Raw genomic sequence first — 144,179 nt, forward strand, 5'->3', positions numbered from 1 at the left:
ACAAATAATGGCATATAATGACAAATAGGGGAAACAAATAATTTTGTACTCTTAGAACACTTTATTTGCTATAACTTTTAGCAATGAATAAAATAAAATAAATATAAAAAATAGCCCAATTCTTGGCAACCCCGCGTAGGATTATTACAAAAATAGCCTAAAAATGCTTTTATGGTATTTCACACCAAAAAGGTATTAGTATTTTTACTTTTTATAATATTTGCCACTATATGTCAATTTGTCACTAAAAATCATTATTTGCCATGTCACATTTTGCCACTACTTGCCACAATAAATGTCAGGTGGTATTTACCACCCGGGAACACTGAAAATAATGTGTTAAATATTGGTACAAAACGTTTTGGTATAAGGTGGTTTCTTTTCGCTTGTTCCGGGATTTCGGAGTAGGGTAAGAAGGGTAAGGCTATGACGTAATTTTACTCCGATTCTGTGGTGGCGAATAGTTTTGAGTCGGAGTAAAAATGTTTTTCCAAAATGGCTCTCTGTGGCCTTTTTAGCGGATAAATTCTGGCTAGCGGACGACAAAATCCTATTTACTCGTTTACACCTCCTTTTCAGAAGGAGTTAAAAGAGTAGCCCTAATACTCCGGAACAAGTGAATAGTTTTTGGGGCGGAGTAATTATCATCCCCGGAACAGGCGAATAAACGTTTTGAGGTAAAATGAGTACACTTGTAGTCCGAGAACAGGCGAAAAGAAACCACCTAGTAAGTGAGGAAAGTGGTAAATATGGTAGATAATGGTAAATAATATTTTTCCATGAATTATTTACAGCATTTAAAACTTAAACCTATATTTATGGAGATTAAACCTTTTAAGATTTAGAACAGCCTTAAAGTTTAAGATTTTTTGATATATTCCGTTTTTTGAAGAATTTTTTTGATTTCCAATATTATCATACAATAATATACCATTATTTACCAGTGATGTATGCACAATATTCGAAAAAAGTGGTATTTTTGGAACACTGCTTAATAAAGTTACTGGACAACGGTATAAATAAAACGTAAAAAAAATCTTTTACTACGAAAATGGTAAACACAGTACATCTATAATTGAATTCCAGACAATGGACTTTAGTATATGCACCCTTATCTAAAAGGGAAAATAAATAATTTTTAAATGCCCCGAGAATAGGCGAGGAATTATATTTAACCCAAACCTTAACTTTCTTATTTTTAATGCTTTTTCGGCATTAAGATCTTGAGAATACGTATAAAGAGCAGAATGGGCGAACTATTTGTGTTTCTAAGATAATGGAACTTTATTTGAGCTTTTCCGCAAAATAAAATATGGATTCAAACTCCCAGTTTAATACACGCAAAATTATATTCTACTAACGGAAATTAGGTATAATAAAGTTATCCTTTGAGGTATTTTGTGTAGTAAGTATAAAAATCTGAGAACATTTGATTGGTTGAGTACGGTTTCGTTGAACCGAATTAAGGCATTCGAGGTAATGGTGAGAGGGGAGCAGTTTGGCACCCAGAGGTCAAGCTTGAAACCTCATAATACTACCGGTTATTCAATATATGTTCTCATCACATCGATGGTTTCTCAGTTTTGTTAAAATCGTTGACTTCCTGAGGATGGCCCATTATGGATTTAACGAGGAACATGCTTTTGGAAAGAGTTTTGTAACCCTTCGATAAGTTGAAGAAGAACCGTTCTTTAGACTTCCGTGTTGTAGTTGCTTCTGTATCCCCCGGAGACAATAAGTACTTTCGGCCTTTTATCGGCGTGTCTGACCACGACAGTCGCGGATGGTGTCGAAGAGATGACCGACCGGCTGCGCGTTCTTCTGTGCCTGCGGACCACCGTGATGGCCACCAGCAAAATGACTAGGAGCGCTAGGGCCAACCCTACCAAAGTCGGTACTAAGGATTCGTCCGAATCGCTGAAGAAAGCACCACCGATTTCGTAGACACCGCCTTCGTTTAAACGCACCGAGTTTTTCGGTAATTCCTTGTAGTTAAGTCTTATTTGGTGCATGTTGGTTCCTTTACCAGCATCGCCGACTTTTTCCAAGTCTCCGCCTACTGTTTCGCGTCTAGACCTGAAAATGTAACGCGCTGACGTCACTTGATGACGTTCCACGCTCCGTTTTCCCATTCCTCTAGCCACATTATCTTTCGAACGGACAGTATAGATGCAGTGAATGAACCATTGTCTTCCATAAGATACCTGCAATTACTCAAAGAATATTTATGATTGTTACTTTGGATTAAAATTTAATTGAATACCATTTTGATTGAATATGATAGAAAAAGAATATAGCACCTGGAATAGTGGATCTGATTGAAACTTAAAACCATCAGATCCTGGTTGCTTCTTCAGATCTGTTACGTCTTCAGCCGCAATCTCCTCCACCAACGACGCGTTGAATGGTATGCTTTGAAATTCAAACCTCACTGTATGCGGCGCGCCTTTGTCCTATAAGTTATAGCATAAGTAAATAATACATAACTTATAAATATAAATATCCATCTGCTTAAACTGCTAAAATGCTTGTAACATGTGCTTTCGCCGGTTCTCGATTATTTTTGAATAGACGTTTTGGGAGAAAAATTGTACGGCGCGAAAAACCTCAAATATAACATTTCTAAAACTATTATCTCAAGAAAATATGGTACATATCAATCCGCAGTACAGTCGTTATGTTTTACAACATTAGTTGAAGTAAGAAATTAGTAAATAATGCAGTAATATTTGAGCCTCTATGTGGTATACTCATAGGTGGTTTGACAGGAAATTCGCAATAATACGAATTTTGGTTGGGTTTCGCGAAAGTACATGTTTTATTTTAATGACGTAGATACTACTTACGTCAGAGGTATACTATAAACTTATGGTTATGATATTTCAATTAATTGTTCATACTATTATCTTCATTGTGTACAGAAGCTGTCTCGATTCAGCCACGCAACCGTATTCCTTATTTTCAGGATCGTAATGCGGTATGTAACCATCTACTCCGGTGCAGATGAAACATTTCTCAACAGTCAAAAGGAAAGACTGTCCTAAATTTTGGACAGGGTTCACCATAATGCGGCCGTATATCGTGTCACCTGGAAAACGATGAAATTTGTTTAATATGTTTCAATTAAATACTGGCAATTTTCCCATCTGACCTGGTACGAACGAGGCATCTGATTCCTCTCCGAATCCAATGGTACCGTTAGACAACCAGAGTTTTCTTTGCCTCAGCAAATGGAATTGGGTGTCCAGACTGAATTCTGTAGGCACAGGATCGCTTACTTGCTGGAATCTGATTGGCAGGTCGAAGGTTACTGGTTCCCTGGGTGCGCATTGGTGGGGTACTTCGAAGGATAGACTATCCGATACCGTACACGGTATTAGTTTTATGTAATACAAACCCGTATAATCTCGAACCTATGAATTTGTACGGACTTAGTACTTGAAAGTGGTACATATCGGTTGAAGACTTACGGAAAAATCAGATTTGAATTGCCACGTTTGTTCCGGTTGGGCGTACGTCGGTTGCGTGTGCAGAAGTTTCAGATTAAACGTTAATCCAGGCTGCTCCGGTGACATTACCATAGAAGCTACTGCGATATCTGTAATTGCATAAATCTATAAGTTAAGTCCATTTTTAAGGCATGTTCATATATATTCAGTTGCAACCTTAGAAAGGGCAAAATGCTAATAGATAAATAATACGTCCAATTGGAAATGACAAAAATAAGTATTATACTAGAATGTTTCCCTTTCTAAGATAGCAACTGAGTATAAGTGAGTGGTGATATATTATTTTTAACACTCAGCTATACTCAGTTGCAGGTTAAGAAAGGCAAAATATCTAGTACATTTGGCGGAAAGATACTAGCACGAATTTCTGGTAAATCGGCGGCCTGACCTACGAATTTCACCTATTTTCTGTTGAATTCCTAAAGGTTAATACGCGTTTTATATTAATCCATTTTAGAAATGTCAATTGCCCTATTTTCTAAGTGATCAATAAATATTTAATGTAGATAATTTTTTAAGCTTAATTATAGTGTATTTTTAGCCACTAAACAATTATCAAATCGCACGTTCATGTACGGCAACATGGTAATCTCGGCATTAACTGTTCAATACTTACCTTCGACTCACCAAACTGATTTTTTTGGTACTAAAAATAAATTATTAAAACTGTTAAAAAATCTTATCTATGTTAAATAATTAATTATCACTGAAATATAACGCATTAGACTATATTTTCCAAAAATATATAACGCGCGCGTGGGTATACTTAGAAATTCAACCGAAAACAGGACAAATTTTAAATTCTCACCGCCTATTTACTGGAAATTCGTGCTAGTATCTTTCCACCAAATGTACTAGATATTGTACCTTTCTTAACTTGCAACTGAGTATAGGCATCACCTTAGGCCCAAGTCATCTAGCGCCTTCTAATGCCATTAACTCAGGTGACCGCGTTACTACTACTTTACCTTCGTGATCGGGCACAAAGAGTCCAGTGAATCTAGCTTTGGTTCTGAAATCTACCACCAGTCTTCCATCGTCACCAATATTCATGGCCGTTGGGTACAAGTTCCCTGTAAGACTTTGTTGTTAATTGGTTTCTTGAATGAATGCTCAATATGTTCATGTACCTTGAAGTTGCGATTCCTTCGTGGTTCCTATTCCTTGTTGCCACAAAATAGCGGTATTGTAAACGAAGGTCAATCTTAAATCGGAGTGCAAATCGCTGTGTTGCCAGCCACCGGTGGCCGCGGGAGAATGGAAAACGTACGATACGTAAAGGGGCACTTTCACCGATACGTAGCTTTGAACTAGATTCAGAACCTGCAATCGCCACCAAAAATTTCACATTTTCAATACTTTTAATGTCGAGTAAGATACCAGCTCACCTGTCCGTCTGTGCTGATGGAGCCTCCACATTCGTTAACCAACTCTGAGGTGTCGTAGTATGATGTGAACTCCCACATGCACGCCTCCAAATCCAAATTGCGATAAAACCTATTTTGGGAGATAATATTTAAACAATCTTTTCATTATAAACCTTTAATAATCCGATTCCTAGATGAAACCCTGTCGTGGGGACTACCGCGTGATAAAAATAAACATGGCGCTATCCCCAGATTCATTGGTTAACCATTAAAGGAAATATACCCTCTAGTATTTCTGTCACCCCCGAAAGAGTTCGAATATTGGGCTCTCGCTTTTATGGCTTTGGACATTGGAAGTGCTAGTAAGTGGTTTGGGGTCTTCTGTAACGATCGCTTTGCAAGTTATATTATCTCTATTAAGATCTTTGGATTGTAGAATCTGTCGTCGGCTAAAAGGAGGTTCAGTAATGAATCTAGAGATTGCGGTAGTATATAATACAAGATTTAGTCTGCTATGAATCTCTGGTATATATATTTTTTAAACCTAGGCAGTGGCATATGCTCATTTCTAGAGTGTTACCTCAAAGTCTGTTCGCCTCGTAGCTCTTCGTTGAACTGGTAAGGTTCCGCTTCGCCCACTATATTGGCATTTTTGGTTTCGTTGGTGAGAAAACCGTGTTTGGTGTGTATTTCGTCGTAGTCCAGTAAATTGGAACATTTATGATGACCGACTCTCAGGCCATCGGCGCTTAGAGCGAACTCGAAGTTGGACAGTAGTCTAGTTGATATCACTGGCAACATGCCATCTTGGTGTGGTATGATGACGATTAACTTAATGAGGTTAGGATGCTCTGGGTCGTCGGGTTCTGTTGGGTTTGAGGTAGAGAACGTTTCAATTTCCGAATAACATAATATCCGAGAGTCTGTACCTGTGTATCTCATTTTGGCCGTAAATGGTTCGGCCCCAAAAGCTCCTTCTATTCTGGGGAGACAAAGTCCTCCTGTGGTTGATATGGTGACCGGTTCACTTTCGCTTTCAAGGCCTGGATCTCCAACCAGATTGACTGCCCGCGTTATACATTGAATTCTGCTACCTGCGCATTGAATTATAAATTAGGTTTTAGAACAGTAAAAGCTGTGGCTTCAATGTTATAATAATAACGGCGAACTGTTCAAATTATTCAAGTCGTAATTTTCAGATATCTGAACTTCTGAAGAGAATTACGCCACGGTCACACTAGAGCTTAAAACCCAGTTTAGGTCGGTTTGAATGCCAGTTTCAAACGCCGACGATAAAGCCAGGTTCACACTTACCCCAAAATCACTTCGTTTTAAATAACTGGTTTTCAAAACTAGCGTGAGAAATCGCTTCGTGTTGGTTCGGGAAGCAACTCGTCCAAGTTGGTTCGCTTAGAATCGCTTTCAAAACGTCAAGGCGGGGAAGTAAATTTGCTTGTATTTTCAAAAATAATGGGAATAAAATTCTAAATAATGTCAAATAATATTACTGTATGTATAGTAAACATGATTAACTAATGGTTTTGGAATACATTTTACTATTTTCAAAATTCTGGTCATAATTTGAAATGACGTTAAGCCTTGGCTATAAGCGAACCGGGGTGAAGCTATCGTCGGCGGTCTAAACTGGCATTATTTAGAATTTTATTCCCATCATTTTTGAAAATACGAGCAATTTTACTTCCCCACCTGGTCGTTTTGAAAGCGATTCTAAGCGAACCGACTTGGACGTGTTGCTTCATATCTCACGCTGGTTTTGAAAACTAGTTATCTAAAACGAAGCGATTTTTATTTCCCCCCTCCCGGAAATATTATCAGAAATTCTATCTGATTCATTATAACTATGGGTACGTTCAGTAACAGTCAACGGAAAATAACCCGATGGATTTATATTTTGCACCGATGAGCTTTTTCGTCATAATGACGTTGTAAGCTGCTAAACGCTTTTATTCGGTCATCGGGGTTTTTTTTAAATGGCGTTGAATTTATAGTAGTTTTACGTCAGTAATGACATCAGTCATCGGAAAAACCGGCTCTTGAAGCCGAAGACTTCGTTGAGCAACCGATGACCATCGTGACATCAAAACCGGAAACGCTGAACGTACCCTAGGAAACCGATGTCAGCGATTACTAATCGGTGAGTCCGATGAGCGCTGCTGAACGTACCCTTTGTAAATGCGACGAACGGCGACCATAATTATGACGTATTTTAAAAGGACTTCAACCCCCGACAGCTCTCCATTGTAAGTCCCTTTAACTTGGGAGCAACAAACACAAAGAGAACGCAGCTAGCCTTTAAACACGCTAACGAAGGGTTGTGTACGAATTTCATTGGACGAGCGTCACGAGCCTTTATGCTGAACGTTTTACGGGCGGGGGGGGGGCGGAATTTCCGAATTTTCCCCTTCCGACGGCAGCAGGCGCTAAAGCGTCTAGCCAATGAAAAACGTACACAAGAAAATCCACGACTTTTGACGGGTTGCGTTCTCCTTGTGTGGGGTGTTGTGTTTGTTGCTCCTAGCTTTAACAATGAATTCAGCGTGCCTAAACTCTCTGGTTTGAATCTGATAATATCTGCACGCAAATTCAGCTAATCTGATATCTGATATATCGTAATTATTTCCCCGATTCAGATACCGCAACTGTTAACTGAGAATTGGTTAGAATCGCTTTAATAATATAAGTCTTTTATAAATGAAAACAAATTTAAAGAAAATTAATTTTCCTGAAATTTAGGATGCCAAATTAAAACTAATTTAATATTTAAAATCATTGTTCAAAATATACTCCTTCTTATTTAAATACATTTAGTCTGTGAAATTAAATACCACAGAGAAACGTGAAATCTCGAAAAACTAAACTAAGAAAACGTTTCTCGATATTATCCTGTACTAAAAATCAACCTAGTATAGTTTTAGCATAAGTTACATAATAACAATAAGTATGACACTTCCTATGTCTTTAATGCTAATTTTCTCTCTTCAAGCTGTGATTTGGACTCGCGACTTACCGTTTTGGATTTCTAAGTTTTGATAAAAATTTAAGCCTAATATCGGAGAGCACGTTCTGGAGTCGCGAGGGGCTTTGGCTTTGTTTTGAAGCCCGCGTGCGAATCATGCGTGTAAAAAAAACATGAGCTCGTGGCGCCGAGAAAAACTTTTTTAATTTTTATCATTTTAGCTTAGTATTCCCATGGAAGAAGTACTTCTTCCATGGTATTCCGCCTATCTATCGGAAACCAGATATTTCGGCTTAGCGGAAGTCTCGCATATTTTAGACGCTAGAGGGCTCTGTGCTGAGAAAACATCTTGATTACGCAATAACTATAAAAATCAGTTTGGTTGTAAATCTCGTTAATTGTCATACTTATTTGTATTGTTACTTATGGTTTTAGGTATAACCTACCAAATAAGGTCAACAGAAATGCCTTACATTTATTTTCAAATTTAATGTAATTTCTTTAAGCCGTGGGCAGGTTTAATCGATCAAGTTTAGCAGATTTCGTTGATAAAACAGGTAGGTTAGGCGCTCAGCGTTTCTTTCCGATCGTTAAATGCCGGTTTCCTTTGGGTTAAAACGCCGCGTATGTGGACAGACAAAAATGTTGTATAAAGCTTAGTTTCCACTAGCGCGCGAATTAATGAAATTTTCTTTACTCGTTTAAAAACGTGTGTACATCCCAAAAATCGTTTTAAAAATTCAGAACGAATTTTCGTCACGTGACTCTGGCATACCTTTCCACTTTCCAAAACACGTGATAATATAGCCTAAAAATTCAAACGATTTTGTGGCCCTTCAAGTTACGCGGCGTTACGCACGCTAGTGTAAACTAAGCGTTAAGCTTGTTTTCCACTAGCGCGCGTCATAATGTTATTTTCTTTACGCGCGTAAAAACGTTTGAATGTTTCAAAGCTGAGAAACGCGTCGTTGCGCGCACCAGTGGAAAACAAGCTTTAGGCCTAACGGATATTTTTTGCGTCGCGGAGTTTTTAGCCTTATTGAAAACCAGCCTTAAGCCTAGTTCCCACTTAGCGAAAAAAACAATTTTCACGCTGAAAATTGACGCTCGCAAATAAAATTTGCGATTTTTTTCAAATTCGCCGCTAAAGTCGCGTCTCCGCGGTATCTAGCGAATGTTCTATTTTTTGACGTCCACACCTTGGCGATAAAAAGCTTCAGCCAATCAGAAAACGCGTTCCCTCGACCTATTCCGCTCCCGTCCGTCACTTATTAAGCCTAGGTCTTTAGAAAAGCGGCTCAGCCAACTTGACCAAGATACTGAAGTAAAGGTAATTATCTCACGAATATAATCATTTATTTATTGAAATTATCAACAGGAACATCCATTTGGTTCATTTTGAATTGATGTTTTATGTTAGGCCTAAAACATTACTAAAAACCCGCACGAGTTGTTTTCAGCGTTTTTAAATTTTCGCGCTAAAGTGAGAACCGCTTCCCCAGCGACCGGAAAAAACGCGTCTTTTTTCATTGCGGAAAATTTTATTCGTCTCGAAAATTCGCCAAGTGGGAACTAGCCTTAAAAGGGTATTTAGATAACGAGGCATACCCGGAGAGTAATAAACGCTATCGAGAGAGATAGAATGCGTGTCTGCGAAGAAAGTCGCCGATTCCAAATCATAGAGGTCGCTAGTGACTCCGTCGGAACTGGTAGGAGCGGCCACCCTCCATCGGAACTCCGTCAGAGAGTCGTTAATACCTTCCTTGCTACAGATAGGTCCTGTTTTGGAATAGTCGGGGTGCTTCGGGTTGCAGGACTACCACGAACAGAGAAAGAGAGATTTAATTAAGCAATTTATTTCTTTGGCACGGTGCGCTTGGCAAAACGAATGCGCCCGCTAATTAATAGGAATTAGATAGGGTTAATTTATGTTTGCGCTTACTGTTACACAGATGAGTGGGTAACCCGGTACCGGTTCTTTCGTTTTCGCGGCCACATCGTCATAATCTCTCAAAGATAGCAGAACTGGTTTGGTGGGGAATGTCACGTCGGAGACGATATCGATATCCAGCACGTAAATTATGGCTTTGATATCCTGCTTAACGATATCGTGAGTTAGAAACCGATTTCTTTCATAGGGGATCGGTAAATTTCCCATTAGGTACCCCTATTCAATGGTGTCAAAATATTTCTTAGTAAGTAGGGATATAGAGATTACGTAGTTACGGAGTTAAAGTTCGTTCCACTCGCTAGGAAGCTAAAGCGCATGGATACACGTAGATAAAAGTAGTACTATCAGAAGGCTATAATATATCTGTTATCCGTAAAAACTTGTTGAGGTTAGCGGTAATAGTTAGTGTAGGGAACTATTGGCTCGCGTGGCATGATGGGCTTGCCACCACCCTCCTACGCATTGTAACCTGGCCACCTGAATTAATGGCTTTAAAAGTCGCTTGATGACTTAGGCCTAAGATGGTGCCTTGCGCATTATCCTAGCTGAGTATTATTAGCGAATTAAAATGAAACATGTACATTTGCAAGCTTAAGGCATTTTTCAGTGGGAGCTTACGTAGGTCAGCTAAGCAAATACCCAAGGACGCTAAAGGCCTAAGTCAACCAGTGACTTGTTAAGCTAATTATTAGTGGCCAGGTTAAATTGCATAGGAGGGTATAATATAAGCATTATCTCGTACTATGCATTACCTGAGTATCAGCGATCATGTTTCTGTCGGGCCGTAGTAGCACCGTAAACGATTCTCTGTGTTCTTTTTCCTTGTCCTTTAAAATTGATATTTGCACTACAAGACTACTCACGTTGGCTGCGAATTCCAATTCTATTATCAAGAACGTTACATCAACGTGTTAATGTGATATAATCGATCTCGTAAGCTACAAAAAACTTAGACCTTTGGATAATGGCGTGTAGTCCAAGCCGGACTTGGCGGAACCATCTTTGGTATGCACTCTGACGACGGACGTTTTAGTCAAGTCGCCGGTTCGAACGACACGAACGTCAAGTAAGGTGACATCCTCGTTGGATTGCGGTTCCTTAACGCTGAATTTGGTTCGTTCAAATCGAATAACCGGCTCTGATAACCGTTTCGAAATTTAAAGGGTTTTAAAACGGGGGCTTGTAATTTTCAAAAAGATAAATATATCTTACTGTCGCTTATGTCTATAATCACGATGCTGGTGTCGTTTTTCGGGCCTATCGCGGCTCTAATTACCCCTGAGCTTCTCGGGTTTCCCAGAACCAGTCGGAAGGCCTCATCCGGTTCGTAAAAGTCGTCGTCCACTAACGCCACCGAGCAACCCTTTTCAGATTCACCTTTCAGGAGAATCAGATAAAGTTTAATGTATAGTTTGACGCGCTTAGCTTCAGATTGTAGATTAAAAGACTAAGCTAGTTGGTTAACTACTGATACTTGGAACCGGTTGAATCGATGGGTGACTGTTGTATTTACCTGGTTGGAAGTTTATGATAGAGTCGTCACTGTCAGGCCTTTCTTCGTAATCTTCGTCCACCTTGGCTGTAAGTTGTCTCGTGTAGCAACGGACTGAAGCGTCATGTTTGACGTCACCGTGACGCGCGACGTAGGCTGTAACTAGTTTGTCATTTTCGTGAACCACCAGCTTTGAATCTTTGAATTGGAACGATGGAGCTGCGGAAATTAGTTAGCGGTATCAGTGAAGCTCGAACATTTTGATGTAACGTAATGTATACTTGCCATCACTGATGGTATCGTTAATAATTATAGTAGTTATATTCGGTTCTCCGAGTTCAGCGTTGATTGGTAGGTTCAGAACCAAATGAAACGATTCGGGTCCTTCCAAGATTGGATGACCAATGTCGTCCACTATTGTTACCTTAAATAGTTGCTTGGATACTCCTGGAGCAAACTCCAAAGTTCTTCCGATTCCCAAATAGTCTTGGTTGGCTAGAAAAAAAATTATTGAAAATAATTTGTGTTCTGATCCTCATTGAACATTTAGAACAGCTACCTTCGGCTGTTACCGGATCTGATGGCTTAGACCTAACCGTAACGCTTGACGATCTACTAAGATCAGTCCCCAATCTCCAAACTGTAACTTCCAAATATCCCGCGTTCTCTTCTATTTTGTATTCACTTTCTCCAAAGTATAACCTAGGCGCTATTAGTAAAACGCACCATGTTTAGTAGGAAATATCTAGAATTTTGTGTTTAGGTTAAATTACCATCTTTGGGATCTGATTCGATAACAATTTTGGTCAAATTTCTAGAAATTCTTCCACCCAGGGGTAATGTTAGTCTCATTTGGAAGGTCTCATCTGGTTCGTGCAAGGCGTCGTCTATGATAACAACTCTGCAGTAGCCAACATCCTGCTTTCTCTGGAAGCGAATCATACTGATGTAACTTTCTGGTCGACTGATATAATCCGAGTAGGATTGAACGGTACTTGGTATGGTACCACTGGCCGTTTCTACATAATAATATAATCAATTTCGCTGCAGATTTAAAATATTCCTTCGATATTGAAACTTACTAGATTCTGTGGAACACACCACGGCCATTTCTTGGTTGATGTCACCTTTTCGTCTGATTGCTATTAAAAGTTCGCCGACGCTTTCAGCTACCTTGTATTCCACCTTTTCGAAGAAGACGGTCGATTCTTTGGAAATTGTCAATAGACGTTTAAAGGACGTATCTTTGCTGCTTTCTCTTATGGACAGAAACTTATCTTACCATCTTCTTCGTCTTTGATCGTAACGTGAGCCGTTTTGGGCTCTTCAATGGCAGCCATTACGGGATCACTTAGATACACTTCAAACGTTTCGCCGTTTTCAAAAAAAGAATCGTCTTGAATTCTCATGGTCCATCTGGACTCTGTTTGTCCAGGACTAAATTGCACTTGCTTGGAGTGCGTATTTCCATAGTCGTATCCTTTCTTCGCTGTTAGGTCTTTAACCGATACACCTACGATAACCCTCAATTTAGGATTCTCAAAAATTATTCCAATAGACATTGCAATAAAAGACCCTCTCATTTTACTTGCTTTCCAACATGGCTAAAATGAGATTTTTGAATATAATATTTCTGGTTTGTCGGTTAACAGATTCGTCTGGCTAGCTAAAGACTATAATCCCTACTCAAGTCCAACCAAGTCAACTTAGTTCGCCATTCAGTTTATAAATGCAATTTTTTCCATAACTGCGTCGACGGAAAAAATCTTAGCTAGTATTAATTACCACCAGCGTCATAATGTTAATTATTTAACGCCCGTTAAAGCCTTTGTACGTCGCGTCATAATGTATTTTTCTTTACGCGCGTTCAAACGTTTTTGCTTTCCAAAGTTGGGTGACGCGCCCTTACGCGCGCTAATGGAAACCAAGGCTTAGGCTTAGAATATTTCTTTTTGCGTTGACGCGAAAAATCTCCGTATGGCCTAACTCGAGCCTTTGCTGTCGATGCTCGCCTATAGCGGCGTTTTGCCCTTTTACAAGGACCATATAAAGAGTAGCCTGCCCGTCCAGACTCTATGTATTAATACTTCCTAGTGAATCACTGAATGGATTTTTTGAAGCGCCTATTACAACGCATATGTCAAGGTAATGGGTAACTGACCTACGAATGCTGTCTCTCCCAAGTAGCCTCGTCTAGACAAAGTAATGATTAAGTATTTCTCCGTTTCATTGACGACGTAGGTGTCCTTTTCGAAGGATATCCAAGCCCAGTTGAATTGGAATCTTTGATCTGCCAGTTTATTCTTTCCTGTAATGTCGAATATTTCGAAAAATATGTATATATTGTCCGTTGCGTTTGAAGTTTATTTAACCCTTGAATCCTTAGTGAAGGGGTTAATGTCAAAATTACAACTTTTACTCTAACAGGAGTAAAGTTTTTACCACCAATTATTTAATTCTTCATATACGAATGAAGAAACTTGGAACTCTTTCTGAAAATCCTTATTTATGAAGGGTTGAGCTCTTAGAGCTGGATGTTTTCCAGCGAGATTTAAACACAATGCGAAACATTGTAATCCTTTATTTTGACTAGAAAATTACCCTCAAGTACTTAATTTGGAGCATTATAACTTCAAAATCACGGACGCCGTCGAGTGTATTTCCTCGAAATGGTCTTTCATTTAGTAAATACCCTTAAGTCCCACCTAGATAGAGGACCACCACCCAAGTCGCTTAAGACACGAAAGATTTGATAGATACAAATCGGTTTTTGATCCGCCTGTCACAATATAAATTGAAAAACCCCGCGAATTCATTAAATACACTAATACATCTTTTAAAAACGTCCAGCGTTCTTCGAACGATATCGCGAGTTTCGTTATTAGCGATACGTTTGTCCTTTGGACGCGGTTAGTACCCTTTAAGGCGTATCATCTAAAATCCACGAAGGTGGTTTGCTCATCGATCATACGGCTTGTTGGTCCTGGGATACGAGCGGCCCCTAAACCTCTTAACGCACAATACCATGAATGGAGTAAATTGACTTTGATAGTCGCTCTTTAGACGTTACAAACTCTCTCCGGAGGGTAGCTCTAAGACCCGTCAAAAATTCAATAAAAGACGCGAATGGTACAAAAGAAGGCCCTTTATCGTTTTCCCCGCTTTTTTCATCCCTCGACTTTCTTTTTCACCGTATCGAATTACGTAAGGCACTGCGAAGAGATCGAATGGCTTGTTATTCCCGTTTGCCCGTAAGGTTATAGTATTTTAGGATTAGGAGAGCTAACAATTTGCTGTACTTAATCAAGAATATATACATGTTAATGGAGAATGTGTGACTCCAACAATTTCATGATTCCCGGATGATATCCTTCGCCTTCAAACTCGGGGGTTGAGTAGACCTTCATGTATACCTTGAAAGCTCCTAAAGGGAAAAGTTTCAATGGCCATACATTTTGCTATGGCAACTAAGAATGTTTTTCACGACTCAGGTAAAATAGCATCAGAAAATCACGGATTGTATTTAATTGATTTTACCCAATTTTATCGATTTTATCCAATTTTATCGATTTTATCCAATTTTATCGATTTTATCCAATTTTATCGATTTTATCCAATTTTATCGATTTTATCCAATTTTATCGATTTTACCCAATTTTATCGATTTTACCCAATTTTATCGATTTTATCCAATTTTATCGATTTTACCCAATTTTATCGATTTTATCCAATTTTATCGATTTTATCCAATTTTATCGATTTTATCCAATTTTATCGATTTTATCCAATTTTATCGATTTTATCCAATTTTATCGATTTTATCCAATTTTATCGATTTTATCCAATTTTATCGATTTTACTCAATTTTATCGATTTTATCCAATTTTATCGATTTTATCCAATTTTATCGATTTTATCCAATTTTATCGATTTTACCCAATTTTATCGATTTTATCCAATTTTATCGATTTTACTCAATTTTATCGATTTTATCCAATTTTATCGATTTTATCCAATTTTATCGATTTTATCCAATTTTATCGATTTTATCCAATTTTATCGATTTTATCCAATTTTATCGATTTTACCCAATTTTATCGATTTTATCCAATTTTATCGATTTTATCCAATTTTATCGATTTTATCCAATTTTATCGATTTTACTCAATTTTATCGATTTTATCCAATTTTATCGATTTTATCCAATTTTATCGATTTTACCCAATTTTATCGATTTTTCCCAATTATTTTGCCAAAATTTTTTTTTTTTTTTAAATGTCAATCCGTGATTTTTCCTTACTATTTTACGTCTAGAGAAAATTTAAATTTGAGCCATCAAGGTACATGAAGGACTATATCACCTCCGAGTTAGAAAAAAATCTGAGAGAAACTCCGCCTTGTGAGAGAGATCCGGCGATCGTATCGGAGTGCCTTCCCCCTCTTACGGGGAAAAGTGGGAAATATTACGAGAGCAAAGGCTGAGGGGCGTGGTTTTTCATCGGGGAATAAGGAAGCGAACAGAGTACTACTTACATATTCTCCGTTAACCCGGATACATTCTTAACTCAATAAAGTAGTGAGATTGAAAATGACCTTATATTTCACCGAACCGCGAGTTGTCAAAGAGCAGGCTTTACCCCTTCTTTCCCTTTGGCGTATTTTTTTCCACGTCCCCCGTTTTATTCAACTTTTTGGCGCCCGATTGGATACGATTTATCCCCTATTCGTCTCCATTGCTTTTTCAAAGAGTGCTTCTGAAAGGAATTTACCTGGATCCAGTACCGTGAAATGGAAAAAATCTCTGGTAGCGTTTGTGTTCGGGTTTAAGATGTAATGAATGTGGAAGTTGTCCACGTCTCCTGCAAAAAAAAAGATATATATTAAAAGGTTAATAGGAGCCGATCGCTTTACGCTTCAATGGTTAAATTTCGGTTTTCATATTGCCTTGTATAGGGCAAAGCTAGCATAGGAGCGGTACTAATTTCCAATTGCCTATATTGGTTTTAAATCGATATAAACTAAATTTTTGAAAAATGCTTGGATTTAAGCTGTAATTTTACACTTTCTGTCTACCCCTCACAAACATTTTATAAATACTTCCTATCAAATCCGATAGAATAGGCGGCTAAATAAACTCCTCTCTGACTGTCTTGCCCCCCTGTTGAAAAATGCTGCCAGATCGATGCATAGAAAATTCTCAGTTTTGGCTGTATAAATATAAACCATAGACAAACTTGTTATATGTCCAGTCGCAGCAGCGCAAACTCTATAATCGGCTATGTATGATCTTTTATTTAAAGGACTATTTAAGTCTATAATTTTCTATTTTCTACAGAGGTAATGCTACATTTTTGGGTATTTTCAATGTGATAAAAAATTAATCAATATTTTTACAGACTCTAGAGAAATGTGTTTTTTCAATATTTATAGAAACATTACCAAAGTTTCTACAGATTCTATTGAGTGCTCTTTAAATATCTTTATAGAAAAAAATATAGAAAAATGACCAAACGTTCTATAGATCCTATAGAAATATGTAATTTTCCAAAGTAGTACAGTTCTATAGAATTTCTTTATGCAACGCTTAAATTATCTATTTTGACAAAGTTTTAAACGACATTGAAGCTGAACATTTTCACGTTCATTTTATCCTTTTACAACTATAATAATCTTATAGAAGTCTGTAGAAAGTCTAAGGTTCTCTATATCCTTCAGATTGTATAGAAATTTCTACAGTTTCATAGAATGTCTAGAAATTTGTGCATATTTCTACAGTTTCATAGAATGTCTAGAAATGTGTACATTTTTCTACAGTTTCATAGAATGTCTAGAAATTTGTGCATATTTCTACAGTTTCATAGAATGCCTAGAAATGTGTACATTTTTCTACAGTTTCATAGAATGTCTATAGAAAGTTTTACATTTTCTACAGTTTTTTTAATGTCTATAGAAATTGACACATATTTATACTGCTTATAGAATTTATATTGAAATTGATACATATTTATACTGCTTATAGAATATATATAGAAACTGATGCATATTTATACTGCTTATAGAATATATATAGAAATTGGTACATATTTCTACTGCTTATAGAATATTATATAGAAATTGATACATATTTCTACTGCTTATAGAATATTATATAGAAATTGGTACATATTTCTACTGCTTATAGAATATACATAGAAAATGATACATATTTCTACTGCTAATAGAATATATATAGAAATTGGTACATATTTCTACTGCTTATAGAATATATATAGAAATTGATACATATTTCTACTGATTATAGAATATATAAAGAAATTGATACATATTTCTACTGCTTATAGAATATATATAGAAATTGATACATATTTCTATTGCTTATAGAATATATATAGAAAAATAACATAAGAGACGTTTTGCAACGCTTAAATTCACAACTTTGACAAAGGTTTGAGCGGGAGTTATCTATAATTACAAACTGGAATTATTTTTTTGTCAATTTGAAATTTGCCGATATTTCGAAACCGAGATCGGAAAATTGAAAATGCGACGCGCCGCGGGAGTTTCGGCTTCTCTTTCAAGTGGAAATAACGTTTTCCTGATCGTCAATGATTTTCATTTTGCTTATTCGTGCGTGCAACTTCTCCAAGTTCACCCGCAAATCAGAAGCCTCAGAGAGCTTCGGCCATTGAGCGTGCCTAATTCCAGTAGTTCTCCTAACTTACAATCCATTGCTTTTTGGGTTTTTTGAATTTCAAACTTTTTTTTGCTATCGTATTGCGAGAGTGCCTCTAACCAATTTTGAATTTCCTTATCGTAAATATAGGCTTTTTAAGAACTTTTTTTCACTTCTGATACGGAGGGGGGTAATTTGGTTGACGATTACGGTCTTTTTATATATAAATATTGGTTTTTCGCTTGTCATGAAAAATTGATTTATTGATTCGCGACGTTTTGGAGGGTAATTGCCTTCATTTTTCGCACGTACGACTTTCATTATTTATATTTCGTATCTGTTATCTGTATTATTTCGCGTTATACCTGAGGTGTTTTTAGTTTAAACGTCTTAGAAATTTTGTTGTTGAAACATGGATCAAGATTCTAACGAGACTTACTGTTCCCAGTGCCGTATTTCCGCCTAGGCCAACCTAGGCCGTGGCCTAGGGGCCCATCCTTGGAAGGGGCCCTCCAGTAACCGTAATTACTGTATTCAAAGGCATAAATCTATAATATCAATCGTAATTTATGTTGGAGAAATTCCTAGGTAGAAGATTTTGTTTTAAAGTTACCAAAATTTCTGCCTGGCAGTTTACGGACGCAGCCTTTAATCGCAATGTTGCATAATTATCGCATATTTAGTCGACGATTGTTAAGAGCTTTTATTTAGTAATATAACCGTAGAGCTCAGACTTCTACGCTGAATCAGAGAAATTCAGGCACAGCCTAGTTCCAGGGATAATGGTAAATGCAGCGCGTGAAAAGGGGGCCCAGACTCTTTATCTGCCTATGGGCCCAGGATCTCTAAGTCCAGCCCTGACTGTTCATGATATTTTGACATGGTAGGCGTGGCCAAAAGCGGAAGGCTTACTGAGGTACGTCACTCACTTTGAGGCGCCTCAAGAATTCTGTTCAATTATAACTAGAGAGGCTTAATCGGGGCTTAGGCGACAGTATGGTGACAAAGTCAGGTTAGGCTTAGTTCAGAAAATGTTTTAAATTTAGAAATGAAATGGATTCCAATGAATATGATTAAAAAACCTCAGCCATGGGTGGCTTACTGGTTATTTTTACTTAACACAATGGTTAATAACCATTACTTAAACTTTTAAAGAACCAATATCAAAAGTAAAAGGTCTAAGACATAATAAGCCTCATCATTTAACCGACAACAACGGCGACATTTGGTCAAAATTGAACGTAAACGCTCCAGCTTATCTACGAAACTTCGTCGGAAATCGACTTCGAATGGTTTTTAACGCAATTAACGACAAATATCCGAGAGTTTGTTAACCCAACATTATTTTTATTGATACTAATGATAAGGACTATGTTGAAATCTTAAAAACACCCCTAAACTTTACGCTTAAAATCTCTAAATCAACATAAGAATCCCGAGATCAGCATGAAAATCCATCTTGAAAATCTCCAAATCCCATATTCGGCTTTAACGTTAATTTAAGATAAATTTGAAAAAAATTTGAAGTAAAATAGTTTGGATTTGTATAAGACAGAAAATTTTACGGTATTATTTTAAATGATAATATCATTATTTCATGTTTTTCTTAATATTTCGAGTAGGTTTTTATCCGATAATATCCAGTCGACCTTATTGTTTTTCGAGGCACAAGGGTGTGAACGAAACTTTTACTATTCTTACCTCTGTGTTTTGATTAATAGACGTTAATTCATATTTTTATCCCAAATTGGGCGGGAAGGATCGTTCATAACTGAGAAGAATTTATTTATGACTGCTTCTAAACAGTACATAACCGCCACGGCTGAAATCTATCATAAAAGAGCAACTTGAACCCAGCCCATCACGTTAGAGAAAGTCAGAGAGGAATCTAGGAAGGAAAAATATTTTTATTGATAGGTATAAAATTGGTGGCCACCATGGCCGAAAATTCGTGTTTTTCGGAGATCTTTGGCAGATAACTAAATAACGCGATTCGAGTGTCGAATTTGAAATGATGGTCGGCGCCACGCATTGACCCCGATAACGTTTTCACGCTCGTTTCGCATCTCAACTTTCTTTTAGTACCATCGCTTCCAGCGGATGATATAATGCCAGAAATGATCTCCTTTTTAAAGGATTGAATCACCGAAGATGAAAGAGGCCAAAATTTCCATGTCTCGGCCATTTCAAAGATTTATTTTTTCTTTTCCTCTGTGGGACTTGGAACGACAGAAACGCAGCCCGATAAATCACCGAACTATTTATGTAAAATTCCTCTTATACATAGAGTAATGATCCAGATCGTCACCCATTACTTTTTATAGTAGATAAAAAAATTGTTAAAAACAAATGGACGAAGTTACAGAGTACTACGATGCAGTTTATGATACTGCATTTTAGTTATGCGCGTATTTTTTGAAAATGGAAAATTGAAACCGAACTAAATTGAGAGAATTTTATGGTTTAGATAATGTTAGAAACTGTCATCAGCCACATTGTGTAACAACGAGTGAAGAGTTTGCGGTAGTGTAATAAAAATCATCTGCTATGATAGGCAATTTGATTAGGTTGAAACTATAGTTTATGTTTATCAAACTTAAGTTTGGGTAATAGCCTAGTTGAGTATTTATTAAGATCAGTGTATTGTGATTAATAAAATGTGTTAAAAAATGGTCAAAATTACAGAGAACTATGTTGCAATTTTTGATACTGCACTTTACGTATTCGCGTATTTTTTGGAAATGAAAAATTGTAACCGAACTAAATTGAGATAATTTTACGGTTTAGAGAATGTTAGAAACTGTTATCTGCTACATTGTGTAGCAACTAGTCAAGAGATGCCGGTAGTGCAGTGTAATAAAAATTATTTGCTATGATAGGCATTTTGATTAAGTTGAAACTATAGTTTATTTTAATAAAACTTAAGTAATAATAATAATAATAATAATCAGCTAGACTAATACCCATTGCTTCTAGTTAGCAAAAGAAAAGTATTTTCCAAATTGACAGCCAGAAGGTCGATTTGATAATAATAATAATCAGCTAGGCTAATACCCAAGGCACGACCTTAGGCTCAAGTCATCTAGCGACTTATAATGCCTTTAAAGAGGTGGCCGGGCTACAACGCGTAGGAGGGTGGTGGAAAGCCCTGCATGCCACGCGAGCCAACAGCTCTCTACACTTACTATTAGCCTAGTTGATTATTTATTAAGATCGGTGTATTGTGTTTAATAAACTTGGGATAAATAAGTAATGGGTATACATAACCTTTACGAGTGTTTACCATGTGGTATTTTTCACTCTACGTTTTATTATATGTGGAAGATATATATCTATCAAAAGTCGAATAAATAAATAATTAAATAAATAAATAAATAAATAAATAAATACGATAGTTCTATGAAGCCGACTTTTTTACCCTAATGTTATCGGGTCGATAGAAACACGGATTAGAAATCAATCCTATCAGTGGGAAAGACTTCTTCATACATCACCAGATTAAGGTATCAAAATAACGAAACAAAACATTTATTGTCGAGTAGACTGATGGTTGCTTCTTTGATTCGAAACCGAAATAAGGGTCGTTTGATGGCAACGAACATTCCGCCCATATTTGCTTTCGCGAGAGTGGTTTCGAAGATAAGAGAGCGACCGAGACAGTCTTGCCCGAATAACGTAGCTGCTGTCACTTCGCCGAAGATATCCGAGTTTAACTGGGTGCTTTACGACCTCTGCGCGACCTCTAAGGGACCCAAAAGGTCACCACGGGTAGTAGCCGCGCCATTCTTTATTCTATCACCGCCCATCGCCGCAGTCTGCCTCCTCTAAATTGCCCTTAAATCCATCGTCCGCTCCAGGATGTTGATTATATACGGGCTCTTGATAGTGTTATTTTAGTCATCATGACGGATATATCCAACGCCGAGGAAACCAAATATACACCAAAATTGTGTTGAGAAGTGAAATATTAAATCTCTTAATAGCTTAATTACTTGGATGAAAACGTACCGTCGGTGAGCGCTGAACTCAAGCCATTAATCTTCAACTAAAATAAATAGTGTTGTTAATTTTCCGGAAACAATTCCAGAAAATTTTCGGAAATCGGAAAAATTAAAAATTGAAACATAAATTACTTTTTAAGGGTTTTTAATGTTTTTAACTTTTTATCGATATAAAATGTATAATATCAGTAAACAATAAACATACTACAAAACAATAATAGTGTTACATTGTTAATCAGTTTAAACTAGTCTAGAGGTTTAGTTTTATTTTTAGATTTGAAAAAATGAAACGAAAATGCCTCTTTATTTAAATTTGCAATCAATATATTAGACTAATCATGGAATGAAACAATTTTCTATTTTTTTCAGAAAAATAAGGAAAATGTTTCGAGCGGAAAGTTTTCTGACTTACAACACTAAAAGTAAACTTTTACTAAAAGAAGTATGAAATTTTTGAAGTAAAGGCTTCTTGATTACTTAGCAAATCTGTAAACCAGGGCTGGCACTTTTTTGATTTATTTAATAAAATTCAAATCAATCGATTTTTTTATTTAAATCGGAATTTTCTGATTTTATTGAAATTTAATCAATTTATTGATTAATATATTATAATTAACGGATATTTTACTTTTTATCAGTTAGCTAATCTTGAATTAAATGAAATCTTAATTAAATTTAATTACTATTTAATATTATAGTTTGTTCAGATTTCTTTTAAGAACATATTTTTGGCCATTCATCTATTGAAAAACATTGTGTTATTTAAATTTTGATTTTAATCATGTTTTAAATCTTAAATCAGCCAACACGGCTGTAAAAGTTTTAAGTGTGTTTAAATCCTTGATCATAATCTACCTATTAATTACAAAGAAATTATGCATCATTAAATAACCAAATCTGGAGAAACTAAGTAGGCAATTGATTTAATACTTTTTGAGGATCTTTGACCTCGAATATCTTATATTCGGACACGGCGGACTAAGCTGAAGATGGCGCCACACATCACTAGGGGCCTTTTCCCCCCCACTTTTATTTAATAACGTATGCTCTATGGCACGTTCAAATTAACACTGGCCACCGAGCATATTATAATTTAGTTTCGTATAATCAAAAAGATAAGTGCAAAAATTATTAGATTTAAATATTTGAATCTAAGCCTTGGTCAAAAAAACCATCGTTTTTTAAAACTTGGTCAACAAAAGTGGTTGTGTGGCTCAACACGTTTGGAAAATATTTTCTCCATCACACGTTTTGACCAACAATGTTTTTCTTTCAAAAATGTGGGCTCGTGTGAATATAGGCCTGAAATCTTAGCATACCGGAAAGTTATTTTTAGTCATATATTTGAATAAACCTTCCCAATTACACGGCAGTTGGTAGCCACTTCATCAAGGTGTTGAAAATACCGTGGACAGAGAGATGAAGCAGACACTCTAGCGCACTAATTGCCGTCCATATTTTGTCAGCTCATAAATTAACGGCAGCGGGAGGAAGACCTCTGGGCGGGACCCTCTCGCTATCTCCACTAATAGTCGCCACAACTGGTCCCATACATCACCACGACCACAAACAGAAGTACCGCGAGACTGGCCCACGCTTCAATTACTTCCGTACACGAACGAGCAGTACAATCAGAAGTATATATCTCACGAAAGAAGTTTTCCTCTCCCTTTATACTGTTCAAAATTTATTGTTGGAAGAAAAAATAGTGTGGGATAATATACATCATAAAATGAATGTCTAATACTATTACATAGAGAAAATACGACTTAGAAATAAGTATGTATCCCTACGCAGTGTAATTTTTACCTTTTAATACAAACGATACATTTTTAACCGTGATCTGGCGAAAAATTCGAACGCCAAAAGATTCGGCGTCGAGGGAATATAACCACTAGTATTTCAGTAGCCCCCACCCAAAAATGTTTCCAATATTTGTTGTTTCTTCGTATGAGTTTTGAAAAATGCTTAGACGAATCAAAACGCCCCATCGCCGCTAAAAAAATAAAAGCTATTTAAATAAAAAAATTTAGAAAAATTCTATTTCCCATTTACCCTGCAAAATACATCTGATACACCCAAACTGGGGTTCATTGGATAGGCCGCAAACAGTGTTAGTCCAGGGCCCCCCAATTTAACGGCCCACCCTTGGTCGCTCCAAATGACCTTCATGATCGAAAATGTAAACTCCTTTTCCCTATAAAATATAATGATTGAAGGGTACACCGGTGACGTTCTTTCTTTCCCTCGCTTGTACCAGGCGATGACTATAGGAAATATAGCGCCATCTGCCTTAATATCCGTCAACTAAATATGTGAAGAAATAGCAGAAGACTTTTGAATTACTAAATTTTCAGTTGAGCTTTCAGCTTTCTTATATAATCAGCTAGGCTAAAACCCAAGGCACCACCTTAGGCATAAGTCATCAAGCAACTTTTAAAGCCATTAATTCAGGTGGCCGGGTTACAATGCGAAGGAGGGTGGTGGCAAGCCCTTCATGCCACGCGAACCAACAGCTCACTATACTTTAACTATTACCGTTAACCTCAAAAAAAATTTATGAAAGGGGAAACCGAAGAGCTCGGGGAAAAACTCCTTTAGCCAGTGGTGAGAGAACTTGCCAACTCAACGCAGAAGGAGATATTCAATTTAAAACTCAGTCGGTAGGTGGCGATACTTATGACCAAAATTTAAACTACGCACGAAGCCTATATCCGTCTCAACACAGTCATTCTGCCTAAGCACAAATAAGTATATCCTTGGTTCTTCCGTAAAGAACGCTTTGAATTCTATATTATCTTTAATGGTCTAGATGGAAACTTTTCTCGAAGGAAGATGTTATATACTTCTGGTAAGACTGAAATCTACGAGTCAAACAGCGCCATTAAAAAAAAGCACGGGCTGCGGCATTATACGGATAATTCATTGCAACGTGTATTTCCGCGTATACCGCACCCCCCTCGGTTGGGTTTAATCCTGGACGGCGGTATATTAAGGTTAAGTAGCCTTCACCAGGATGCGAGTTAGGGCCCTACCAGCGTAAGAGGCCGCCAAATATTTAAAGTTTCTTCAACGGGAATTATAACGAATTCGACACGGTCTAGTGCAGGAAGCGATGCGTTCGACTTCGTCACCTACAAGGGCGGTGCGCGCCAAGAGGGGTGCCGCCTCAAAGTGTCCTTATATAAATGTTAATAGCCGACCCTGAAGGTGAAATATAGACCTCCTTTTCCGCTTCTGTTACTCGCCACTAAAGTATCGAGGGAGGACGTAGAATTGAAAGTGATTTACATTCTGACCATTCGAGAGGCACTGTACTGTGTTCAAAATCTGTTTAGTTCTTGCTTCTGCTTTTTCCGCGACCCGCAGACATTGGTTATCATTTTCTGCTTATTTGTGAATTGGGAATATCGATTTAACAATTCGGCACGGAAGAATAGTATACGCGGACAAACAATCTATTATTTATATGGTATTTGCCATAAATAAGGGTAGGTTTTCACCATAGAGTAAACCACTCACATAAGCCACGTTCACACGTACCCTCGGAAACGTTTTGCCTCGTTTCGATCTCGCTGCGGTTTTTTTATTCAAAGATGGAAGAAAATAAGGGTTGATTGAGTCTGAGAAGACCGCGAGCCCGGCGAAGATACAATTTGTCTTGATCGGAACGTGTGGGACAAATTCAGTCCGCTCGTCCACCTGATTAATCAGGGCGAGATATGTGTAACGGCCACGCCAACGGGGGGAAACGTAGGGACAAGGGTGGGGACACACGTGGCGGAAGTATTCCGACCACCAGTTGGGGGATTGGTGGTCGTCCTCACACGGCCATCCACATACTCTACCTCCCAGACGCTTGGGATTACAGGAGTACGCCACTATATATACTCCCAGCAATCTCTCTGCGGTTCTTAGCGTTCACACGTTTGATTTTCAGTGAGTTTTGAAGAAAATTGGGTTAGAAGGATGATAAAATACGCGAAAAAGTAGAATAGTCCATAATTAAAAGGGATAATATAGCTAAAGCCTAAACAAATTTGAAGAAATTAAAAAACTTACTAATAACTTGTAGCAATAGGTCTTCGAGCAAACAAAAAGACGATAATCTTAGATTTCCCGCACGGTACTGATGAGTTCCAAATAGAACGAAACCGGTCCACCGTTGGAATTTCTGGCTATTTTATTTAGTTTTAATGTAGTTTATTACTCGAAGATCTATTTGTTCCGAGATTCACGTATTTTGTTTGCTCGAAGACCTATTGTTACGAGCTATTAGTATTTTTTTTAATTTCTTCAAATTTGTTTAGGCTTTAGCTATATTATCCCTTTTAATTATGTACTAATCTACATTTTCGCGTATTTTATCATCCTTTGAAGAAAATTGGGCATTCGTAGTATAGAAATATAATTAGAAGTTCGTCTGCTCACGCATTTCAGTGACGTTTCAAAACATTCTAATTAAAAATGAATGAACCCCGAAGAAATTTGTTGGATTTTTTAAACAAATACACAAACATTTTCAAGACATTTTCTTCTAAAAAAAGGCATAAATATTTTATTAGGCGCCAAAAAATTCACTATTGACGATTTTTGTAAAAAAAAAAGGCTCGATGACGTCACGAATCGCTGCCAAAATGGTTGACGAAGCGGTTCAGCCGAAGCGATCTGAAACGCTGGGACGCGCAACGGTCACTGTTCACACGACGGGATACAAACGTTGCGGGAACACTCGCAACGTTGCAGAGGGTATGTGTGAACGTGGCTATAGAGTGGAAGGCCCTATGGAAGCGCATGAAACATTAATCCTAACGGGGCAAATTGTATTCGAGGCGTGAATAAATATAGTCTGAAGAGCGAGGTGTTAATTTACATTTTTTAGAGTATAGTCTTAGTCGACAGCTACGCCGCAAAATGTTCGTTTTGAAAACGAGAGTTGGCCGTTTTCGGTCTATCGAAATCTAGCAGCCTTGCCTGCCTTCCGGCCTGTATCTCCATACCGAAAATGGCCGACGATTAAGCCGCCGAAAATATTTTACTAAAAAGATCGGCGGCGTTTTTGACCGTTATTTTGAACTATCGGCTAAGACTATAAACTTACTTTTTTATCCAGATATTGTACATTACCTTTAGGCCAACTTGTTTGTTTCATGCCTTGAAAACAAGACGTTGCGTACGAAAAGTGTTAACAAGTTTCGCTGATAGCCTACCAATCTATGTGAGTGGTTTACTCTATGGGACGGACATTCAGAAAAATCGCGTGTACTTGCCGTAAAATCCAAAATCCACGAAATAGTATCCCAAAGATACATGTAATGTATTTTTTTTAATGTTGTGGATTTTTAATAAAAACACAAAATGCAAATCCGTTGAATTTTTTTAAAAATACAAGTCGATTTTTGACAATCCACAAATCCACTGAAAAATAATAAATCCAGCGAAATATTCATAAATCCAGGCAAATGTGTATATTTACTTGGATTTAAAATACCAATTCGTGGAATTTTTAAAAAATCTCTGGATTTTTAAAAATCATGAAATACAAGATAAAAGTCCACAAATACAGAAAATGCAAGATAAAAGTCTACAAATACCCAAAATCCAAGAGAAAAATTACTAATTCAAAAAATTCTAGAGAAAAATCCACAAATACAGTAAAAAATTACAAATAAATGTTTTTTTTTTTAAATGTAGTTGGATCTTTTAAAAATGTAGTTGGATTTTCAAAAATGTAGTTGAATTTTTTAAAAATGTAGTTGGATTTTTTAAAAATGTAGTTGGATTTTTTAAAAATGTAGTTGGATTTTTTAAAAATTTAGTTGGAGTTTTTAAAAATGTAGTTGGATTTTTTAAAAATGTAGTTGGATTTTTTAAAAATGTAGTTGGATTTTTCAAAAATTTAGTTGGTTCTTTTAAAAATTTAGTTGGATTTTTCAAAAATTTATTTGCATCTTCTAAAAATGTAGTTGAATTTTTGAAAATCCACAAATCCAGGTAAAAATTCACTGAATGACCTTGGACTAGTTAATAAAGGGACGTTTCAACTTTCCTAAAACGCAAAATACACTTCTTCTGTCGACCAAACCAAGGCTTAAGAAATATTTTTGCGTCAACACTTGACACCGTGGTAGCGTTTGTAAAAAGTGAAAACCAGCGTTGATGAAAGAATTGCGTATATAAAGCCGAGTTCCCACTCAACGAATTTAATTTTCGTCGTAGCTTTTAGCTTCACTAAATTTCACTCGCATGCGTCAATTCGCTTCGCGAAAACTGCATTTTTCGCTAAGTGGGAACTAGCCTTAAAGTGAATCAATGTAGTTGTCTATAATAATAATAATCAGCTAGGCTTATACTCAATGGACCACTTTAGCCATCTAGCGACTTTTAATTTTGCTATCTAGTTTAATCCAGTCTAGCGGCTAACTTCGCTGCCGTATATTTATCCAGAAGCTAAAACTTAATTTAAAAGGCTAGATGGTAATTTAACTTTGCAATTGAAAACGTTTTTAAGCCTTAAGCCATCTAATACACGATATGGTCACGTTTACAAAAAACATCTCAATACCAAGTGACGGTTTTTATTATTTAAATCCTCTTAGCATTTTCAGATATACCATAGGCGTTTAAAAAGAAGGACTTAAGCCGAACGCAAAGCGTTTTATTACTTTTTATCTAGTTACGACTGAACGGTTTGAAAACGCTAACTTGGTAAAATATGTTCTGTGGCTTGTTTTGGTAATCGGTAGCTCCGGCTATTAGAAAATACAGTTGTCTGCTTTACCAGAACTGTTTGTTATCTTTGGTATCGTATGTAGTTCTTCGAATCTGACATTTTTTTTTATTCCGGCAGACGTAAAACTCCCAGACTTAAATCGATCAAAGGATTAAGTTGTCAGATTTCGGTAACAGTACCGCTCGAGGGATTAAAAAAAATGCAACTCTTTTTCATTTTACCGTTCGCAACTTATCGATTTTGTTCGTCTGAAATCTGCCGAGGCCAAGATTCAGGTGTATTTCTTTTGAAATTTATTTTACCTTTAAACTTAATCCTTTTTGACGATGACACGGTGTGACGAGTCTTTCCGAGTTGTTGTAATGGTCTCCCCGCTGCGTTCATATGGTTCAGACAACGTTTGAAAACAACACAGTTACCTCATTTATTTCTAAAGTTAGCTATGGTTTTATTACGCGTGTTCACTTAAATGCCAAGTTACTGTCTTTTGAGAAACTTTACGCGATAAAACATGATTGTGTATAGAGAAGTAGTCGTGTAATTGGAGAGGGTTTCAGATTCTCTTAGGTTAGCAATAAGTTGTCTTTGCAGAGGCCTATTTTGAGAAAACGATTATATTTGTACTTCAAAGACAATTTAAAAGCAAAAACGTTCGTGCAGTCCGACAATGTAAGTATTTTATTTTCTTATTAAATATCCATAATTTAACACGAAATATTTAAAAAATAAGGATTCTGTTTTTGATTTGAAGTGTTCTGAGTTTTTAAAGATTTTGATTTGCGCTAAAACGTGCAGCCATGGCCGCCATTTGTAGGTGGATATTTTGGAGCATTCCTATACCGTGTTCCTACAATCATTCTACACTCTAATAATTTGATAATTAAATATATTTTTCATTTATAAAATTGCTATATTTACCTTAGCTATAAACAAAAAATCGACCATTTACAAAATTCCGAATTAAATGATACCTTTCATATTGTAATTAGGTGCAAAGAAAATTTACCTCCTACTTATGAACAACCTTAATAGCCATGGTTTGTATAAAATGGCAGCTACGAGCAACAAACACAGCACCCCACACAAGGAGAACGCAACCCGTCAAGAGACGTGCATTTTCTTATGTACATTTTTCATTGGTTAGACGCTTTAGCCGTCGAAAGTGGAAAATTGTCTTCCCCCTTTCTGTAAAACGTGCAGCGTAAAGGGTCGTTCAATGAAATTTGTACACAACACTGCGTTACCGTGTTTAAAGGCTAGCTGGGCTCTCCTTGTGTGGGGTGCTGTGTTTGCTGCTCCTAGATGGCAGCACCCAGAAACCAAGTCTATACACCGCTTGTCAGTAAAAAAACCTTTGGTAGATTTTGAGATATCGTTATCAATTTGTGGCAAAAATCTCGAACACATTCCCTTAAAATACGTCCATTCGTCTCTAAAATTCAATTTATTTGACGGTGCCTAAACTAACAAAAAATCCTAAACTCCTACGAGTCTACCCTTGAAACATTCGCGAAACAAAGCTAGTTTAAGAATTGATGGCTGTAGAATGAATGAACAAAAAACGCTCTGGAGTTTGAGCGAGAGGGAGAAAAAACGGTGTCCCTCTCAAACGAGAAGAAAATTGATAGGCACGTTCTCAGTTTACGCCAAAAAATCTCCCTACAAAGTATTTCTTTATTCTTTCCCCCGTTGCAGCTTTTCTTACAGTTTTTTTCTCATTTTCAGTAAAATAAATAAAGATGGACTGCGTCTGTCGACCCGGAAAGAAAAGAAAACGTTCGCTTAATTCGGCTCTTCATCGAAGTGCCACGAGGGAATACACCGGTTTCGAAGACTGCGTTACGACACTTATTTGTTGATTCATTATTGGAAACATCGCGTGGATACGGTAGCGAGGTATTTGGTTGATAAATTGATTTCTTCCTTTTTTCCCTCGCGGGTCCCTGTCTTGTCCACCAAATTATACGAACAAGCGTACTACGTGTTCATTGATTGTGGTCTCCCTACTATCCGTACCACCGGTAAAGCGCCCAATCACGGTTTTGGTTCAATTAGATTTTCTTGTTGGAACATGGTTCCGACATGCTTACATAGTTATAACATAAAATATTTGCGGTAGGTTTAAAATTTGTTCTATATTTTTAACAAGAACCAATTTACACAAGGAAGAACTCGGAACTGGCACAGTTTTCTACCAATTATTTTATTTATTTTTGTAAGAGTCAGTTGCCGTCCTTTAGTGAGTGGAATCAAAAGTATTAATCATGGAAACTTTCAAAAATGCAAAATTTTCCAAATTTATAGGCACTTCTAAATATACTTCCGGAAAATGCTACAACAATATTTTTATAAACTGAGTTATTTTTTTAATATTAAATTACATAATAATTAAAAAATTACGAAATTATTCATAAATATATATTAATTTATTATATTAGAAATTTTATTTATACGCGATATGCAAATATTATAAAATATATCGTATTTATAAAAAATATATTATTATAATAATTAAAATTGTAATACGTATGAAAAATGTCCGGTGTTCCGTTTAAAAGATGGCGCTCTAGACCTAAAATCAAGATGGCCCTGATATAAGGCGGGGCGTCGGTATAACAAGATATAACCGAACCTTTACGCTACAGTCACAGGTTCTTCCTTACGTAAATTGGTTCTGGTTTCTAGTGTTAATTCTCAGGCTCTCATTGATTTTTCAAAATTTGTTTTTGAAAATAAAATAATAGGAGACTAAATTTTGCACAAGCAATTTACTAAATCAATTTCACACTAAAATATGACTTAAAAAGAAGTAAATATAATTAAGAAGTATAATATTTATACTTTACATAGTTAAGCTTAGTAAAGTGCCTGGTACGAGGTTATTTGTTTTTGTAGATACTCCTCTCGCAAGATATATATTATATACTTGTGGTTCTACTTAAAGTTATTGAATAAAATAGAATTTCAAATTCTAAATTGAAGATAAATAATGAGGGGTCCAACATTCTTACAAATCCCGTACACTCTACAGAAAAATTATTTTGGACATTTGGAAATCAACTTGAAAATCCCGAATTCTTGAAGAAAATCAGTTCCAAAATCTCAAAATCAACCCAAAAAAACTAGAAATAAACACGAAAATCGTTATAAATGTTAAAATTTCGATCCATGGTAAATTTAAACTTTAAAAATAAATAAATATCAAAGGAGCTGATACTTCATGGATATAAAATGTATTTATTAAATTTTTCGGGAGCTTTCAGACCGTGTCCTTCGTCAGCCGTTAAATCGTTAATACTGAACATTGATGCTCTGAAATCTCAAATACAGTCTCTGATTTCTGAAATTACTTTGAGAATCCAAATCCGTTACGCAAAATTGGAAAATGTTGGACCCCTCGCAAATTAATCGATAGGGGCTTGCATTCTACATAGAAATGCGGATACTTCGCTGTGTGTCGTACATTTCTAAAGTACACCCAGTATTCGTGTATCTCGTGGACCGCTTGTCTGTGGTTAAAATTCTTCCCAAATAAGAAACTGTCTACGGTACAAGAATGCCATTTATAACCATTTTCTTCAATTCGGTGTTTTTGGAAGGGCGATTGATTGGGAATCTGTTAGATGTCCCTGGCGACGAATCGACCCAGTGACCTCTGACTTTTTGAAGCTCGCCTCTTATCAATCTTTCAACGGTAACCTAAGATTCAATCTATGTAAGCTTGATTTGAGGGTTTTATTTTCCATTGAACACTGCGTACGTTCTTTGTTAGTTACGGGACTGAGGGGGATGTGCGCTTTTTTTAGTTCCTGCTCATTTGACCTCTCAACCTGTTCGTGAGTGCAGGCGCGTCAAAGGAATTAACAACTAGGAAGTGTTACGCTCCTTTTTACGGTTTCGCCCTTAAATTTCCTTGACGGCAACAACGTGTTAGGTATAATTGAATATCAAAGAGTGATAAAATACGCGAATAAGTAGAAAAGACCATAATGAAAAAGGATAAAAAAGCTAAACTCTAATTGAATTTAAAGACCTACGACAGTGTTACCTAAATGTGATAAAATACGCGAATATCCTCAAATTTGTTTACGGTTTAGATATATTATCCCTTTTAATTATGGACTAGCTATTCTACAACGCGTTTTGAAATTTTTAATGTTTAGGCTTAGTTTCTCTTTTCGATATAACAGTCGCCAGCCAGATTTCCCGCACGGTACTGATGAGTTCCAAATAGAACGAAACCGGTCTACCGCTGGAATTTCTGGCTATTTTATTTATTTTTTATGTAGTTTATTACTCGAAGATCCGAGATTCGCGTTTTTTGTTTGCTCGAAGACCTATCGGTACTAGTTATTAGTAAGGTTTTTTAATTTCTTCAAATTTGTTTAGGGTTTAGTTATATTATCCCTTTTAATTATGGACTATTCTACTTTTTAGCGTATTTTATCATGCTTCGCACAGTTCACAGGTGGTTTCTTCTAACTTAACTTAACTAAATGTGACTTTTTTAGAATAAAGTCCATGTCGGCGACAAAAAGTGGTAAATCTGACAAATAGTGACTAATAATAATGCAGTTAACTAATGTAAATAATATCTTTCAGATATGTAGCATCACTTACATGTGAGATAATGTTTCAGTTTTTCACAAAAGAACCAATAAAAACACCTAAAAGGTATATAGCAGACGAATTCAAACTCAGGAAAAATCGTTGAATAATAGCCAAAAGAAATAACTAGATTGGGCTATAATTGAGTTTCTAGCCCAAAACCTGGCAACTAATCCAGTATATTTGTTAAAAATAGCACAAATATATTTTTACTTTGGTATTTTTTATTTTTATTCAAATTGATTATTTGCCACTATTAGGCATATTAGCCAGTAAAAGTATTATTCGCCATGTCGGTATTTGCCACATTATTTGACACCCGACATTTGGAACACTGACCTACGAGTTTAGGGTTTAGCTTTTTTATCCTTTTCTACTTATTCGCCTATTTTATCATTCTTTGCAATGCAGTCCATAGACGTGATTCCTTTTAACTTATATATTGATATCAGCCGTTGCGAGATCACTTTCAAACTAAATCAAGACGTTAATGAACTTCTGGTTGTATTTCATCTTTCCGATTGCCTCGGCCATTCTCCCTCCATCATTAAAAGAGAGGATGAATAACCTGAACAAACATCTTTAAAAAACCCTTTTCGGGAGATATCAAAAGTAATCTCTTTTTTTATGACTTTGTTCTGGAACCGCATTCATTTCCACTTTTAATGCCAGAATCATGTTTATTTACCTCGAAGTACCCCCGACTTGCACGTGTTTTTCTTTACCTAATAAATGTCACATATTTTCTCGAAGAATGAACTCTCCCTCTGCCTTTTTATTCACTGTCGGGTAACGTCTCACTTTACTATCCTAGCGTGTATCCTTAGAATATGGCGGCCTATGATTTAGCCTGTCTATTTCTGTACGAATTCCCTCTGGAGTACGTAAATTCAAAGGTCTTTCTAGCTGTGGTCTTATCCACAAGGTACATCTTGTTCCAGATATAGGAACATATAAAAACACTGTAAAACTTTTATCTTTCGAGTCAGTCTTTAGACTTTTATAAATATGTCGCGAAACCAGGACGCGGAGTGAAGGGTAGACCTACTTTTATACGCTGGTCTTTCGACAATCCCTCGCTCGGTGTAAAGTATAAAGAAAATATCGCGTAGGTAAATAAGATTTTTTCGACAGGCAGAAACGATAATGTTGGTCGTTTCTTCTGTAGGGGGCTCGGGAGATGAACGGCGTAGAATAACATTTCATATTTTTCTGTAAAATGAATGATTGCAAACACGTGCTTTTGCGTGACTTCCATAACGGTGTCTTTGTAGCGACACCATTAGGACTGTATTCCTCCAAAAGAACCGAAATTCCGTACAAATATTTATCTTTGAATTGGAGGTCTATTTTAATTTAATATCAAGATTTAATTTCAAACACGAAATTGACATAAATATAACTATTTACCTGTGAAATTTAAACGTCAAATGGGGGAAGACTACAGTGGCCATTGTCTAATTTCGCGCTATTTCAAGCTGAACTCTTTTAATTTTGTATTTTAACTTATAAAATTAATAATTAAGTGTAGAACAGCCTCTTGTTTAGTGCTTAAAATAATTTTGACAATTTTAAATTTTAAAATAATTAAGTTATTACGTTTTAATTCGGACCCCCGGAGCTAAACAAGTTGGGCAAGTGCCCAAACTACCCTTGAGTTAGAACCTTATATCTCGTTAACTATTAATTTTAGAATTATGAAAGTTATTAGGTTCAGCTTGAACGAAAAAGAGGCTTTTACTATATTCTTCCCCCTTAATATAAAAAATCCAAGAAACTTTCGCGTGTCTTTTAGAACTTTTTTTTTATTGTTCTACAATCTCATAAACTTCAAATTGTTTTGAAAATTAGTCCCAAATATGTTTCTAATGAAAACTGGCTTAAATCATTTATTTCATTGGGATGTCGAATTATAATATTTTAATAGTTAAAAGAAAGATTCAAAAGTAATTGAAGCTTCTGCACGAAAATTAATTAACGTGCATCATTTTCTATTTAACATTTCCGGTGTGGTAACGCCGGGGATAGAATTTCATTTCAACTAGCTGTATTTTTTAACGCTTCAAAACGGTTAATACTCTATTTTTTCTAGCAATTAGCCGCCGCTTTGTCTGCAATTAAACACATTCTCGTATAAGAAGCAGAAAGAAATTAATATCTTTTAAATAGAAAGCTTTGACTCTCTAACACAAACGGTCATTGTGCGTCGTCTTGCCCGTTTCCCAGTGACTGCGCTGGTGAGGTCCCTCGTCTCTCGTAGTTGAAGCAACCCAGACAAATTATTCGTCGCCGCGCGATTAGATGAGACCTCGAGTCTCTCGTGGTAATGGTCCAGCGCGTATCGCTCTGGTATTTGACGACATTGCGCTGTTCGCGCGAAATGATAAAACCCAAAATGTGGCGCTGAAAACTATTCGATCTTTGAATGTCCGCTTGTCAACACCCCTCGCGCCTTCCCCTCGCCGATTTGAGACAAGAAAACCATTTCCACGGACTAAAATGTTTTGAATTTGTTATCTTATGGCCTATTCGCACGAGCGAACATTTCCCCGATTCATTCTTTGCCAACACGTGTGAATGGATAATATGTTTGGTTACACAAATGGTTTTTTTGGCCAAAATTCGGAGCTCACCCGTTTTTATGATCGAGGCTTAGTGCTAAATATTTAAATACACTTTTGATTGAGCAACACTAACTGATAATATTCGTTGCGCTCACATTTATTAAAGTAATTTAGCACATTTTTAATAGCCGTAAAGAAAATGATTTTATTTAACGTCCAAATTTGTTTGCACTGGAATGATATTTTGATCGAATTATTATAAAGTTGAATTTCATACATTGCAATTGGATCAATTGGATTGTAATTTTCAACAATGGTGTAAGCTAAGCTAGGAGCAACAAACACAGCACCCCACACCAGAAGAACGCAACCCGTCAAGAGTCGTGCATTTTCTTGTGTACATTTTTCATTGGTTAAACGCATTATCTCCTGTTGTCTTCAGAAGGGGAAAATTCGGAAATTATCTTCCTCCATTACGTAAAACGTTCAGCGAAAAGGCTCGTCTAATGAAATTTATACACAACACTGTGTTAGCATGTTTAAAGGTTAGCTGCGTTAACCTTGTGTTTGTTGCTCCTAGGTGTAAGGGAAAAAAAGGATTTATTTAAGAATGAAGTGTAATTTCCTTTGCGAAATCTCGACTACGTTTCGTGGAGCGTGTTAAAGAAAATGCTCATAATTTGCGAATTAGTGAAAATTCTAGTAGTTTCGATTATTTCAGATAATATTGAGATATTTATTTTCAGGCATAAGCGCACTGTTTCTTACATAATGCACATTGATATTAAATCCATTGCCAAAAAAGTTCCGAATAAAATGTATATAGTATTTTTAGATAGCTTGACATAAACGCTATTATTCAAGGAATTTTTCGAATTTATGTCAGAATGGAGCGTCCCATAAACCCATATTTTTCTGAAATGAAAAATATGAGTATCAAATACGCGCCTCCTCCATATAGTTGAGCCTCTATGGCTTTTTCGAAGCCAGATTGAAGACATTAGATAAACCTTAACACGTTAATTTTTTCGTAGAGCGAGCTTTTAGAGAAAAAGGACCCCCTAAAAGCGGCTCGATCCGTTTAGATTATTTTATCGGTCTATATTTATGCCCCAGACTCGAGAATATTTTCCCTAAATACCCGGGATAGGTCTTTGGTGAGGAATTTAGAAGACAGGCCGACGATTGGTTGGAGATAGGAAGTGCCCGACGATGTAATGTACGGTGCACGACGCGTCAAACAATTTCTTTATGCTAGAACTAGTACTTGAAATCCAATCGCGATAAAGTGTGGCGTGTTTTTATAAACAAGCTTTTCTTATAAAAGAAGGGTCGCTCTTTTACGAACACGACGTGCTAAAAAACCGACTCTTTGTTGTTCGTTGGCGTAGCACTTGTTTTGGGCGTTGATGATACTCGCAAATATTTGCCTTACACGATTCTCGAGTGACGAGAGATGTAAACTGTCTAATAATAGGTCGGTGTTTATCGCGGAATCGGGTATTTGGGGTCCTGTAGGGTTGGGGTTGCTAACCCTACTTCTTCGGGCTGCTGGAGTTCGAGAGGTTATCTACCGTTCTAAAAGAGTTGATCGTTAAAACGAAGTGAATTATTCCGCGTAAACATCGCTCGGTTAAAAGAAGTGTACTTTGAAAATGATACCACTGGGGTTTACGTAATTACATCCGTCAGCGAAAGTGGTTAATTGAAGTCGTAACTTTGAAAGCAAAATGTAAGAAGATTTAAGAAATGTGTTGATATGATGTTTACAAGGAGAAAATCTACACGTGATAGATTCAAGAACCATATGGGTGGTTTTATCAAAACAACTTAAAATCTAGAATGGTTATTTGAATATCGTTAAAACTCGCAATTGGTCAGATGTGTACATGATAATAAATTAAAATAAATTGTTGTAAAGTTGCTTGTTTTAAGCATTAAAATTAAAAAATTACGAATTAAAATTCCGAAATATCATAACGCTCCAGTTTTTTCATAACATATGTATTGTTATTTTACATATAAAAACAGCTAAATTGTTTGTACTTTTCGTGATTTAAAACTATTAGGATAGTCGTTTCAAGAGCGGTTAACTCAACTTCGGAATAAAATACTGTAAGGGCAGAAGCACTTCATTTATCTATCTTAAACATCTCTTTCACTCTCTTCAACTCTTTCTTTCAAGTGAAGCTCAATCTCAACAGGGGGCGTAAGTCTCCACGAGCCAGACACTCGAGAGAACTTAATTTAGCTTTCGAAGAGAAAAGTTCAAGTTCAGGTCTCAGGGAAGCCCCCGAGAAGTTGGGCGTTCGGTAATGACGATTTATGGGTGTACAAACACGCTTCTTAGGTACACAGGCTATAATAACATCAGCGCGCCAGTCAAATCCAGTTAACAGTCGGAGTTCTCTCCCTCCTCGTGAGCAAAGGACTGCTCTGCTAAGAAAGCGTGCTTGGGATTTTCTGGAATCCAATGGGTGTGTTTCTATTTAGGTAACGGTAGCCCGTCACCGTTGGTATGCCCGGGTTTGGAAACCATTAGCCGCTATTTTGCTAACCCGGTTTCGCTCTTTTTTGATGCGCAAGATTGTATAATCTAGCGTACATATAAAAATGTTTCAATTCTGAGTTTACAATTTATTCTTTAACTAAATACGCTTAATTTTAACTCTCCATTGTGCTCCGATTTTTACACGTTCTTATTTTATTACGTAATTTTTTAAGTTTCAAATTACAAATTTTCGTGGTATTCAGAATAATATTTTAATTCTTCAATAATGTGAAGTTAAATAAATAAATCTTAAAACCGTTATATTTTACTAGTGATTGATTCGTACAATCCAAAAACTAATTTTGTTCCAAACGTGTGTCAGTTAGTCGAAATTAGAGTTGTAAGTCGGAAAATTTCCGTGGGAATATACCGAGGCTTTTTTACCGGAAAATATTCCATGATTAGCCTAATATTGTTCGCAAATTTAAATTACGGCTTATTTTTTCGAATCCAAAAATAAAACTAAACCTCTAGACTAGTCTAAAATAAAACCCTTAAAAAGATATGTATGTTTCCATTTTATTTAATTTTTCTGGAAAATTACCAACTCTAATCGAAATAATTACTCATAGGAATGTGTGGAGTGACGTACACTTGACGTCAGAAACAAAAATATTAATACCTGTAGCGATAAAAATATGCCCCCATAAAAACAAATGATGTCCTAACGCTTTGATTCGGATTTCTGGCATTGTCTCAATGACGATGAGATCTAATGAGTTATAGTCTGTAATCCCCCAAAAATGTGTGGTCATTCTAAAAATGACTTTCAGTTAATATTTAACACGTGAAAGATAGATAATTAAAAAGCTTATGATAGATATATTAATAAACTTATGAATTAAATGAACTCCTCGATGGTAATTGTGAAATTAATTAACAGAAAGAAATTAACTTTGTGTTAACGCGTATCGTCTACTATTTTCATGAATAGAAATAATTTATACTCTCAGAATCTAAAAAAACCCAAGTCGATTTTTACTTTTCCCGACCTACTTGAGATGCCATCTGAAAAGTAAAGCGAGCAGATGTGAGCTCCGCGATTTAAGTGCAGTATTAAGATGATTCATATGAATTTTGGTTCGGCTGAGCGCGTAGGTCGGAGGCAGCCGCGTCAATGGACGAAATTAATGACGTGTCGGGACGGTCTCAGGGCACGGATGCGCTCGGCGGGTGCGTCAAGTTCAAAGTTGGATCCCAATTTCCCCCCTGTTTATGTGCCCATTACAAAGTGTGCCGACGCGACAATTTAACCCACTCGCGATTGCTATCTAAATTATAACCGCGCAAAGGATATTTTTATTTTTTAATTCTTTAATCTCTGGATAATTTTAGCGTTTCTGGAATAAAATGGTGTAGCTCCCCATTGGCTAGCAGCGCCTCTGGTATCGTTTTCTCAACGTAATAGCTGTTGTTAATATAAAGGAGTATTTATAAGGAAACATGGTAATACACGAAAATAAGATACATTTTTAATTAGATTATTAATTTCTATAAAATTTATTTATTTCACTTAGCAGCATTCAGAATGATTTGGGTACATTTGTTCGAATTTCATTCGTCCGAACGGTGGTACAAATGCCCGAATGATAATTTGTTCGAATGCCGGAAAACAGGATCGTATGTCCGAAAACGTATTTCATTTGCCCGAAAAATTTATCACAACTTTTGTTGGTGATTTAGTCTTTCAATTTATGTTAACTTTACTGGCAAATTTCATTTGTTCGAATAATCGTTTGTCCGTTTTTTCGAACATTAGGAATTGGTTGTTTTTTTTTAAATAATGTTAATATAAGAAAATAGTAACATTAACGTGAACCTAACCTAACCTAAAATATCCACAACATTCAACGCAATTCCCATTTACTATATCGACCAAAGGAAGATTTTTTAATTCTTGCACTAAAAAAAATCCGGACAAAAAAAAACAGCAATAAGAAATACTAATTTAACGACATAATTCGGACAAGTGATGCTACCGATTCGGACGAATGAAACAAACAAGTTGTCCAATTCGAACAATTGAAACATTTGTTATTTCGGCGGTTCGGACGAATGAAATTCGAACATTTGTCCCACCGTTCGGACGATTGAAATTCGAACAAATGTACCTACCCCTTCAGAATGCTCAGTCAAAAATTAATCTCTATTATTTTTCCTATTATTTTTATTATTTGCCTTAATTAAATGGATAAATGAAACTAACCTAAATAAACCTATCCCAAACTGACATGGCGACAAGCGTGTGTCTGCTGAAAACGTGGCTCCATCCATTGATTCGTTTCCGAATTATTTATAAGCAACACTGCTAAATGACATTAAAATTGCAATATCTTCAACCTGTCGTAAACTACAATGCGTAGGAGGGTGGTGGCAAGCCCTGCAAGCCACGCGAGCCAACAGCTCCCTACACTAACTATTACCGTTAACCTCAACAAGTTTTTATGGAAGGGGAAACCGAAGCTATAGTGTTCCACCACGAATTATGAAGCTAATTAAGTTTTCGGAAACATGCTCTAGGGCATTTCAAGAATATAGGATAGGTTAAAAAATAAAGGATATGTTAAAAACTATAGGATTTTGAAGGAATTCCAGGACCGCTAGGCTCCCTGAATCGACCTATTTAAAGTGCTTAAACGTTTTATCGCAGCGCCTGTGTACGCCACGAATGAATCAATTTTATCCGCGGATGGTCGTTGACAAGTAGCGAGTTTTTTTTTTCTCGCACCGATATAGTTCTCCTTAGTGGGATTAGAGTGTCGAAAAAATGAATCTGGTCCGTCATTAAGTCATCTCAGATTTCTTCTTAACTTCCGAATATTACACGGAGACACAAACTCGACTGCGGTACGAATTTAGAACGGGCGTCTTTTCGCGGTGACATTTTAACGATCGCAGGAAGACCCGACCGCTAATCCGTCGTCTGGCTCGTCCATCTTCGGGACGTGCGTGTCGTGTCCCTTATTTCAACGGGACAGCCACGTCCACCCGCGCGCCCACTCGTCCTTAATCTAGTCTCGCCGACGCGACTCCACGCGTGGGCGAAGTCGTGGGCTACCGGGCGGGACGCGTCTCGTAGTTGCAATTTGAGACTGTTGGGTTACGGTTCGCGATCTTGTCACTACCAGAATTTACAACATTCACGCGTGTCGCGAACTTACGACCTTCGAAATTCGTCATTCGGTGTGAATTTTCTAAAACAAAGCGACGATGCGTGAATTGTGTTGAGTGAAGTCAACGTGACTATCGTTGAGACATGGTACGGTAAAAAGATCTATTTTATTTTTAGGATTAGCGGATAATTAGATTAGTCCATTATGAAAAGGGATAATAAAGCTAAACCCTAAACAAATTTGAAGAAACTGGGGGATCTTAAAATTCATTTTGCGTGTGAAAATACGCCGCCATGTTAGGGTATAAAAGCAGGTAAATAAGCCTGCTATACCTCATAATGTAAAGGTACTGTCACTGGCAAAAACGTAATATTTAAATCGGGCAATTTAAAAACTTACAAATAGCTCGTACCGATAGGTCTTCGAGCAAACAAAAAGACGCGAAACTCAGACCAAATAGATCTTCGAGTGAAAAACTAAATTAAATTAAATACAATAGCCCGAAATTCCAACGGTAGACCGGTTTCGTCCTATTTGGGACTCGTCAGTACCGTGCGGGAAATCTGGCTCGCAACTATAACACCGAATAGAGAAGACGAGCCTAAATATTAAAAATTTCAAAACGAGTTGCATATAGCAACGGAAAGCCGAATAGGGGGAGAGTGGTGGAGATTAGTATATACGCAATGTTAAGTTAAAAGGAACCACCTATGGACTGCATTGTAATGCAGTCCATAGGTGGTTCCTTTTAACTTATTATATTTTCAGACATTTTTAACTTAATCTAATTAATGAATATCTAACTTTGTTTGAGGCCTATTCACACCAGCCAACAATTTAGCATTTGTTGGTCAACCTGGGTCGCAATGGAGGAAGAACGTGTTGGGCAGCGTACAAACGTATTAGTTGGTCAAGTTTCAAAGAATATTTAGCAGGTTTTAATGGGCATGGCTTTGGTACAAATATTTAAATCTTCATAATTTTCGTACACATTGTTTTAATTGAACATAATTAACTGAAGATATTAATTATGTTCGCCTTCACGCAAATTGACATTATAGTAATACCCAAGTCATCGAGTGACTTTTAATGCCAATAATTTAGGTGGTCGGGTTACAATGGTTCGGAGGTTGGTGTCAAGACTGGCGAACCAACAGCTCCTTACAACTATACTATTAAGGCTAACCGCAAGAAGTACTTATGGAAAACTGAGTGGAAAACCTATTTAACCAATGGGGAGAGAACTTGCAAACTCAACGTGGGAGTTTGCAATTTTTCACACAGTGCCACAAGTATAGGTATTGATTTAAGATTTTTGCAGGTTAATGCTAAAAATACCAACAACCTTTCGTGGAGCGTGTGAAAACGTTTCACAAACTTAAGTTGAAAACTCCGTTCATCAACGAAAATGGGAAAAATGTGGGACCTGTGATGGACCTCTCAAATATAATTTACTACTACGACAATACCACTATCGTTTTAATGTTATTAAATTAAGCATCATAGATGATTCTTTACATAACAATATAGTGGGCTTTTCACGGTTAAATTAATAGATATTTCTGGGTTCGGTAGCGAAATACTTAAGAAGTATTGGGGGAAGACTACAGTGGCCATTGTCTAATTTTGCGCTATTTCAAGCTGAACTCTTTTAATATTGTATTTTAACTAATAAAATTAATATTTAAGTGTAGAACAGCCTCTTGTTTAGTGCTTAAAATAATTTTGACAATTTAAAATTTTAAAATAATTAAGTTATTACGTTTTAATTCGGACCCCCGGAGCTAAACAAGTTGGGCAAGCGCCCAAACTACCCTTTAGTTAGGACCTAATATCTCGTTAACTATTAATATTAGAATTATCAAAATTATTTTAAGCACTAGAGGAAGGTTAAGCCTAATAAGAAAAATATAATTATATTATGTAATTGTTAAAACAGAAACGTTCAGCTTGAACGAAAAATAGGCTTTTACTGTATTCTTCCCCCTTAAAATCCACAAACACTTGTTAGTCCTAAAACTATTTTTCAAATACTGTAAAATAATGAAAGATAATTTACCGTTGGGGTTCAGAAACGTCAATTTTAAAATATTTAATTACATTAACAGAATATTACATTATATTTTCAAAAACCTTTGTCTAAGAGCGTTTTGCCTTGGAAAAAATCTTTAAACCACAGATTAATTTAATTTTTTCTCATTTTATGATTAATGAAATAAATTGTTTATAGATTATCTGATATTTCACCAGGAGTGTTGCGGTGCTCGACGAATTTATTAAATCAGTTATCACTAATCAGAGCGTTCACACTTAACACTTAATGAACTATTTAGAATGACAATCAACCCTAATTGAAAATTTGTTGTGACACGAAATTCTTTCGGGTGACGAAAACGGTAATATTTCGAATACTTCATTCCCTATTAAGACGGAACGCAAAATTAGCGGACATTTCTAAATAAAGAGCCTCACGATATACGTGGCGACGGTAGCTTTTTGCCTCGTGGGTAAAACGACAACTGCAACTCCTCTGGTATAGACTGGCCGCGCAGGGGTCTTTGGGTGAGTGTGACGAATCGGTATCAATTACGGAGCATCTTTAAAGGAAAGAGACTTTTATTTTTAGCCCGTTAGTTGACATTTTACGAAAAGGTTTAAGTAGGGTAAATTCTACGCGCGAAAAACGGACGGAGAATGCTTAGGAAGAGCCGCTTGTCTCGTTTTATTAAAAGACCTAGTTGATGCGCTTTGTACCTATTGGCTTCAGCGCGGGATGTCGTCTCATCTGAAAGATTGCCAACGGAAGATTAGTCGGCCTAATGAGAATGGGGCCCGGGAAAGGAGTGGTCCCCTTTCACTCGGTGATCGCGCGCCCATTGATGAGAACTGTTCTAAAACAACAAATGAAAGTTCTGTTCGCGAGTCAAATCTGGTCATGTCTAGCGATCGGTACAATCACGTCTTATCCTTATAGATGCTATCGTTTGATTATAGTTCTCATTTTCTCATAAGATCTATTTTAAAATAGATGACGCTTAATTACTTCTGAGGCAGATGCGACTTACTCTTAATACGTAGCTACTCAACGGGTCATTATCCCTGAAAAATCGCTGCAAAATTTCCATAACTGAAGCTATCTAAGATTTAAGTTTATACAGGGTGTTTCAAATGGTAATGCAAAAAATTTTAAGGAGTTATAGGGGGTGAGTTGAGAAGTATGCCTGTTTTTTTTTCTCCATTTTCCTACGATGAGTTACAAGAGTGCCAGAGAGCTTCAAAGTGTGGCCTACTAGCCCCTGTAAGTAGGCTGTAACAAGCGTAAAATCAAGCAGCAGGACCGAGGGGTCGGACATTTACCCAAATCCCGTTCACTTTGTCTAAAATGGCCAAATCTTTTAACTCTCTCTATGGTAAATTAACATTGAAATCCAAAATCACTTCAAAAAGTAATGATCAAATTGCCAAAATCTCTACGAAATCCCGAAATCCCGTACAAAATAATGGCAAGTGTCCGACCCCTCAAGCAGGACTTTAAATAATGTTTAAGTTTACGTTTCTAAGCTGGTTATCTCGATTGGTTTACAAAGTCATTTTTACCTAACAGACGAACCCAAACCTTAATGTTCGCATTTCCCTGCTGCTTGATTTGGCGCTTGTTGTACCCTACTTCCAGGGGCTAGTAGGTCACACTTTGAAACTCTCTGGCACTCTTTTAACTCATCGTAGAAAAATGGAAAAAAACAGGCATACTTCTCAACTCACCCCCTACAACTCATTAAATTTTTTGCATAACCTTTTGAAACACATTGTATAGTTTTTTTTTTGCTTCGCGCAAATTAATACTGTTTAATTTAATATTTTTTTAAGTAAAGGAGGTAAAAATCGGGTGTTTAAATCAAATTGATTGGTATTCACAATATTTGGTCGTATTTAAACACTTAAACGAGGCGAAAAGAGCAGTTAATAGAACTTTTACGTCTTGAAATTTATAACGGCAATATATTGACGTCAGCATTTCTCGCGTGAGGTAGAGCCATTATTCAAGTAACTTGGTAAACTTTAAAATGTCCATAGAGCTATTACAGGTAGAAGGTTTCCCCAGAATGTCTAAATATACATCAGCCATATCGAAGCATCTTCCTTCAATGCCTTTCTAGCAAAAATAATGGCATCTTCTTAAACGTGGCCGTTTAAGCAACCCACGTGGATATTTTTATTTCAGAGGGCGGTGGGACCGTGGGGTATGTCAAACGCAGAGTTTTATAAATCCGCAATCTTTCGATTTATGCGCCTGTCTTAGCAATCTTAATGAGAACAGGAAACTCCCCGTCTTCGGGATAACTTTGACCAACTTTCGTTTTTCTTCGAGCTTCTGCATTTTTATTCGAATGTTTTTGGAAGGAAAATAAGACTGAGATATTTACGTGCTTTCCTCGTACGCTGTCTTTGCTACGGGGGACGTTGGTCTATGCCTTTCGCTAACAAGAACTTATCCAAAGATAAACTGAAAGTCACGTCGAGTAAATAGCGCGCTGACTTCACTTATTTAGAGCCCTTGTCTACATTGTCCAACGAAGCTTCCCATTTAGGTACGAGTAACTCTGGATTTTTTTTGGCCACGACAGACGCCGATGACATATACTTGTCCGCTTTCGAGTCAGTTTTCCCACCCTTGAAACGGCGATATAGGTTGCCCGTTACGTCACCGTCTTTTTAACCTTCTCAAATTCTCACCCTTTTCTCAGTGACTTCCCCACAATGGTTGCCATCTTGACTGGTACGACCATGCGTATAAAATGTCACCAGTGGCCCCTTTACGTAATTTCACGGTAGCTAATCTTAACGGTATGTCTTAAATATGAAAATATATCAACTCTTAAGTTACGTAATGATAACCCGGGGTAAACGGTTCTAACTCTACTCACGCGACGTATTTTTGACAGAAATCTTTTCTATAGCGCGGTAACTCCCGCAAAAACATTTCGGTCGCTTTGACGCCGTCACGGCATAACGTACCAACCTTACTCATCCAACAAAGTAGTTATTCTTTCGTCTAGACACGCTTTTGAGGCTCCAGTCTTATTCTCAATGTAATATATTACGCGGGTTGCAACGGGTACTACGTAAGACAACGTGGCCTAGTACCTCCGAACGGGCCTAGTTAAAAGGATGATGTCTTAATTATATCTCAGACTCTTGATTTATTTATCGCTTCGGACGGTAGAAACGCTCTCGCACCGTCTATATTGTTTTTACCTTGAAATGTTATCTTCAAAATTGCGAGGTGTACAACAGTCGGTAGCATTTTGTGGCGTTTGTCTATTTGGAATAATATACTTTTTTTTTAACTTCCCAGAGGGTACCCCTATAATTTATCCACTCCACGATGTTGGGGATTACATTCCCATTTTATTTTTACTGGCGCGTTTACAATCGTGAGTGTATAGTACACGTTTACGGTTATTCGTAAAATACCCGAATCAATTTATAATAACTTAACAATCCTGTCAAAAGAATCCGTTTTGGATTTTGGCTATAAGCGTAAGTAACATAATACGTATAAGTACGACACTGTAAGATTTACTTTTATTATAGTAAAGTGGAAGTTTGGAACAGGAAATTTGTCACTTCCTGCTTCCTTCTTTGGCCTAGTGCTCGGAAATGTTCATTCATTATCCACAAATTTTCCGATTTATTTAAAAAACTTTGGTAAAAAGAATATCAACTTATTTAATTAGGTTTTTTACGCAACCAAGCATTTATTTGAATAAAAGTGGCATTTATTTAAATAATTGTTTGTTTTATTTAAATAAAAGGCTTATCCACTTTCGATTATTTAAACATTTTACAATTATTATTCAACAATTCGTTATTTAAATAAATATTATTTAATATCGCCGAGCTTATTTTATTCGTGATAAAAATTAATCGAAATCCGAGCACTACGTTGGCCAAATTACTACCAGGTTATAGAGATTGCGTTAAATATGAACGATGAAGCGTTTACGTCTTTAAATCGAAAATAACTACTTTCAGTAACGAAGTGCCTATTAATAATAATCCATTTTATGTTACGATTCAATAAATCCCGAAGTAAATGAACTGAAGTTATCGAAATAGCGCTCAGAATCGGAGGGCGTTTACCTTATGAAAATGATGAGAAAATCGAGTCAAACAAAATCTAATTTCCATCCCCGTCTTTTGACGCGATAAATTGCACTTGGGAATTGTGGGTTTAGCTATTTCTATGTATAAAAAATGGTTTCATAAAAACTAAAACGTATTTTTTTTTCGGCCTAGGAACGCGCAAAATTTCAAATTAGAGATCAAAATGTATAACTTCATAAGGAAAACGCCTCCAACATGGGGAGTATATATGATAACTTTGCTTCATTTACTTTTGATAATTCTTTATAATTTTGACAAATTAACCAATAATGTTTACTTTTAAAAGTGTTTACAGTTTAACTGAGCCTTGGTTGATCTGTCAAAAAGCCTGGCGATTATGATATTTTGGCCGTCGTTTTCTAACAGTTCAAAAAACTAGTAACGACTAGCGAAAAGTTGTCAGTCCTTAGTCACGTTTTTAATTATGTGGTCTTTGGCGAAACCGACTATCAAAAATAATCGTTGGGCGAATAGGAAATGTCATACTTTTATTTATTATGTTACTTGTGTTATAAGTCTATACTAAGGCATTATACCGAATATTTTATAGGCCTTAAATTTGCATAAATATTGGAAATGGATATTTTGTAGTTTTTTTCAATAAAATTACGGCCGTTTTATACGTTAAAAAAGTTTACTCGCAATACGTTTTATATCGATTCTTTTTCTGGGACTTTTTTAATAGTAGGGCTCTTCAAGGACGGAAAATTGGCGTTTGAAGTTACTCTCGCGGTCTAGAAAACTAAATCGGTCATTTGAATTTTAAATTTTATGCGTAAAAAGTAAAAGTGGTGGATCTCACACGTAGTATTTTTTAAAAGAAAGTTTATAAAAATGCTGGTTTGCCCCAAATTCGCGGTGGCGTGTTATCGATAAAAGGAAAAAAGCGCTCGATGTGTCAACACTGCCCCAAATCGTGCAGGAATTTTGCCCCTCGAACGTTTTCTAATCTCATTTTGAAAGCGGCGCAGAAACCGCGAAAGCTGGGCAGGGATATTTTCTTTTATATTTTTGGATATTATATAAAAACCCTTTCATTTGGAATTTAATTTGATAAGGACAGTTCTCCCATCGATTACTAAATAATACGTTTTTCAAATCGATTTATTACTAAATTTTCAAATCGATTTATTACTAAATTTTCAAATCGATTTATTACTAAATTTTCAAATCGATTTATTACTAAATTTTCAAATCGATTTATTACTAAATTTTCAAATCGATTTATTACTAAATTTTCAAATCGATTTATTACTAAATTTTCAAATCGATTTATTACTAAATTTTCAAATCGATTTATTACTAAATTTTCAAATCGATTTATTACTAAATTTTCAAATCGATTTATTACTAAATTTTCAAATCGATTTATTACTAAATTTTCAAATCGATTTATTACTAAATTTTCAAATCGATTTATTACTAAATTTTCAAATCGATTTATTACTAAATTTTCAAATCGATTTATTACTAAATTTTCAAATCGATTTATTACTAAATTTTCAAATCGATTTATTACTAAATTTTCAAATCGATTTATTACTAAATTTTCAAATCGATTTATTACTAAATTTTCAAATCGATTTATTACTAAATTTTCAAATCGATTTATTACTAAATTTTCAAATCGATTTATTACTAAATTTTCAAATCGATTTATTACTAAATTTTCAAATCGATTTATTACTAAATTTTCAAATCGATTTATTACTAAATTTTCAAATCGATTTATTACTAAATTTTCAAATCGATTTATTACTAAATTTTCAAATCGATTTATTACTAAATTTTCAAATCGATTTATTACTAAATTTTCAAATCGATTTATTACTAAATTTTCAAATCGATTTATTACTAAATTTTCAAATCGATTTATTACTAAATTTTCAAATCGATTTATTACTAAATTTTCAAATCGATTTATTACTAAATTTTCAAATCGATTTATTACTAAATTTTCAAATCGATTTATTACTAAATTTTCAAATCGATTTATTACTAAATTTTCAAATCGATTTATTACTAAATTTTCAAATCGATTTATTACTAAATTTTCAAATCGATTTATTACTAAATTTTCAAATCGATTTATTACTAAATTTTCAAATCGATTTATTACTAAATTTTCAAATCGATTTATTACTAAATTTTCAAATCGATTTATTACTAAATTTTCAAATCGATTTATTACTAAATTTTCAAATCGATTTATTACTAAATTTTCAAATCGATTTAATTCTAAAAATTATATTCAAATGGTTTAAACTTGTTAAGGTTAACTGTAATAGTTATTGTAGGGAGTGGTTGGTTCGCGTGGCATGAAGAGCTGGCCACGATGGGCAGTTGACTTCGATGATTAAGTTTGCATCTTTGATCGAATAAATCCGATTAAATCATGATTAAATCGAGTTAGTGATTAAGCCGATTAAATAACGATTAAGATGATTAAATCACGATTAAACTGATCAAATCGTGATTAAAAAATAAATATATTACACAATTAAATTAAATATTAAACCGCGATTAAAAAGATTACATCATGATTAAATCGAGTTAGTGATATAGCCGATTAAATAACGATTGAGCTGATTTAATCGCGATTAAAAATAAATATATTCCACAAATATTTTAAATATTAAATCGCGGTTAAACATTAGATCTTGATTAAATCAATTTAATCACGATTAGATCGTTATTAAACAGATTAACTGGCGATTAAAACAAGATTATAAAGATTAAATTAAGATTATAAAGATTAAATTAAGATTATAAAGATTAAATTAAGATTATAAAGATTAAATTAAGATTATAAAGATTAAATTAAGATTATAAAGATTAAATTAAGATTATAAAGATTAAATTTAGATTATAAAGATTAAATTAAGATTATAAAGATTAAATTAAGATTAGAAAGATTAAATTAAGCTGAAAAAGAGTAAATTAAGCTGAAAAAGATTAAATTAGGATTAAAAAGATTAAATTAGGATTAAAAATATAAAATTGAGATTAAAAGATTAGATCGTGATTAAATTGGATTAAAAGTTTAATCGCGATAAACACGATTCAATACATTTACTCTGATTAAATCCGATTAAGTATTCCACCTCGGGTTGCCACCACCCTCCTACGCATTGTAACCCGGCCACCCGAACTATAATGGCGTTAAAAGTCGCTCGATGACTTAGGCCTAAGGTGGTGCCTTGGGTATTAGCCTAGCTGACTATTATTTATACCTAGGAATAATAGAGAGTTTAAAGCAACGACAGACAACTTTAAGGAGCGTAGCCGTGACTTTGTGTACCTCCCACAAGTTCGCCCTACACGTGCTGCCTTCAAATGTTTTATGACTATGTCGACACGATCCTCTGGCATCATGGTCGAATTTTTATCCCTGCGCAAGTTTTGGGGGAGAGTAAACGTCACTCGCGTGGGCTTGAATCGCGTCAGGATACGGTCGTTTTGGGGTAAATCGAGGTACCGTGATAATTTGATTATTTTAGGGTTGACGAACTTATTCTTCGAGCACGAAGAGGCGCAATAATAAAGTAACTCTCCTGAAACATCCTTGATCTAATCTAATGGCATTTTTTTAAATTCTAATATTTCAAAAATAATTTAAAATAATTTTAGTATAATTTTTTATATTTATTTAAAACAAATCGCGCTAGAGATATATCTGTCGTAATCAGAAACGCCATTCTATAAAATACTAATTATAGTTTTATTTACTTTTGTTTATAGACAGGCTGAAGGTTTGGCCCGATTTTTCATAAACCAGGGCGGCTCATTATTATCATTTATCTGGCAAACACGCAACACTTGTTGGCTGGTTGATCGAGATAAATAAATGTAATAGGTCTAGCCCGAATACGGCCGGAACATCAGCAAATTCTTAAAGTCTGAGAATAATGGAAGTTGCCAGTTCTACAGCAATATCGCTTTAAAGTCTTTGCCAATGTTTTGACATGTTTAGCTCTGATTTTATAGAATAGTCTATTGTTTAGGTGCTCTTGTTACGTTAATTTATATCTATTATACTCAGTTGCAGGTTAAGAAAGGCAAAATGTCTAGTTCATTTAGCGAAAAGATATTAGCATGAATTTCCGGTAAATCGGCAGCGGGAGTTTCGACTTTTGCCTGTTTACGGTCGAATATCTAAGTATACCTGCGCCCATTAAATAAATTTTTAAAATACCTTCTATTTCAAAGTGATAATTAATTAACATAGATAAGATTTAAGAACAGTTATAATAATTTATTTTTAATACTTCAAGTGAGACGCAACTAAGAAACTCAGTTTGGCGAGTCCAGGGTAAGTATAGAACAGGTCATGCCGAGATTATCACGTTGACGTTCATTAACGTGCGATTTGGTTTTATTGTTAAGGAGCATAACACGAAAAATACGCTAAGCTTAAATATAATAATCAACATTATCTATTTATTAATAACTTTGAAATTAACGCAATTGACATTTCTAAAATGGATTAATATAACACGCGTAGGCACTTTTATGAATTTTATGTACTTCTGATATAGCTACAGAAACAAGATACCACATATGTATGATTAAATAAATCCCCAATTTCATGCGAAATATAATATTGGGAGATAGATACTTATCTCTAAAACAATATTACATATTCTGTTCCGCTTATCTTGTGTTAACTAAGGGTTTGGAAACTTTTGGAATGTAAGAATTTTGTGAGGTGGCGCCGTGCTTAGCACTTTCGCCTCGTAACAAGAGGAGTCGGGTTCGGTACCAGGTGGTGGCACTGGGTTTTCGGAAGTACTATTTCCGCGTTAAGTTCGGTTTCCCCGTTCCCTAGAATCTTGAAGACGTTAACTTGTTGAGGTTAACGGTAATAGTTAGGGTAGGGAGCTGTTGGCTCGCGTGGCATGAAGGGCTTTCCACCACCTTCCTACGCATTGTAACCTTACCACTTGGTTTAAAGCATTAGCTATAGTTGATTTGGGCCTAAGGTGGTGCCTTGGGTATTAGCCTATCCGAGTTTAAAAGGAAACCCTTGTACCACTTCAAGACAAAAATATTTTGTGCCATATTATTGCTCCTATGAATTTTTATTTATTTTATCTCTAAAACAAAAATTTATTTTATTTCATAGTAACTTAAATTTAATATTAAAGGCATTAAAAGTCACTACCTGATTTAAGCCCAAGGTATTATCTTGGGTATTAGCCTAGAAGATTATGAATATTATTATGTGTTAAATTGGATGATTTTATGTTTTAATATGAATAAAACTTGTGTCTTTTTCAGATTTTAGTGGGCGTTTGACGAGATATACCTGTACAGGGTTGCCATGGTACCTGGAAAACCTGGAATTCCTGGAAAAGTCAGAGAATTTGAATATGGGTATAAAATCAGAGAAAAGTCAGGGAATTTTAAAAATTAGTCTAAAAATCAGGGAAATGTCAGGGAATTTTAAAAATTAGTCTAAAAATCAGGGAAAAGTCAGGGAATTTTAAAAATTAGTCTAAAAATCAGGGAAATGTCAGGGAATTTAATTTCGGTTGCAAATAGGAAACTTTTACTAAAATATAGGTTAAAATATACAAAATCTTGGCACAAAATAAGTCAGGGAAAATCTTCGGAAATTGTCAGGGAAAACCTGGAAAAGTCAGGGAATTTGATTGTGAAAAAACTGTGACAACCCTGCTGTATATACATCAGGAAAAGGTCCTATTCAAAATTCCCAAGAAATCATTTGCCAAGGCCGAAACTAAGTTTAATGGTATGACAACGAAAACACCACAAATGCGATCAAAATTAGTATACAATATTTTAAATTTATACCACTTTAAAAACTGCTTTCTTTAACCAAAGAGTTTGACAATACAACCTTGCCAACTACGAATCCACAAACTAACGATGACTTGGGTAGTTCTAGTTGAAACGACGGTGATAAGCACCCATAATTTACGACTTCTCGTATAAGAAAGCGTAAAGGTTTAAAATTTCTTAACGACAAAATAAACACTCGGGTTTTTTTTCCTAAATGAAATACGGTCTGAATTAATAGAGGCAGGTGAAAATTCACTTTCGAGCGCATGCATCGTGGTATTCATGTTCCTTTTAATATATTGGGTATAACTCAAAGGGGTAGAACAGAAGTGCGCCGCTTTGAATACCAATTTGGCGTGACTAAACTCGAAAATTACCCGAGTGTTTCGAGTGTTTTCTTAGCTATTTAAGCAGAAAGCACCCCGTCATGTTTTGTTAATCTCGGAAATAGTTCTAAAAAGCTACTTCGGTGATTAATGGCGCTGCGAGGCGTCCTAACAGCCGCTAGAGAGAACGTTTTTTTCTCTACCCTTCTTTATTAATCATGATTGTAATTTTGAAATATTTCATGCCGGGAACGAAGAATTGAATGATTTATCACTCACATTATGAGAGTTTTTATACGCCATCGGCGCGTTTGATGTACATTTTTTTACAGATACGACCATACAATGTACGTTACTTATATACATTTTTATATAAATTGAGTGGTTTTCTTGTTATTTAAAAAAAATTCTTATGAAAAGTTAAGCTAACATTTTGGTCCAAATAATTTTCAGGTAAAATAATTAAGCTAAAATTTCTGTCAAAATAATTTTCGGGTGAAATAATAGAGCTAAAATTTCTGTAAAAATAATTTTCCGATGGAATATTTAAGCTCGAATTTATGTAAAAAAATAATTTGCTAATGGGATATTTCAGCTAAAAGTTTTGTAAAATTAATTTTTTGATGAAATATTTAAGTTAAAATTTCTTAGAAAATATATTATTTTTTGATAAAATAATTAATCTAAAATTTTTGTCCAAATAATTTTCTGATGGAATATTTAAGCTAACATTTTTGTCCAAATAATTTTCTGATGGAATATTTAAGCTAAAATTTATGTCAAAATAATTTTCAGGTAAAATAATTAAGCTAAAATTTCTGTAAAAATAATTTTCCGATGGAATATTTAAGCTCGAATTTCTGTAAAAAATAATTTGTTAATGGGCTATTTAAGCTAAAAGTGTTGTAAAATTAATTTTTTGATGAAATATTTAAGTTAAATTTCTTAGAAAATATATTATTTTTTGATAAAATAATTTCGGTTAAAATAATTTTCTGATGGAATATTTAAGCTAACATTTCTGTAAAAAATAATTTGCTAATGGAATATTTAAACTAAAATTTCTGAAAAATAATTTTCTGCTGAAATATTCAAGTTTAAATTACTTAAAATTAATTTTTGAATAAAATAATGATGCTTAAATTTTGTAAAAATACTTTCTGATGGAATATTTCAGCTCAAATATCTGTCAAAAAATTTTGGAAGAAATATTTCAGCTCAAATTTCTGTCAAAATAAATTTCTGTATAAATAATTTCCATTTTGACAAAATGGTAAAATTTTTATTCAACGCTATTTGTGGTCGTACTATGAAATTATAGAAATCTGCTAGTCATTAGAAATTGAATGTAATGTGAAGTGTTTGGAAATTTTCTTAAAAATTAGTTAATTATGTAATAGTTGTATACGTGTAATTTACGTTAAAACTTTAGAAATAAGAATTTTTTAAATTGTACGTAATTTTACATAACTTAAATTAAGCTCCGAAAATCTGTTCAAATTAAAGACAATCATGGAAAATAAACAATTGACGAACATGCGAATATTTCCAAAAAATATTTTAAACTGTCAATACCAATATCAAAATGTTAACCGATTTCAAAAAGAAAATTAATTCCCACCCCTTAAATAATTTTCACACGTTTATGCAATCGTTAATTTTAGTATCATTAGAAAACGACAACGTGTTCCGTTTCACTGAGATTTTTTTACAAGTTTCACACTCGTTGAACATTACCATCCACCGTCTAGTTTTGAAGATACCCTATAGAGCTTTTATGCCAGTTAAAACTACGAGTGAATTCTATGAACGCGCCAAACTAATAAGTCATAAAGATGGGGGGACTCTTTCCTCAGTCGTCTTGTAAAGTCCAGGCCTCAACGGAATTATTAATAGTATTCTTCACACTTTTATCCGTTGCTTAACATTCTGAGAGTCGTAAAAACGCCATATTTTCCAATTACATTTTTCGGGGTGTTATCCGCGCGATATCCCGAGGAGAAAGTCCTTCTTAGCGGGACCCATAAATCTCCATTACCCGAGTTATTCACCCTGCCAGCGTCCAAATAGCCGTGCCCAATATATATATATATAAAAACATATTTTAAAATATATATATTTTTTCAAAAGTAGAAACGATTCCCTTTAGTGACTCGTGAAAGCTATTTAGAATCAATATTTCTTTTTTGTCGAAAGGCTAGTTGGAAACAACGTTCGACAGTCCCTCAATGGCCTCTTTATAGAATTCCGTTCTAAAAAACACTAACGGGATGTTTTTACTAACAAGAGTTGATTTTTCGTACCGGTACTTTTGATTGTTACGGTGGTTACGTTTGGAAGATGATGAACAACTGAAAGTGTTGTACGTACGAGGCCCCTAGCGGAATTCTTTCGAGGTTTTTCTTTAAAGTTATAACGACTATGTTCCATTTAATAATTGGCCGTAGTCTGAAATATCTTTTATAACTATGGTATACAATAGCGCCTTACCCTGATCTTTATCCGCTATCTCCCCAAAATATTTCTAGTCACTCTCGTTGCGTAGGTAGCATTCACGTGACGTCATCTTCTCTATAGTAGAAGGCTAGTGTCGGTCCCTTCCCCGCCCCCCAGCACGTTCCGCTTTTTAGTCGTGGCGGACATCTTGACCACATTTTGGTAAAATCATCTTGTAGGCCCGCTATGGGGGAAGCTCTTTATAATATAGCGCCTAGATCATTACAGTTTTGTATGGAAACCGTTAGGAGCAGCCGAGAACAAGTTCTACTTGAAAATCGTGAGATTCAAATTATGTAGTTTTAATCATTACGTCTTGACTGGAAAATTATACATTACTTATTAAGTTGTGAGTAACGGTCTCAAGATGGAAAACGCGTATTCCAGCTGTGCGTGTAGTAACCTGGCAATAGACTCGTAAGAAAGGGGGTTGGTGTTCTTCATCAGCTTCGTGCCTTGAAGTCTGCTTTCAGGTGGTACGCGAATGGGTCGTAATTGCCGGTCTATTTTGCCTATCCCGAAACGTTTAATTTGGAAGCTATTTGTCTTACGTGATATGTCTTAATTTTAGTTGTAGACCTAGTGCACCACATTAAAATTTATTGCATTTTTTTTACCTTGGGTGAAGTTGGTGATTCGTCTAGTATCCTGAGCGTCGTTGACCAGGAATCCGTGTTTGGGCTGAGTCGTAATTATGTAGAGTAGATTTATATCAGCGCTGTCTTGGTCTTTGACGCAAAGTACCTTTTTATCAAACCGAAATCCCATTCGTCCGTCCAGTATGGTGGTAAGCGAGGACAGTCCCTTGTTAGCTATGAGGTACGGTGGTTTATTGTCCACGGCGTACACTTCTATAAATAGTTTTTGGGGCGTATTCGTTTCTTCGTTTAATTGGGGATGCACGTAAAAGTTCGTATGTGTCCCGTCCGTAACCGTCAACTCAAACTCGTCAGTTAGGCTTTCGCTACCATCGTGTTGATAACTGATTTTGTTATCCGTTAAATCTAACATGGTGAATGTCATCGCGGGACCCGTCTCGATATTGATTATCTGTCCACGCAGAGGTTGCTGTACTAGTTTGATGGTTAATAGGTTCTCGGGAGTGTCTTTGTCTTCGACCTTAAGCTCGAAAGGGGTTATTAGTTTCCGACCACCTTCGCGAACTCTCATGGGTGACAGGTACAGCACCGGTTTCTTGTTATCAACGTCGCTTATAGAGATACGGAAAGTCCGGTACACCGAATTGTACCCGTCGGTGACTTCAAATTCGAAACTGTCCATTTTCAGTTCGTCCCTGCTTGTGTGAACGTAAGAGATTTTGTTACCTGCCAGGTCGAGCTGGGTGAAAGTGTTCACGTAAACGCGAGGTTTATCGGTGCTTTCCAAATGTCCCTTGGTTGGCGATCTCGTGATTGTGAAACGCAAGTGCTCGTCTTGACTATTAATGTCACTAGTGCTGAGTATGTCCGTGGTTAGCGTTATTCTCCCGCCTTCCGGTAATTCTACTCCGCGGTTTATGACGTGAGGATATGAGCTGTCTAATCCTTCCACTTGTACCCAAAAATATCGATCCATTAGGGTATTAGTTCCGTCCGTAATGTCGAACTTGATTAGGTCTCTTACGCCTTCCGATCCAGTGTGAACGTATTTTATATTTTCATTATCGATATCGTGCTGAGTAAAGTTAAACCCGCTGGTTAAATTGAATAACTCGACCCCAGTTTGTTCATCAACGTACGCTAGGTAACCGTGACGTGGAGATTGTTGAACGAGGTAAGTTAAATTGCTGTCCACTGAATCCAAGTCTTCGGCTCTGAGTTCGTAATTGGTGACGGTCCTAACTTCGCCCGCCGAAACCTCCAACCCGTTATTGATGGAAAGTCTGGGGGTCTCGTCGTCGACTGGGATGATCATCACGATGACGGTTTTCTTCGTCCTATACAAACCGTCGGTTAACTCTAACTCGAAATAGTCCTTGGTCGTTTCCGTGTCGTCGTGATGGTACACGATTGTGGAACCCGTTGATATGTCTTCCAACGAGAATTCTTTGATTTCGAACGTCCCCGTTGTCAACTGCGATAGGATTAGACCGTGTCTGGGTTTTCTCGCCACTCTAAAGGTTAAATTTTCGGCTGGGATGTCCAAGTCGACGGCGTTTAAAATTGGCAAGTCAATTTGAAGATCCATTCCTTCCATGACTATAAATTCCCTGAGATGAATATGAGGTTGTTCGTCATTTCGCGGTACGATTACTATTTCCAGATCGAATTTTGGAGAAAAATTAACACCGTCTGAGCAACTGAACGTCAATCTATCCTCGGTGGGTTCAACGCCGCTGTGTGAACCTTGGAAATAAGCTACGTATCCGTTTTGAATATCCGAAATGGTAAATGCCGTTATGGGTAGCCCGGCTCGAGACTTTTCAGATCCGGGCGAAGGTGAAATATTTTCCAAGTACCCGTGCTTCGGTTGGACGTCGATGATGCACACTATTTCGGAATCGTCAGTGTCAATGTCCGCCGCACTTATATCGTGATTGCTTAAAAATACTTTTCCAGCTTCGTCGACTGTAATTGGATTAGTGACCATAACTACCGGTGGAACATTGTCTTTGGGTATTACCGTTACGTTAACCAGTATTTGATCGATTTTATTTCCACCCACGCGCCAGTTATGGGACATGTCGGAAACGGTCAAGTTGAAATAATCCTCGGATATGTCCTTTCCAATCTCTTCACCATTATGGACGTAGTACACCTTTCCTTCGTGCACGTCAATCTGTTTAAATTGGTCCACAACTTTACCATCCAATTCTATAAATCCTTGCTTGGGCGTCGACGATACAATGAAAGTTATCATCATATCGTTCGTGTCCGGATCAGAAGCTTTGAGAACCTTCGAGGTCAGTTGCGTCCTTCCACCTTCTTCAACCGACACCTGAATGCCATACGCACCCGGGGATACGTGCAACTCGGGAGCCTCGTCATCAACGAGACTAACGTGAATGTTCATTGGTATAGGCACGCGGTGAATCCCGTCCGAAACTTCCAGTTGGACAATGTCCTGATTGTATTCTTCTCCTCCGTTTACGTACAGTACTTGACCCGCCTGAATATCGTTCCTCGTAAATATGTCCCCGGATTCAAGCTTTAGTCCTCGGAGTTCTAATTGACCGTGCTTCGGTGGATCCGTCACGGAGAATATGATAAAATCATGGGTCGTGTCCGCGTCGGAAGCGTCAAGTACTTCCGGCGTGATATTGAACTTCCCGTGCTCGTAAACGTGGAATCCAGTATTCAGGATAACGGGTGGTTTGTTATTGACTGGTTTCAGTAAAATTCTGAAAGTTTGATCCTTGAGGACATTATCGCTGCTGTCCATAACTTCGAAATCGAATTGTATTATTCTTGGAACGATACCCATTTCAACCGGCGGAGGTCGGTAAGCTATTTTATGATGGTTGATCTCGGCTTGGGTAAACTCTTCGACTTCGCGGTCTATTCGTTCGGAGTAAACTAGGGCGCCCGGATTCATCGGGTTGTTCAAATCGGTGTCGTACGGTTTGCGAGTAACTCTTATAGTTAAAAATCTGTCTTTCGTATCTAAATCAGTGTACCTCAGGTACTTTTTAGAAAGCTTCGTTACTTGGAACTCTTCGACGGACACTTCAAGCGGTGTTCCCTGATAAAGTTGCGGCGTGGTATCATCCTCGGATTCAATTTTGGCGATTAGTTCTTGTTCCAGAGATTCATTTGGAGGATAATGGTCGTCCGACACCTTGAACTTAATCTTTTGTACCGTCGTTTCCGTAGTGTGAAGTCCGATATACCTGTAAAATAGCCGTCCTTCTATTAGGTCATTCTGAGTCCACGAAGTCGTAACCCTTTCGTAGATTCCCTCAGCCAACGTCCAGTTACCAGGATCATCCGGAATCTCCGTTTGTTTTATTAGTATTTGACTTTCTCGCGGTACCGGTTCGATAAGGGTGAATGTAATTGTAGAGTCATCACTATCCACATCCGTCGCGCTGAGAACGAACGAAGATAATTCAGCGTCTTCACCCTTCCTGACGTTCAATCCCATATTGACGTTCAGAACTGGAGCTTCATCGTCAGTTGGATAGACCGAGATCGGAAACAGAAATTCTACTTGATGCGAACCATCGTCTAATCTGAATATAATGTTATCCGTGTAGGTGTCGGTGCCATCGTGTTGGTATATAATAACACCAACGTCCAAATCCGCTGGTGAGAAATGCTTAACCGGAACGCCCAGTAGCATTAACTTTCCGTGCCTCAAGCCGTCAACGACGGACACAGTCACATCCTCGATGTTATCCTCGTCGGCGATTTGCAAATTCTGATTACTTTGCAACTTTCGAGATTGTCCTTCCACTAACATCAGCCCGGTGTTCTTGGTAGCCAAAGGCGCGAGCGTGTTCATAGGTTTCACAATTATCATTAGAGAAAAGGGGTCGGACGATTTACCGTCGGCGTCAATCACTTCCATTTCTACTTGGAATACTCTTTGCGTCTTGGAGTCGGACGACGGTGGTATGAAGGCTATTTTCAGATCATCAATGTCCTTTTGGTAGAACGACGTCACCGGCACTGTGACGTCGTCGGTACTGACTATTTGACCTTCCCCGTAATTGAGCGGTATGGTCAGGTTAAAAATGAGTCGTTCGTGAGACGTCTCCGCGTCTTCGGCGGCTAAAATATTCGGCGTGATAGCAGTCATCACAAACTGGTTTACGTCCATTAATAACAGCGCGTTGAAACTGGGTTGTGGTTGGGAATTCTCTTGCCCTTCTTGTATCAGTATCATCACCTACGTGATTAACAATATAATTTTCTTAAAATTATCATTATACCTTTTTTCACTCTATATAGACAAATATTAGTAATTACTATTTGCTTTACTGCGTGTTAATTTTAAAATTTTTACGTCGACAATCAACTGACAGTTCAGTAGCGTGATGTACATAATATTAACTATCATTGAGCGAGCTGTCAGGTGGTACTAAATACATAGTCATTAAGAGACAATTAATTAAGCCGAACTGTCATCTCGGTATTTTAACTAGAGATCGGAGCACGGCCCCCAAGGGTTACGTTTCACACTCAGCCTCCTAGTAATTAAATATACCCTCAAAGATTTAATTATTGCCGTATCAACTATCAGACATTTTGTACACTAAGACATCCGAGATCTTTCGAGGAAACCCCCCTTATCCTAAGAAGCTTGTGTCAGGAATTAATGATAGGGTGTTGACGCGATACCGAACGAGGTAATTATTTAATTGCCGTTCCCTCTTTACTTGGCTCCATTCTCGTATAAAGAGAGTTTAACGTACCTGAAAATATTCTTGCTTTAGTAAATTTCCCTCTCGGTCCGTAAGCTCCACGATCATGGGAATATAATCTTTGTTCGGAGAATCGTGGAAGGAATGTCTGTATCGGATGTCCGAACGAAGAAACTGACCGCATTCTTGCATAATTCCCGGTTCGCTGTCGTTGACCACCTGACCGTAGTGAGGAGGACCGTCCATTTTCGATATGATGGCCACTTCGCAAATTTGCGAAGATAAATGGTACTCAAACTGCAGGACACTTTCGTCCAATGGATTACTGACTCCGAGTAGCCGGTTGACCAACAGGGGTTTGTTTTTACTGACCACCTCCATCTGATCGAACGATACTTGAACGTGGATGGAAATCGGCAAGATGATCGTGTCCTCTTCCGTGTCGTAACGGATGAGAAGTTTCACTTTGTCCTGTTGCGGCGTACGTGCCCCGTAGTGGGAGTATTGAACTTCCTCTGGTCCGAAATTGCACGGGAAGTGAACTGGTGTTAGATGACCAGGGCGTTGAGTCAAGGGGTCATTTTGAATTACTCGAACCGTGCATCGATGGCCTGGTTGCACTTCGATTTTCAGATTCTTCGCTGGGCTCACGAATATGGACCTGTTTGTTGATATTGCATTGAAAACGTTTTGTTAGTTTTTATTTTTCTAGTCCATGCTAAATTTTTAAATTGTTTAAAGGACATCGCACTTCTTCTATGGGATTTGGCTTTCGACAGATTTTTTTCAAAATGAAACATATTGCTTAGCTTGATCAAAGGAGCAAAATTGTCTCTTGGCATTTTTCTCTAGCTCTTATAGTTTGTCCAGTATCAGCGGTCAAGAGTGGACAAAACTTAGTATAGTCTATTGGTTAAAAGTAGTCACGGCCCATCGGTTAGCGCTCTACGCTCGCGCGTCGCTAGTCCGGGCTCACTATCAATAGAGTTTTCTTGCCAAGATTTTTACACCTCTACTTCATTATTTCTTTTCTCGCAACTTATTATTCGATGAATTTTCGTACGTGGAATTATTTATTATTCAATATTTTATGAGCAATAATAAAATAAAAGAAATACTAAAGAAATCAGAATATAAAAGATTAACCGTTTCGTTGAATCCCACATTCAACACTCGCTCATAGGTAAGAAACAGTCACTCAACAACAGATCAAACACTTATTTATCGATACAGCACATACTCGGTTAAAGTCACGGTCACACGACAGTTAAGACTCAATACTTAACTATTTATCTACTGAGTTCGTTCATCGTGAGATCAGAAAGTCGTACGAACAGAACGAAACCAAATACGACGCTCGGTTTAGGGAAGCACCCGGAATTTCGGCCAGAAACCTCTATTGATAGTGAGCCCGGACTAGCGACGCCCAAACATAGAGCGCTAAGCAATGGGCCGAGACTTCTTTTAACAAATAGACTATACTAAGTTTCGTCCACTTTTGACCGCTGCTACTGGCCAAACAATAGGAGCTAGGAAAAAATGGTAATGGACAATTTTGCACCTTTGATCAAGCCCAACAACATGTTTCAATTTGAAAAAAATCGGTCGAAAGCCAAATCCCATAGAAGAAGTGCGATGTCCTTTAACTGAAAATATTTATTTCAAAATCACCACAAAGACGTTATCTAATCGTTTAGAGAAGATAAAATATTATTAAATTCAGATAAAAAAGCGAGTAAAAATGTTCATTAAAGGATTAAAGGATTCATGTCAAATTTAAATATGTTGTTAGGCCTGATCAGAGGACCAAAATTGTCCATAGTCAATTTTCCCTAGCTCCTATAGTTTGTCTAGTATCAGTGGTCAAAGTTGAACCAAACATAGTATAGTCTTTTTGTTGAAATAAATAACGTTATATTTGTTCGCCTTTTAATCTCGGGCGTCGCGGGTTCAGGTTGACTGACATATTATTAACTTTTCCATATTGAAAATCCAAACTACGTTACTTATTTCTCATTTATTTAACTTTTTATTGGATAAAATTTCGTATGTGAAATTTTTGTAAATATTTTCCATAAGAAATGATTTAATAAAGAATATATAACTAGTAAGAAATAATATATTAATCAGAATATGTGTGATGAATGGATACCGTTTCGGAAACCGACTGATTTACATTTATAACAAATATTCTGATTTAATTTTTTATTTATTTGAAAAAACAATATTTGCAAAGCCAAGAAGCAGACTTGTGCGCAGTAAAACAGAATACAAAACTAAAATATGATAGATAATAATAAAATATGAATACATAGAGATTAAAACAAAGCGATAAATTATATAGAAATAAAAATAAAAGAAAACACAATCAACTCTCTAACCCCACGAAGGCCATTACAGTAACGATCTCATTAGGAAGCGAATTCCAGTCGTTAGATTTGGGATTATATTTTCATTATTAAACCATTTCTTATGGAAAATATTTACAAATAATTCCAGGTACGAAAATTCATCGAACAATTCAACATATTCAAATTTCAAATTAATCCGTAAAAAGCCATTTCCCATTGAAGAAGTGCGATGTCATTTAATTGACGGCTTTTAAAATTCATTTTGCGCGTGAAAATACCTCTACATGTTATGGTCAAAAAAGTACGCAAAGAAGGTTGTGTGCCCAAGACATGTACCTGTAGTGTCGCGCGCTAAAACGTCATTTCAAAATCCGTCAATTGAAATATTTTTAATCAAACTGTTCTTGGTCGTACATACTTAATGAGACAAAAATATGCTTCTCAGAGGTTACAATAATTATTTAAGGTTTCTATATCTACAACTCATTCATACTGTATATAAAGTTTTAATATTAAATACTAATTATTAATAAATAATTAATGTCAAGTCTTTTGACAATCGATCATTAACGCTAAATGTCAAATATTTATTTATATTCTATCGAAATTTCACTTAAAATAAAAATAAACCTTTATTTTTTCATATCAAAACAATTTTTTTCATTTAACAGTAATACCAGATGGTATAAAAATATATATATGAAGAAAATTAATTTGAGTGTAAAATAGTTTAACTTCAAAATATTATTTAAAGCAATTCGATCGATATATCTCTTTATTGAGAAAAGTTCCCGACTTTCCGAATTAATATAGAAATAAATAGGCAAAGCCTTAGAAACGAAACCTACCTTCCGAAGGGCACTTGAATGCCAGTGTTGACTTTGACGAGATCAGTTTCGTTCAATTCATCATCTTGCAATCGCGGTCCGGCCAGAGCCGACGCGAGAAGCAGCAGAAAGTGGCTCAATATCTGGATTTTCTCTCTCATCTTAAGCATCGATTTTGACGCCGATAAAACCAAACAGAGAAGAGCTTTTTTATCACCACTCTCACACCTCGCTCAAACAAATGTATATTAAGTTGAGCTAGGCCAAATTGGTCCAGAAATCGATTCCTTTTGGCGCCGATATTACTTTTTATTTCAAATGGTTTTGTGTCTCAAACGATGAAAGGTATATTCTATAGAAAGCGTATATCTTTCGCGACGTTCCTTTGGAATAAAAGATGTTCTTTGGCGTGCGCTGTCCCGCGCGTGCACGGTCTTGCCTACTCTTCGATTCACCCCAAAAGAAACTTTCATTTTTGTTTGTGAGGGATGTGGAGCCGCTGCCAGAGCCCCCTATCGTAGACCGGTCGAACTAAGAGAAAAAAAACCTCTCCCCTCGCAACTTTAACCCCTCATTTTGGTTCCTCCCTGACTGTTAGAACTCTCGCCCCTGCGCCCTGAAATCTTAGGAGGTATCCGGGGTTATATCGCGGATTTAGTCCTTTTAGCCAGAATTCGTCGCATTTAGCGTCACGCGATGTTACTGTTTTATCGATATTTTTTATTACCGAGGTTTTCGATAATTCGTTTCGAGTTGATAAGATTGGCGGTATTTTTAATACCAGCTTTTTCACGCACCTGTTTCTATATATAGAAACTTAAAACAGCTTCAAGTAGTGTTATTTGGATTAAGTGTAAAAGAATCCGTTGGATTAAATCTTCTTATCATTGTTATCGTTGAATTGACTCTTAAAAATAAATTAATTAATCTTTATGCAAATTTATTATCCTGTGGGACTTAAAGTGGTTGGTTTTATCTAAAACGTTTACAGTTTCCTCATTAGGAAAGAATTTATTTAAGAAACATCTAAAAGATATTGAAGTATATTAAGATTTTATTAAACAATAAACCATTTTTTCGGTCTCGAACTAAAAGTTTTTGATCTCCTAAACATAAGCTTTACGTTTTTGAAAAATTCTGTATTACCATAAGTAACATTATCAACATAAGCAGGCCACTACATGTTAGTCTTGTAAGTTATTTTTTTCCTATTACAGATACCATTCCCTTACTAAGAATAAAATAGTTGAAGAATCAATAATCGGGAAATTTAGTAGTCTTTACTGAAATTACGCGAAGTTTAGCGTAGGTTGATATTGATAAACTTCACAAAAAACAGTTCTGGATCTTAAATTCAAAAAGTTCTAGATTTTAAAACGCAACGAGTGTTATCAATAATCAATTGAGGTCCAATAATTCATCATTATTTTACTGAAGTAAATAAAGTCTTGGCCTCGGACATTCAAAGAAATCCCGTACACTTTTCAAGAAATCCTAAATCCAGCCTCAACTTCTTAGAAATCCGTAGATTTTTTCAAAATCTCTAAATCCAACAACAAATCCAGAAATCCAGAAATCCGACGGGAAATTCCGAAATTCGACAAAAATCGAGAAATTGCAAAATCCCGAAATCCGTAGGAATACCGAAATCCGACAAAAGATCCGGAAATCTGACGTGAAATCTTGAAATCCGGGACCAAAGTTAAGAAATTCGAAATCCAACGAGAAATCCTGAAATCCGGGACCAAAGTTAAGAAATTCGAAATCCAACGAGAAATCCTGAAATCCGGGACAAAAGTTAATGAATCCGAAATCCAACAAGAAATCTTGAAATCCAGCGTATTTGAAAAAATTGGACATCAAATGAAATATTTTGGTTTTATTTAAATTTTAAAAGTGATTTGCCCTCACGAGTTTGGCTGCAATACAAATAAATCCAATTTTAAATTGAAAATTTAGAAACGGTGAAAATTAAAAAAAAAACGTAAAACTAGTAGCTAACTTGAAAACAATTTAACCGTTATAAATCGGTGGAACTACAATGACTCAAAGTCACTAATCATTTTTTCAATTACTGTTAAAAGTAATTACGCAAATTTAGCGTAAACCTAGTCCCATCGACTAAAGAGTTTTTTCGTTTCAAATTGGATTCAAGACGGATAGATATAAAGGTGATTTCAATGGAAATTTTAACGAAACAATTAATCAAACGGCACCCCATAATGAATTTTCTCCTAAAAAGAACGGAAAAAAATCAACATATAGAGAGAAGTTGATTATTTACGTTATTTTGTCTATTGAAAAAGTACAATGAAGTGTGCAAAGAGGCCACTGGGTGCTCTTGAAAACGGTAATAGTGTTCGGACTGCGAGAAAGTTGGGGGAAATCTGCGAGGTATGTCGCGGGGGCCCCGTTCTTTTCTGAACAAGCGTTGGGCCTCGGTAGAGAGAGTGAAAAACCAATTTTTCATTTCCTAATTCGCCCTTTTCCTTTCACTTTCAAGTCGCTTCTTTAACTTGACTCGTTCAACTTTTACCCTGTTTTTGGGACGGACCATTTTGTACCTTAAATATGGCTTAGTCAAGTGTTTATTTAAATTAAGTGTTGTAATAGATTTTTTCCATTATTTCGTGCAACAGTGAAAAAATAATCGACTTTTGTTATAACTCTTATAAATTTGTTATTCTTGTCACGAGATAAGTTCTGATGAACTAAACGTCACTGTTTTGTGTAATATTTATCAAGTATGATAACGGTAATAGTTAGTGTAGGGAGCTGTTGGCTCGCGTGGCATGAAGGGCTTGCCATTACCCTCCTACGCATTGTGACCCTGACACCTGGATTAATGGCTTTAAAGGTAACTTGCTGACTTAGGCCTAAGGTGGTGCCTAGCTGATATATTGGTAAATATTTTTTTTATAGTTTGTGAGTTTAATAGTACCATATACTTTTAATTATAAAAATGGCAATAAGCTAAAATAATAACTGAACTGATTTTAAAAATTATTGTTTAATCTAGGTTTAGTTCAGCGCAGAACCTCCTAGTCTCTAAATATGCTCAATACTATACTACTAACAATGTAAGATTGGTTGCAGGTCCATCTCAGTCAGAAATATAGCAATACAATATGAAGTATCGCACTTAAAGGAATAGATGTTACTTATGATAATACGTCAGATAGAAATTGCACTTCATAAACCATGCGAACAATACCCTATTTTTGGTAGTATGTCCAATTTTTTTTGGGGCGTTAACAAAAATAGTTTCCGAAAAAAAAATAATTACATCTTAATCACGAAAAGTAAAATATTGTGAAATCGTGACGTCGCTTTCCGAATTACTCGTGAAATACATCAACTATAGATAGATATATAACGAAAAATAGGAGTATTTTAAAACCTATTTTGGCTTACTCCATAAATATATAAAAAAAAACTAGCAATTTACTTGCGTTCCGTAAAGTTCGTTTAACTTTTAATTAACCTTTACATGTTAGAAAATTCCTATATCTTTAGTGAGAATATTAAATACATTTTAATAATTAATGACGCCTTCGTATAAAATTTACTGCCTCTCTTTAATTATAAAAAAATATATAATACTAACAAAGCGTTAATTTTATATTTTTTAAGCGGATGAAAGATATATTTTAGCTAAACTCATATGGCACGCCCAGAATCTTATAATTCTTCAAACCTTGGGTGTGCAAGTAAGCACAAAACATTGCATATATTAAATCCTTAAAATTTTAAGGATTTTGAAAATCAGCGCAGTATAAAGTGCTAGCACGTCAAGTTGTATGACGTTAATTACCTTAAAATATAAAATGATGTTTAAAAATATATTTCATTTTCTATTTATTTTAACATAAAAAATTACTGAATTTACTTTGAATTTAAATTTGTTTCGCTTGTGGCTCTTATTTTACATTGTTTATAATTTATTTTAATTTTATTTTTTATTTATTTTAATAATAACGTATAAATTTAATTGTATTGATTAAATTACGAAATTTGATTTGCAAATTAATTCAATAAAAATATGGCCCAAACGCGTTTTTAAATATTTCGTATATACAATATATCGTTATTAGTTATTTTCTGGTTTTTAATGACAAAGGTAGATATTTTTAATTAATTTCACAAAAAATCTGTCATGTTAATAAATTTTTGTAATAAATAATACCATAAGTATATAATGTTTTAACATAAGTGTGACACTTCCTATTCTTCACATGCAAAGGTTTTACCGAGAGCTATTCACAAGACAGACTGCATTACTAGCTTCGTCGCCGTTTTAAGTCCGCTTGCTTTCACGTCACAGGTAGCCTTTGACAGTTCCTCGCTAGGGGGAGCTTTTCCGCTTGTAATGACGTCACTTCATTACTAGCTCTCAATAAAATAATATAAGTGCCAACCTTATGGAACAATATTATAGAGTTATGATAACTTCTACGTAAAATTCAATTTATTATTATAATTTGATTTGTAAATTATAATTTTCAACATTTCAGCAACCAATTTTTAATGTTTCAATTAGTGTCGATTAAATTTGTGAAATGTAAAACAAGTAAATAAATAAATTCTTTTTTTCGTTAATTTCGGTATTGGTAAGTAAAAGACCCACAAAGATGAAGATGAATGTCTTAATTTGGTAGAATTTCGCGTCCCGCGAACACGATTTTCTCAACGTACCCCGTAACCCTTCAAAACCTCACGTACTCCAATAACAAAGATGATCAACTCTATTACGGCTTTCATAGAAACTGGTCTCAAAGCCCCCATAATACCCCTATAGTAGCGTAGATAATTGCGTAATAACCAGTAGATTGGTAACGTATATTGCTGGCCGCGAAATGAAGAAACCGGTAAATTAAATGAGCGAGATAAGGCCTTACATCGTGAAGGGTTGATGCCGACCATTCTTAGAGCTTCGTGATCGGTATCTTCGTGTACCTTGTTCTATAACGTTGCTTCTGTTCGAATTGTTTCGTAAAATTTCACTTTAATAGCGGCAATTTTAATATTTAATTCACCAGTATTGAAATAAAAGTGGCTCCATCTACGAGAGATTGAAATCGAAAGGAATGTCAGATTGATTAATTGAGATTTATTTTCTCGTTAATATACCTCCTTGGTAGAAAATTGGACCAAATGTATTTATCATATCAGTTTTCACCACGATAAGATCTTTCATAAAATTGCGATTAAATAATTAAATCATTATAAATCTGAAATAATTATCTCCATGATTCGAATTTGAAAATGGGTCTAAGGAACGTACATTTTTTATTAATTATACCAAATAGAAGAGCTTTTGCTATCACAAATAAGAGATTTATTGAATCAGATATCTGTAGTATTTGTTTTATTAGTTATATCAAAAGTATTTAATATTCCCATTAGGAAAGAAGTACATTTACTTGAAACAGATATGGTTGAATCAAATAATTTTGTATATTTTAATTGGTTAAAATTCAAATCATTTAGATCCGGCTTATTTTTGATATAATTTTGGATTCAAATTTAATTCACCATTTTCACAGCCTCCTGATGTTCTCAACGCAGAGCCCCCTAGTGTCTAAATATGCCTAAGGTGGAATATACAACTACCGAGGACGATAACACGCTACTCAGCTCAAGTAAGAGTTCAAATCATCAGGAAATTAGCAATAAGTGTCATACTTATGATATAATTTTACTTATGATACAAAATATAATGACTTTCTTGAACTATTAAATCGATGAAATATGGTTTTAATATTAGGAAATATATAGTGATGTGAATTAACCGGTAAAAATTAAAATGCTAAAATTACCATTAACTTTTTTATTTAATAAAAATAATGGTTTGATGCCAAAATAATTATTAAAATAGTATTTTAATTTTACCATAGCCTTGGGTACATTAAACTTAGAGAAACCCCCTAGAGTCTTTAACAGGAAAATGATTTGGTGTCTGGTCCAATGTAAAATGTAATTGTTTTTTCTTTTATTTGAAGTTTAACAAAACATTTTTGGGTGTTTTTTGCTTTATGAAAATAATTGGTAAACTTACCGTAATTTTACCAACACCGGTAAAATTACCTCGGTAAATTTAGCGGCTCACATCTCTATTTACTGAGTGTAATTTTCACATTATACATCGTTACAAGCGGCAAAGTTCAAGCTGCAATGTCGTGTATTCATCCGCGATTACCTCCCCTTTAAAAAGTCCCCCTGTTATACTGTGTGAATAAAATTTTCGACGATATTTTATGTATAAAATTTTTGCGTATAATTAAAATAATTTCTAGTACTTTTTAACTATTATGTCGAAAATACCTTATTTTTTAAAAAAATGTACATTTTAACTATTATAATGAAACTACCTGATTTTTAAAAAAGGGCCGAGTGTATGAGGTTGTTAAGTAAAAGAACGATACGCGATAACAGATTTGAAAAATCATCTTTAATTATTGCTGTTTCGAGGTGTCGTTGTAACAAAACAAAGCGTATAATTTTCGTCACTTCGAGGTGCTAACCTCTCTGACAGTTAATTACCGTGATTCGCCGAAGAATCGGTGAATAAATTTCCTATGGGCAATCTTTCGGCCTCTCTGAAAAAATCATCCTTGAGGCGGAGATTTTATTGAGTAACGTTAGGTGCCTCGTCTGCTGTCAGAGATGCTCAACAAACTGCGCTAGTGGCATCGCCTCTCTATAGCGTAGTAGAATGAACTATCAATTTCACTTTGAATCTAGTATAGAAGTGGCAGAATTTCGATGGGTTTTTGGCACGGATGGCGCTTATTACGTTGGTAGGGATCTCACCTGCTTATTATGTATTGACTTTATTTTAGGTATGGAGAGATGGAGGTTGATAAGTTTCGGGAAGTGCGAAGCGTTGCGGCGCAAAAAGACGCTAAAATGTTATCATTAAAAAGAGAATTTGTTCGGCGATTTTTAGATAATTTTCTTTGAAGTGTTGAGACCTAAGCTGTTTTAGGCTCTTACGGGACCCAAGAAGATAGAGCTTTTCGGGTAATTACTTAGCGGGAAATATAGTGAACGGTTAATTGTGTTTTAATGTGTAATTGCTGGTAAATTATTATAACTGCCTGGATTTTTTGTAGACACGTTTGAAATCGTGCTTTTGCAATGATGTAAAATGTTTTTTGCTTCATACAATGGGCTAAATTAATTTAATGGTTTCGTATATCAAAGGAGTAAATAAAATTAGGCTTGGAATTCTACAATTTGGGTCTATAATCTTCATGTATAAAATCTCCATGAAGTGTGTGTTATTTTTTATGGTGATCGGATCTCCATGAATTGGGTGTTATTTTATTTATGGTGATCGGATCTCCATGAATTGAGTGTTATTTTATTTATGGTGATCGGGTCTCCATGAAGGGTGTGTTATTTTATTTATGGTGGTCGGATCTCCATGAATTGGGTGTTATTTTATTTATGGTGATCGTATCTCCATGAAGTGTGTGTTATTTTACTTTTGGTGATCGTATCTCCATGAAGTATGTGTTATTTTATTTATGGTGATCGGATCTCCATGAAGTGTGTGTTATTTTATTTATGGTGATCGGATCTCCATGAATTGGGTGTTATTTTATTTATGGTGATCGGATCTCCATGAAGTGTGTGTTATTTTATTTATGGTGATCGGATCTCCATGAATTGGGTGTTATTTTATTTATGGTGATCGGATCTGCATGAAGTGTGTGTTATTTTTTTTATGGTGATCGCATCTCCATGAATTTGGTGTTATTTTATTTATGGTGATCGCATCTCCATGAATTTGGTGTTATTTTATTTATGGTGATCGCATCTCCATGAATTGGGTGTTATTTTATTTATGGTGATCGGATCTCCATGAAGTATGTGTTATTTTATTTATGGTGATCGGATCTCCATGAAGTGTGTGTTATTTTATTTATGGTGATCGCGTCTCCAAGAATTGGGTGTTATTTTATTTATGGTGATCGGATCTCCATGAAGTGTGTGTTATTTTATTTATGGTGATCGGATCTGCATGAAGTGTGTGTTATTTTTTTTATGGTGATCGGATCTCCATGAAGTGTGTGTTATTTTATTTATGGTGATCGGATCTCCATGAAGTGTGTGTTATTTTATTTATGGTGATCAGATCTCCATGAATTTGGTGTTATTCTATTTATGGTGATCGGATCTCCATGAAGTGTGTGTTATTTTATTTATGGTGATCAGATCTCCATGAATTTGGTGTTATTTTATTTATGGTGATCGCATCTCCATGAATTTGGTGTTATTTTATTTATGGTGATCGCATCTCCATGAATTTGGTGTTATTTTATTTATGGTGATCGCATCTCCATGAATTTGGTGTTATTTTATTTATGGTGATCGCATCTCCATGAATTGAGTGTTATTTTATTTATGGTGATCGGGTTTCCATGAATTTGGTGTTATTTTATTTATGGTGATCGCATCTCCATGAATTGAGTGTTATTTTATTTATGGTGATCGGGTTTCCATGAAGTGTGTGTTATTTTATTTAAGATTATCGTATCTCCATAGAGTGTGTTATTTTAGTTGTACTTGTTACTTTCATTTTTTTAAAAAGTTACACTTATTAAAATAACATATATTCTATACTCTATGGAACAAGATGTTTAATTTCAGACGCGAGACATCCAACCAATTCGATAATTTTAATCCATCACTTACATCGTGACCTAGTGCGTAAAGAATTCTCCATCACCCAGAGAGACTACAGGGGCGTGTAAGCCTTACAAAAAATTGCGGTATTATACAGTTTAACATTATCCCGAAATTGCTTTGTTTCTTTACGGCGCACCGCTCTATGTAGTATATGTACGTAGCCGAAGAACCAATTAGATCTGACACAACTTGGCCCAAGAATGTACTCTGGTTAGTTAAGAATATGTAGCCACAACTATAGTCTATGTTTTAATGATTCCCGAAAAATATTCTCCGCCTACAAGGAGAAAGAGAGCCTGTGATCATATCGGAGTGTATTCCCCCTTACTGCGTCAAAAGGGGAGAACGTACACGAGGGAAGGCGGAGGGGCGTGGTTTTCTTCCGGGGATCAGAAAGCGAGCAGAGTGTATTCTTGCTTCGACGCATCTATTATTTTATTCCATTTGATCCGTTATCTTTATCTGTTTCTCTTCGAGGCGTTTACAATGACTGTTGGCGTCTCCATCGATAGAAATAAAAATATCAAACGGCGAACGAGGGGAAGAAACCAAATTACAGGGTGTATAAAAAAATGTACTCGTTGTGACGTTCGGCGGCCTACGCCTACATTTGTACGGCAATCGACCTTCTCTTCGGCACATCGTCTGCTACATCCACATTGATGTTGTTATGGGTTTATAATAGCGTTTGGGAACGGTGCCACGTGGCCTCGCAATCATTTCTCACTCAATTGTTTCTCGTAATTGGTATTATATATTCGACACGGTACTCGTTTTCCTGTGTGATAATGTAATTAATCATGTACCCGTGTTTGGGATATGTTTGATGAAACAACGGTTGCAAATTTCTTTATTATAAATTGTACGTTTATTATCATATATCGAATAGAATGACACCGTTATGTCTACTGTAAAAACAGTTGACAACGTTATGTCTACTCTTAAAATTATCTGACACCGTTATGTAAACTCTTAAAATTAACTGACACCGTTATGTATACTCTTAAATTATCTGACACCGTTATATAAATGTCTACTCGAAAAAGAATCTAACACCATTATGTCTACTTTAAAAAATGATCTGACACAGTTATGTATACTCTAAAAATGATCTGACACCGTTATGTCTTCTCTAAAAATCGTCTGGCACCGTTGTGTCTACTCTTAAATTATCTGACACCGTTATATAAATGTCTACTCGAAAAAGAATCTAACACCATTATGTCTACTTTAAAAAATGATCTGACACAGTTATGTATACTCTAAAAATGATCTGACACCGTTATGTCTTCTCTAAAAATCGTCTGGCACCGTTGTGTCTACTCAAAGGATCTGAATCATCTGACACCGTTATGTCTTTTCTAAAAATCGTCTGGCACCGTTGTGTCTACTCAAAGGATCTGAATCATCTGACACCGTTCTGTATACTCTAAAAATTATCTGACACCGGTATTTCTAGTCTAAAATGATCTGACACTGTATGTCTAGTCTAAAATTGATCTGACACTGGTATGTCTAGTCTAAAATTGATCTGACACTGGTATGTCTAGTCTAAAGATAATGAAACACTGGTACGCCTATACTCTAAGAGGAATCTAACAACAATATGTCCACTCTAAAAATTATCTGACACTGTTATGACTAATCAAAGAAGGATCTGACACCATTATGTCTAATCTAAAAAGGGTCTGACACCGTTATGTCTAATCAAAGAAGGATCTGACACCGTTATGTCTAATCAAAGAAGGATCTGACACCGTTATGTCTAATCAAAGAAGGACTTGAGGCCAATATTGGCCGATACCGATATTAAAAAAATATTTTCAGAAAAACATTTAAAAATAAGAAAATTCTCGATTAACTAACTAATGATAATAAAATAAGCGAAAAAGTAGATTAGTCCATTATGAAAAGGGATAATAAAGCTAAACCCTAAACAAAATGATAATACTAATGATAATATTATAGTTGATTGGCTGCGCCACGTACGCCAGACTTCAGAAGCTAGATCATATCTTTTTTTTGGACAGGGGGCTACGAGTGTAAACAAATAGGAAACAATGATATTGGATTTGTGGTAGTAAATATGTATAACGTAAAATGAAAATAAACATATTCGGATATGCTCTTGCAATCTTTTATTACTGAAAAATTATAATAAAATGGTATGACAGTGTACTGAACCGTCTTTAACAATGATTTTATTATATACACTACTTTTATTATAGATAACTTTGATAATATCAGCCAATATATCGTCCGATATATCGGCTGTACCCATATTGGTGCATCCCTAATATGTCTACTCTAAAAAAGGATATAACATTGTTATGTCTACCCTAAAAGGTCTGGTTATTTTCAGTAGAATCTGGTTTGCTTAATGGGAATCGATTGTTTAAAATTAGCGAAATATAATTAAATAAATTCCACTGCCTTTTCGTCCTGTAGACGCACTTCGTCATGTAACTTGTTTCGTTCGAAGCGCCATTTGTTGTAATTTCGGTGCAAAATACAACGAAATAGAAGCCGTAAGAGAACGGTAACTAATTCAAAATTAGCTAAGTATAAAAAATAAACAAGTCATAGTGACAATTGTGGTCCAAATATTTATCTTTGACCTTAAATTTACTAATAAATCCTTAAGGGGGAAGACTACTGTGGCCATTGTCTACTTTCGCGCTATTTCAAGCTGAACTCTTTTAATTTTGTATTTTAACTTATAAAATTAATATTTATGTGTAGAATAGCCTTTTGTTTAGTGATTAAAATAATTTTGACAATTTTAAATTTATAAGTAATTAAGTTATTACGTTTTAATTTGAGCCGCCGGAGCTAAACAAGTTGGGCAAGCGCCCAAACTACCCTTTAGTTAGGACCTTTTATCTCGTTAACTATTGATATTAGAATTATCAAAATTATTTTAAGCACTAGAGGAAGGTTCAGCTTAATAAGAAAAGTATAATTCAATTATGTAATTGTTAAAACAGAAACGTTCAGCTTGAACGAAAAAGAGGCTTTTACTGTATTCTTCCCCCTTAAGGGTTTAGAAACGAAACAAGTAGGTTGCATACACAAGTTTAAAATTTTTAAGGATGACATCCCAGTTCAAAATGATTAATTTTAATATGGACGCTAAGAATTTGGTACCAAAAGTAAATGAACCTAGATAATAAAGCAATATTTTTCCCACTTGACGCATTATTCGTAACTAGCTTCTTATAAGAGAAATGCCTTCCAATTTTCAATAATATTATTACATTGATATTTGTGGGAAATTAGCCATCACGATCTTCGCAATATTCTTTGTCAAGTCGAAATCCATTGAGTGTGAGTGAAGTTCTCAATTTAAAAGTACCCTCGCGTTTTAATAGATGACGGTAGAATGGCACCCTTAAAGAGGTTCGGTGGGTGGTAGAGTGGTTCTTTATGTTTGTTTGAATTGGAACTTCTCTCCAAAAGCCTGGCCGACAAGTACCTACCGCGGCGGAACAAATTAAAGCGAATCCTATTTGGAACTTCGCGGTGATGAAAAAGAAAATAGCACACGACAAAGTTAACCGACTTCGCGCATGGGAGAGTCTTGATAGTAAGACCACATAATCGATTCTCGCGGTTGGTTCCTCATTTCCTTACGCGGGTGCCACCCATCTTCGAGTCAGATGAAGTTTGTAACATTGTCACACTGTTGACCCCGTATTTAAGAACTATTTGTTGACGTAAATTTAAATGTAAAACACCAGCTGTCGTACAAGAATTTTGTAAATCCATTGATTTTGATCGTCAAATTAAACATTATGGTGAACAAAATATGAGCAGTATACGATTTCAAAATTAGGATTTGGCATGGATCAATATATTTATCGTTGAGAGATACATTCAAAATGTGATGAATGATGTGTCACAAAGAGGTTTGAGATATTTTGGCGTGTCGTTGTAAATGTCAGTCGTCAATTGTACATTTTGATTGGTGAAGTCTGTTCTAAGTATAATACGCCCAAAAAATGAGGGAATCCACCATTTAAACCAGAGAAAATTTGTTAGCAGTCTAGGTGTCGTGTTCGTCATCTGGCAGTTACAGATTTTTTATGTCACGGTAAATTTTGACGTTCCCGTTTTGGGAAATGTTCGGTCTGACCATCAGATTTCAAAGCAATTTTACCTTTAGGCTCGCAATTTTAAAGCGATGGAACATTGAGCTATTAGAGCTAGTAATTCCGAGAAAGGGGCGCATTGATTTTTCTCGTTTTAAATCTGAAGAATGTAGGAAAGAGTAAGCTTGGCAACAGACACTTTTCGCGAAGAAGACAACAGAGTGGGGTGTCAGGGGCGGAGAGGGAAAGTGAAGGAAAGGAATCGTTTAAGGTTACTTAAGAAAGTAGATAGGAGGGCAATCAATCAAAACAAGATTAACTGGCCGCTTTTGAATAATGCAGCTCCGTGAGGGTCCTGGCATCCTCGAGTTCTCGCCAGTGTTCCAGTTGTCAATGGCCGCTAAAACATAGACGTCTTCTAGTTAAGATTCGAGGGTGGAAAACTTAACCTCAAACTTCACGCCTCTGTTTTTTCTTCGATTTCGCTTTCTAAGATATTCCCTCGCCCTGCTGCAAGGGCGCAGCCTTTAAGGGCTTCTCTCTCTCTCTCTCTCTCTCTCTCTCTCTCTCTCTCTCTCTCTCACTCTCTCTCTCTCTCTCTCTCTCTCTCTCTCTCTCTCTCTCTCTCTCTCTCTCTCTCTCTCTCTCTCTCTCTCTCTCTCTTTCTCTCTCTCTTTCTCTCTCTCACTCTCTCTCTCTCTCTCTCTCTCTCTCACTCTCTCTCCTAACTGACTCTTTCAACTTATCAAGCGCTCTCATCAAAAGGGTGGATATGGTTTGGGTGGAATATTTCACCGCGGATTAAATAGAGAATCTTTTATACCATAATGTAGTCACTTGTTCGTAAAATGATTGGTGGGAACACTCCCAGTTTAGGAAATTTCGAACAATGTAATTATTGAGCATTTTAGTATCCGGTATTCGCTGGTATTTATGTCTTTTAGTCTTTCAACTATTTATTACTCTACGATTTCCATCAACTGAGAAAATTAAATTTATAAAATGTTATCAGTGACGTTATTTGACCCGAGCAAAAAATTATGAAAAATCAGATATGCGATTAAAAGTAAGGATTATCCGCGTTTACGTTCAGATATAATCAGATATTCAAATAAAATATTTTAAGCCCGAAACTAATCGGAATTTATTGCAATCAGACACGCAGAATGTAATGAGATTTCAGATGCCGGCCACCTGAATTAATGGCTTCAAAAGTCACTCGATGACTTAGGCCTAAGGTGGTGCCAAGGGTATTAGCCTAGCTGATTATTATTTTTTTAATGCATCACAGTTATTGATTTTACAAATTTTCCTGATTAAATTCCTTACGGAATTTTAATTTGCTGTTTATTTTATTTTGCTATCCACAAAATTTCATACTAAAACAATGAAATCAGCTAACTGAATCTTGGCAGATGAACTATCAGTAATTCATCTGACCAGATTCAGTTTGCTGATTTTATCAGTTCAGATCACTTAGTTGGGAGAATGAATCAGATTAATGGGTGAGGGGATTATATAAGGTTAAATTTTTCTGGGTAACTGGTTATCTTTAGATATCTGAAAATTACGACCTGAAAAACCCGATGAGTTGGCTGTTTCAAGCACTAGTTGGGGTCAACACAGTACAAAGAAAACAGCTAACTGAATCTGGTCAGATGAACTATCAGTAATTCATCTGACAAGATTCAGTTTGCTGATTTTATCAGTTCAGATCGCTTAGTTGAGAGAATGAATCAGATACAATTTGAGATCAGATTAATGGGTGAGGGGATTATAAAATATTCAATTATTCTGGCAAACTGATTATCTTCAGATATCTGAAAATTATGGTGGTTTCAAGTACTAGTTGGGGTCGACACAGTACTCTGAAAAAAAGAAGCGTAAATGAAATGAAACTAAATAGGGTTTAAAGGGATAATTATAGTTCATAGAAGCAATACTGTGGAACAAATATTTTATCTTGAAGTGGTACAATGGTTTCCTTTTATACCCAACTAGGCTAATACCCAAAGCACCACTTTAGGCCCAAGTCATCTAGCGACTTTTAATGTCTTTAAATCAGGAGGGTGGTGGCAAGTCTTTCATGCCACGCGAGCCAACAGCCAACTATTACCACTAACTTCAACAAGTTTTTATGGAAAGGGGAAACCAATAAACTTGGGGAAAAATGTATTTATTTTGGCAATACAATATGAATAGCATCAACAGCATAAAATACAGGTAATATTGGCTCCTTCTTAGGCAATATGTGTCATGGGAAACCGCGATGAGATGATATTAAAACATCAGCTGTTTTGCGGATTAGGCGCCATGCTAATTCCGAGGGTTTGAAAATACGGGATGGTACATTTAGCGCCAAGAAATTCCGTGGGCAGATCCGCTTGGCCTCCTCGAAGACAGACAAGGCTGGGACCGCCCTGGGGCTGCTTTCCCCCTTCGCGAAAACTCCAAAACTGAGCATGCAAATAGGGCCTATATCAAAACATACAGGGCCTACTTGCTAATGTAAACAGCTGACTTTGAGGCGGGGAAAACTAATATAATATGGAGTGGCCCGATATATGAGAATGCGAATCTCGTCTCAGCCGAAGTCGTCTCCACCGAAGTCACTCGACAGATTGTAGTTACAAGTTGAAGTAGCTCTTTCGAGTCGCCAACGACCGAGCGCATCGAGCGAAGGCTAAAAAAACCGTTGAAAGCCTTATATTCAACTGTTCGGTAACCATTTTTTTCACATTTTCAAGCTTGGGCTCTTTCAAGATCTATCGTAAATATTGGAAGGCGCCTTTGAGTGATTTTAATGGCTTTTTGAGATTCTGTTTGCGTAACTAGTTGCTTATGTTGTTTTTTTTGCTAAAAACAAATTAATTTTTAACAAGTGCTATTTTGTTAAAAATATTGAAATTTTGAGTCGATATTTTTTTATAAACAGTGGCAGAGTAGCTGTTGAACAATATTAAGGGGGAAGAATACAGTAAAAGCCTCTTTTTCGTTCAAGCTGAGCGTTTCTGTTTTAACAATTACACAATTGAATTAAATTTTTCTTATTAGGCTGAACCTTCATCTAGTGCTTAAAATAATTTTGATAATTCTAATATTAATAGTTAAGAGATATAAGGTCCTAACAAAAGGGTAATTTGGGCGCTTGCCCAACTTGTTTAGATCCGGGGGTCCCAACTAAAACGTAATAACTTCATTACTTTTAAATTTAAAATTGTAAAAATTATTTTAGGCACTAAACACTGATATATTAATTTTATAAGTTAAAATACAAAATAAAAAGAGTTCAGCTTGAAATAGCGCGAAAGTAGACAATGGCCACTATAGTCTTCCCCCTGAACAAACCGATTTTAGATATTTTTTCAGTTTTTACTTTTTTCTTCCCAATTCATCAAGCGACATTTAATGCCTTTAATTCAGGGGGTTGGGTTACAATGCGTAGGATGGTGGGGGTTAGCGGGCCAACCGCTCCCTACATTCACTTTTACCGTTAGACCCATACACTTACAAATTTTGTCCGTAAAATTTGTAAGTGTATTTCGCCGATATTTGGGATATTTAAACAAAATAATGAAAGACTTTATCAAAAACCGACCCACTGTGAAATCTAGATCGTATAATGTAGTTCACGTTCCAAAACACAAAACAATTCTATCTTAATTGAAGCTTGGATTAATTAAACTCAGGGATATCCCACAAAAGAAAAAAATCGGAAATGACTGCTATGAAACCTGTATTGGTGAAATCGGCGCCCAAACGGAAATGACTAAAGCGCATGCGTGATTAGTGGATCAAGGGGAGATCTCGTGGGAGAGAGAGAGAGAGGTAAATGTAGGCATGATGATTAACGATCATACATTTGAGCTGCTAGGTATTACACCATCAGAACCAAGCAATATAAGCAAACGAGTCAATGGGAAGAACTTAATTACTGAAATTTGTAGTCTGAGAGTATATTAATAAAGATTTTAGCAAATTGCTTTGGTGAAAAGAAAGGGGTGTCACTAAGCCTTGGCTCAAAATGTGAAGATGATAACGTGGAGCTACTCGTTTGACACACATTTCGTGCATGTGCAATGGGGACTTCCGTTTATTGGTAGATTTCCTCTGATAGAAGGTTTATAACAATCTTTTCTGCTACACAATGGAGTTTTAAGGTATAGCGGTATATCCCTGTGTTTAATTAATCCAAGATTGAAGAGACTACAAAATGGATTGCAAAATAATTTATTTTTTAATAAAATATGTCCCCTGCATATACATCTTGATACACACGATATTGATAGACGTGAAGGTGAGTGGGAATAAAATTGTGTCACATGTCACGGACAATTTACCTGTCCGCTGCCATTGGGAAGCCGATACATCCATTGTTAAGTCACCCCCCCCCCCCCGTCTATACAGAAGTACGTATCTTTTGACGAAATGCTAGCACTGTCTAGGAAGTCCTTTTAAGAATCAAATGGATACACAATTGCTCACACTCGGAAAAATGAATTCCACTTCCAAATATTTTCTCGACGGTCATCCGTGCCCCTCCGAACGTTTGACCTTGGACGAGTACCTCCTCTCTCCTATTGACAAAATAAGCTTCTTTTGAAGATTTGTAATAAACACTTTGCTATTTTCAGTTTGCCAATCGAGGAGAGCCAATGTAAATATTAAAATAATATATTTTTGTGCTCTTAAGAATTGTTCAATTTTAACGTAAAATGAAATTAAGTTAGATAATAATTAATCGAACGATTCTTGTATTTTTATTGTGTTATTTAATAAAACTAGTAATTTAGTGCACTTTATTAGATTACCCGTTTTTAAAAGTGTTCAGTTTTCACATAAATGTAATTAATTTACATAATAATAATAATAATAATAATAATAATAATCAGTTAGGCTAATACCCAAGGCACCACCTTAGGCCTAAGTCATCATGCGACTTTTAAAGCCTTAAATTCAGGTGGCCGGGTTACAATGCGTAGGAGGGTGGTGGCAAGCCCTGCATGCCACGCGATCAGTCCAACAGCTCCCTTCACTAACTATTACCGTTAACCTCAACAAGTCGAACGATTCTTGTATTTTTTTGGTGTTATTTAATAAAACTAGTATTTTCGTGTACTTTATTAAATTATCCGTTTTTAAAAATGTTCAGTTTTCACATAAATGAATTTAATTTAGATAATAATTCCTCGAATGATTATCGTATTATTATTATTATTATTATTATCATAAGTGGTATTACCACTTATGTTATTATTATTATTAAAACTAGTATTTTCGTGCACTTTATTAATTTATCCATTTTTAAAATTGTATAATTTTCACATTAATTAAATTAATTTAGATAATAATTATTCGAACGATTCTCGTTTTTTATTGTATTATTTAATAAAACTAATACACTTAATTAAAATATATATTTTTAAAATTGTTAAATTTTAACATAAAGGAGATTAATTTAGATAATAATTCATCGAACGATTCTTGTTTTTTATTGTCATATTTAATAAAACTAATAGTCTCGTACACTTAATGAAAATATATATTTTTAAAATTGTAAAATGTTCACATAAATGAAATTAATTTAGATAATAATTCATCGAACGATTCTCAATTTTTTATTGTATTATGTAATAAAACTAATAGTTTCGTACACTTCATTAAAATATAAATTTTAAAATTGTTAAATTTTCAAGTAAATTAAAATCAACTTCGATTAGTTGAACAATTCCTGTTTTTTTGTGTACTACTAGTCATAAAGAATTTCAACATACAATATGTTTTACGTTTTCTTTATAGTAACATCGTTAGGCTCTTAACGTATGATTCTTTTTGAGATACTCGATAAGCCTAACGACCTCCACCTTTGTACGTGTAAGACTTACGAAATGCTTTTATAAAGGACTGACACGCCCGTCGTTTACGCTAGACGTATTTTCCGCGCGCTCAACCTCTTTATTCGTATAACGACGCCTTATCCCCGAAAGCCGTCATATCTTAATGCGTTTCTAAAAAGCGCGTTACGACAACCTTTATCATTTTATGATGGCTCAATCCTAGTCCATCAACGAAGATAACCGTACATAAATGAGCTTTGGCACGGAATTTTTATTCCCCTAACGGTACAATATATTAAGCCTTATAAATCCAGATATCCGTTTTGGGCTGTCGGACAACTGCGCGGGACCATCTCCTCAATGTGTGGTCCGCGTTCGGAGGCAGTTGGAGACTCTCGATGAACTTTAACATCTAAAAAAAGAAAAGCTCTATGAAGAAGCCAAGCACGTTTTTTATTTCATTTTTATGTGTCTCGACGGTATTGCCCCTATACGGACCAAATTTATCCCGCTTCAAATAGTTTTTAATGCTCGTGTATACCAATCTTATAAGATTATTATTAAGCTTGGGTTGGCCTCACTGGCTATTAAGATAAAAAAGATCTTAAAGGCTATTCCATTAAAGATGACCCTATGAAAAGCATTTTTTTAAATTTCGTTGCAGTCTTATTTCGCTTCATTTCTTATTCCTTTTAATACCGTAAAAAGGAGAGGCTTTCGCCGTTAATGTTGCTTAATTGCCATTTTGTGGTCTACTGGGGTGTTCGTAAAAGTGTAATTGCGAATACGACGGCGATAAAATTTAACAGTTAACTGTGACTTGTTTGTTTTTTAACGTCATTTGCTGAGAAAAGCAAATTCTAAATGATGCCCTTTTAGCTAGAGCGACAAGAAATTTGGTTAGTTTTTTCCTTAAAGGGCACTTGCACCTAACAGTAAATAAATAAATGATTTTGGTCATTTTCTAAGGTTCCTAGCCAACTGCCTGTGGTCCCTATTTCATGTCCCTTCAAATATAAGAATCCTAACCAACTGTCTGCGGTCCTTCTTTCTTGTCCCTTTAGAAATTAGGCTCCTGGCCAACTACCTGTGGTCCCTATTTCTTCTCCCTTTATATAGGAGGTTCCTAGCTAACTGCCTTTGGTTCCCCATTCTAGTCCCTTTAGATAAGAAATTCCTGACCAACTGCCTGTGGTCCCTATTTCTTGTCCCTTTAAATATAAGACTACTAACCAACTACATGTGGTCCTTCTTTCTCGTCCATTTAGATATGAGGTTCCTAGCCAACTGCCTGCCGTCATTCTTTCTCGTCCCTTTAGATATGAGGTTCCTAGCCAACTGTCTGAGGTCCTTCTTTCTCGTCCCTTTAGATATGAGGTTCCTAGCCAACTGTCTGATGTCCTTCTTTCTCGTCCCTTTAGATATGAGGTTCCTAGCCAACTGCCTGCCGTCATTCTTTCTCGTCCCTTTAGATATGAGGTTCCTAGCCAACTGTCTGAGGTCCTTCTTTCTCGTCCCTTTAGATATGAGGTTCCTAGCCAACTGTCTGATGTCCTTCTTTCTCGTCCCTTTGGATATGAGGTTCCTAGCCAACTACCTGTAGTCCTTCTTTCTTGTCCCTTTAGATATGAGGTTCCTAGCCAACTGCCTGCCGTCCTTCTTTCTCGTCCCTTTAGATATGAGGTTCCTAGCCAACTGTCTGAGGTCCTTCTTTCTTGTCCCTTTAGATATGAGGTTCCTAGCCAACTGCCTGCCGTCATTCTTTCTCGTCCCTTTAGATATGAGGTTCCTAGCCAACTGTCTGAGGTCCTTCTTTCTCGTCCCTTTAGATATGAGGTTCCTAGCCAACTGTCTGATGTCCTTCTTTCTCGTCCCTTTAGATATGAGGTTCCTAGCCAACTGCCTGCCGTCATTCTTTCTCGTCCCTTTAGATATGAGGTTCCTAGCCAACTGTCTGAGGTCCTTCTTTCTCGTCCCTTTAGATATGAGGTTCCTAGCCAACTGTCTGATGTCCTTCTTTCTCGTCCCTTTAGATATGAGGTTCCTAGCCAACTACCTGTAGTCCTTCTTTCTTGTCCCTTTAGATATGAGGTTCCTAGCCAACTGCCTGCCGTCCTTCTTTCTCGTCCCTTTAGATATGAGGTTCCTAGCCAACTGTCTGAGGTCCTTCTTTCTCGTCCCTTTAGATATGAGGTTCCTAGCCAACTGTCTGATGTCCTTCTTTCTCGTCCCTTTAGATATGAGGTTCCTAGCCAACTACCTGTAGTCCTTCTTTCTTGTCCCTTTAGATATGAGGTTCCTAGCCAACTGCCTGCCGTCCTTCTTTCTCGTCCCTTTAGATATGAGGTTCCTAGCCAACTGTCTGAGGTCCTTCTTTCTCGTCCCTTTAGATATGAGGTTCCTAGCCAACTGTCTGATGTCCTTCTTTCTCGTCCCTTTAGATATGAGGTTCCTAGCCAACTACCTGTAGTCCTTCTTTCTTGTCCCTTTAGATATGAGGTTCCTAGCCAACTGCCTGCCGTCCTTCTTTCTCGTCCCTTTAGATATGAGGTTCCTAGCCAACTGTCTGAGGTCCTTCTTTCTCGTCCCTTTAGATATGAGGTTCCTAGCCAACTGTCTGATGTCCTTCTTTCTCGTCCCTTTAGATATGAGGTTCCTAGCCAACTACCTGTAGTCCTTCTTTCTTGTCCCTTTAGATATGAGGTTCCTAGCCAACTGCCTGCCGTCCTTCTTTCTCGTCCCTTTAGATATGAGGTTCCTAGCCAACTGTCTGAGGTCCTTCTTTCTCGTCCCTTTAGATATGAGGTTCCTAGCCAACTGTCTGATGTCCTTCTTTCTCGTCCCTTTAGATATGAGGTTCCTAGCCAACTACCTGTAGTCCTTCTTTCTTGTCCCTTTAGATATGAGGTTCCTAGCCAACTGCCTGCCGTCCTTCTTTCTCGTCCCTTTAGATATGAGGTTCCTAGCCAACTGTCTGAGGTCCTTCTTTCTCGTCCCTTTAGATATGAGGTTCCTAGCCAACTGTCTGATGTCCTTCTTTCTCGTCCCTTTAGATATGAGGTTCCTAGCCAACTGCCTGCCGTCATTCTTTCTCGTCCCTTTAGATATGAGGTTCCTAGCCAACTGTCTGAGGTCCTTCTTTCTCGTCCCTTTAGATATGAGGTTCCTAGCCAACTGTCTGATGTCCTTCTTTCTCGTCCCTTTGGATATGAGGTTCCTAGCCAACTACCTGTAGTCCTTCTTTCTTGTCCCTTTAGATATGAGGTTCCTAGCCAACTGCCTACCGTCCTTCTTTCTCGTCCCTTTAGATATGAGGTTCCTAGCCAACTGTCTGAGGCCCTTCTTTCTTGTCCCTTTAGATATGAGGTTCCTAGCCAACTGCCTGCCGTCATTCTTTCTCGTCCCTTTAGATATGAGGTTCCTAGCCAACTGTCTGAGGTCCTTCTTTCTCGTCCCTTTAGATATGAGGTTCCTAGCCAACTGTCTGATGTCCTTCTTTCTCGTCCCTTTAGATATGAGGTTCCTAGCCAACTGCCTGCCGTCATTCTTTCTCGTCCCTTTAGATATGAGGTTCCTAGCCAACTGTCTGAGGTCCTTCTTTCTCGTCCCTTTAGATATGAGGTTCCTAGCCAACTGTCTGATGTCCTTCTTTCTCGTCCCTTTAGATATGAGGTTCCTAGCCAACTACCTGTAGTCCTTCTTTCTTGTCCCTTTAGATATGAGGTTCCTAGCCAACTGCCTGCCGTCCTTCTTTCTCGTCCCTTTAGATATGAGGTTCCTAGCCAACTGTCTGAGGTCCTTCTTTCTCGTCCCTTTAGATATGAGGTTCCTAGCCAACTGTCTGATGTCCTTCTTTCTCGTCCCTTTAGATATGAGGTTCCTAGCCAACTACCTGTAGTCCTTCTTTCTTGTCCCTTTAGATATGAGGTTCCTAGCCAACTGCCTGCCGTCCTTCTTTCTCGTCCCTTTAGATATGAGGTTCCTAGCCAACTGTCTGAGGTCCTTCTTTCTCGTCCCTTTAGATATGAGGTTCCTAGCCAACTGTCTGATGTCCTTCTTTCTCGTCCCTTTAGATATGAGGTTCCTAGCCAACTACCTGTAGTCCTTCTTTCTTGTCCCTTTAGATATGAGGTTCCTAGCCAACTGCCTGCCGTCCTTCTTTCTCGTCCCTTTAGATATGAGGTTCCTAGCCAACTGTCTGAGGTCCTTCTTTCTCGTCCCTTTAGATATGAGGTTCCTAGCCAACTGTCTGATGTCCTTCTTTCTCGTCCCTTTAGATATGAGGTTCCTAGCCAACTACCTGTAGTCCTTCTTTCTTGTCCCTTTAGATATGAGGTTCCTAGCCAACTGCCTGCCGTCCTTCTTTCTCGTCCCTTTAGATATGAGGTTCCTAGCCAACTGTCTGAGGTCCTTCTTTCTCGTCCCTTTAGATATGAGGTTCCTAGCCAACTGTCTGATGTCCTTCTTTCTCGTCCCTTTAGATATGAGGTTCCTAGCCAACTACCTGTAGTCCTTCTTTCTTGTCCCTTTAGATATGAGGTTCCTAGCCAACTGCCTGCCGTCCTTCTTTCTCGTCCCTTTAGATATGAGGTTCCTAGCCAACTGTCTGAGGTCCTTCTTTCTCGTCCCTTTAGATATGAGGTTCCTAGCCAACTGTCTGATGTCCTTCTTTCTCGTCCCTTTAGATATGAGGTTCCTAGCCAACTACCTGTAGTCCTTCTTTCTTGTCCCTTTAGATATGAGGTTCCTAGCCAACTGCCTGCCGTCCTTCTTTCTCGTCCCTTTAGATATGAGGTTCCTAGCCAACTGTCTGAGGTCCTTCTTTCTCGTCCCTTTAGATATGAGGTTCCTAGCCAACTGTCTGATGTCCTTCTTTCTCGTCCCTTTAGATATGAGGTTCCTAGCCAACTGCCTGCCGTCATTCTTTCTCGTCCCTTTAGATATGAGGTTCCTAGCCAACTGTCTGAGGTCCTTCTTTCTCGTCCCTTTAGATATGAGGTTCCTAGCCAACTGTCTGATGTCCTTCTTTCTCGTCCCTTTGGATATGAGGTTCCTAGCCAACTACCTGTAGTCCTTCTTTCTTGTCCCTTTAGATATGAGGTTCCTAGCCAACTGCCTACCGTCCTTCTTTCTCGTCCCTTTAGATATGAGGTTCCTAGCCAACTGTCTGAGGTCCTTCTTTCTCGTCCCTTTAGATATGAGGTTCCTAGCCAACTGTCTGATGTCCTTCTTTCTCGTCCCTTTAGATATGAGGTTCCTAGCCAACTGCCTGCCGTCATTCTTTCTCGTCCCTTTAGATATGAGGTTCCTAGCCAACTGTCTGAGGTCCTTCTTTCTCGTCCCTTTAGATATGAGGTTCCTAGCCAACTGTCTGAGGTCCTTCTTTCTCGTCCCTTTAGATATGAGGTTCCTAGCCAACTGTCTGATGTCCTTCTTTCTCGTCCCTTTAGATATGAGGTTCCTAGCCAACTACCTGTAGTCCTTCTTTCTTGTCCCTTTAGATATGAGGTTCCTAGCCAACTGCCTGCCGTCCTTCTTTCTCGTCCCTTTAGATATGAGGTTCCTAGCCAACTGTCTGAGGTCCTTCTTTCTCGTCCCTTTAGATATGAGGTTCCTAGCCAACTGTCTGATGTCCTTCTTTCTCGTCCCTTTAGATATGAGGTTCCTAGCCAACTACCTGTAGTCCTTCTTTCTTGTCCCTTTAGATATGAGGTTCCTAGCCAACTGCCTGCCGTCCTTCTTTCTCGTCCCTTTAGATATGAGGTTCCTAGCCAACTGTCTGAGGTCCTTCTTTCTCGTCCCTTTAGATATGAGGTTCCTAGCCAACTGTCTGATGTCCTTCTTTCTCGTCCCTTTAGATATGAGGTTCCTAGCCAACTATTAATATTAATATATTAAAATTAATATTAGGCTCCTGGCCAACTGCCTGTGGTCCCTATTTCTTCTCCCTTTATATAGGAGGTTCCTAGCTAACTGCCTTTGGTTCCCCATTCTAGTCCCTTTAGACAAGAAATTCCTAACCAACTCCTTGGTCCCTCTTTTATCGTTAATCTATTATTGAATAAGCTAAAGCACGTAACTGCTGGTTATATGATTAGCTCTACTAAACTTTGATGAGGGAAAATATCCCACGAAGATAATTTCTTAAAAATTTTTCAATTACAATAAATTAGTTTCCTCCTTGTTGAGTAAATAGCTTCTAAAAAGTTAAAACGCCCTTCAGTTAATAAAATTACCTCATCCCTATACGAGCCACCCAAGGAATAAGATGGTAAATTAAAACAACTGGCCGGCATTCTTCCCGAGATCGGCGATGATAGGATCCAATAAACGAGCACTTTTTCAGTTACAAAGAAGCTTTTTTCTCCATTATAATTGCTTAAAAGAAAAGAGGGAGCAATATTTATAGTGGATCTCAGGATTTCTTCACTGGAGAGATTAGAGGCGCGAAGTGTCAGCGAGTTGAGGTTAAGAGTTTCTGGCCTGTCCAGATGCGAAGTGATTAATTATTGCATATAGGAGCCGTCGACCTTAAGCGCTTTTTACACACAATCCTACGGGATTTGTGTACAGTGTAGCCGATGCCGCCGATGCCGCCGTTTTCCAAATAACTCTCCAAGAATTAGCCTTTGAAGGGTCAGGGATATATTAATCGAAAGGAAATCTCATGCCCTCGGTACTTTTTAAATAGGAGCCAAAAAAGTTAAACATTTTTCCATTTAATTGGTTTTTCACGATTTTCGATTTTAAGTCTACATTATTAAAAATATTTAATTTCTGTTCCATGGTAAACTTATTGAAAATTGTTTAAAATATTTTAAAAAGAACTGCTACTGCATGGAGTTATTTAAAAACATAATTTATTTAAATCTTTTCTTTGGGAGCTTTCGAACCGCGGTCCTTCCTCAGCCAAGCGTCGAGTAATACTAGTTTACAATAAGAACATCGTTGAAAGATTATACATTTTTTACCCCAATAAGTCTACATACTTTTTTAAATTAAAACTACTTGGTTGAAAAATATTTTTAGTTAGTACTTATCATTTCTGAACTACTTTTTCGGTTTCATTAATAAATTTTAATTTTAAGTTATATTTCTGCCCAATTTACGGGACCCCACACTCCGCGTACGCACTATTGTCAAATTTGAATTTCGTAACAATTGATACAGGCGCCATCTAACTCCAAATAAATTCGTTCGTGAGTCGCTACCTCATTTCCAAAACAAGGTAACTTGAACAATTCATTTTTCGATAAAATTAATATAATTAACACGTTAGCGTTTCGCTACCTTATTTACAAAACCAGGTAACTCGGTAAATTCTATTTAATTTGTCTAAAAATTAACTTAAATTAAAAGCAGGTTACTCAAAAAATTCAATATCGATAAAATTCCTCTTGGGTTTATTAAGAACAAGATTATTGAAAGTGGTTCAAATTTAAATTAAATTAATTAAAATATATTTAATACATCGGGGGATTGTGTGTATTCAAAATGTCCATCAGTTACCAAATTGAAGGTCTTTTTTAATAATTAAGGACTTTAAACGAAGAGGAAAAAGTACTTCGATTGTCAATTTAAAATTTATTTAAGAATTCAAACGTGAGATTAAGTGAGCGTAAAAAATGTGTGACTGTGGGTGGGATTTCTAAGCGATAATGATAACAAAATAGATTTTAATAGAGTAGACAATGTGTACTGACAAGGAGACGACCCGAGGTGTAACACACCGATTTTGTTCAAACTCAGGGGTTTGGTAGACCTTCATGTTACTTGTAATGTCTCCATAGGCAACCGTTTGGCCATGGCAACCAAAAATGTTTTGACAACACAAATGTAAATTTTTCCATTGAAAATAAGATGGGAATCTGACCAATTTTAAGGGTACCCCCTGTAAAAAATTTAAATTTTTTAAAATGCTAAAAATAGAAAATATATATAAAAAAATAATGAAAAAGTTCGAAATTGATTACCAAACCCCCGAGTTTGAACAAAATCGGTGCGTTACACCTCGGGTCGTCTCCTTGTGAGTAGAAACACTGTTTAAAAGGAAATATTTATAGATTAATTATTTATTAAAGACTATCTACATTTAGACGTTTGATTAATAAAGGCTTTACAATCAACGTGTTTTCTTTTTTTCAAAGTTCTTAGTCAGCTGAATACCATGAACATCTTGAACTATAAGTTCAAATAATTGTAACAATTTGTAAGTGCCGAATAAAGGTTCAATGAGGTGTAGTTAGGATTTTGGTTGGGGGGGGGGGGACCAGTGTCCGCATGGGGAGGATGCAAACTGTGCAAATGATGAGCTATGAATGCAACAGGAAAGGTAGCAAGTCGCCTCTCGTTTTGCAGTAATAAATTCCGATTACCAAGTCCCACATACGGTTCGTAGTGAGCGACCAAATCGGTCAATTTGGTTATCTTGTGATGCTCAAGACCAATAATTTAGTCCGGCCATAAATTCAAGCGTTCGTTATTATTGTATTTGACACGAGAGAGAGAAGGTAGTCTGTCCTATTACGGAGATGGAATCTTCCATGTCGTCCCCCAAATGTGGAATATCTACGACACGTTTGCCATACATATATATTGATGTCCGGAGAAAATATTCGTTGTCTTCTTAATAGAGATTCTGTAATGACAGGGAGTAAATCAACTTTTCCCAAATCTGTTTCTTATATTTATACCAGTTCTTTTATTAGCGAGAATGACACGAATCGACCGTAAACAAGAGGGTCATAGACATAATTTAATTTTATGTATCGTTAATCAAGGTTTGGAAAATTTCGGGCTGAAATTCAGGGTTGCTTTCTCGTTTCGCAAAACAAATGATACTGTATGTCCCACCCTCAAAATTCAAATAATTCTGTGGCCATTGTTGTATCGAGGATTTGAGTAATTTAAAGGCCTAGGGTTTTTCTGCCTGTCCCCCTTTAAATTAACTTAGTGGAGCACAAATACCCTGGTGGTTGGCCAAATTTAAAGGGGAACAGGCAGAAGAAAACCTAGGCCTTTAAATAAAAATTCCTCGAATATTTTCGGTTCAATTGTACCCTTAAAAGTTACATAATCGCAAAACCTACGCAATAACGACTTTTTCCAAATTAAATGTCGATTTCCACAGGTAGTTGTTAAAAAATTATTTCTTGCGAAGACTTACTTCCCCTACATCACAGCACGTCACAAAGTTGTTTGTGGCGTCGTCTCTCGTAAGCTTGGGAGAGTGGATGAGAAGACGACGGAACGGACGACGATATGAGGTAGGGTAAGTGTCTCTTCACATGATAGGGGGAACGGACGACGATATGAGGTAGGGGAAGTGTCTCTTCACATGATAGGGGGAGCGGATGACGATATGACGTAGGGGAAGTGTCTCTTCAAATGATAGGGGGAACGGACGACGATATGAGGTAGGGGAAGTGTCTCTTCACATGATAGGGGGAACGGACGACGATATGAGGTAGGGGAAGTGTCTCTTCACATGATAGGGGGAACGGACGATGATATGAGGTAGGGGAAGTGTCTGTTCACATGATAGGGGGAACGGACGACGATATGAGGTAGGGGAAGTGTCTCTTCACATGATAGGGGGAACGGACGACGATATGAGGTAGGGGAAGTGTCTCTTCACATGATAGGGGGAACGGACGACGATATGACGTAGGGGAAGTGTCTCTTCATATGATATGGGGAACGGACGACGATATGAGGTAGGGGAAGTGTCTCATAAATGCAAAATTTAACCAAGGTTAGTTTAAACTAGTAAATAGTAAGTAATATACTATAGAGACAGATACTTCATGGTTTAAAATAAATTTTTATTAAAAATAATATTGGGGAAGCTTTTCGCCATTTCTATCTGGGTTGAAAAGGAGCGAGTGGGCTCGAAAAGCTTCCCCAATATTCTTTTTAATAAAAGTTTATTTTAAACCATGAAGTATCTGTCTCTATAGTATATTACTTACTATTTACTAGGGGAAGTGTCTCTTCACATGATAGGGGGAACGGACGATTCACGACCTAATATTCAGTATCTATTTATTATATGCGTGGAGCACTGGCTCTCAGCGTTTATGAAATTATTTTTTGAAAAAGCTTCAAATAGGCTAAAATTTAGTGTTGATTAGTGTTGGGAAGCGGTTAAAAAATCACTAAAGTAGGTAAAATGCCTGCTCCAAGCGTTGGCTCTGTCAAATTTTGTGCAAATTCCTGTTTGTCCTGGCCAAAATTAGACATTTTTCCACTTCATATTTTATTTTTATGGAAAGTTAATAAATTTTCTTCAACTTATATTTAGTATAAAGGGTTTTGTTTTAACAAAATACTTTATAGCAACGTTTAAAATATTACCACAACTTTTAAAGAACTAAATAATTCAATTCAATTCCTTTTTATTTCCTGCAAGATAACATGTTTTACAACACTTTTCATAAAATTACAGGGTTTATATTTAAAAAAAAAAAATCAAAAAATTACACCCATTTCACAGTGTGCCGTCATATATGTACCAAGTCAGAGAACAATAATAAAAAACCATAGAAACAATACATTTTAAGTTTAAATCCGATAATGTTATATACTATTACATGACTAACATTTGACTAACCTTTGTAATTGAATAGTTAAATTAAAATTTCAAAAAGGAAAACCTTAAAATATACATTTTTACGTTCAAGGACATAATATTTATATATTTAAGATTTAAATTAAATTCGTCTGACCTTTCAGGTCTTTTTTTAATTTCCCTGACCTGTGGCACCCCTGTAACGTAATTCGAACGAAGGTGTTGATTCCTCAAAATCTACCTAAATGAAGTTATTTGGAATAATATAACATATTTGCGCTCGATACAATTTTAATTTCCACAACGAAGGTGTATTATTTCATAAGTTCCTTTTAATGTAATAAAGAGGGTGCTAAGGCAAAAATCTAAAATTTAGGCTGTCGTTTCCGAATGCGGCTCTGCTTATTCCCCTTCGTATTATTTTTTTTATATACCCCTCCTTATATTTTAACGCATTATAGTCCACATACACACACACTGGCCCATCATATTTTTGGTGGCATTTTTGGAGCGCTTACGGTAAAAGAAAGATCAGAAGATGTTTCCCGACTTCTTTATCATTTTCTCTCAATTTGATTGATGGCACGAAAAAGCCCCCTAATTTAGAGGTCGCTGAGGTGAATTTCGATTTAGGAGTGGGCACCTTTCCCCTTGGGTGTTTTTCGGGGCGCCGAGATTGCCGTTCGTCGGACCTCTGAAACTGATACGGCTAGCGCGTTAGGACGTCGCTCTAGCCCATCAAAAATTCGTTATGAAGCCGCGACCAACTGGTGTTTTTGATACGGGTGAGAAACGAAGGTAGATTCGGGGTGACAAGCTATCAACGCTTCGCCTTCCGGACTCTCACGATCTTTTAGAACTTCTGAAATGAGGCGACGTTTGACCGACGCTTTTGTTAATATTTACGCGACGATTTCAATTTCCTCTCGACAAATTCAATTATCGGCATTCCATTGAGTTTTGTAGGTTGACGAAATATTAAATCATCTGTTGGGTGGTTCTAATGGTTTTTCGTTAATCGTTTTTACACGTAAGAGATGTCTTCACAATTTCATCCCGACAATTATTATTTCTCAAATATTTATTCGGGTAATCAGGCATCACCTTATTCGTCTGATGACTCACGGAAGAAAAACCACACCCCCTTCGTCTTTACTGGCGTAATCCTTCCGGTAAGGGGGGAAGACATTCCAGAATCCTCTAAGGCTCTCTTTGAGTGAAGGAGTAGAATAATTTGAAGGAATCATTAATATAAAGGATATAGTTGGAGTTACATATTCTGTGCTAACTTGGATAAATTCTTGTTATTATGAAAGCCTCGTATGCTTGTCTCGTCAGCTTCTTGTAATTGATTTGTCACCCAAGAGTCGATTGATCTAGCCGTCACCCTTGCCTCTAGTCATATATTAACTCGATTTTTTTTCATCGGAACTTTGACGAAATCTGTTGGGTTTAATTGCGGAATTAAATTATTTTGGAATTAGTTTAGTTACCAATGTTACGGTGAAAGAACCATATATATATATATTCAAGGTTAGTAAATTTATATTTTAAATTTTAAATTGAAATTCTTAAATTTGAAAATAATCTTCTTTACGAAAGACCCCAATAAATTATAATTTTAGTATACCCATAAAAAATATGGGGCACGATTTTTTACAAAGTGAATATCAAAAGCATTTTAAATAAGTAGATAAATATAAGAAATTAATTTTTAGTTATAAATTGATTTTTAATTTAATAAATAATTAATTTTTATTGAAATAATAGTTAGGTAGTACCGTAGTTGACATTTAATCAAAAACCCTCGAAGTAAAAGTCTCGACTAACGTTTGATAAAATATGAAATCGAAGACACTACCGCCATCTATTGGTACTAATCAAAATAACATACAATAAATTAGAAATACTAGTAGACCATTACGGTACTTCAAATAATAAATAAACCAGTACTAGAAGTTTAAAGTGTATGTAAAATAAACTATAGCGTTCAAAAGCATTCGCACTAACTCACCGCTAGATGCCGCTAAGAAGCGAGCTGAATTCGATTTTCGAAGCGCGGAGTCTCGCCGCATCGTTCTTTTTTTTTGTCGACGCGAATTGTGTCCTTCGAATAGCGTAGTGGGGCTTCGGCGCAAAGGTTTTCCCTCCGAGCGCCGCAGCATTCGCGCTCTGTATGTGACAGAAAAGACCAAAACTGGGAAGTAGGCTTAGCCGCAAAACTCGGCAACGTTTTTTTCGCGTTCTCAGTCAACTCGAGGAATATGGGAAGAGGTCAGCGCGATCAATGCTCACGGCTGATATGTTAGAAGACGAGCTCGCTAATAAAGAAATCCCAGCATGGAACGAAAACGTAGCGGATCCATGCAACCACCGCCTCGAAAAGTAAGCGTTTACTTTCTCCTATTTATGTCAACATTTATTATACCCCTTCGACCGTGTCTGCACTGCATCGCCCCGGGCCAGCGCACTTAACTCCTAAGTTAGCTTTTCTTGTATGGTCTAGTAAGAGCTTTCAGTTGATTGAAAAATACACGCCTTGTTTTCGAATTGTTAATAAATAAATAAATATATTTTCATCAACAAAATTGCTATCGTTATAATATTAAATATTTTTTTAATTCTATAAATTTATATTTTTTTAATGTTTTGTGCATTTATAAATGAAATGAGGTAGCAATGAAAAATTCCAATATCTCTAAAATTTACACGTATTACGTTTTTATGACTCCACCTCTTTCGAGATTATTTTATCAATTGATTGATTTAAAATTACGTATGTTATTTCACAATCAATATCAGAAAATTCGATAGTAAATACAACCATTTTCGTCCGTCTGTCACGAAAATGAAATTAAACGTTGCGTGACGATGTGTTTGAAATTTTTGGACATTCTTGAATATTTAATGTGTTAATTAATTAACCCCTCCTTTCATACACATGGTTAGCTACGTTAACTGTAATAAATATGTATATCTCAATACGCAATTGATATAATATTTTCTTATAATATTTCCGAAAAATATGGTGCACAAATAAGTTAATGGATTGAAAATAGCTGAGCTGAGTAATAAGGTTCATTTTGAGTTTTTAAGTCCTACTTCTTTAGTACGACAAATATTACATACTTCTGATAATAGACAAGCAAATATGCATAAATAAATTTATTGATTGAAAATAACTGAGCTGAGTAATACGGCTCATTTTGAATTTTTAAGTCCTACTTCTTAAGTACGACAAATATTACATACTTCTGATAATAGACAAGCAAATGTGCATAAATAAATTTGTTGATTGAAAATAACTGAGCTGAGTAATACGGTTCATTTTGAGTTTTTAAGTCCTACTTCTTTAGTACGATAAATATTACATACTTCTGATAATAGACAAGCAAATATTTTGTGATATAAAAGGTGTGAGCATTTAAAATGGCCAAGGCAACTATTTTGGAAATTATTATCAGGGTAACGGTGTACAATAACATATGTCAGTCTAATTTAGTGAATTTCTCCTGATAAGTCCCTCCACAGATAAAGTTACTCTTATCTCCGCAACGGTTTCCAGCTTATAACCCTTCAAGAGCTCTGATCATAGCGCATCTATACTAAGTATACTAAGGCATATACCTTATTTAAGGTACAACTTGAACATTGATCAGTTGCTTTATGAGTCTTCAGTCTTCTGAAAGATTATTGACGAGCTCGGGAACGCGTTGTCCTTGCACAATATTATTGAGGCACGTTAATAAACCGTTGAAGGCGGATGATAATCAAATAGATTCGGCTTCGTTTTAATTCTGGGAAGACGTGCCTCGCACAAATGTCGAAAACTTATAATCGGTTTAATAACGCCAAAGGAAACAAAGTTAAAGGATACAAACTCGTAATTATTTTAAATATTTTAAATGTCAAATAGAATAATTTTACGAAATTTATTACGTACATCGAAAATTACCTTAATTACGTTATTTTCGAAGAAAATTAGATTTATTTTGTTTGCTATGTTTAACTAAACTAATTACTATTTAATTTTTTTCAGGCTAAGATCACCACTAGCTTGCGGAATTCCCAAAATGATCAGCTGACGAAATTACAAAACAAACATCAAGTGGATATCGACCTACTTGATGATATTAGGTGAGTTAATGTACCTGCTGGTAATCTTTCTAATGAAGCAACTTTGCTAATTCGATACATCTACCGTTGTGAATGTTGTTTGGGTGTAATCGGTTTATGTAGACTATCCAATTAAATATAACACAACACTAGGCTATGTTTGTCGGGCCAACTTGACGAACAATTTGAGACTAATTGCAAAGTGAAAAAAAATTGAAAATTATTAATTTTTTTTTATATTACAATAATCGTACGGGATTAATTTTTTCGACAAGTTGGTCAAAACTACCAATTTAAACTTTTTGAGGATAAATAATTTATAAACATTGTTAATGCTCATTGTTCAATAATCTGGATTATATTTAGTCAAGGTCTGTAATATTTTGGCTTTGAAGTTTAATTTCTAACAAAGAATTTAGTTCTTTACCTACTATAACACAAAAGCCAAATACGTAACCAAAATCCGTTGAAGGTTATGATTAAATATATATCAATAATATAATATTAATAATTTAAAATAAAGCTATTCAGCGTAAATAAGTTTTATGAAATTACAAACAAATATATTCATTTTATTTAAAAATTTCAAAATTACAAACATTTTTTTAAATTTACTTTATTACGTACACGTAAATTTATATCTTTTAAAAAAATATCATTCCACAAAATATATCTAGTCATATATTTTGACCTTTGACCTTCTTATGCTAGCCATTAAACGTCCTTCTTTATTCACCTCCAAAAATTGAAAACGGTAAACTAATTGAAAGCCCCAATCGTGGTTTATTTTGGACCGCAATTTCCACGAGGAAGATTTGATTCTTCCAAATCAATATGTCTCCAAGGGAAGACGCAAAACCTCGAGCTTTGAGGCAACGCGACCCCTCAAATTTAATTTTCGTCCTCATTTTAATCCCTGGGCTCAAAAATCCGCGCGTTACCCATTCAGCGATCCCCTCAGGTCCGGTGCCTCTCGTGTATTTCAATTCCTTTATGTCCTGTCATTTTCAATATTCGTGAAGCCCAGGAAAATTTAAATTAAAATCTGGAACAAAAGGTGTCTCGCTCTTTTTCGTAGAAAAACGTATCGTTGCTGTTCCGGGAAGATAGCGATAAAGGGGCGCCCTTATCTTTAATCTAAGACACAATCCTCAAGTAATTGCGGAACGCGTGAACACTTTCGTTAACGTTTATACCCTGTGGAAATCATTGAAACGTTTCATTTTATTAGAAGGGGAAAAACAGAGAGAGAGTAACGGAGATATTATATTGATTTTTTGGTAACTTATACAATCTTTTATATTGTACCTTAAAGGCCTAGGATTTCTTCTGCCAGTTTTCCTGTAAGTTTTCTTCCCGCCGCGCAAATATCCTGGTGGTAGGCCAACGTGTTCTGCGGTTGGCCTACCACCAGGATATTTGCGTGGTGGGAAGAAAACTTACAGGGAAACTGCCAGAAGAAATCCTAGGCCTATAACGTTTCTAAGAGCTTTTCAAAGTCCCATACCACTGAAGATAGTAGAGTGAATTGGTATATAGGTCATCGCGAAGTAAAGCGAATGGCGGGGAAAAGGTACAATCTGTACCGGAAAATCTTTACAGGATACGCGATATTTTCCTTGACTTGGATGAAAGTGTTTGGTTACCCTTGGCTAAATGGACTGCGTAAGCAAATTCTTGTTAAGATACCCTTCCTCTAAGTCAGCTACGTGAGGCTGAAAATTACCCATTAATTTGGTATTTTTTACACCAACCCTGTGTTTCAGGCTCTCCAAGACGCGTAGTCGAACCCTTTGCAAAGTTCACGGGCGTCGATCGATGTTCACCTCCTGCTAAAGGTGGATTCTCTTTGATCGTTTCGCTGGGGATTGTTTTAAAATTTGGAGCTATCTCTTTTCCCTTGTCGCTTCCATATCCCATCTACAAGGACCCGATGCCCTAATCAATATAATTGTACATCTTGGCCTAAAATGGCGTTATCCGAATTTTCACATTCATCCTCCAAAATTAAGCCGAAGTTTGAATACTGTGCTCAAATTAAAAGTATTGATTATGGTTATGATTGGGATCTAATGAAATTACGCAATTTTTATTTAACAATATTATAATGAAATAACACAATTTTTATTTAACAATATAATAATGAAATAACCCAATTTTTATTTTTACAATATAATAATGAAATAACAAAATTTTATTTAACAATATAATAATGAAATATCACAATTTTGATTTAATAATAAAATAATGAAATAAAACAATTCGGATTTAATAATGTAATGATGAAATAAAACAAATTTTATTTAGTAATATAATAATGAAATAAAACAAATTTGATTTAATAATATAATAATGAAATAAACCAATTAATTTTAATTTAATAAAATAATGAAATAAACCAATTAATTTTAATTTAATAAAATAATGAAATAAACCAATTAATTTTAATTTAATAAAGTAATGAAATAAACCAATTAATTTTAATTTAATAAAATAATGAAATAAACCAATTAATTTTAATTTAATAAAATAATGAAATAAAACAAATTTGGTTTAATAATATAATAATGAAATAAAACAATTAATTTTAATTTAATAAAATAATGAAATAAAACATTTATTTTCAATTTAATAAAATCATGAAAGAAAACAATTAATTTTAATTTAATAAAATAATGAAATACAAAAAATTAATTTAATTTAAAAAAATAAAAATTAAATTCATGATTGAATTGATGATATTATTATTAAGATTATTAATATTTATTTGGAGAATTGTGAAATATGACTTTATTAAAATTAAGTGTTATGTATGATTTTAAGTAGTATCTCTTAATCGATTTTTAATAATGAAAAAATTCATTAATTTATTATATAGTATTTTTATTATTAATTAGCTTCAATTTGTAGGCCTAATTTATAAGAATATTTTTATAGCTATTTGCTACATAGATAATTTTATTTCTTAAAGATTATATTACATTATTTCCTTTATAGATAACAAGGATAATATAGTTTATTACTTATTAGTTACGAATTACATAGCACCCTAGAACATCGAAACGCTGATAGCCGGCATTTTTGTAAAAATATTTATATTTCTAGAAAATACTTTTCTCTTAATTTTAAAAGAGACTTATTTAGCCATTATTTAGAATGGATTTTTGGGATACGACACAATGAAATTTAGTTTCGTGAAACAGAAGATACTTTACAATTTCAGTCCACTGTTATAAATTAGCATTGTGGACGAAAAATATTTTAACCATTAATTTTCTGTTCCAAAATATATTCATTTATTATTGTTGAATGTCGATCCGGGTGTTGGGTGGTTTAAAAAAACTACCAAATAGAACTTACGACATATTTGCCTTCAATTAAGGCGGTAATAGATGTATTAACAATCATATATAACTTTTATATTTTATTTTTACCAGAGTCGGCGTAGATTAGCGCGGTAATTTGCGAATGTGGTTTCCTCCCTAATTGGAATTTCTATAGATCATTAGTTTCCTTTGTGGTCACGCCAAACCAGGTTTGGGGGAAGTTTCCCAGATTTTAGACGTATATTAAATGTTCCTAAGGTATCAAATAGGGAATTTATGCTCTCACCAAAAAAATATATATATTTGCACTATTTCTTTTATTATGTGCACAAATATTATATAGCGATCATCTTTGCAATATGACTTTTATTAACGGTCAAACGACTAGTTTTGAAAATGAGTATATATCTCAATGAGGAAGATTTTTAAACCTACTACGCAAGTGGGGTGGCGAAGTGGTTAGCACATTCTCCTCGCTGAAAAGGAGCTGGGTTCAATCCCAGTTATTGGCAATGCGTGGAAATTCGGAACAAGTCCTTTCTATTTGAGATTGCAAGTTATCTCTTCACTGGTTATAAGGATCCACAATAACAATGTTAATCAGTATAATATAATCAGATATTATATAGCTTAGTGCTTTTTAAAATTAGTTCAATTCTTTTGACTAATTTTCTAACATAGAATTTTATTTATTCGCGAAGTGATTGGTTATTAGGTACGAAATGGTTAATATTCTAACGTATAATTTGTACAATCTGATTTTAATTAGCGGCCAAATTCATTTTTTTAAGTTAGAAGTGACCACCTATGGACTGTGCGAAGAATTATAAAATACGCGAAAAAGAGATATGTCCATAATTAAAAAGGATAATATAGCTAAATCCTATTTTATCATATTTTTAAGATCATTAAATTACTCAAATATTAAAATGATCAGAGATTATCATTTTAATATTAATTTCTTTGAGTATTTACTGTAAGCTAGGAGCAACAAACACAAGGAGAACGCAGCCAGCCTTTAAAAACGCTAACGCAGTGTTGTGTACAGATTTAATTGGACGAGCCTTTACGCTGAACATTTTACGGAAAGGGGGAAGACAATTTCCGAATTTTCCCCTTCAGACGGCAGCAAGTGCTAAAGCGTCTAACCAATGAAATATGTACACGAGGAAATGCACGACTCTTGGCGGGTTGCGTTCTCGATGTGTGGGGTGCTGTGTTTGTTGCTCCTATAGCTGTATCATGTCTATGAGCTGTATTCTATAAGTGCATGTGTTGAATAATTTAAACGTACGAAAATGACGGGATCCAGTGTTCAAATTGGGATATAATTTTAATTTAGACACATCCAATTGTGTTTGTTTCAAATAATTTTGTTACAATTGGAACAAAATTCCAATTTCCTACATTGTAATTGAATCAAATATTGCCCGATTTGGATCGTAAATTTCAATTGAAGTCTATTTTGGATCGGTCAAAAATTATAATATAGTTTTGGGATCAAACTTGGTCAACCAATTTTCGGAAAAGTCGTTTTCTTTGAAGCTTAAAATATTGCACTAATCGAATAATTCCGATTAAAAACCTAGACTTTTAGAAATTAAGTTTGTACTTGACCTAAAACCCATTAGATATTAAAACGGGACGATCAAGCCATGGAATCTCTTCGAAAATTAGATAGAACAGAAAGTTATCCATCCATTAAACCAGATAATTGGCTCTAGCTCTGTTCAGGGGAATTCTAAGGCGAGGAAGTACGCGTGTACCAGGGAAGGAGATAAAAATATATCGCTACCTGAGAGCAAAAGTCAAGTAAGTCGAGATACGTGACTATTGACGGAAATTCAAAATACGAATCCTTGAGTTTTTTTAAATTAAGGTGGCTCAGTACAAAATTTTCAACATATATTTTCACTCTATTTTTATCAATTTTCATTTTTAGATTATCATTGTTATTTTGCTAGATTTCGAACTTAAAATTGGTTTTTCTCAAATAGGGGTTTTCGGACTTGCTTGACTCTTGCTCTGAGGTAGCTATATGTTCCAGCTACAAGTTTAGTCTTTTAAATTGGGTTTGCGTATGCCGTCTAAACCATCAAGAAAAGACTAACTCTCTAAAGCATCTTCTCGAAGGAAGGTGCACTTTGGGCTTCTTAAATTGAATCAGCCTTCGGTTGCCAACCGCAGCTCTCAGGTGTCTCTTTGTAGACAGACTGCTGCAGGGAATAAAATTTGCATACTCATAATATCATCAGCCGCGTGGTTGTAATATTGACCACGACGTCAAGAGAGTTTCCTATGAAAAGGATTTTGGTTAATTATTCTTAATCTATCTGCTATTATATTTTATTATTTAAAAAAATGTACCTACTATTCAATAGGCGAAACTATAAAGTAAATTTGGTCTTAACCAACTTGTTAAAATGGGAAAACAAAATCACGTGACTACCATTTCACAACCAACTTCGATTCGGTAAATCGTGTTCATAGTTGGCCGTGCGACGGTAAAGAAAAAATTATTCCTTCCAGATACGGCGGACAGCTAATTAACTGGCACCTTTCTTTTACAAAATGTTTTAAATAATAATAATAATTAGATAATTTAGATGAATCGATCAAAATTAAAACCGCCATTAGCCAAATTAAAATCAATAATAGTTCGTATTTCTTAAGATCGATGGCGCTGCAGTTCTTCACAAAGTCACGTGACTACCATCTTTTCAGCCCCCCTGGACTTTATAGTTTCGCCTATTCAATTTACATTTATTTGACTTTTAAATAGATATTACAAAAAGGAAAGGGGCTAAGTCAAAAAGATGATTTGTGAGATAGGCTTAGATAGTAATAGATAAATTCAATATTTACCTTAAAACGTGTATGCTATCTTCAAAATAATAAAATTATAAATTTAATTTGAGTGGTCAAAATTCAAATTTTTAATTTAATTTCTAAAATTCTATTAATTAAATAAAGTCTTGAATCACGACTGATGGTATTTTTAGAAACATTTATTTAAAAGTTATGAAAGTTGCGAAAACTTTTAATTAAATGTTTTTTAAAAATACCATGAAGTATCAGTCGTGATCCAAGACTTTATTTAATTAAAATATTTTAAGCCATGGTAACAAATTTTAATTTATATGATTCTAAAATTCGTTCCAATAATTTCAAAATTACAAATTTAATTTGTACCACCAAAATTAAAAATGTTTATATTTTTATTGAATCTCACCCAAATTAGCAATTGCCAATTTATGAAATTAATTTGATATCGTGTCCTTTCCACAAATTAATAATAATGATATCAACCTTAAATTCGAATTTTTATGGAGATATTTTAACAATAAAGTGCTTAACTACCGTAACCGATATTCAAGGTAAAAAAACCAGATGCTACAGACATTTGAGTACATACAGCCCTCTTGAGTTGTTAAATATATAAATAGGTGTGGAAGAGTTACATTTTGCACGATTTTTCAATCGCGTTGTACGTTGACGTAATAAACGTTTTGTAACAGCCTGAGATTACAGTAAATGTTTTCAATCATTCTGTAAATGAAGAATTTTTTTCAATAACCCTGTCCCTAAAGATTAACTTTCAATAACCCTATCCATGAATAATAATTTTTCAATCATTCTGTCCATGAATATAAATTATCAATAAACCTGTCCATAAAGATTAAATTTTCAATAACCCTGTCCACGAAGATTAAATTTTCAATAACCCTGTCCACGAAGAATAATTTTTCAAACACCCTGTCTTTCAATCTAATTAACGCGCTAAAATAAACCACATAAGAGTTACTTTATCACAAAGAGAAAATGCATGACAACACTTTCCCAACCGCTAATTAAAAAACCCAGAAACCAGAACAAAGAATATGCCTTTCTTTGTTTTACACCTTTAAAATTAGATTTTCTTTTATATGGTTATCGATACTTTATAGTACAATAGCCGATAATTTGCATTTTTTGACATAATACATTATTATACTTTTTGAAGGATTTTGATTTTGAAAGCGTTATAAATATAAACAATACCAATAAAGAATTAAGCGTGTATTTTCAAATTCGTTTGTTAAAAAATGATGTAATTTTTAATGAGCAATAATACACTTATTCCAAATTTAGAATGACCACTGGTTTTAGAAATTATAATACCATAAAATTTCACAAAAACCATAATTACGAACCACAAAATAGATTACATAAAAGCATGCAGATTTCAAGGCAGAAATAAGTAAAATAAAATTAAGAATAATAGTAATCAGCTAGGCAAATATCTAAGGCACCACCTTAGGTCCAAGTCATCTAGTGACTTTTAATGCCTTTAAACAGGTGACCGGGTTACAATGCGTAAGAGGGTGGTGGCAAGCCCTTCATGGCAAGCGAGCCAACACCTCCCTACACTAACTATTACCGTTAACCTCTACTAGTTTCAAACATTTCCATTTGGTATATCAAGGGCTTGAAAGTTTCTATCAATTGATGTATAATTATAAGTTTTACTCGTAACGGGTTCTTAATAATAAAAGCATTTTTTTTTTCACAATCACCCTACCCTTTGATTAAAACACGTTTTCTCAATCAAACTGTCCATCCAGAAACGCACACTATCTCAATCACTATTTTAATTTATAAACACACATTTCCTATGAAGTAAAAATCTTTTATAACTTGAAAATTAAAATAATAAATACAACTGTATTATAATAAATAATAATAATAATCAGCCAGGCTAATACCCAAGGCTAAGTTAAAAGGAACCACCTATGAACTGCATTGTAAAGGATGATAAAAGTAGCGAATAACTAGATTAGTCCATTATGTAAAGGGATAATAAAGCTAAACCCTTAACAAATTTGAAGAACTTACTAATAGCTCGTACCGATTTTTGTTTGCTCGAAGACCTATCGGTACGAGCTGCTATGTAAGTTTTTAAATTTTCTTCAAATTTGTTAAGGGTTTAGCTTTATTATCCCTTTTCATAATGGACTAATCTACTTATTCGCTAATAATACCCAAGGCACCACCTTAGGCCTAAGTCATCAAGTGACTTTTAAAGCCAATAATCCAGTGCGTAGGAGGGTGATGGCAAGCCCTGAATGCCACGCGAGCCAACAGCTCCCTACACTAACTATTACCGTTATTAACCTCTACAAGTTATTATGGAAGGGGAAACCGAAGAGCTCGGGGAAAAGCCCTTAAACCAGAGGGGAGAGAACTTGCAAACTCAACGCAGAAGGAGTGGGACCGAGTTTTCACCCAGTGCCACAAGTTGGGATCGAACCCGGTTCCTCTTGTTGCGAGGTGAAAGTGCTACCACTCCGCCACCCCAATATTATTATTATTTTCAATTAATTCGAATTTAAATTAAGAAAAGTGCATAGATTTCTAGGTGGCAATTGTTAAATAACCAAATTGGTAATTTCCCCTGGTCTGGGACACCGGAATTTGGTTGTGTTAAAATTATGAGCCCAAAATTATCTGTAATTACCTATTGTTTGCGGTATAAATTAAAATTATAACCCTTAGGGTTGAAGAGTTGGATATAGTACGGCGGCGGCGGCGGCTGACAGCCCTAGGTGAATCTATTGCACACAAATCCGGAATTGCGACTTAGGTAAAAAATGATATTCACGCTCCAGTGGAGATATTGAGAAAATGATTTAAAATTCCAAATTTTTCCCTTGACACCAAGAACATTTAGCCATATTTGATTAAGTTACTGCTACCTTATTTTGCGAAATTCTAAATTCATTACGGTTTGGCATTTTAATTAGTTGATTTGGCTATTATCCATTTACTGCAGAGTTTTTTTTAGCTGAGTCCAATTTTTAGTATAGAAAGTATATTTTATATTTCTTAGTTAAGGTCGTACAATAAAATAAAAGGTCATAACATAAAGGATTATATTATAATTATTTCCTCCTGTAAAATTATTGCTGTTACATTTTACCAGACCAATTTCGTATTGTCTTCTTGAGTAAACTCAGTAAAATTATAATTTCCTATCATTTAATATTCCTTTTGTGGGAACTTAAATTAATCTTTGATTTTATTGGGATAGCTAACGTGCAGAAAAGACTGGAGTATATTTGAATGGCTTTTTGCTTCGATAATAAAGATGTTTCGAAGGAACCGATAAATATTTTAAATTGGTAGAAACGCTAAATTCATTCTCCCTAAGTAGAAACAAATAAAGTTTTGATAAATTCAACATTTATACTTTGTTGGCATAAATAAATACTGTAACGATGAATTTTTTAAAATGAGTTACTATTATAATATTAATTAATAATGAGTAAAATTACGTTATAATTAAAAAACTAAGAAATAGTTCATACATAAATATAAATTAAATTATTAAATTATAAATTTAATTTATACGCGTATTTATAAAAAATAATTAAAATTTTATTATTAAAAAAATAATATTTATGCAAAATGTATCGTGTTCCGTTCAAGAGATGGCACCTAAAACCAAGATATATCCCTTGAAATAGGGCGGGGCGTCGGTATAACAACATATCACAGTCCTATGCCCCGAGTATATCGGTTCTTGTCTTGAAATGGAATTTCTAGAAACGATTTGTAATCAAAGCGTTACACCGACCAAGTTACCGAATAAATTAACAATCTTATACACAATTAATGATATTAATTAATTGTATCAAAATCGACTATAGTATAAATATAAATTTTTAATATACTAAATGGGTAAAAAGTGAACAAAATTTTTACGACTTAAGAGATTTAGTAAATATTATAAAGAATTTATTCTTGTGGATACAATATAATGAATAACTTGCCCTTAAAAGAAACAAACCATTTTTTTCTAGTCTTATCGTTTGTAGTAAGCTTAATCACTACTAATACTGAAACAGTTTATTGCCCTATTGTAAACCTTGCTATACTTATTTTTAGAAAGGAATTCTCAAATGTGCTAAATATTTAATTGCAACGCCTGAAAGAGTTTTCGCCCACCGCCCATTCTTAATGCTTTCACAGCACGATATTCTACAAAAGCTGATCCAACCTTTCTCCTTCCTGTTTCACGACTAAAGGTTCTATTTAACCGGAAACTACTCCTTGCGGGAATTGATTTTAATAATTACATGACATTATGATAAATTGAATTTTTTTTGTTCTTTACAACTATTAATATTATGGTGTTGGTCCATTTGATCGAAAAATATGTGATCGACAGTCGATCATTATACGTTGCAATTGATCGAAATTCCATTTGATCGAATCCCATTTGTCATTTGTTTCATAAGATCGAACCTTCAATTGATCGAATTCTATTTGATCGAATTCAAAAGTATTTATAGTACCAGTTGGTATGTTTTTATTCTACCGAATGTCAATATGAAGTGCAGAAGGAATAATGATGGAATAATTCATTGCTTTAACTGTATTAAGCCACAAAGATGAAGATATTTTTACTTTATACACTATATGATGAAATTTGTTATGACATCGACGATAACGGCCCGTTGTTTTTGATCAGGTTAGGTTAGGTTAGGTTAGGTTGATGTACGCGCGCCGTAGGCGCGTATGCACCGTTACCTTTTCGATTTACTCCCAAAAACTAGTAGTTTTACCCTACAGTAGCTTTCGATCAAATTTCGTTCGATCAAATGCCATGCGATCAAATGCAATTCGATCAAATGGAAATTCGATCAAATGGGACCCGTTCGATCATTTGGGAATCGATCAAATAAACTCAAACCAATATTATGGTTTAAATTAAGTTTGAAACTGGTAAAAAAACGGCAGATTCAAAATTGAGTGGAAATCAATATATCGACTTCGAAAGTCGGGATGTTAAACTTTTCTTCCCCTATCTTGTGAAGATTCACTTCCTCTCAGGGTTGGCAAAAACTCGGAAAAAAACAGTCTTTTGCCGGGACATGTGGGAAAAACTGGATTATTCCGGAAAAAAGTGGAAAAAACTCTTTTCGTGCTAAATTAATCATTGACATATCTATTAAGTGACTAATTTGGTCATTGCAAATAGGAGAGATGAAAAAAAGGCCAGAAGAAGAATGAATAGAATAGAAGAATATACTGCTTTTATTTTTTTTTATTGCATTTTGCCACTGGAGGTGGAAAAACCATGGAAGTACGATTTTCCACATGGTTTTTAACAGGAAAACCATAGGTGGAAAAAACCGCCGAAAAATCTAGTTTTTCCACCCTTGGCAAAATTGTGCCAAACTGCCAACCCGGCTTCCCCTACGTCATAAGTACAGAACTTCGTCTGTTCTGTCATTTTACACTCCAAGGCTTAAAGGGAACAAGGCGAAATCAGCATTTCCAGGCTGAAAATAAAATTATCGATTTCAGTAATTTTTAAGTTTGCTGTAATATTGACGTTAAACTTGAGAAATAACTTTTTTATTAACGCTTAAATGAACTACAACCTAACTTTGTTGCGACAATTTGAAGCGTTGCTCGCAAGCCCCCTTACGCTCGAAGAGTAAGCTGCTTCCTCCTAATCAAAATCAAATCATTGATTTCCTAAAAGGGACATTTTCCGACTTTTTTCCAATAGTCATTCTCCAATTTAAGAAAAATAAATACATTCTTGAAAAAAGGTACAATATGGTTGAATTAACGAAAATAGCGTAGGGCTCAAAATTATCGACATGTACTATAATTATCGTACGTCTGGCAACGCTGATTACAGACGTCGTTATAAGGTACCGGAAGTAAGTCTTCACAAGAGGGGAAACTACATTTTAAACACATGCTTTTGGGAATCGATAAATTATGGTTATGAAATTTTCAAATATAATGCGTGTACTACTGTACATGCAACCAATTTTTCGTAATATTGCCAACGCTGTGGACAAACATTGTGTCAGCTAGGAGCAACAAACACACAAGGAGAACGCAACCCGTCAAAAGTCGTGGATTTTCTTGCGTACAGTTTTCATTGGTTAGACGCTTTAGCGCCTGCTGCCGTCGGAAGGGGAAAATTTTGAAATTGTCTTAGCTCCGTTCTCCTTGTTTTTGTTGATCCTAAGTGTCAGCATGCTCGACAGAAGGGTTGGATAGTTACGTAGGGTTCTATCAAATATCCAGATGTCTAAGCTACAAAGCAGTTCAATATAAAAAACCTTTTAGGGCAGACCGCGTGATATTCGTAATGATGTGGCAAATATTTTCATGTTTTGAAAAATTTCCACAGAACGTGAAACAAATTTTATTAGATTTTTTCTTTTATTTTTTCCTATATTTCATTCCTTAAATGTTCACAAAATATTACTAAAATCGATTGAATGCATTGCAAAACAACATCTTTTATAGTAGTTATTTTGTACATTTAATGTTTTACATGAGCCCTAGATATTATTGAAAATTATAACATAAAATAGGTATGATATTTAAATTATGTACATCATATTTTAATTTAAACTATAATTAACCATATTTGTATTTGGGGGTAATTGTTTAGCCTTAGAATAGTAATATAATAAGTAACGTAAGTTAAAGTTAATAAAAACCACCTATGCAGTTAAATTACGTGAAATTTATATTCACAATGTTTAAACATTCATAAAATACAAAAAATAAACTTTGGTAATATATAGGAGTTTTGAAACACCAATTTTTAAACTTTGAAATATCTTGGTATTTACAGGAGAAAATATGAATTTTATGATGGAAATCGTTACAGGTCGTTTGGAATATCGTTAAAGGAGATGAAATGTTATTTTTAGAAAATGTTATCTTTTGCCTTGTTTTTAGAGAGGGTACGTGTAATTTGAAAGATTGTGTTAAGACAGAATTGTTAGAATAACAAATAGTTTTTTAAGGTAATATATATAATGCAAATAATATGTAACAATTAGCTAGGTTAAAATTTAAATTATATGAATTTAATTATGATATTAGAAATAAGGATATTTTTTATTAAAACTATTATTAACCGTAATTATATTTGTATATTTTAATTATTTATGTTAGTTTTCATATTTAGGAAAAGGATATTTTTACTAAAACCATTATTATTTGCGGTAGATATGTTAGGCCTAATATAGTACTATTAATAACGCCTATTACATTTCCTAGCAAATAAAGCATTTTAATATCATGAAATAACGTATTATCTAACAGAAATCTGTTCAAATAGGAAAGATATTTTTTCTAGGGGATGAAATGCATTGAGGCAAATGCAGACGTTGGATTAACAGTTTCCGGAAATATGTGTATCTAAAAATAGCCTGTTATCTATGTACTAAGTCGGGGAGGTAGCTGCCAGTTGCAATTACGTCCACTGGTATTAAGATAAACGATGGACAGTGCGCTAATAAATACACTCCCGCGCCTACGCGCCCTTGGAAGGGTTTTAGCTCAAGTGCCGACATCGTGTCGCGCTCACGGCTCGTTGCCCCATCTTGTGGGGATTTAGGAAACTAATTTCGCCCATTTAATCATGCCTGTTGACAGAATCGATTTCGACTCGTTTTCAAATTAATCTTTTATGCCCGTATTTATCCATTTTTATATTTTCCTTATGAAATTTATATATGCTGTTTGGTAGATAGTTTACGTTTAGGAAATTTCTACCATAAGTCAATATATTGAATTATAAAATATTGTGATATTACATAAAGCAATATATTTTTTATACAATACATTTTTTATATAATATTGTTATATTACATAATACAATATATTATTATATTTAATATAATTAATTTTTAAATATAATTTTGTTATCTTACACAATACAATATATAATTTTATTTATGCAATATATTTTTAATATAATATTATTATATAACATAAAGCAATACATTATTTTTTACAATGCATTTTTTATATAATATTGTTATATTACATAATACAATATATTATTATATTTAATATAATTATTTTTTAAATATAATGTTGTTATATTGCATAATACAATATACATAAATTATTTTTATATATTATTATTATATTACATAATGCAAAATATAATTTTATTAATGTAATATAACTTTATATAATACTATTATATAACATAAAGCAATCTATTATTTTATACAATGTATTTTTTATATAATATTGTTATATTACATAATACAATATATTACTTTATTTTATATAATTATTTTTGAAATATAATATTGTTATATTACATAATAAATATATTATTTTATTTTATATAATTATTTTTGAAATAAAATATTGTTATATTACATAATGCAATATATTATTTTTATACATAATTATTATATTACATATTGCAAAATATAATTTTATTTACGTAATAAATTTTTAATATAATAATATTATATAACAAAAAGCAATATATTATTTTATAAAATGTATTTTTATATAATATTGTTATATTACATATTGCATTATATTATTTTATTTTATATAATTATTTTTGAAATATAATATTGTTATATTACATAATGTAATACATCATTTTATACAATTTATTTTATATATTATTATTATTATATTACATAATGCAAAATAAAATATTATTTATATAAATTATTTTTAATATAATATTATTATATAACATAATACAATATATTATTTTATATAATATATTTTATTTATGGTTCATTAAATTATTAAAATTAAAAATAAATAAAAGCCTTTTGATTTATGGTTTATTAAATGATTAAAATATTAAAATATATTTTAGATCAGTTTTAATAGTTAGGCTTAAAATTACAACATTTCTGTATCTATCAATTTTTATCTATTCTTTTAAGATTTTTCTGATTTCTTTCGTTTTTATTGGCAGAAACTTCACAAAACTTCGAGCTTCCATCGAAAAAGAATATGGACAGGTGAGGAAATATTTTCCATCATTTTCTAGGTCTAACATCCAAATATATTCCATCATTTTCAAACGGATTATTTTATTTAAGCTCCCCATCGCACAAAATCTACTTTTGGAAATTTTCTCTTGATTTTCTTTTTGGGAGGCGGAGGGGGGGGGGGGGCGTGGCTTATGAAAACCTCTTTTCATTCACCAGAACGGAGAATCTGACATTCTTTTGTTTTACATATAAAGCCCCTTTCAAATAATACATCCACGTATTAGAATTTTCTTTACAGTAATCGAAATTTTATAGTACAATAGTGGATTATGTGATTTTATTTTGACTTTTATGAATTATCATACTTTTGGAGGGATTTTAATTTTAAAATTTCTTTAAAGCTTTATGAATATAAACCCTACCATAAGTGTATAATTATGTTCCGTAAGTGTGATCTTGCCTATTCTTCACATGCGAAAATTTTATTGAGAGCTATTCACGAAACAGACTGCATTACGGGTTTCGTCGCCGTTTTGCGTCCGCTTGCTAACGCGTCACAAGTAGCTTTGACAGGGCCTCGCTAGGAGGAGATTTTCTTATAGTGATGACGTTACTCCGTTACTAGCTCTGTAAAATATTGCCCAAAGTTACAAACTTATGGAACAAAATTATAGATTTATGACACTACGAATACAAATTTAAAGGCCTGGGTTTTCTTCTGCCTGTCACCCTTTAAATTTACTTTCCTTCCAAACAAATACCCTGGTGGTAGGCCAACAGCAGAACACGTTGGCCTACCACCAGGGTATTGGTTTGGAAGGAAAGTAAATTTTTAAGGGTGACTGGCAGATGAAAACCTAAGCCTTTAAACGTATTTCGGAGTTCAATTTCTTTTGTAGGTTTTGTTGAAATAAGGTAGTTGTTATGATTCAAAGTTTAAAATTACAACTGGTTTAATAATTTAAAATATTTTAAATTAGGTTTGGAAATAGAATTTACGTAATATTTTCTTTTGTTTCCATAACACTATAGATTAATACTTAATCAATCGTATTGAGTTAGTCTATGCAATTAACTATCCTTAACTTGATTACAAATCTACATGATAGCAATTCTCTGTTGTATGTCCAAGAAAAAAGTGGTTGATTGAATTAGGATTATCGATAGACAAAATTCTAGAGCAAAGAAAAGCGAACGTGTCTAGACCAAAAATAAATATGTGCTTGAGAATCGTGCATTTAATCAGTGGCGTAGATAGGAATTTGGTCCATGAGAAACAAAATAATTGACTAAAACAATTTCATAATTTTTTTATAGCTGTCTATCTTTCTTGTAGAATATTTAAACAAAAAATTAAGAACCAATTAAAAAATTTAACAAGAATGTATTGAGGTTCACAAAGAATAATAATCAGCTATGCTAATAATAAATAATAATAATCAGCTAGGCTAATACCCAACACACCACCTTAGGCCCCAGTCATCTAGCGACCTTTGAAGCCACTGTTTCAGGTGGCCGGGTTACAATGCGTAGGAGGGTGGTGGCAAGTCAACAGCTCCTTACACTTACTATTACCGTTAACCTCTACAAGTTTTTATGGAAAGGGGAAACCGAAGAACTTGGGGGAAGAACCCCTTTAACCAGCGGGGAGTGATCTTGCAAAATCAACACAGAAGGAGTTGTTCCGACTTTTCACCCAGTACCACAAGCTGGAATCGAACCCGGCTCCTCTTGCTGCGAGGTGAAAGTGCTAACCATTCTGCCACCCCACGTAGCGCGACGACCTCCTATTAGGAATCCATACCTCTACTTGGAATGCTTATTGCGGCAGATTTTCGTCTCGATGTGGCTGACGACTTTTTTTTGACGTGACTAGGTTAACTTAATAAACAACAATATTAAGTTAAAAGGAACCACCTATGGACTGCATTGTAAAGGATGATAAAATTAGCGAATAAGTCGATTAGTCCATTATGAAAAGGGATAATAAAGCTAAACCCTAAACAAATTTGAAGAAATTTAAAAACTTACTAATAGCTCGTACCGATAGGTCTTCGAGTGAAAAACTAACAAACAACAACGTGAGAGGGGAGCGCGCGCAGAGGGGATTTTTTATCTCGTAGGCGGGGCCAAAGCCGTCAGAGTGATCTTACGCGATACGGCAGGATAAGCATTCCAAGTAGAGGTATGGATTCCTGCCTCTACACTATAGCAATCGTACAAAAGTGTTTTACAGCTTTAAGAGGAGGAAGGTGGAAAGATTACATGAGTGTTTTTATCCCGGGTATCACTTGACTTACAGGGTGCTGCCCTATTCTCTATTGAACTATTTACATGCTTGAAACATTATTTTTCTTCGTAATTTTATTACTTAGACAACTTTTTTTTAAACCATTTATTCAGCATTAACAATTACAATAATATTTGTTCAAAAGAGTATAATTAACTAATTACCTTAATTAGTGCTAATTAACGACACTATGTTTTCGTTTTTGAAGTCGTGCTTTTTGTCTTTTCGAAGAAAGATTAAATTATGAAGCCCAAAAAAGAATAATTTTAAGAATCTGTATTCCGGATCAGTTCACGAAAAATGTTCTTTTCCCGATTTTAATTGGGTTTTCCATAATTAATGGGAAGAAAAGGATAATTCTGCTGAAGAGGCTAAAAAAAGGATTATTTCCCTTTTCGGAGCCTTATCGACTGCGCCTTAGAATTAGGATAGACCTTTTCAAAAATGAAGAAGACAGGGGAGGGAAGGGGGAAGCATCCCCGAAGAATTGTTGTTCCTCTTTAAAGTAGAAGAGCCGAGAAAGAGAAAGTGGTTTTCGTGGCGCCATCTGGCGTTTCCGTAATTAATCACGGGATTTTCTCTAATTTCTTTTTGGGATGTCGATGATGCACCGTGTCTTTCGATTCCCTCATAGGAGCGAATTAAAAATATATTTGAATTGGTGGCAAAACGTACAACGGAATTATCTATCGGCTGTCAAAATTACAGATTGCGCGGAACCCTCGAAGAGGTTCAATTTGAAATAATTTTCGGTTTTAAACGACACTACGGTTACAGATTACCTTTAATAGAAATAGTTTGGTTTCATAGTTTGGTATTATATTTAATAATTAAATAATTATTAATTTTAGGTAGGGTTACTTGTAACAGTATATTACTTAACGGTAAATTTTATTTTAGTATAACATATAACAGCGTATTATTTTAGGATGACTTATAAAAACGTATTATTACAGGGTAACTTACAGCAACGTACTATTTAGGATAACTTACAGCAACGTACTATTTCAGGATAACTTATAACAGCGTATTATTTTAAGTTAACTTATAACTACGTATTATTTTAGGGTAACTTATAACAGCATATTAATTTAAGGTAACTTATAACTACGTATTATTTTAGGGTAACTTATAACAGCGAATTATTTTAAGGTAACTTATAACTACGTATTATTTTAGGGTGACTTATAACAGCGTATTATTTTAAGGTAACTTGTAACTACGTATTATTTTAGGGTAACTTATAACAGCATATTATTTTAAGGTAACTTATAACTACGTATTATTTTAGGGTAACTTATAACAGCGAATTATTTTAAGGTAACTTATAACAGCGAATTATTTTAAGGTAAATTTAAACAGCGTATTATTTTAGGTATCTTATAACTACCTATTATTTTAGTGTAACTTATAACTACGTATTATTTTAGGGTAACTTATAACTACGTATTATTTTAGGGTAACTTATAACTACGTATTATTTTAGAGTTACTTATAACTACGTATTATTTTAGGGTAACTTATAACTACGTATTATTTTAGGGTAACTTATAACTACGTATTAGTTTAGGTTGACTTATATCGGCGTATTAGTTTAGGGTCACTTATATCGGCGTATTATATCAGGGTAACTTATAACAGCGTATTAGTTTAGGGTAAATTATAATTGCGTATTATTTTAGGGTAACTTATAGCTACTTATTATTTTAGGGTAGCTTATAACAGCGTGTTATTTTAGTGTAACTTATAACAACGTATTATTTTAGGGTGACTTATAACGGAGTATTATTTTAGAGAAACTTATAACAGCGTATTATTTTAGGGTGACTCATGACAGCGTATTATTTTAGGGTAATTTAGAACAGCGTATAATTTTGGGGTAATTTACAACAGCGTATTGGTTTAATATCAATTACAATAGCTTATTATTTTAATATAATTTATAATAGCTTAGGATTTTAGTATTATTTTTAATAGCGTATTATTTTATTGCAATTTGTAGCAGTGTATTTTTGTATGCTTTATAGAAGCTTATTGTGTTAGTATAATAAAAATATATTTATGTTTAGTGAAACCAATAAGATATCGGTCTTATTTGATTTAGTTTAGAGGATAGACGTTTACGGTTATTTCATGAAAGGATTTAAAAGCAACGCTAAAACTCGTCTCAAAATTATCCCTAAATATAAATAAATACATTATTTCGTATAGTTTATAAAAGTGTATTGTTTTAGTATAATTTATTACAGCGTATATAATATACTACCACCAACGACAATGATATGCTATTCAGTTGGGTTGCAAGTCCAAGTTGGAGTGAGAGTGTCGGTGTCTAAAATAACGTTCGGTCAGGAAATAATCATTAGAACAATACGAAGTGTAGTATTTATTACTGTTATTTTACTTATGGTTTAATACATAAAATAAATATTGAGGCAGTTACAGCTCAGCGGGAGATTGAAAACGGATTTAATTTTTAGAACCAATCCGGTTTAGCTTCAGAAAAACTATTGTGACGTTTTTAAATTTGATTTTAATTTTAATTTTTCTCAAATAGTTTTTTTTTTAAAAGACGGGTGTAGCTTTTGAAAATATATTTATTTCCCGGAACAATGAGCCGTATGATTTGGAAACGTTCAACTGAATTGTCATGAACTTTGAATCGAATGAAGATTATGAAATGGTGGATAGAAATCATTAAAAGAACATAAAAATACTTTCCCAAAATTTCAGTATAAAATAAAATCTCTCATCGATGCTACTGTTCAGCCAGTTTTTAGGCGCCAGAGGAGCGTTGAAGAGTGTAGATCCGTATTAGTAAGAGAGGCGACGACCATAGAAATAAGTATAGGACACGTTGACTGTCGAGCACGGGCCTTTCGAGCAGACCAGTTCAAGCCGATCAATTGTGGCCGGGGTGGGTGCCAAGTGGGGGCTTGAAAGAACAGGGTATCGCCCTGCTGAAAAGGGCGCCGGAGTGCTCTAGTCGCGAGACCGACACTGGAACTCAACGGACAACTGACCCTGGCGCGAACTGTAGGAAATCTTAGCGGGTAAAAGCGGCTCTTAGTCGTTGTCGCTATCGATTCCTGACGGCAATGGATCGGCTGCCGGTGTGGAGCTAAAGACTGAAAGACAGTGCCACGACGCAAATCGAAGCTTGACTGTCATTATTAAAATGGGGATGATGCGAACCCGTTAAGCGCGCTTCCCTGTCGAGCGTTCGCGCGCGGAGTCAGTCAGTCAGTCAGTCAGTCCGTAGGGGGGAAAGGGACTGGGGGATGTGGTTAATGAGAGCTTTATTCAGATTTTATTGAGGTCTATTTGCCGGGAATTTTTAAATCGCGGAGTTTCCCAGCGCCTCGCATAAACAATTGCGTACATTTTCAATGAGGTACCGTTTGCTCCTTTGGTGCACGGTGATAAGGCTTAACCGGTGACTCGCGTGCATGGTCGCTATTTTATCAAAAATAAATAAATAATCCTTCTCAATGAAACCATCGTTTTCGAAAAATCCACGGGACATTTTTCTCGGCCATTAAGCTACTAAAAGAAATTTAAATTTTAAAGTTAACCTATATAGATAGGCAGGCCAATCTCCTGTTTTGGGAATTTAAATTCAAAAATGCAAATGAGTCGGCTTAAGTCAGTCTCGAGTTTAAATTTAACCACTATGGATCTGTTTATTGATTGAATTTTAATGTAATATATTCCCCGTGCGTAAAACGCCAATGTTAGATTTTCGTTCGTTGAGGTCTTGAAACTTTGGTGTGTTAGTTGGAATAGACTTTTTGTACAAACCGTGGCTGTTATGGTTGTTTATAAGTACTCAGTACAGTTTCATTGCTTCTAGTTACCAAAAGAAAAGTATTTTCAAATTGACAGCCAGAAGGTCGATTTGATAATAAATATAATCAGCTAGGCTAATACCCAAGGCACCACTTTAGGCCCAAGTCATCTAGCGACTTTTAATTCCTTTAATCAGGTGACCAGGTTACAATGCGTAGGGGGTGGTGGCAAGCCCATCACACCACGCTAGCCAACAGCTCCCTACACTTACTAATACCGTTAACTTTAAAGGGAAAATAACCTCAAGTATTTGGTGTGGAACACCAACGTTTGCAGCTCTGGCCGCTTCTGCCTTTGGCTTTAGAAATGTTTGGCGCCACTGTGCAGAAAAATTTGTAAAATTGAAGGGGTCTTCCATAAAGATTGCTAAGCAGGTTATATTCCCTTTAATCTTATGTAAAGGAGAAACCGAAGAACTCTAAAGCAGTGGGGATATAACAGGCAAACTCTACGAAGAAAGAGTTGTTCCGAGTTTTCATCCAGTGCCACAAGCTGAGATCGAACCTGGCTTTTCTAGCAGCGAGGTGAAAGTACGAACCACCGCGCCACCCCACTTATATCTATACCATCAGGATGAGTATAGGAACTAGAGAGGAATTGTCCTAAATCACTACTTAAACTCTCTGCCGGGTGGGCGGATATGGCGGCAAAGTCTATGTATTGGGAAATTTTTCAAGCGCCAGAACGAAATCCAATTGGTCCATCACGTAAGACTGTCAAAAAAACCGAAAGGTTTCAGGGTTGCGAGAAACGGCTGGATAAGGTTCGAGGACCTCTAACGGGATTACGAGACGGGGCTGGCCAGATTTCGGCTTTGTTTCGCTGCCGTAAGCAACCACGTCTCTTCTTTATTGTCTTGTTGGGATTCCGCTTTCGTTTTTTTTTGTATCGCAGCCCCAAGATTGGATTTAAGTAGGCGTAGCCAACCCCTTAAAAGTGATAAAGAACGAGGTTTTACTATGGAAAGGCTCCATTTCCCCTTCAGTATAACGTTAATAAAAATTCTTGCCGCAACTACTTTGTTTCTGAGGGTGTGGTTTACCACAGCATCACCAAAAAAAGGACGACAATTTTTTTAGAGATCTACATCCGGCAGAAAATTTTCAGTATATAATTTAGGCCTGGATGATTATTTCTTTAAATAAAATCCTTCCCCCCTCCCCCCTGCCAAAACTTTGACAACAGCTTTGGCAGTAAAATGGAAAACTGGTTTTAAGTCCAGTTACGGTAGCCCAAACTAAATTATTTGACTTTGACGATAAGTTTATGAAAACGTCTACTGACTAACTTTGGGGTTGCGGAGTGGTTAGCACTTTCGCCTCCCAGCAAGAGGAACAGGGTTCGATCCTTGCTGGTGTAAACTCCTTCTGCGTTGAGTTTGCCTGTTATCTCCCCACCGGTTTAAAGGGTTGTCCCTCGAGCTCTTCAGTTTCCCCTTCCATAAGAACTCGTTGATGTTATAGGTAATAATCAGTGTAGGGAGCTGTAGGGCTTGCCACCACCCTCCTACGTATTGTAACCCGGCCACCTGAATTAATGGCTTTAAAAGTCACTTGATGACTTACAAGGAGACTACCCGAAGTGTAACACACCGATTGGGTTCAAACTTGGGGGTTAAGTAGGCCTTAATGAATCATGAAAATTCCCAAAAGGAAAAGCTTCAACGGGCATTAGTTTGCCATGGCAACCGGAAATGTTTTAGACAACACAAAATGGAAAATTCCTTACCGGAAAAACATGGGATTTTGAAAATTTTTAAGGGTGCCCCCTTGGAAAATTTTATCAATTTAATTTTCTTTTCGTGAATTTTGATAAACGTTTTCTAGTTTTTGCATTTTAATTAGAATTTTTCAAAATCCCATGTTTTTTTCGGTAAGGAATTTTCCATTTTGTGTTTGCCAAAAACATTTCCGGGTGCCATGACAAAACTAATGCCCGTTGAAATTTTTCCTTTTACGAATTTTCATGATTCATTAAGGCCTACTTAACCTCCGAGTTTGAACAAAATCGGTGTGTTAACCTCGGGTAGTCTCCTTGTTAGTGGTGCCTTAGGGATTAGCCTAGCTGAATATTTTTTAGTCTATCAAAATTCATAGTATGTTTCTGTTTGTCTGTAAAGTAATAGACAGGTTAAATCACCCTTCGAAAACGTGTAGGGAACACTTTTTAGGGTGAAGTTTGTAAAGAATAAAGCTACGGCTACACTCCTACAAGTTTCTCCGTTCACGTTTACGAGGGCTAGCTTAATCTGTCTAATCTTTGGTAGTTTTTAAGTGCTTTGAAAAATAGTACGTTGTTAAAGAATTTCGACTTTTTACCATGTCAAAAATGCGGTATGTTTTAACAAACGTAGCAATATCTGCATTTTTTAGCTAAATTTCAACCAAAATATTAAAGTCCATGAAGGCTATTCTGTAAAAATCAAAAATGACCAAAAAATCAAGATCCGTCAGAAATGGCAACGTGCATGTGGGGTAAGGGTGGATATCGAAATATTAAATTAAGCTCAGTTTTAAGTAAAGACAGTACGTTCCGCTTTATCCGGTTTTTGAGTCAAATCATAAACTAAATGCTTTAATAAATACCTGGTAATTTTGGTGCCCAAGTATGTTGAAGCATTTCATTAAAATCCCTTACGTCGGCGTTACAGAACACCTTGATTTTAAAGAGATTGGTTTGACCAATACTATCGATAGTTTGATATTTCGATAGCAGCCTTTTCTGCACATGCGCATTGTCATTTTTGACGGATCAAGATTTTTTTTGTCATTTTTGATTTTTAAAATAATAGCCTCCCAGTAAATTTCGGAAAAATTGCAACCACATTTTTATTTGACCTTAAAACGTAACCTGTCAAAAGTCCCCATCATTTGGTGGTACGCACAATTTTTCATAAAGGCAAATGGGTGCCCAAAAGTGGTTTTAAGCTGATGTGGAGTTTTAACACATTACGTTTTAAGGCTAAATATAATGTATGCTAAAAATCAGCCCGGTTTAAATATTCCGAACCTTAGGCTAAACTTACTGGATTACTAGAATCATACGATATTTTTAAGATGTAAATAGCACAATCTTAGACTAACAATTAAGGACACGAACAGTCAATGTTAAGCCCCGTTTTCCAATTTGGAACGCTGCTAGCTCGTCTCCTGGTGGCTGGGGTTTGAAATATATCTACTCGTGTCACGTGGACAGCTCAGAGCTTATGAAGATTTATAAGAAAGGGTCATATGAGTAGACAAGTTTCCAATTGCCACATTGGCATTAGGCGTTGATCTAATCTGAATTTCCGCTATCAAAGAAAATTAAAAAGCTGTAGACCAACAGCGGAGATGGTACGCGTTTCTTTCGAACCTAATTAACTCTTCTCCGGAACTTTCTTGATCTTCATGACGAAATTTCCCTGTCATCAACACCTTTCCAAATTTTCTTCAGTATGCGACATATTCCTGAGCCTGAAGCAACAAAAATGCTATTTCCTTCAGGGCGAGAAGTATCCTATTCTGACGCGGTAGAATGTTTTTTGTTAGCCAGTCACGCTTTGCTGGGATAAAAATAAGAAAATGTTTAGAGACACAGCGCTCTTTCAGGCATTTTTTCCCACGTTACGAGAACGCCGGAAGGTTAGCTAAATTGATTTCCTTCACAAAACGCTCGCTAGTGTGTTAAGAGCCGTTTCCTTTCTAATATTTCATGAATATTTGAATACCTGTATTAATACATTTATCTTCACGCGGCTTCAAATGCGAAATAATACATTTCGTTTCGGTAATTCGACTAGGGAGATTAAAGTGTTATGAAATATTACCAATTAAATTTTACTTTATTTGACGACAGATTCTTTGATTGGTCATTGTTCAAACTTAAACTCTTTTTTATCAAATAATTTGTTATGATTGTTTGCTTATAATTTAATCCAGTTGACATTCTAGTGCCTACGTGCTTCGAATCTGAAAAATTCAATTTTTCGTGTAGAGGTAAATCTGTTAATCTATGATAGAAAATGCGATTTTTATTTATTGAAAATAAATATTATATTATTCTACGAATTATATGGGTAGTTTTGGTCTTCAACACTTGAAAAGTAGGAAGTACTTGATACTGTAGGTGTTGACAAACCACCTGGGAATTATTCTATGCAATGATATACAACGTATTATTACAGTGTACAGGATAAAATACAACCTTCGCCTACACGTATACTAGGCCGCTATTACAACCTTGCACTACTTTTGACAGAAGGGTAAAAATGTATTATCTCCTCACTTACAGATCCCATCAGTGTCAGTTGAAAAGCCCTCAGTTATGACGGTACAGTTTCGGAAAAGACAATATTAAAATTTTTTTGGATCAAATTATTTATGTTCATAGTTAAAATTTTTCGTATTTTATCGAAGGTGAAATGTTTTATGGTTATACGCTCACTCGCCACGATAATTAACAATCGATTAAGCGTAGAACCTTAGTTGACACCCTGTCAAAGTATAAAAACAGGGTTATGTCCACGTTCCTAGCGTTGACTATATTTTCCAGTTACCATTAGCCACTCGCGATGCATAATCTCAGCTTCATTAACCTTATAGAAATAATAAAGTACCTTATTTGCGAAAGCCTGATAAGAAGACGTGAATTTTTACCTGGCACATTGCCCGGAAGTTCTACAACACCCTAAATGTTCATTCTTTTTTGGGGGCTTCAAGTTTGTCATCGGCTTTTTGATTGATGATTGAATGTATTACACCTATTTATATAACTTGGGTAAATTAATAGTAAAGCTTTGCATAAAATTCAATATTTAGTTTAGTAAATTAATGTACTAAGTTTCAAAACGAATAATTAACAGTTCTGATTTTTAGTAACCGTCCAGTAATTAGTTGCGTTTAGAAATGCGTATTTCGATATTGCCAATAGATAATTCAATGTTTTTTTTAACACATTTCGGTGTGCAGATGAAATTATTGATGTAATTGAAATTGGAAAGGTTTGTTGAAAAATGGGCAGACTTTTGAAATGCTTTATTAATCTATTTAACTATTAAACCATGAGTGCGTGAAAAAGAAGCATAATTAAAATAGTTGAATAACTTGGAAAATAATGTGAGGTTTATTTATCCTTAGTTGACGCTAGTACAAAGTTCATTTGTGCTTAGTTGACTATAGTATGAGGTTTATTTATCATTGATGGAAGCTAGTACAAAGCTCATTAGTGCTCAGTTTACGCTATTATAAGGTTTATTTATCAATGATGGAAGCTAGTACAATGTTTGAATATCATTAATGAAAGCTAGTATGATGTTTATTTATAATTGGTGGAAACTAACATGAAGTTTATTTATCGTAGGTGGAAGCTAGCAGGAGGTTTATTTATTATTGGTGTAAGCTAGCATGAGGTTTATTTATCTTTGATGGAAGCTAACATGAGGTTTATTTATCATTGTTGGAAACGAGTATGATGTTTATTTATCATTGATGGAAGCTAACATGAGGTATATTTATCATGGTTGGAAACGAGTATGATGTTTATTTATCATGGTTGGAAACGAGTATGATGTTTATTTATCATGGTTGGAAACGAGTATGATGTTTATTTATCTTTGGTGGAAGCTAATATGAGGTTTATTTATCGTAGGTGGAAGCTAGCATGATGTTTAGTTATCTTTGGTGGAAGCTAATATGAGGTTTATTTATCGTAGGTGGAAGCTAGCATGATGTTTAGTTATCATTGGTGTAAGCTAGCATGAGGCTTATTTATCATTGGTGGAAGGTAGTACAAGCTAGGCAAGGAACGAAAATCGCAATATTTGTTATTTTAGAACATTTCCTCTACATTTAACATATCGCGTGCTCAGGCTACAGGTCAAAGTTCACCATTCCGATTTAAGCAGTTGATATTATGTACTTAATTACATTGAAATCTGTCTAAGTTTTCCGTTGACATTACGCGTCTCGCGAATGATAATAAAGTTCCTTGACGCATGCGACAGAACACGTATTGAGTTCAACGCAGAGAACTATGGCGCCATCGTACGTCGATTTATCGTAACAAGTACTCATTAAATTATTTGCATCAATTTAAAATTTATAATTGAGTTTGTAAATTTTTATTCTAAAACTTTACAATAAAATATTTTCATTCGGGTTTCTACAAAACAAAAACCTTAGTTCATGGGTCATTTATTATTAAAGATAAGTCATAAACCGGAAATTAACAAGATCACTTTCTATTTCCGTTTCAGGCGTTACTGAAACTTTCAGCCAACTTCTTGCAACGGAAATTCCTTTCAATTACATCAGAGAGAAAAGATGGCAGTGGAAACAAGTTAGTGAGAGTTTTTGTTTTTTTGTTCTGTCTCTTATCTTTTTTTTTGTTCTGTCCCATACCTTTTTTTGTTCACTGTGTGCCAGTAATTCACGGAGCGGACCTATCTAGAAATCGATAGAAAAACATATCTTATATACTCTAACGCGAGAGGTGGATTTTTCATAATTGAAATGGTTCCGTTGGCAAACACCAGGGGTACCGCGTCGTTCCCTCTTTCGGGACTCGGGGATCGATCCGAGTTCCGCTTTCTTTCATCTTGACCGATATTGAACCCGAACTCGCCAACCACCTGGTGGCGGCAATGAAAAAAAAAATATTTTCATAGCCTATTTGCTTCTAATATTTGGTCATTTAACCATGGCCAATTATTCCCCAAAAAAGTGAACGTAATTAAATTCAACGCTGATACCGGAAAGCTTGGCTTTAGAGATACAGATTTCGGTCGATTCCACCATTCACCGGATATTAGTTTTGCGGAAAGGGATTCTGGTTGGATTTATTTTATTGATTAACATGGGCTAATGGATTTGTTTGGGATCTCCAAATTTTACTAGAGGTTTCATATTCCTACAACCATTATATTCACCATTTTACATTAGTATAACATTGGTTTATTTAATAAACATTCAGAGTGCCCTATATATGTTAATGTTAGTAAACATGTACTCGTAACTTTACGTACACTCTTATAAAAAAGGGTGTTTTAATGGTATTAAAGGTGTAATATCTGTAATAAAACACTCTTTAATGTTAATTTAAACGCCCTAAAGGGATTTTTACTGTCCCAAATTAAAAACCTGAAAAGGTGTATAAAGGGTGTTATATTACCCCGTAAATTGAGTGATTTAACACCTCGTAAGGGTGTAGCTCCCTTAAGGCAGTAGTTTAGTTCCCTAAAAGGAGTATTTTAACACTTTAAAGGGAGTATTGGAGCACCCTTAAGGCAGTAGTTTAGAACCTTAAAGGGAGTAGTTATAAAACTTTAAAGGGAGTATTATAGAACCCTTAAGGGAGTATTGTAGAACCCTGAAGGGGGTAGTGTAACACCCTGAAGGGAGTCGTTTGGTACCCTAAAAGGAGTAGTCTTGTACCCTGAAGGGAATAGGTTTATACCACAAACTGTATAAAAAAGTAACCAAAACGGAGGACCTAAGCATCCCAAACAGTGTAAATAAACACAATAGCAGGAAAACTGCTTCTTAAGGTGTAGAATAACATCCTTTATAAACCTGTTAAGGTGTTAAATATGGGACAAGAAAAACCCTTAAAAGTTTGAAAATACACCCTTTTTTTAAGAGTGTAGAAATATCAAGAAATTTCACCCCAAGTTGTATAATTTAAATGGTCAATTATGCACTTAAGTTAAATAGATAATCTACTCAGGTTAACGGATTGATTGAAGATATTTTCCACCTATACTGACAAGGAGACATCCCGAAGTGTAACAAACCAATTTTGTTCAAACTCGGGGATTGGTACACCTTCATGTAACTTGAAAAATCCTAAAGGGAATTTATTCAATGGGTAACCATTTTGCCATGGCAACGAAAAATGTTTTTGACAATAACAAATGGAAATTTTCCCATTGAAAATAACATGGGATTCTGACTGATCCCTGTGAAAAATTTTAACAAATTTCAAAATTTCGAAAATGCCAAAAATAGAATTTTTTTATAAAATTGACAAAAAAACATCACAATTTATCAACTTTTGATCAATTTGAGGTCAAAATCCCATGTTATTTTCAATGGGAAAATTTTATATTTTGTGTTGTCAAAAACATTTTTCGTTGCCATGGCAAAACGGTTGACCATTGAATAAATTCCCATTAGGATTTTTCATGATACATGAAGATCTACCAATCCATCGAGTTTGAACAAAATCGGTGGGTTACACTTCGGGATGTCTCCTTGTGAGAGGGCCCACAATTGTACCGGAGTGTTTTCCCCTCTTAAATTTGGGGGGAGGCGGAGGAGCGTGGTTTATCTTTAGCACACTAGGGCTTAAAACCCAGTTCAGGTCGGTTTGAATGCTAGTTTCGACCGCCGACGATAATTCTTGGTTCACACGTGCGAAATCGCTTCATCCCGGTTCACTTATAGCCAAGGCTTACGTTTATTTCAAATTATGACCAGAATTTTATTTGACATTTTTTAGAAATTTATTCCCATTATTTTTGAAAATACGAGCAATTTTACTTCCTCGCCTTGTCGTTTTGAAAGCGATTCTAAGCGAACCAACTTGGACGAGTTGCTTCCCGAACCAACACGAAGCCATTTCTCACGCTGGTTTAGAAAACTATTTATCCAAAACCAAGCGATTTTAGGGGTAAGTGTGAACGTGGCTTTTGGGTAATCACAAGGCAAAGAAGTGGCACTCTACATATTATCTGTTACCTTCAGTAGTCAAAACTGACAATGGAACCGACTTAAACCCTGTTTTGAGGCCTTATGTGACCATGGATATTAGTGGCGCCAGGAGTTGTTGATGAGGATGGCCGAGATAGCGGGGACCAATGTTTGAATTTAGGGAACACTTTAGAAGTATTTTGGGCCCCTCTATTCTTCCTTATAAAAAAAATTCAGTATAATTTTAAATCATTAAAATATTAATCCACCAAACCTTTTCACTATTTATATATTATTTAGACCCTCTTAGTAGGTTTTGAGGCCCCCTTTAAAATTTTGGCTTTACCTACCCTCCTGGTGCTGCCACCAAAGAGCAACAAGCACAGCACCCCACACAAGGAGAACGCAACTCGTCAAAAGTCGTCTATTTTCTTGTGTACATTTTTCATTGGTTATTAGCGCCTGCTGCCGTCGGAAGAAGAAAATTCGGAAATTGTCTTCCCCCTTTCCGTTAAACGTTCAGCGTAAAGAATCGTCCAATGAAATTTTATACACAACACCGCGTTAGCGTTTTTAAAGACTAGCTGCGTTCTCCTAGTGTTTGTTGCTCCTAGCTTAGAGTAATTACTCAAATAAATTAATTTTAAAATGATAATTTCTGATAATTTTAATATTTGAGTAATTTCATGATCTTAAAAATATGAAATTGGCCGCTAATTAAAATCAGATTATAAATATTAAACGTTAAAATATTAACCGTTTTGTACATAATAACCAATCAATTCGCGAATAAATAAAATTCTATGCTAAAAAATTAGTCAAAAGAATTAATTTTAAAGCTATATAAAATCTGATTATATTATAACGAAAAAGATGGCAAGTGTATCCTTTTAAAGGCTAGCTGCGTGCTCCTTGTGTTTGTTGCTCCTAGCAGCCACGGACCGCGGCTATAGATAGACAGAAGACCTTTGACTGATGTGTGTCGTTTCTTTTTGTCGGTATCCGTTTCTCAAATCCAAACACGAACTTTTAATCTACTTTTTAACCAACAATGCGGTGTGCAGAGTGGTGTACCAAGTGTGGAAAACGTTGCTTGATGAGACGGAGAAGATCGCCAAGGCGAGGCTGGCGGCGGTGGAAGTGTACCAGCAACAAATATCCGAGAGTGCTAAATTGGTTCGGGCAGCCAAACTTCAAGTAGCCAAAAAGGCGAGTAGCGTTTTTTTTTCAATTGTAATGCCCTTCGAAACGGAATAGAGCTCCTCCTGTTATTTGCTCCGTTGATCAATACCTGGAGTGACGCGAGCGAGCGACACGGAAAATCCCTACTATTTATTGTTACCGTAACGCGCAAATGCTTTTTGTGGAAACTATTCGGGAGGCGTTCCCAAAACAAAATGTAATCGTATACCAAATCCACTACTCTCACTTATTCCGTACGAAACGCCGTTGCGGAACACCCATACGTGGTATTTCCCTTTGTAGGGAAAATTCATTATTATATAAGGTTTAATCCTGCAAGTTGTTTTCTCTGTAAAGATAGGGGGACACAGTAATACAATCAAAAATATGTTCCTTTCCCAGTACATACAATATATCTCTTTTCAGGAAAAATCGGTAAATCCAAAGTTCCTCTTATGGTTTTCCCAATTATAAAACAGTAAACAACTAATCCAAGTTCCAGTTGTAGTTTACCCAAACACGAAACAGTTAATCACCAATTTAAGTTATCACAAATCTAATTTCCTGCTCTAGTTTTCCCAATTACAAAACAGTAAATCACTAATCTAACTTCCTGCTGTAGTTTTCCCGAAACATAAAAACGTAAATCACAAATGTAAGCTAACGCTGTATTTTTGTCAAACGAAAACAGTAAATCACTAATCTCAGTTCCTCATGTAGTTTTCCCAAACGCAAAACAGTAAATCACCAATCTCCGTTCCTGTCGTAGTTTTCCCAAAAGCGAAACAGTAAATCACTAATCTCAGTTACTGCTGTAGTTTTCCCAAACGCAAACCAGTTAATCACAAATCTGAGTTCCTGCTGTAGTTTTCCCAAAAGTGAAACAGTAAATCACTAATCTGAGTTCCTGTTGTACTTTTATCAACCACAAAACAGTAAATCTTTAATCTCAGTTCAAGCTGTAGTTTTCCCAAAAGCAAAATGGTCTTCAAAGAATATCCCTGCCTTTAAAAGAATATTAATTTTTAAATCAATTAAATGAAATTGATAAAAAATTAAGCAAAATTTTAAGTTTTACATTTGTAATTGTTAAAATATTATTTTATCAATCAAAAATGTTTATCAAATTGAGGATTGCTTTTAAAAATTGAATTTTACTCCACAATAATCTTTTTATTATAGTCAAATATTAATATATTTTAATACATTTTATTGCACAAAAAGTGGCTTTTAAATTTTTTTATAATATAACTTATTGATATACGAGTCTCGAAGTAAGGCGTTTTGAGTATAAATTGTAGTTTGAGCAGAGGTCGTCAAAAATACATCGTACTTAACGTTTTGGGACATTTTATCGAATGGATAAGAAATAGTTTGAATTCTATCCGAGTCCGTCGTTTTTCGCCATTGGTTTCTTCTGACCGTCGTTTTTTCAATCCTTTACAGTGCTTCGATAACATGCGGAAAATGCACGAAGAAATTCAAACCTGCGTGACAGAAATAGATAAGACGAAGAAATTGTATTTCGAGGAGGAACACATGGCGCACGGAGCCAGGGAAAAGGCCACCGATGCCGACGAAAAGTTCGTTTCTCTACATTTTTCTTCCATTTTATCTTTGCACCCGCCTTCACTCTAAGTAGAAACACGCAGGGTGTATACTTATGCAATTTAACCGAAATGTTGTTGTAGTGGCCGTCGTGACCTTAAAGCAACTGTCGGCTCTATCATTGCCACCTGTATTATCATAAGGCTCTGGTTATTAGAGATGGCAATGAATCTATCCGATTCTTCGAAAAATCGACTTTACTGGAGAGCGTAGTGATTTGCACGAATCTGCCTTGGTTTTTCCAAAGATAAATATTCTATTCTAGTTTGCCAAACTACACGTAGGAAATTATATAAAACAAATGGAACCAATGTAATAATTTTGACTCCTTGATTATTTACCACAATATCCTAGCATTTAAAGCAACTGTCGGCTCTATCATTGCCACCTGCATTATCATAAGGGCCTTGTTATTAGAGATGGCAATTAATCTATCCGATTCTTCGAGAGCTAGGTGCCATCTATTAATAACAAAGGAAGCTAAAACTGAAAATAGCGAAACAATATCGTCGTCTGAGAACCATTGTAGAGTATTATAATTAGACAACTTCTAGTCTACTTAATGAGCTTTAACCTAAATTATATATCCCATATAAAATATATTGTTTAAAATTATTATAATTTAAGTTATTTTCAAATTTACAAACGAGACAATCAACGCGAGGGGTACTTTTATGTCCCGCCTTTTGGTTCAAAATGTAGCTTGAGTATCTTGTTTTGATTGCGATGCTAGCGACATCTGTTGAAAAAAGAGCTTCTTCATGTCGAGCCAACACTTCCTTTAAGCTTTAACTGGTCCACTTAAAAATATTTCGACTTAAAGGGGAACGGTCAAGCTTTAACCAGTTAGAAAGCCCTATAGCCAGTTAAAAACTAAAGTATTAAGCGGTTAATTTTTAATAAAATTAAGGAATTTCGGGAAATCTAAAAGCGCGCGTTTGCTGCTAAACCTGGTGAGAAACCGGTGAAACACTCCTTGCTTGATTAAAATTGAAAAAAAAAAAATATATATATATATATATATATATATATATATATATATTTTTACACTTCTATAAAAACGCCTTGATGGCGATCGCCCGTTAGATATAATGCTTATAGTTTCCACTAGCACGTCACTCAACTACACACATCTTTACACCCGTAAAGGAAAATACATTGTTACGCACGCTTATGGAAAATAAGTTTAATACAGTTTTTGCAATGAAGCTTAGTTTCCACAAGCGCACGAAATAATGCAATTTCATTTGTTCGTGAAAAAGCAGGTGTACGTCCCAAAATTTAGAAACTCCCTGTTACGTCTACTAGTGGAAACCAATCTAACTCTAATGGTTAGTTTCCACTAGCTCGCACTATGACGTGAATCTCAAAATTTGGCACATACAAATGTTTTACACCCGTAAAAAATATATATTAGTGGAAACTAAGCTTAAAGACGCATTTTCAGGATCGCTAGTAGTGTTTAAAAATACATCAAATCCACTTTTGACGCGATAATTTTATTTTTCCACGTCGATCTGTTTTAAATAAATATTTTTGGACATAGCCGCTAAATTTAAAATTCTACGTTACATGTGTTAAATAATATTTTAAAGATTACAAGTAGCGGAAGCAGATTTGTGGTTTTTTACCCACTACTAGCGAGCGTAAAATTGGGTCTTTATGCTTAGTTTCCACTAGAACACTTGTTTTTACGAACGCAATTAAAAATAAATTATGGCGCGTGCAAGTGGAAACTAAGCATAAAGCTTGTTTTCCACTAGCGCGCGTCATAATGTTATTTTGAACGTTTCAAAGCTGAGAAACTCGTCGTTGCGCGCGCCAGTGGAAAACAAGCATAACGGTTTTTTTTGCTTTGACGCTCGCTTTCACGACTTTTTTTTCCTTTTTGAACACCAGTCTTTTTTCTGGCATCGTTTTAAGGCAAATCAGCAAGGGCATAACAGCTTGAATGACCAGACTGTGCATAAAAACTTGTCTAGGTTAACGGTAATAGTTAGTGTAGGGAGCTGTTGGCTTGATCTCGTGGCATGCAGGGCTTGCCACTACCCTCCTACGCATTGTAACCCGGCCACCTGAATTAAGGGCTTCAAAAGTCGCATGATGACTTAGGCCTAAGGTGGTGCCTTGGGTAATAGCCTTGCTAGCTGATTAGCGGATTAATACTTCCTTGTGATTTGCTGAATCGGTTTTATTGAAACGTCATTTGCATATTATATATACATGACACATATTGCGCAGATAGTCGTCAACTCATCACATCCCTTAATTTGCGTACATCACCGGAATCACATCGTCCGTCGAGGCATACTCAAGCATTTCAAAGATAAAGTATCAAATCCTTTCCTAGACAATCGTGACTATTCGATGTGTCTTTTTATTGAACAATACGCCAAGCCTTGTCGCGGCTTCACCAGACTTTAAAATGACCGTTTCGCCTATTGATTGTTGAACAGAACGGCTTATATTTAGAAATTGATTTCACGTCGGGACCCTCGCATTATTATTAATAGTGTTATTTGGAGATTGGCTTTCGGACGGAAAAAACCCCACTATGATTGATTCGTTGTTGCGAGGAAATGACCGGACCAGACGCGTTGCGCATTTTCTATTTGAGATGCCTTGTCTCGAAGACTTAAGCCTGGTTTTCACTTAGCGGAAAATCACCGACAGAAAGTTCGACGTCGGCGATATGGTTTTCGACGTTTCGTTCACTGTCGGCGTTTTAGCATTTTCACTTGGCGTTTTTTTAGGGCGGAAATAAAGGGTTTTTTCTGGCAGCGAGTTCGTCGGTTTTCGTCTGATAGTGGAGATTTAAACCTAGGCCTAAAAATGGATGATTTACCTGATCATAATAGTGAACTATTGATTAAAGCTCATGCATGTAAGCATTTTAAATTTAAAGTTATTTTACATGAACTATCGTGTTCAAAGAAATATGAGTTATGAAATATCGGTTTGGGTGAAAGAAACATACAGGAAAAGAAGGCAACAAGGGTATCAAGAAAAAAACACGTTCCAAAATTCACACAACAGCAAGAGGCAGGAAATTAACCATCCCCCCTGACGTCACAGTCACCTTTCGATAATGGTTTTTGATTGGTTGAAAAAGAGCGAAATCGCCCAACTGAGCGAAAAAAATAGAAATGAAAATCGCCACACAAAACCGAAAACCGACGGAATTTCCGCCCGGCGTCGACGGAAATTTTCGCCCATTTTCCGTCGACGCCGGGCTTTTTCGCCCAAAAACCGCCAAGTGAAAACCAGGCTTTAAGCATTGACGTTGACACGGCTTGGACGTCTAAAAATACCAAGATCCATGTCCTCAAAAAATGACGACCCTTTACGGAGACACAACGATTTTCTACTTCGATATAGCGCCTTCCACCTCTTGCCCATTTTATGACGGATGGCTTTGACGCGTGAGGCGGCTCTTGATAAGTAAAGCCCAAAGAGTGTCATTGAACGCGTATTTAGTTGTATATTTTACGTATTTAGTTTAAACTTTACTCAGATAATGGATATCGATGAAGATATATATCTGTGGAGCTTACATGTAGAGATATTTAAATTGAGCTTGAGCTTATTAGTATTAGCCATTATTAATCAAAACCCTTTTCGTAATGCCGCGGGCGTTTGTTCGCGTCTTTCGCCATTGACTTTGGTAGTCTAATTTTAAGCATGAGAAAACGTTAGAGATACGTTTAAACTGATTTGAATTACCAAAACTGTTTATTTATGTAAAATAGCCAACCCAAATTACTATCTTAAGCCTATTTGTGAAAATGTTTCACCCAATTAAGTTGTTTATCATTCGTAACTTTCAAGGTTGTCTGATCTTACTGATTTAAATCAGATTAATTCCAATTAAATTTCTGATTTAAATCAGATTAATACAAATCAAATAAATGATTTAAATCGGACTATTTCAAATAAAATTACTGATTTAAATCAGATTAATTCAAATCAAATTTCTGATTTAAATCATATGAATTCCAATCAAATTACTGATTTAAATCAGATTAATTCCAATAAAATTTCTGTTTTAAATCAGATTAATTCAAATCAAATTACTGATTTAAATCGGGTATTTAAATATCTATCTAATTCAATTGATTATTTTTTAAAATTGCCTAATTCAAAGTACTTATGAAAATTTACTAGTAGTTTTTCAGCACTATCATGCAAATCAAATTTAATTCTGATTAAATGAAATTTTAGTAAACCGTTAACGCGAAAATTAATAATCACTTTTTCAATATAAAGAAGCAATAAATGTTCATAAATAAATCTGATTTTTTTTCAAATAAATCGATTTTTTCGATTTTCTATGATACAGAAAAATCAACAAACTTGTAATTTTCCCAACAGGTTAAAGCGTAAGAGAGGTCGAATATTCCAATCGATAGCAGCGTTGCAGAAGAATAGTGCTAAGGTAACTGAATCTCGCTTAACTTAATTGTCGAAATAAAATAACAATTGAAGTTTTGTCTTCGTAGTTTTCTTCCCGAAAAGAAGCGTGTGATATTCAGTCAACGAAGGCGAGAAACGACTACATTCTGGCCTTGGTTTCCTCAAATGCTCACCAGAAGCGGTTCTATGATGTTGATCTTCCGGAAATTATCCAAGTAAATACGGCAACTGTTTCAAAGTAACGTGGCGCGTATCGCTTACACTCGTTATTCTTGTCTTTCGAAGGCACTAGACTGTGGGTTTTGTGAGAATGTCCGTGAGTACATCGTTTTGATGGCTCGAACGGAACTTCTGACATGCGCAGCCTGCCAGAACTCTTACACTAAGGTTCAGCAAGAAGGAGAAACGGTAATGAAGGGCCAAACACTCAATCTTAAAGGAAAAGCGCCAAGCTTCGCCACAAATAGGACTTAATCGCATTTTAAAGTTGAATAAGATAGTAATTAACACAGAACGTTAACAGGTTTTTCACAGAGTTGTTCAGTTTCCCCTTTCCATAAAAAAACTTGATGATATTAAAGGTAATAGTAAGTGTAGGGAACTGTTGACTCGCGTGACATAAAGGGCTTGCCACGAAGGGCAGTTCACTTCGATGATTAAGTTTGCACGGGTCCTTGATCTATTAAATCCGATTAAATCATGATTAAATCGAGTTAGTGATTAAGCCGATTAAATAACGATTGAGATCGTTAAATCACGATTAGGCTTATTAAATTGTGATTAAAAAAATATATTCCACAAATATATAAAATATTAAATCGTGGTTAAAAATTAAATTTTGATTAAATCGATTTAGTCTTTTTCAAAGTTCAGTTGTGAAGTTTTCATCTATACGCTCATATTACTGGTTAAAGATTGGCGTTTCACCTTTAATGGTATGAATAGTGTGTAATACTTAGCTGTTGGATTCCTCTTAGATAACGGCTCAGTACACCTTGGAATGTTTCCTCAATGATAATCCTGTACTCGGAAATATGATCCAATATAACTTTGACCCCTGTGATGACGACCCAGTAAGTAACGGTGTAAAGGCTGTTTTTCATTAGGGCAAAACCACCACGACGGTGAACGTGGTCGCGAAAAATTTCCATTTTAGGCCTAATGCAATATTTTTGCGTCGACTCACACCGTTGTGGCGTTTTAGCCGTAGTAAAAACCAGCCTTAATAGTCGTTAATATGGGAATTGTTGTTTAATAAAATGCAAATTAATTTTAGCTACAAACTATTTCCTTGGAGCACAACGCCGCTCTGTGCCTGAGTAAGGAAGCTCGCAAATGGGCTTCTTGTATCGCGAAAGAAACGCGCACTCTTCGAGATTGTAACAAAGAACTTTCGAAAGTTCAATCGCAAATTCATTCTGGAGATAAGGTGATCACGTAACCTTAAAGGCCCAGGTTTTCTTCTGCCAGTCACCCTTTAAAATTGCTTTCCTTCCAAACAAATACCCTGGTGGTAGGCCAACGTGTTCTGCTGTTGGCCTACCACCAGGGTATTTGTTTGGAAGCAAAGTAAATTTAAAGGATGACATTCAGAAGAAAACCTAGGCCTTTAATCTTGATTGCTGGTTGCTCAAATTCAATTTCTTATTTGATTAATGATTTTAGTCTGAAACAACGGCGGATAATCAGACGATAGATTTGGAGGCGAGACTCGACGAGTTGAAGAATATTATTAGGAGGGCTGAAGTAGGTGTCATCATCATCAAGAATTAATTAAGGTTCCAAGAATATGAGACGGCAGAGGTTCTAAAACTCACCCTCGCATTTATTGTAGCAAAAGCTTGTCTGTTTTCGAGTTTTCGTGGCACTCATTCACACAGACAATTGCCATGTGTGATAATTATATGTATACACACATATATATATATATATATTAGTTGCGCAGGAACTAATACAATTATAGAAGTATCTTTTTTAATCAAGGAATACTTCTGTGCTTATATATATACATTGTGTCTACTAAAAACGAAAAATGGTAAATAACTGAAAAACGTTTTTTTTTATTTAAAATTTCTATTAAAAATTCCTCGTGCAGGGCGACATTTACTAGTGTAAAATTGAATGACCTTGAACCATGTCTTCAAGATCATTCAAAAACTATTTCGAGAACCGTTGAGATTAGGTATTTGGTTCCAATTAGAAAGCTGTGGCTCGCTATATTTTTAGTTCAAATAACTTTGATTTAACCAAATTGGACCAATCAGAAGCCGATAAATTGAAGGTTAATGAATTCAGTGTTTGATAATAAAATAATCTGATTAGTTTTAATGTGACTTAATCAAATAAATACTGAATAGTTTACAACGGTTCAATTGTACCACCGTCGGCTACGATACATACTTGAGCTCGTTTAACAACGGAGTTCATAGTGTTGTTCAAGATTTCAATTGAAATGTCACGGAAGGCATTAAAATTTCTTTCTTGTTGTCATTACAACCAATCATGTTCAATTCATTATCATTCGCAGAACTTTTCCTTGATTAAAAAACTTCTGTAATCGTCATCTGTGTTTACGATTTGTGATTAACAATTGGACGAACTTAAGCCTCAAAGTATGCTAGAATGGTAACCCGGCCACCTAAATTAATGGCTTTAAAAGTCGCTTGATGGCTTAGGCCAAAGGTGGTGCCTTGGGTATTAGCTATAGCTGATTATTATTATTATATTCGTAGTACCTAAATGAGTTCTTGGTCTTACTAAATCCCCAATGGTTCATTCGCGGTTAAAACATCTTTTTTCTTTTAGACTAGTAAGTTGAAGGCTGAAGCAAGAATTGAGGTGTTAAGGGAAGGTGGAGGTACGTTGGACTTACCAAATAAAACAGTTTTTCCCAGTTTTAGACTTTATTTCGTCCAAACAATGACCGGCAACGATGTTATCATATTTCTTTGTCACTAGGCAGTATAGCTGTACATAGCAATAACAATAATACGCTTTAATTTCTTATTTTACAAATGCCGAGACAGAGGGTTTATTTGAGTTTATAGCTAAGTGGCCTACGTGAGTAGAGTATTTTTAGTAGCAATATTGAAATTGAAATAATATCAATGAGATATTGTTATTACACTGTTTTAGAAAATGATTTACTTAAAAATTTAGGTAAGAAATGAGTAGGGCTTCTCACTTATATTATTATGTGTCACATTTAAAATCAGGTCACACCATCGTCCTTTCTAGCAGACGCTTGTAGAATGATTGTGGGAACATGGTAAAAATTACTCAAAAGCAGAAGTAAATGAACCGAAGTTATCAGACTGCTATACTCCCCATGTTGGAGGCGTTTTCCTTATGAAGTTACATTTTTACCTCGAATTCGAAATTTTGCGCGCTCCTAGACCGAAAAAAAAAAGATTTTGTTTTTATGAAACCATTTTTTTATACATAGAAATAGCTATACCCACAATTCCCAAGTGCAATTTATCGCGTCTAAAGACGGGGATGGAAATTATCTTTTAATTTACTAAATTTTCATAAGGAAAACGCCCTCCGATTCTGAGCGCTATTTCGATAACTTCGGTTCATTTACTTCTGACAAAAGGCATTATCTACAGTTACTGCTAAGTGAGAGAGAATGGTGGACCTAGTGAGGGGTAATGGTGGCAATGGCCACGCCCATGTTTTGGAGCGAAACAGTCTATTCAATAAGGGTTACGAAATTTTCCAAAATCTTTTCCAATTTGTAGTTAACGTTAACGAATGGCTAAAACCAATTGAGGGAGAAACGTTGGCACTTCACGATGATCTGAGTCGAAAAGGTAGTACTTCTTCGCGAAGTAGCAACTTCAGTTCTCATTCCGAGGTAGTAATCCAGAAGCTAGCGTCGTTCAACCGGCCAAATACTTAGCGTCTTTACCACCTCTGACAGGTTGCGGCTGAAGCCAGTAGCGAGGCTAACGATTCCGTGTACGATAGCGATTTCAACGACGCCGCGTCCGACGTGTCGGTGGCGGCCAGGATACCGTCTGTGAGCGATACGGACTCCGTGATAGAAACTCAACCTCGTGACGTCATAGCCGCTGTCACGGAAGCGTGGGACTCGACGGCCGTTAACGAAGCCTGGGCCGAAGTGGAGGCCAGTGAGACGACTGTGGAAGTTCAAGAGAGACCCCCGAGCTTGGACAACACGGAATACGGCGTCACAACGGGGACACGGTGCGTCGCCCTGTTCAATTACGAGGTACTGGATTTGAAACGCTCGGACAAGTATTTCGCCGTAATGAACGATCATCTTGTTTATTGAACAGGCACTCAACTCTGACGAATTAAATTTCGTCGAGCAAGAAGAGTTGGAAATAATTGACGAAGGGGAAGGTGATGGCTGGATTAAGGTTAGTGGCTGGAGTACTTGAACGTCGTCTGTCGCGTTGGTCTGATAGAACTTGTACTGGCAGGCGCGCAATTATAAAGGGGAAGAAGGATTCATTCCTCAGAATTACGTCGAAGTCATTGACATTCCATCAGGGGATCCAACATCCGGACGCTCCGGACTCGCTTCTTTCAGTTCTGTGGATTACACCATGCCCGAAGAGGACGAAATATCTGGGTTGGGTACCGATGCAACTGATTCACAAGGAAGTGGGGGTCCTCCCACGTCTTTGGATCTTGAGGTTACGACGGCTACTTCCGGAATAGTTTCCGTTCCTGGTAATTTCATTTTTTCGAATTGCAATTCCCCTTCAATAATTTTTACATTCAATTTTTAAAATTAAATTGACCCATTTTAAAAATTAAATTGACCCATTTTAAAAATTAAATTGACCCATTTTAAAAATTAAATTGACCCATTTTAAAAATTAAATTGACCCATTTTAAATATTAAATTGACCCATTTTAAAAATTAAATTGACCCATTTTAAAAATTAAATTGACCCATTTTAAAAATTAAATTGACCCATTTTAAAAATTAAATTGACCCATTTTAAAAATTAAATTGACCCATTTTAAAAATTAAATTGACCCATTTTAAAAATTAAATTGACCCATTTTAAAAATTAACTTGACCCATTTTAAAAATTAAATTGACCCATTTTAAAAATTAAATTGACCCATTTTAAAAATTAAATTGACCCATTTTAAAAATTAACTTGACCCATTTTAAAAATTAAATTGACCCATTTTAAAAATTAAATTGACCCATTTTAAAAATTAAATTGACCCATTTTAAAAATTAACTTGACCCATTTTAAAAATTAAATTGACCCATTTTAAAAATTAAATTGACCCATTTTAAAAATTAAATTGAACCATTTTAAATATTAAATTGACCGATTTAAAAATTATATTTAAAGATTTAAAAATTAAATTTAAAGATTTAAAAATTAAATTTAAAGATTTAAAAATTAAATTTAAAGATTTAAAAATTAAATTTAAAGATTTAAAAATTAAATTTAAAGATTTAAAAATTAAATTTAAAGATTTAAAAATTAAATTTAAAGATTTAAAAATTAAATTTAAAGATTTAAAATTAAATTTAAAGATTTAAAAATTAAATTTAAAGATTTAAAAATTAAATTTAAAGATTTAAAAATTAAATTTAAAGATTTAAAAATTAAATTTAAAGATTTAAAAATTAAATTTAAAGATTTCAAAATTAAATTGACCGATTTCAAAATTAAATTGACCGATTTCAAAATTAAATTAGCAAATTTAAAAATTAAATTAACAGGTTTAAAAATTAAATTGACCGATATAAAAATTAAATTGACCGATTTAAAATTTCAATGTCCACACTACTAAACCGATCAATAATCTCATTTCAGTCGCTAATGTTCAATTTTGTCGTGCCATATATGATTACGAAGCTACTTGTGACGAAGAATTGACATTCATGGAAGGTCAAATCATCGAAATTTTACGCAAGACGGTTCACGACGTAGACGACGGCTGGTGGGAAGGTAAAATTAACGGTATGATCGGAATATTCCCCTCCTTAGTCGTTGAAGAATTAAAAATGGACGGTGAACCGCAAACTCCGCAGGTAAGTCACTCGCTAAGTCACGACAGAACATTGCCATTTAAGCTCTAGTCTCATACGCGACCTACTGTGTTCTTCATCAGGACTTAGCCTCGCCTCCAGGAAGCGCTCCTCCACCATTGTACACTCCCCCCAAACCCATGTTCTTAGTTCCTCCAGCTCAGGTGATCCTAACTCAACCCACTCCAGAAACCGAACACGTCAGCAATGGTACCAAGCCCCAAGGTCAGTACACGGATACTTACGGGAAATTCATTTCTACTTAACATCGTGCGTTATTTAATACGGAATGTGTAAACTCCAAAAGTTGATACTTAGTGAATGATTTAGTCGTTTTACGAGTGTGAGTAGGTCTAATAGTTTTCAACGTAGTAGAGCTGCTGGTGTTCACCACTCTCCTCAGCTGTTTTAGATTTCGTACTTTGTTTGTTGGTGGTGGTACTTTTCTAGTGCTTTATTTGTAGCATGTGCAAGGTATGGTGGGAAATTCCATGAATCATTTATACAGATGTTCACCTTATCCCCACGTAATTCGCTCTAAATTGTTCTCTTAAACACTAAAGACGTTTTCACACGAGCTTACTTTTTGGTGGATCAACTCATCGAACTTTTATTCACACGAATCAACTAGTTGACTCAACTCAAGTTGACTCATCTAGTTGGGTCAAAAGGTTGGCTCGTGTGAAAAGGCTTTTAGAGCCGCGAGGTTAATTCATTTTGTAGATAAAAAAGAGATGAATTCGAACATATGTAATTCGTTATTGTCTATTTAAAGGTTTTAAAATGTACTAAATCAATTAATACCTCGAGGAATTATTGTTTTGTTGAATGGAAATTAGTAAGTTTTTATCAAAACACTTTAAATCATAACACGAAAGCTTTTAATATTTAAAATGTTTTCAACTTGTTTGTTTCAAACATTTTTAGGTTTTGAAATTGAACATTTGGTTTTTAAAGTTGAAATTCAGAACAGAAAAAAATTAAGCAAAATACACGGGATAATGTGAACACGTGGTTAAAATGTCATGAAATTACCCTGGTAGTTTATAGACCTTAAATTACTGTTCTTATTCATTGAAAAGTTCTGTGACTGTCCGTGTTGTGACGTTATATTTTAATATCCTAAAGGGACTGGTCTCGTATTTATGGTTATTTACAATTTATTTACTTTGATAATATTTCATAGAATAATTCACCAAAATCCAATTCGTGATGTCGAGTTACAAAGCTCACGTGACGGGTTGAAAGGTTCTTACTAATATTAGGATCTTTTTACGGAGTGGTCAGCGAACTCTGTTTTTTTTTTGTGCAACGCGTTTATCAGTTTAGACCGGAAACAAATTTCACTGTGCTGTTTTGCGCCATCTTTATTTGAGCCTAAACTAAATTTTTAATTTATATACAAAGAATTATTTTATGATATGAATATAGCTATTTCGTCTTCTTAATTATTGCTAATAATAAACTTATATTTAAACAGCAAATACATTGTACATTAAATTGTCAACATTAAATAGATGGCGCATCGTAGTGTAAGCCTTTTATAAATTTACCATAATTTGCGCGCTAAAAGCCTATTGGTTCTATTAGCGGTTGTTAGATGGCGAACAGTGATATTTTTCTTTCTATGCCATTCCTTTGCCACCACAATAAGACAACGCGAGGCACACCTGACCTCTACGTAGAAAGATCCCTTTTTTAAATAACAATAGAAATGGTGGACAAATCAGTCCCTGAGAATGTCGTAAGGTAATTTGTAGACCAAGTAGGACACTAGCGTCATCTAGAGTCCCGTCCTTTTACGATAATAAACAACAAAGAAAGCCACAGAATCGAGCGTGAAATAAACGGAGCCTTTAAATACTAATTTGAATATGTACGACGCGGTAATTGCGAAAATAACAAATTTGAAAAACAACTGTTCCACGTCCGCAGTGGCTTTACTTCTGGAAGAGAACGACTTCCAGATTGAACTTTCTCGTAACCAGCAAGCTCACTACAAAATGCAGTTTTCGGCTTCTGACAGTGAATCCAGTGAACACGAAGCCCCAGGTACGGCAAACAGTTACACTCACCAACATCTTTGAAACTATTGAAACACCATCAAACCACGCGGCTAACATTATATTATTAGTATTCGAATCAGCATCGAACGAATTAATTTTGTAGTCACCTCCGATCGAGTCTCCGAATTTTATTGACACTGCCAATAGTTTTATTAGTGAAAGCACCGCGGGAGGGTATTTCGATCGCTTAATCCCGTAGTAGCTTTCGTGATTTTTTGCTCACGCTGACCAAACTCACACACGACGCTTCGTGCTTAAATCACTTTATTCCTAGCGCAGAACGCTATAGTCTTAACCTCTCTTTCGCTTTCTTTGTCTCAGACTTTCTATTGGTGTCCATTAATCCTTTTTATTTAAAGAAAAAGGATTATAAACTTTTTTTATCATTGTTCGTATCTATCTCTTTCAAATTGAAGCTCATATTTTCTTACCATACACGTTTAACGTTCTTTGCTTAACACGCAAGCAGCGGGCGAACCAGGGACCTACGATCCTCTGGTGTCTAGTCCCGATTCTCCTGCTCACTCTATGGTAAGTTTCTGTGATCGTAAGACACTCTATCGCTGGCTTTTGTACTCGGGTATGGCCACGATAATCGCCCATCATATACGTTTGATTATTATTTTCTTTCACTATTGGCAAACCGGTATGAAATGAATTAGGAAATGCTTACCCATATCAGGGTTGGCATAGAACCAGCCATACCGGATATAGCCACCTGGTTAAAACCGGTTATAGCCACTTGAAAAAAATCCAGATTTTTGTGGCTTTTTTAAAAAAAAAATTACAATATGAATATTTTAGTAAATTAATAGTTTTTATTTAGAA

General features: G+C 35.4%; 2 protein-coding genes across 3 annotated transcripts in view; one reads left to right on the forward strand and one right to left on the reverse strand.

The window, feature by feature from the left end:
• Positions 1 to 1,181: 1,181 nt before the first annotated feature.
• On the reverse strand, positions 1,182 to 64,978 carry LOC149943400 (extracellular matrix protein 3-like). Its single transcript, XM_090176081.1, has 26 exons — positions 64,839 to 64,978; positions 61,691 to 62,300; positions 56,952 to 61,164; positions 16,066 to 16,155; positions 13,458 to 13,604; positions 12,579 to 12,809; positions 12,379 to 12,504; positions 12,070 to 12,315; positions 11,856 to 12,005; positions 11,582 to 11,791; positions 11,318 to 11,515; positions 11,017 to 11,181; positions 10,760 to 10,942; positions 10,557 to 10,687; positions 9,796 to 9,948; positions 9,462 to 9,669; positions 5,806 to 5,970; positions 5,457 to 5,742; positions 4,898 to 5,006; positions 4,640 to 4,832; positions 4,478 to 4,582; positions 3,471 to 3,598; positions 3,152 to 3,413; positions 2,901 to 3,088; positions 2,301 to 2,453; positions 1,182 to 2,204 (listed from the first exon to the last, which is right to left on the reverse strand). Exons 1-26 carry the CDS (start codon positions 64,976 to 64,978, stop codon positions 1,692 to 1,694), a joined length of 9,303 nt encoding a protein of 3,100 aa, XP_090032207.1. The 3' UTR covers positions 1,182 to 1,691.
• Positions 64,979 to 96,119: 31,141 nt separating this feature from the next.
• Positions 96,120 to 144,179, forward strand: part of nwk (FCH and double SH3 domains nervous wreck) — a 51,495-nt gene continuing 3,435 nt past the window's right edge. The window contains exons 1-20 of one of the 2 annotated variants that reach the window (XM_090174461.1): positions 96,120 to 96,397; positions 98,052 to 98,149; positions 113,222 to 113,267; positions 125,615 to 125,697; positions 129,113 to 129,257; positions 130,677 to 130,813; positions 135,210 to 135,273; positions 135,338 to 135,466; positions 135,537 to 135,659; positions 136,229 to 136,324; positions 136,528 to 136,680; positions 136,917 to 136,997; positions 138,057 to 138,108; positions 138,995 to 139,110; positions 139,177 to 139,488; positions 139,556 to 139,639; positions 139,703 to 139,955; positions 141,071 to 141,288; positions 141,369 to 141,510; positions 143,821 to 143,882. In XM_090174461.1, the coding sequence (XP_090030587.1) occupies positions 96,353 to 96,397; positions 98,052 to 98,149; positions 113,222 to 113,267; positions 125,615 to 125,697; positions 129,113 to 129,257; positions 130,677 to 130,813; positions 135,210 to 135,273; positions 135,338 to 135,466; positions 135,537 to 135,659; positions 136,229 to 136,324; positions 136,528 to 136,680; positions 136,917 to 136,997; positions 138,057 to 138,108; positions 138,995 to 139,110; positions 139,177 to 139,488; positions 139,556 to 139,639; positions 139,703 to 139,955; positions 141,071 to 141,288; positions 141,369 to 141,510; positions 143,821 to 143,882 (2,439 nt within the window). In that variant the 5' untranslated portion in view covers positions 96,120 to 96,352. Of the gene's footprint in view, positions 96,398 to 97,772; positions 97,896 to 98,051; positions 98,150 to 113,221; positions 113,268 to 125,614; positions 125,698 to 129,112; positions 129,258 to 130,676; positions 130,814 to 135,209; positions 135,274 to 135,337; positions 135,467 to 135,536; positions 135,660 to 136,228; positions 136,325 to 136,527; positions 136,681 to 136,916; positions 136,998 to 138,056; positions 138,109 to 138,994; positions 139,111 to 139,176; positions 139,489 to 139,555; positions 139,640 to 139,702; positions 139,956 to 141,070; positions 141,289 to 141,368; positions 141,511 to 143,820; positions 143,883 to 144,179 lie in introns of those variants that run through there. The other variant, XM_090174460.1, reaches the window with a different exon arrangement.

The sequence above is a fragment of the Leiobunum rupestre genome, chromosome 5 (assembly GCF_980474605.1).
Source record: "Leiobunum rupestre chromosome 5, qqLeiRupe1.1.hap1, whole genome shotgun sequence".
Lineage (NCBI taxonomy): Eukaryota > Metazoa > Arthropoda > Arachnida > Opiliones > Sclerosomatidae > Leiobunum > Leiobunum rupestre.

Coding starts and splice junctions, on each gene's coding strand:
- LOC149943400 (XM_090176081.1), bottom strand. CDS start 64,978: ATGAGAGAGAAAATCCAGATATTGAGCCACTTTCTGCTGCTTCTCGCG. Junction 11,516..11,581: donor TAACGATACCATCAGTGATG/GCAAGTATACAT, acceptor TAATTTCCGCAG/CTCCATCGTTCCAATTCAAA. Junction 9,670..9,795: donor ACCCACTCATCTGTGTAACA/GTAAGCGCAAAC, acceptor TGTTCGTGGTAG/TCCTGCAACCCGAAGCACCC.